The sequence below is a fragment of the Hetaerina americana genome, unplaced genomic scaffold (genome assembly GCF_022747635.1).
Source record: "Hetaerina americana unplaced genomic scaffold, ioHetAmer1.1.p SCAF_39, whole genome shotgun sequence".
In the NCBI taxonomy this organism is placed as follows: Eukaryota; Metazoa; Arthropoda; class Insecta; order Odonata; family Calopterygidae; genus Hetaerina; species Hetaerina americana.
The window spans coordinates 288,456-432,634 of record NW_027286974.1 but is presented as its reverse complement, the minus strand read 5'-3'; the positions used below and the strand labels follow the sequence as shown (position 1 = coordinate 432,634).

Genomic DNA, 144,179 nt, shown 5'->3' with positions numbered 1-144,179 from the left:
AGAATTTGATGAACTGCTCTAATAGTTATAAATGGGCCTAGGAAAATCTGGGAGGCAGAGTATCTTAGGGATTATATCATAGAGCCATAATACTATTATTATCTTGAGCTAATGGAAAAGTCTGATCGTTTGAACTACCATAATAACGAACAACTAGTTTTGATTATACAAATATGGGTGGGAATAGTATCTAAGGGATACATCACAGATAGGAAAGGAAGCTATTCCACATACTGTCCATGTCTGAAACTGCTATCAGGGGCGCATGGGGAAAGAAGAGTCAGTATGAGCAGCTTTAGGAGTATGACAATGGCATGCCGTCTCTTCTATTGTCACCTGTCCTGCTAAATGTATAATAGGCGTTCATTGGAGCCTTATGTATTATGTGTGTGGAGAAAAATGTAGGAGGTTAAGCAGACATGACTGAAAACGGATAAAAATGGGCAAATAAGGGAGGAGTTTGGGGATTGTTTGGGAGAAATCCAAAGGATGGATCATTATTGAATTTTAATGATGCATGAAATCGTTAATTCACTATTCATTCAAAATAAACGGAATTTCATTTTAATATTAACACAGAACTGCCATAAAAACTTTGATTTATAGCAAGTTTTGTCTGGAGTAAACAGGTCAAGAAAAATCTAAATATTAATATTGTAGCTTTTGCTAAAAAGGTATGCCTAGTAATTAACACATGACTTTGGACTTGCCTCTTTATAATAAACGAAAACCCGGATTTAATCATTTCACATTACAAACGTCATTTATTTTGAAAATTACTGAGCAGAAGAATATCAGCAAATACTTAGGAAAATAACTATCAATTTAAATGGTCTAATTAAAAACAAATAACAGAGCAATTCAAACTTTACTTTTATAATTATTTCAAATCATTTGTCTTTTGTCTAACAGTCGTTGTATGTTTAAATTCCATGCCATGGTTTTGTTTCAACTTCCGATGTTAAAATTTATTAACTCCAAAAAAATGACGTATTAAGTAATTTGTGCTTGGTTAATTAACACATTAAAAAGGTAACTTATGCCAGAAATGATTTCATGAAAATTTTTTTCACTCTGAATAGTGACGCTTTCTGAAAAATGTTTTATCCTTAAACTCAGCTTATCACAACATCACTTTAAAAGGATTAAACTTGGGGGTTAACGTATAAATAATAAATAAGGTTAACTCTAATACTACGGAATTGTAATATTATTTTTAAATTGTCCTTTTTAGGTAACCATATACTATTTTAAACTCTTGCTATTTGAAGAGTTTTATTTGTTGATAAGAATGATTACACTCAATTAAGTGAGAGATTAAATAATTATAAGTTGCGGAAATTTATTTGAATTTGGTGATCACTTGGAGCCAAAATATAACCAGATCGACTCTACACCTCGCACTTAGTAATCGATTTAGAACGAACGACCCATCGATATGTAGTCGGCCATCTTGGAATATATTGTTATACGAGTTTTTAATGTTGCCGTTTTTAAGTGCTACGAAGATGTCGCGACAAGAAAGTTTAAAGTGTAGATTATGTCTTGGCCGTGGTGGTCGGTTGACAAATATTTTTAGTGAAAACGACGATGCTGAGCAGTTGGTACGGGAAGCAATAGAAGAGTTATTGGAATTGAAAGTAAGCTATCGATTGCATGTTTACGTTTTCACCATGACGCTTTTATGGTAATTTTACCACAAATTTGTCGGTATTTCCCTGTTTTTGGTCAATAAAAAGCCTTTGCATCACTATGTTAATAATAAGAGTCCTTTTGAGAGAAGATGTGTGGGGTTTATTAGCTTGATAATCTTGTTTTCGTAGGTAGTGGAGGATAGAAGCCACCCGTGGTTTATTTGCTATCAGTGCTTTAAAATACTGACCGATTTCTATATGTTTAAGCAGCAATGCTACGAAAACAATCTTACGTTGGAGAGGCAAACGGAATACAAACAGGAAGAGGGAAATATTTGCCGCGAAAAGGTGAGTTGTCTCCATGTTATGTTTTTATTTTATAATGTCCGTGGTAACAATATCCGTTACGAATTTAGTCATATTGTTTAATAAACGTGTTTATATTAAATAGATTTCATCCCAAGTGTACAAATGCCTAAATGGCTAATAACCAAATGGCAAATACGGGCATTTACTTAAACATTGCGAATATTGTTTGCATTAACGATAGTCGTGAGAAAAAATTGAACACTTGTATGTTTTTTAGAAGAGCATGCATGAGACTACTTAGACTGCCTTCTTTTCAAAAATTAATTCATAAAAAGGTAATTAGGCTTCATAAATTGTAAAAAAAGCGGGAAAGATTATGAATTTACGTATGGACCTGTGTGAAATATAATCCCGTGTGTAAATAGTATATTGTAGTAATGACTTCTTGTTCAAAAGCCAGTAGAACTGTATTTTTTTGAAGAAATTTCCTCCTCATGAAGAAACTCCGAGAATTATTAAGTAAAATGTGCAATTGTGTAATTTTTAATCAGTGCTATCAACATAATTTGTAATTTGAATTTGAGTTACATCTACAATTACCTTTTAGCAATTCTGCAGCTTAATTGTAACGAGGCGTCATAGATGCGCAATGATTAAAAATTAATGCAGGTGCCAAATAGGTGTATAGTGGACGTTGGAAAATTGATAAATCCTTTTTTCATGTTTTATTTATTCATATTGATTAGTATTTTCCCATTGAGATCTTCTCTAATAATTAATGACATAGTCGGAAAGCACTTTTTTTTAATTTTTTAAACGGTTTTTAATATTTTTGTCTACACAATTCAAGCTTCTTACATTTTATAATAATTTTTTAAAGATATGAATGTTATCTACCCATGCAAATATATAGGCTAGACATTTTATAGAACAAAACAGGCAATTTATGAGGATTCTGCTAATAATTTATTCATCATATTGTTCATCATAGTGGCATTGGTGCATCAAAGAGAGCTTATGTCTTACCAATCCATCTTGTTTTATTATCAAATTGAATAATTGAGTTTGCAATTCCACATGCTTCTGTCGACCTTTGACTTGGAAGAGTGGTAGGCCTAGGAGTGGGGAGTTGGAGGGATACAAAATTTCATTGGCAATTGCATCTTTGCAACAGATGCATTTCAAAATCTCCAACTTCTCAAATCATCAAGCCTTTGACATTTACAGTCAAAATAAATAATTTAAGTCAAAGTAATTTCAGTGGGCACTTTTGATGAGTTTCTTTGCAAAGAGAAATGTTAAGCTTTTATTTTTTACACATGTTTGGTGTTCTTTAATTCTTTCCTTAAATTTTCCATCCTTTAGTTTTTCAGTTCATTTTGGAAACAAATTTATCTAGAGAATGACTAGCATATTTTCTTATTTATATAAATTATTGGTTTCAATTGTTTAACACTTATAGTTTTGAATGATTCCACAATTTAGTATAATTCTCATTCAGTCATTGGAGAATGTCTGAGATTTATATCTTTACTTTATATATATCAAATGATAACCCAATACAATTCATTTTTTAAGATAGTATCTGTTCAAAATTTCTAATCCTTAAATGTTGTAATTAGCAAACGTAATGTCTTTCTGTAGTTTAGATTTTTAAGATTATTAATTGGTTTTGCTGTGATACCTAGCCCCACTATACGTAAATACAAATGATCTTCTCTTGGATTAAAATGAAAATATTTTATGCCATAAGCATAAGATATTAGGACAAAAGCCCTGCTGTTTAATTTCAAATTGCAATTTTCACAATCATTTTCATTCAATAAAAATTGTTGATTTTGCACTCTACTTTAATTTATATGTTGCTAGTCATATTTTTTTATTATTTTCAACATTTTTAACAATTATGTACAGATCACAATGAAAAGAGAGATGATGGATGTTGTAAAGCCGGAGGATATTGAAATTCCAGCAAGCCAGGATGAAGTGAACCATTATATTCAAATTCAGGAAGACTCTTCTGTTGAGGTAAGGGAAAATAAGAGTAATTAAGAGTATTTCATCCCTAATGTAAATAAGCCTAAAGGTCTAAGGACCAAATGGCAAATATGGGAAATGACTTAAAAATTGTGAATATTGTATACATAAGATGTGTACATAGGAAAAAATTGAATAATGATTTGTTTATTAAAGAGCATGCGTAAGAGTACTTAGCCTGGCTTTCTTTGACGTGTTTTATTCTGATTACAATTATGGTGTTTTTCATCATTATATCTTAGCATTCATTTTTTATGCTTTGTATACATAAATAGTTATGGAAACAATTATTTCCATAGCATTGCCAGAGTAATTCCTCTGTATTTTGGTATGTTTACTACTCTGTTAGATTCATTAATGTATTCATTTTTATTAGATGTACTTTTATGTGGAAATATTTCGTTCATGTAAACATTGGACCAAAGGTAGTTTTTCATTTAATCTTGGGTAAACATACAAATTGCCAAGAAAATGACTAGCATCTAATCCTTATATAGTTAAAGTTATAGGGTCATATGTTCAAAACATACAATTTTGAATGATTCCTGATAAAAGAAGTATTCTCAATTTGTCATTGTGTAATGTCTGAGATTTACATTTCACTTCATATATGAGCAATGATAACCTAACATAAATCATTTTTGTTACACAATATCTTTCCAAAATTCTCGTACTTAAATGGTAAAACTGGCAAAGCTAGTCATATTTTGTTATTATTGTTCATCATTTTTAACAAATATATGCAGATCACTGTGAAAAGGGAGAAGGTGGATATTGAAGAGTCGGAGGTTATTGAAATTCCAGCTAGGAAGGAGGAAGTGGACCACAATATTCAAATTCAGGAAAGGACTTCTCTTGAGGTAAGGGAAAAATAAGAGCGTTTGTGTCATAATGACAAATGCTTAATTTTTCAAATCATGATAAGCATGAGAGGAACAGTTGTTTACTTTTTATGCTGTAAATGTTATGCTATTTATTTAATTTAACAATATTAGTCTTTCTGACTTATGTTTTTGGCCATACATTTTTATTTTAATTCCTCTCCAATGAAAAAGGCAAAATCATGGAATTACTGCTCATGATATAGGTGGTGCATTCAAACAGGTGAATGTAGTGATTTGTCAGTGTTTTAAGAGGAGATAAGGTATGCCCAGGATTCCATAGCAAATTAAAGTGTTAAGATAGATAATGGCTATTATGTAGCATGACATGTATTAGATTTGTGTGAAAATTGTGGCAGGATTTAATTTTAAGAAAAGGAAATAGACACCTTGTGCCAAGTAAGGAGATATATCAGAATTGTAAAGATGCTGTTTTTAATAAGGTGTTCTGTTACTCTTCAGCTGATACGGCTGGATAAAATGTTCTGATACAACTTCAAATTCCTGTTTTTTACTGGGATAACTTAGTTTATCCTTTATTTATTCTTTTTAATACCTCTACGTACAAATCATATTATTTGTTCTTTCACTGACATATGAATTTATTATTTGTAGCCAGGTATTTGATGCATTCAGTGGGCTTGGTTAGGCTGGAATGCCTTTAATGACAGGAGCACTCAGATATGCGCCATCTCTCATTTCTTACCTATCTGCTACTTGCAGGTTTTGAAAGGTTTTCAATCAGCCTAACAGAGAAGTGGTCATCAAAAGATTGGCATTGGGAGGCATGGTGATTAAGGATGGGATAGTTAAAGATCATGATGGTTTTGGTAGAATAGTATTGGTTATGATGAAGAGGGAAATGGTGGTGTTTCATTGACTGATGTACTAGGCAGGGCAGAAGTTACAGTAAAGGCTTAGTTCACAGATTGTTTAATTTTATGGCATTTGGATAGAGAAGTGATGATAAGGTAACAGCTTTTCAGGCAGTTTGGTTTGTGACGCGGTATTTAATTCATAGATAAATTTTCCCCGATACCGCGAGACAAGGGAGGCCGCGACTCTACTTGTTTTGAGGGCGCCAGGCTAGCCGCATGGCTAGCCGCAGAGTCACGCCGCTGGCTGTCACCTGGCCCATCACACTCCTCGTCCCAGGGGAGGGCTCGCTCACCTTTTATGTGCCCCGGGGTGGGCAGCGGCTCTTCAGCTGAAATCACGAGGGACGCAAGGAGGCGCATAAAAATGGACTACGACGAGTAAACTTCACAAGAACTATTTATTATCACAAGAAAAGGTGTGGGTGCTCCCAAGCAAACATGACGCGCGGTGCCGACGCCTGCTGGCCCACGATGTTGGGTGGCCGCTCGGCTGCCACCGAAGATGGCCGCCTCGCTGTCGACTGCTGGCTCCCGATGTTCCGGTCGGGGCCTGCGGGGGGCCCACACGGCGAGGTCGGTTGCTGGCACGCGCACATCCGGTGTTCGCAGGCTGTCGGTGACTCGACGATGATAGCACACGACCTTCTCTCTCGGACATCTCACAACGAACTCTCCTTACCACGTGTTGGCCGGCACTCTCCGTGCGCGGCGCGCTCCGCTCTTCTTTTTTCTTACATACATTGTCGGCGCCCACAGATAGCGCCCCGCCGTTCTACGGCTCGCGAGAGAGGCGCGCGTATTCGAACTGGGCAAGTGACGCTGCGCCAAGCGCAACGTCACATACCCCCTCCGTAAGCCGGACACTCGTCCGAGTGGACCGCTTACAGACGAGCCTGCAACTGAAACCTATGAACACAATATAATAACAATTTCACATATTTCTACCAGTAGTTCACTCAGTTTTGAGATTCTGTCCTCAGCTATTGGATAGAAAATGGATAGCACAACTTTTTCTAATTTTAACCATATTCTCTATGAACATCAAGTAATACATTTGGTATGAACAAACTTGGCATGAATCTTTCATACATTCCTAGGGAATTTCTCACCAAAATTTCAACAAAAGCATCACTCGCTCAGATACTTCACTCTATAAAAGGCAGTACGTCCTCAGCTCAAACACATCACACCTCGTTTGCAAACTTTCATTCACCACAATTCAAGGGCTATGTGCCATAACAACAATAATGTCCGACAGAGATTTTCACATTATTGAAAAATACATCGCTCACTTTGACACACCTACAAGTTAAAATGAGGCAAACACACAATGCTGACCTATTACATAATACCAAAATTCATAAGGAATTTTTTTGAGAGTGTGCTCCGTGGGCTTGGCGCTCGGAGGACTCGCCACTTTGACGAGTGGATCCTGGTGCTATATATCTTTTCAAGTCGCCAATATCTACTTTCGCGTTTTGCTTATTGGAACGCGTTTCTACGATATAAACTGTTGGAGACAGTTTTTTTAGTATCTCGATCGGTCCTTCAAATTTAGGGGCTAGCTTGGCTGAAAACCTATCAATCCCACTGGACAGATGGTGGGTCCTACGCATTACTAGGTCTCCTACATTAAATTCGATGTTTCTTCTAGCCTTATTATACGCTTGCGCCTGTTTTTTCTGAGCTTTCTCTATATTCTCGGTTACTAGATCTCGTAATAAGCCTAACCTATCGGCCCTCTTTTTCCACGCTTGTGGATCCAATCTGCTCTCTATGCCTTCCCCCTTCTCAAGCTCGCGCCGCAAACTCTTCACTGGCAGTGGATGCCTTCCGAAGTTCAAATAGGCTGGCGAGATCTTAGTCGAGGCCTGCTTCGCGGTGTTGACTGCATGCCTTAGTTCGTGTAAATGCTGATCCCAGTCTCTATGGTCTTTTTCTACAAACATCGCGATGGCCGTCTTCAGCGTTCGATTGGATCTTTCCACTGGGTTTGCCTGAGCATGGTATGGAGGCGTTGTTGTATGCGTTATTCCATACTCTGCCAATGCTTCTCTTACGCATTTGTTATCAAACTCTTTTCCATTATCTGTCAAGAGATACTCCGGCGTTCCCCAGCGAAATAGGACAAGCTCCTCAAATGCTTTAACCACGTTGGCCCCTGTAGCAGCTCTGACCGCCTTTAGCTCCACCCATCTTGAAAATAAGTCCTGAAAGATTATTAAGTACTTGTTCTTGGCTTTGCTAAGCGGAAACTCCATGAGATCTGCTGCTACGACGCTCCATGGTCTCTCTACCGTTCTTTTACCCAATAGTCCCTGAGGCGCTTGCTGCGACGTTTTGAACTGTTGACAGTCCTGACATTGCCTCACAAAGTTGTGAATGTCGTGATAGGCCCCTCTCCAATAGTAATCTCGTACGACTCGATCGAATGTCTTTTCCACTCCGAGGTGGCCCGATGAAGGTTCACAATGGGCATCCCTTATGACCCGCTCTCGACATTCTTTTGGAAGCACGAGTTTCCAGCCCTCCTCACAATCAGCGATTGGATCGAGCAGCTCATCGTACTTGTAACGATACAAGTGGCCCGCTTCGACCTTCCAATTTTTATACCTCTCCGGATATTTGCTGACTTCCTCGACTCTGCGTTGGTAGTCCTCATCCTTTACTTCCGTAATTTCAGCGATCTTCTCTTCGCCAGAAAGTTGCTCGTACATACGAGATAGTGCATCAGGCAAATCATGGATTTTACCTCGACGATGCACCACCTCGAAGTCCCACTGCTGCAACTCCAGCGCCCATCTCGCGAGCCTACCCGTAGGTTCCTTGAGATTTCGCAGGTATTGGAGTGCGGAGTGGTCTGTGATCACGAGGAACTTGTAGCCCTCTAAATAAGGCCTTAGTTTTTTTATGGCCCATAGAATAGCTAATAACTCTCTCTCTGTCGTCGTATAGTTTTTCTCAGCTGATGTGAGAACTCGGCTGACATAAACGATTGGATGTTCTCCGTCCTCATTCACTTGAGAAAGAACACCTCCAATTGCTTCACTACTCGCATCAGTTTGTACGATGAAGGGTTTAGAGAAGTCCGGCCTTGCCAAGACCGGGGCTTCTGTAATGGCCCTTTTGTATGTCTCAAACGCTTTCTGCTGTTCCTCTGTCCATTCCCATTCTTGACCTTTGTGCAATAACTTGACCAATGGAAGCTTGATTTCCGAATCGTCCTTTATGAACCGAGCGTACCATCCAATCATACCAAGAAATCGTCTTAGTTGTTTGAGGTTAGATGGTGCTGGATAATTCACGACTGGAGCTATCTTTTCCAGATCTGGTCTAAGTCCCTCTGCGTCTAACAGATATCCAAGATATGCAGCCCTGGTACAACAAAACTCGCTCTTCTCCTTATTGATTACTAGCCCTGCCGTCACACTCGCTAAACTCACTCTAGGCGTGGACTCCACGCCGACTCCCCCTCCCTGAACCGGACACAGCCTATCAGGTTTGTCCTCAATGGTCACAGGGTATGTCACACTCTCACTCAACTCATTCCTGCCCGTCCCTTTGTTGGAACACAACCGATCCAGAGTGAACAGTACTTGAGGCAATTTCTCATAATCGCTCTCCTGTTCTGATTTCCGGCCCGCGTGAAGCGACTGGGCAGAATCTACATTCCACGCATGTCTCGGCGGGCTTTGTGGCACCGACGAGATGCTCTGAGGCCTCTCACTCATTCTCTCACTATCTGCTTGCTTTGGTGGCTGGAGACAGGCTGGCCTGTTCGATCCTACCAAAGACTTGACCCTTTCGCTTTCTTCCGACCTAACGGATTGGCAGAGCGGAGCTGACTCCGTCGACCAATGCGCCTTCTGCCCCATATGCGGTTGATTTGATGGGCGGAGACGGGCTGACCCGCTCGGCTCGGCGAAATCAACGGCTGGACAGCAAATATCAGCTTTGCGGTAGAGGTCGGCCGTCCGTCTCGACTGCTCAGCTGGAGAGCTTTTCCTGATAGCTCCATTGCATTGGCCAGATCGATAGAGGTTGGCTGTCCACCTCGATCTGTAGATTTCTTCATCCTTGATCTTTGCCAACGCCTCAGATGGGTGGTGGATGTTGGCTGTCCAACTCGACCCAGGAGCAGATGTTTCATCTGGCCCATCTGAGTTTATCTCCCTTCCTTTCCCTATACAATCCTTTATTCCACTATTTACATCTTCCTTGATCGAATTTGGTTCGCAGAATTTGGCTGTCCAACTCGGCTTTTCCAAAATCGAATCACCATTTCCTAAGCTAATCGACTTATTCCTATGATTATCTAGATCTAATTCAGCCGTTTCGTGTTCGACGGATTGGTTTGCGGGGAAGCCGCTTGGGCTAGGCGACTCCCCGCTTGTCCGTTTTCCTGCCGAGTAAACAGGTGTTTGCAATTAGGGCAATTAATTGCCAATAAGCCGACCTTGCCGCAAAGTTGGCACTTTTCTTGTGTCCTTCCAGGTCGACTGGGGCAATTGACACTGATATGCCCTCTTGCGCCACAGCTGAAACACTGGACTCTCGGGCACGCATTTGCCCTATGTCCCGACTCTCCGCAGGAATAACAAGCTCCGTCAAAGTCCGGTCCCTGGTCTCTCGCCTGTGAAGGCCTAGACCACGTAGGTCTCGTCATGGCCCGGTTGTCCCATCGGCCATTGTAACCTGCCCCAGAGGAGCTGGGCGTGACCACTCTCGGAGAGGACAGCTCGCCATTTTTCCCCATGGTGGGCGGTATTCTCCCTCCTCCGTCCGTAATGGACTTTTTCTTGACCTCATTGGGTTGAAGTTCGCTGGTCTTCTTATTCATTTCCTCCACATTGCTCCCCAGGGCCCCTACTTTCGCTAGTTTTCTTGATTCTTGCTCTTCTCCTTTCCTCACATAAGCGCCAGTCGTGATTAGCGACTCGCTAGCTGGCATAGGATCATGATAACGAGCATTGATTGCCATTCTTCTTTCATACTTCTGACCACAATCCATCAGCTCATCCAACGTCTTAAGGCGTCGATCCTTTATCTCATTTCGATATTCTGGAAGTAGATTGCTCAATATGACCTTGAGCAGTTTCCTCTCTGACAACGGTTTCTTCAAATATTTAGAAAGATGTTGTAAATTTCCTATAAATTCTGCTAACTTCTCCTTCCTCCCTTGGGTTCTATTGGTAATTTCCCTCATCACTTGCTCTTCGTCCCACTCTTCGACGAATCTCTGTTTAAATCGTCGTTGAAAGTCATTCCAGTCTTTGATGTACTCCTCCGTGGCCGCATACCAGTGGTAAGCGGTATCTCGAAGAGTAAACGGCAAAACCTTCAAGATATCGCTATCCGAGGCATTAGTGCTGGCTCTGATGTTTCCCAACTTCTGGAGGTACTCTCTTGCCTTTGAATTGCCGTCTCCTCGAAATTCAAGCTTCCAACTCTGGAACGCCTTTATGCATCTTTGCGAGATCTCAGCTGAGCGTGACGAGCTCGTACGATGTCTCTTGGATTTAGATGCCAATTTTCTCGGAGCACTGGCCCTTCCTAACTCAGAGCTGATGCTCTGTCTATGTCCATCGTTCCCTGATGTATCGTCCGAGTCATCACTGCTGTCAGTAGATAACGACCCGCTCGTTACCTCCGACTCTGAAGAAGATGACAAAGTGGATGTTATTTCCCTCCGATACTTTTTCTTGGAACCCTTTCTCAAGTTCACTTCCTTATCGTTCTTCTCACTGCCCAATTTTTGTAAAATTCGGCTAATTTCATCCGTCAGGTTGTTGATCATCTCGTTCTGCTGTTGCAATTGACTCCGCAACTCCTTTATTTCCTCAGAGTTGCGGTCGCTCTGTACTGGTATCTCTTTCTGATTTGATTTCGCTTCCGAAGGCAGAATGCGCAGTTTTTCCTTTTCTCTGGTCAAATCTGACGCTTCTCTCCTTTCCCCCAACGGCGGAAAATCATATGAGTCCATCAGCGGCAGTTTGGGCTGAGGGCCTCCCGCTGCGTTTGCTGTAATGGTCTGAATGGGGTTCAGTTCCTCATTAATTTCTCCGTCGCTTGCGGCAACTTTCTCCGTCTCGATGTGCTTCTTTTTATGCCCCTTACTGCATGCTCCTTTCATTTTCCATCCTGCCTCTAGGTCTTCGTCCCAGTTTAAGGCGTGTAGAGCTCCTGAGAGGGTTACATCGTCAGGCTGCACATCCTCGTCTAATTCTTTGGACCATGGTGTTCCTAATCGTGGTTGTGCCAAAAGAAGCTTAGCCCGCAATAATCGCTCTTTGCGCACTAAGAGTGGCCCTACCAAGGAGTGTCCTTTACTTGACAACTCATTTTCCACCTCTTCTTCACTCATTTGCTTAATTATTTCAAATTCTGCCTTTACCGCTGAATGCCGTAGCAGTGCCCTCATATCTCTCTGATATCTCGCCAAAAATCCAGTGTCACCCTCCATTGTAAATTAGGAAGAAGAAAATTCTTAACCTATTGAATAATTAAAGGATTTGCCCCACTTAACCTTAAAATTCAAAAATTACAAACTCCACTTCCTCTTTTCAAAGGATCCTCTGCCACTCTGGGGATACGTGGCCATGCACGGAGCTCCCCTCACGCCAATAATAGTAGTTAATCTTCGAAACCAATCGTCCCTCCGCAACTTAACTGGAAACAAGTCGCCTCGGGAATGTTCACAGCTTTCATCCCACCCTCAACGCCAAGCAACCACTCAAAGCAACCGCACAAACCACATTCAAGGACAAAAGATTGAGTAGAAATTATAATCTCTTATTTACTGCTTCCCTCACAAAGAATTTTAAATTTTTTTAATTTCATGAAAATGTATACCGAAAAAAAAGGACTAATTTATAAATCAAATAGAAAAATTGTATACCGCTCGCGAAAGAGCTGTACGTAATAACTGGCGCTCACGCGATGTTAATCACGCATTGTTCCCACTCACACACACGCTATGCACACCATGCCGGTATCACTCCGCTTGCTCTCCTTCACACCATTGTTGCCTCGTCAAGGCCGACGCGACGCCATTTTGCACTCGCGCCTCATGCGCACTCTCGAAATATAATTGTCACTTTTCTCGCACAACAATAGAAAGGCTGCCCCACGTTGGGCGCCATTTGTGACGCGGTATTTAATTCATAGATAAATTTTCCCCGATACCGCGAGACAAGGGAGGCCGCGACTCTACTTGTTTTGAGGGCGCCAGGCTAGCCGCATGGCTAGCCGCAGAGTCACGCCGCTGGCTGTCACCTGGCCCATCACACTCCTCGTGCCAGGGGAGGGCTCGCTCACCTTTGATGTGCCCCGGGGTGGGCAGCGGCTCTTCAGCTGAAATCACGAGGGACGCAAGGAGGCGCATAAAAATGGACTACGACGAGTAAACTTCACAAGAACTATTTATTATCACAAGAAAAGGTGTGGGTGCTCCCAAGCAAACATGACGCGCGGTGCCGACGCCTGCTGGCCCATGATGTTGGGTGGCCGCTCGGCTGCCGCCGAAGATGGCCGCCTCGCTGTCGACTGCTGGCTCCCGATGTTCCGGTCAGGGCCTGCGGGGGGCCCACACGGCGAGGTCGGTTGCTGGCACGCGCACCCCCGGTGTTCGCAGGCTGTCGGTGACTCGACGATGATAGCACACGACCTTCTCTCTCGGACATCTCACAACGAACTCTCCTTACCACGTGTTGGCCGGCACTCTCCGTGCGCGGCGCGCTCCGCTCTTCTTTTTTCTTACATACATTGTCGGCGCCCACAGATAGCGCCCCGCCGTTCTACGGCTCGCGAGAGAGGCGCGCGTATTCGAACTGGGCAAGTGACGCTGCGCCAAGCGCAACGTCACAGGTTCAAAAAGAGGAGTGTATTGGGATGAAGGTTTGAGAATGTTACTATTCAGCAGTTTTTCAGGTTTCCCACTTTTTCTGACACGGTGAAGTAGCTGGTCGGTGTATTTTTATTTGGTGGGGGTGTTCTTGTAGAAACAAAAGCCACTGACAAAGTGAGAAGGGGATGAAGGATTTTGTATGTCATGGTTGGCGACAGTTTAAATAAATTTATTGTTGATAGTTGGTAAGTTTCGTTCAGATTGTTAAAATTATTTTTCTAGGTGTGAATGTTGATAGCTTGGAAAGTTATATTCCAGTCACAGGTAGATTAATTGAAAGATAATGTGAAAAAGAAGAAGAAAAAGACATGACAGTATGGTTTGAGTATTACTTTGATGAGAGAACTTATGTTCAAGTTAATCCATTATTAGATTGTCATATGCATGAGCTATAGTCATGCATATTAACTGCATTTTTCAAAGACCCTTCAAAAAGTAAGGTCTTGCATTGCTTATTATGGAAAAAGAAATGTATTCTCAACTTTGTTTAAACCTTAAGAAAGCCTGAAGATTGAAAGTTGCCTTGACAATCAATCATGTTTTTTATCCTTGTAAGCAGCTTCATAATACTTGAGTCATACCTTTCTCATGCCGCATCATAAAGCCAACTGACTACTGTTTTTGCACTTCCTCTCATCTGACTTGAATATGTCCTCCGAGGTGTTACTATGCAAGAGCCTCGGGGCACTCCCCTTACCTTTTCACAAAGTACCAGTCAGTATAAATGTCAGGTGAGATTCCACCGTTGACCTGTGAGTCATTTTTGGAAGGATTAAGGCATCTTTGCTTATCCAAGCAAGTGGGTGATTGGCAGGCCTCTGGTGCAGAGAGAAACCTCTCGTAAGCCCTGATAGTATGAGTGCATGCGACAAGCAGGGATCAATGCTGCTTAGTATATCCAAGCTGTAGAGTGTGTGATTATTTTGCTTTTATTATTATTATACTATGTGTGACTGATAGGCCAGTGGTGCAGAGGGAACCTCTTATAAGACCTGATTGAATGCTATATAGTACATCAAAGCTAGAGGGTAGGTGATTATTTTTCATTTGTTACAATTTTTAATTTTAATCCATTAGGTGTGATTATTGAACCCCTGACGGAGAGAGAAACCTCTTGTTAGCCCTGCTATAGTGTAAGTGCAAGCAACAAGTAAGGATGAATGCTGCTTAGTACATCCAAGCTAGATAGTTTGTAATCATTTTTGTTTTATTTTTATATTATGTGTGACTGATGGGCCACTGTTTCAGGGAAAATCTCTTGTAAGCCCTGATAGAATGTGATTCTTGAGACTATCAAGGATTTAGGCTATATAGCACATCCAAGCTAGAGGGTTGGTGATTACTTTTTATTTATTTTAATTTTAAATTTTATTTCACTAATAATAGTGTAATTAGTGGGCCCTCTATGGAGAGGGAAACCTCTTGTAAACCCTGTTAGATTGTGAGTTCATGCTACAAGCAAGGATCAATGCTATATGGTACATCAAATCCATAAAGTTTATAATTTTTTTTAATAATTACATTCCTTATGACTTACGGGCCAGTGGTGCAGAGGGAATTTCTCCTAAGCCCTGATTGAATGTAAGTGCTTGATACTAGCAGGGATATATGCTATATAATACATCCAAACATGAGAGTATGTAATTATTTTCCATTTGTAATAATTTTTCATTTTATTTCCCTTTGTGTGATTAGTGTGCCCCTGATGCAGAGAGAAATGTCTCATAACACCTTATAGAGTGTGAGTGCATCTGACTAGCAAGTATCAATTATATATAGCCCAAGCTAGATAGTGCGTGATTTATTTAGTCTTCCATTTCATCATTCTAACTGTTTACTGTTTCCAATAATTTCAATTATTTTTAGTTTATTTATTGTATTTCTTATTGTTTTATATTCAGTTATTTATTTTTATATTATTTATTGATTTACTTCTAATTTCCTCCACCCATCCTTTGCTCATTCATTAGAGTACGGCTGGGGTTGACTCTACTCGTTATATTTGGAGGTAATTGGTACTCTGAATTATTGGTAGCATATGAAATGAGGGTTCTCAGGATTATGCAAGAATATGATAAGTCCGCTGAGTACTATTTAAGAAGGTAAAATCATTATCAGAAAGTAAGAGGGAAAGATCTATGGTAGCAATTAAAGATAAGTTGTGTAAGATTATAGCTGACATAGAAAAGATCCAAGAGAATTGAAAGGAATAATGGGAAAACCTGTCTGTTAAAGAACTTCGGCCAACATGGTAACATACAGTTAGAACTTGACTCAGATAAAAAAAGCTAAGACAAAGAAAATATCCAAGAAACTTGGAAAGAATATACAAAGAACTGAATGGTTAAGAACTATGGTCACCAAGCTTAAGCATAGAAAAGTAAGATGACAGTGAAGAAGATGGCTTAGGTCCAGGCATATCCAATGATGACATAAAAAGGGCTTAATAGCAGATTAAGTTAAATAAGGTATTAAGGGTAGACAATATGTTTGCAGAATTACCAAAATTTTTTGGTAGATATGAGAATAATGGACTGATTTATATTGGCTGAGAGACTTTGTGATAAGTTTTAATTCCTTTCCAAACAAATTAAAGGTCACATCATATGAAGATTACAGAACAATAAGTTTGAAATACTTCCTATCTAAAGTGGTTCTTTGTATTGTCGATAAAAAGATAGATTCGGGCAAATAATTACTCAGGGGATTTTTAGTGTGGGTTCAGGAAAGGGAGAGGCATGCTGAATGCTTTTGAAGGAATGAGAACACTAATCAAGAAAAATTTAGATTACAATCAGTGTGTACCTATCTTTTTTGATTTCAAAAGCTCATTTGATAGAGTGAATTAAGATGAACTAATGAGTAAATGTAGAAAATAAGAAAAGATAGAATAAGCAGGAGGCTAATCATTAACCTGCATATATCTCAGACTTGGAAGGTGTAAGTGAAGAACAGAGGGTCATGTTGGGCAGTGCTAGGAAGAGATGTAAGGCAGGGTTGTGAATTATATCATAGCTATGGAATAAGAATCAAAATTAATCAAAAAAATTGTAGAATTTTGAAGAAAAGAAAAAAAAGGAGGGCAAAAACTAGTGTTTACTGATCTAGATTGTGTTCAGTACCAATACTGTCAATGCAGCAGTGAGGTAAGGAGAAAACCTGCACTAGGAAATGAGGCAATAACAAGGAAGGAGTTAATGTCAGGGATGTGGAGTAAAGATGTAAAGAAAAGACTGGTTCAAATTTGGTATAGGACATTTAGAGAAGTAGATTGAAGGCTTTTGAAATGAGGGTATATAAAAGGATAGAGAAAATGTAATTGACCAAATAGAAAACAAATCAGGAAGTGCTAGAGATTGTGGGCAAAGGTATAGGTTTGTCCAAAAATCCTATAAAGGCAGCAAAAATTGGAGGAAAGCCATATTGACTGGCAATAGGAGCCTAAAAACTGTAATAAAAGGGAGAATGCTAGTCAAGTGAGGAAAGGGCAGGAACAAGATAAGAATTTTGGATGGGGTAAAGGGAAAAAGTACTCAGAGATGAAGACTGAGATAATGTAAAGTTTGTCACTTGATTTTGTTTTGTTAGCAGTTGCAAAAATACCTATTTGGTAGTTATGTCCATCCATAATCTAACTTAACTGCTGACTACCTAAACAAAATAATAATGCATATGAAGTTAGCACTAGTTGGCAAAGTGCACAGCCTCAGTTGATGGGTTCTTAATATCTGTTCAATAAGGCTGAAGCCAAGTCTCAAGAGGCATTTCTGTTTCTCACATTTTATTTTTTTAAAGAAAAAGGTTTGAAGTTTTTTACTGTGTAGAGTTGTAAGCGGTTACTTCTTTTGTATTTCTTAACAGAACAGGCTGACACAACTTCCCAGCAAGTCTTTCATAATCTCTGCATATATCAATCATATCAGCCTAACCAATGCAAGTCAATTGTTTGAAGAAAAAAATTTTTTTTGAAGAGGTATCAGCTAAAATACTATTTTTATATATTAATATAATGTGTACAAGTTAACAATTCTTTAATCTTAATTTTTAAAATAATATGTTTTTAAAACATTTTTCATGCATATCCTGAAAATCTGTAATATTTTTTCTTTGATCTTGCAGGATCATTTGGCAAATGCAGAAGTAAATATGCCCTCTGAGGAGGAAGTGGAGATAAACGATGATTGTGATGCCGATATACCTCAGATGAAAGTAAGACTGGGAGAGAAGGTATTGCAGGAAGAAGGTAAGGAAAGCTGAAGGACTGTGCTATCCCTTCATCTTAGCTTATTTCTGGTGTAAAGAACTATTGGTGATTAACCCCTGCAGTACTTCTAATGTATTGTGAAAAACTGCATTAACTTTTGAAAATTGTATTAAATATAACTGAAAGGCCATTTAAAATATTATAATAAACTGCAAAAAAGATGATAATGTTATCATCAATTTGCAATTATTTATTAATGTATTTAGTATTATTTATATAGCTACTCAGACTAGATCTTTAATTAATTTTGCTGTGTTTTCAAGCCATGCCTTAATTTTGCTTGGTTATTCTGATTTTAGATGTTATCAGTTTAGAATTATAATGATTTAACCAAAATCAACCATTTTCCATTTCAATATCTTATGTTTTATCCTAAGTAAGATCTAAATATCATGTGAAAGATGTCAATGCCATTCATTTGTTGTTTTTACATGTCCATTATTTACAGTTAAACTATTTTCTTTGGTTTTTGATGTCTATTATTTCTTAGTAAAGTATTTCTTGCTTTTGTTTGAAACAACAGCAACTTTGACTCTGATGAAGGTAAAAGACAAAGTGCTAAAAGGCCTAATTCAGATCAGCAATAAGTGAAGACAGATGCTTTGTTCCTGGGATTTTATTGCAACTGACATTGCTAACATACATATTTAGACTGATGAGTATGTACAGGCAAGAGTAGATGTATGATTGTATAAATGTATGCACCTTTTTAATGAATATCTACTTATACTTCAAATCTTTCAGATAAACACCAAAAACAGGATGATGCAGGAGAAGATGCTTCATCCACTCAACTGAATGTGTGTAAAATTTGCAACAAGGTATTTGAACAAAGGGACCTTCTCAAAGATCATGTAATGCATGTGCACCTTAACAAGGTGATGCAATTCAAGTGTGATGTTTGTTTGGAGGTATTTAAGAGAAAACATGACCTTGCAAGTCATGTCAAATTAGTGCATGCTCTTAAGAAGATGCACCAATGTGATTTCTGCTCCAAAAACTTTCTAAATTTCAGTAAACTGAAAATTCACATGTCAACGCACACTGGGCAAAGGCCATTCAAATGTGCATTGTGTTCAAAAGTTTTAGCTGGAAAGATACTTTTACAGAGGCACATTCGGACACATACTGTAGAAAGGCCACACAGATGTGAGATCTGTTCCAAAACATTTATTACCAAGAGTCACTTAAAAAGGCACATGCTAACACACACTGGTGAAAAACAACACAAGTGTAATATTTGTTCCAAACCATTTGCTACAAGAAGTTGTCTAAAGGGTCATATGTTGACACATGCTGGCGAAAAGCCATACAAATGCAACATCTGTTCAAAGGCATTCTTTCAGAAAAGTCATCTAAAGTCACACATGATGATACATACTGGTGAAAAACCACACAAGTGTAAAGTCTGTTCAAAAGGATTCACTTCCAGAGGTAACCTAAATTTACACATGATTACACACACTGGTGAAAAGCCATACAAGTGTGACTTTTGTTCAAAAGCCTTTGCTTTTAGCGGTAATCAAAAGAAGCACATACTGACACACACTGGTGTAAGGCCTCACAAGTGCAAAATCTGTTCAAAAGCATTCACCCAGAGTGGTGGACTTAAGTCACACATAAAGACACACACCGGTGAAAGGCCACACCCGTGCAGCCTGTGTTCAAAAGCATTCATTATAAGTACTCAACTAAAGAGGCACATGTTGAAACACACGGGGGAAAAGCCATACAAGTGCAACATCTGTTCAAAAGCTTTCATCCAAAGTGTTGAACTAAAGTCACACATAAAGACACACACTGGTGAAAACCTGCACTCGTGCAGCCTGTGCTCAAAAGCATTTATTCTAAGTAGTCATCTAAAGAGGCACATGTTGACACACACTGGGGAGAAACCACACAAATGCAACATCTGCCCAAAAGCATTCACCCAGAATGGCGAACTGAAGGCACACATAATGACACACACTGGAGAAAAGCCTATCAAGTGCACAATGTGTTTGAAAGCATTCATTCAGAGTAGTCAACTAAAGAGGCACATGCTGACACACACTGGAGAAAAGCCACACAAGTGCCATATGTTTTCAAAGGCATTCATTCAGCGTAGTCGTCTAATATCGCACATGATGACACACTCTGCAAAATGATCATAAAAATGTAAGATATGTTAATACCTGGAGCATTGTGAATAGAAGAGTGCTTAGGCTACATAAAATTGTGTATTAAGTGCATTAAACTGCTGAGAATTATTTGTTATTCTTTAACTCTTCCCAAATATTCACTTGCACTCTGGAAAAACCAATTGTAAAACAAATTATAACTCTTTAACAGTGACATTGTCCTGTTTTATATAATTTTTTAAATAAAAAATAATTGATAAAGTTGAAAATCTCTGCATGATTATGGACATCATGATAACATTAATCTAAGAAGAAACCATATCAACCAGAATTATAATTTCATAATTGTTTACATGTTAATCTTCTAATTCATCATTAACTCAAACATACCTATATTTTTTTCAATTTTGGATCTTCTAAACGTTAAATCAATTTTAAGGCTTATATATATATATATATATATATATATATATTTCATCTATTTGTACATCAATCATGCTAGGATAGTTATTAATAAGTTCATTTCAGTACTATCTACTAAGTTCAGTTTGTACAAGCCAAAACACTTGCCTCATGCCTTTTTGCTTAGAAATATACCTGCTTTTTATTTCCTTGAGGAATACGATGATGAGATAAAGATATTGCAAAGTTGGTTGTCCAAGAGAAAAAAGAAATTTTATTGTCAACGAGACATTGGAATGTATGTTTTCTCTTCGGCCCTTTAGTAAGTGTGGAAAGCCTAAGGTGGGCTGGTTTCGATGTTTAGAATGTTGCTGAAGAAAAAATATGCAAAGTTGGGCATGGTTTGTTGACGAATGTTTATTGGTGCAGAATGAATTGTTGCATGATACCTATGAAAGTAAGATGAAACAAGGCATCTGTCTTTATCAAACAGTATTTGGTTAGGAGGAAGTAAAGGTATATTTACATAGATGCCCCTATGTTAATACTGGAATGCATTGAAGGTATTCCCTGGTTCTTGGTGGATGATCTTGGAGAATGCATTGCAGATGTCATCCTTAGGATTTTAAGAGTTTGGAGTACCTGGTTGTGCACAAAAATAGTGATTAGGACCCAGTTACATTCTGCTGAAGTTTTATTCACAGTAATGAGAAATTGAGGTATTTCAGTCCGGAACACCCTGTATTTATGGAAGAGCTGAAAAAAGGGGGGTCGATGAGAAATTTTACCTATCTAAACATTTTGAGCTAGATTACCTCATTTCTCCTATATAAATTATTCATTATAAGGGTTTGAATAACTGGGTTTGGAGATAAATTCCCTTTGCCAAACTGGAAGCATTTGATTTTGGTTTTCTTACTGCCAAAATACAGGCTTTAAAAACTTTGTTTATCTGCTGTTTTGATGCATTTTGTGCTGGACCAAAAGTTATTAATTTTATTAAATTGTAGCACAAAATAGATTTGCTTCCTCTTGAATCAGTTGAAATTTTGCAACAAAAATGTTTTGCACTTAGCTAATATCCATCTTTAATCACACTGCATTTAGTTTGGAGGAAATTAAGGTGTATCTATGTAAGTTCTAATGTATGTCAAGAATAGAACGCTGCAATTGCAATCCCCAGTTTTCTGTACAACTCTGGCGATTGTATTGCGGACTTCATTATAAAGAAAGTGGGTTGGGATGTTAGGACTTTAAAGGTTCTGTCTCTGCACCAAAATAGGCATTGGAACGATGTTACCTGTGGAATTTGCCTTTAGGATAAAGTGACATTGTAGTATTTCTGTCATGAGAACCATCTCTTGATGGAAGAAGGGGAAATAGAAGGACTACCTAGAAGGTTCACATATCTAGAAATTCAAAATTTTGGGTTCCGAATGGGATTGGATATAAAGGTGCTTTGCCAAACCAGATTTTACTATTTGGGTATCTTTGGCACTAAAACTGGTTTTCATTCAATGCTTTGATGAATGTTTTGTTTCTTGCTAGTGGTAGACTTGGGAGCCATATCCCATATTTTGTGAAAATTCATAGCAAAAAATGGATCAATTTCCTCTTGAATTGTTGAAACATTGCTGCTAAATTTGTTTGGACATTTTCTTGTAAATGGCTTTCGGCAAATGCAGCACTCTCCTTGCCCAGAGATTACCCATCCCTAATTCCTTGTAAAAGTCATTTTGCACCTTTTCTTATAATAAAAACATGGCCATTTGATGTTTTATGTATTGCTTCACCTTATGGCCATCCTTCGAGTGGATTATTTCCAAGGGGTATAAGATCATGTTTGAATTATGCTTCTTACTTTTGAATGGTTCATATTGAAGGAGTTGAGCCCTTTACATTCTGTTAACTTTGGATTAATTTCCTCAGGGAGCAATGCATCCATATTAAAGAATTCTAGGGCTGTAAGAAATTTAAGTTTATTCATTTCAACAGGAAATATATTATCCATGTACTGCAACAATATGTGTAAACAAACTACTTGTGAGATTTAGTTGAAACCGGTCTAAGGACATATGTATCCAGACAGAAACCCTAAATTTTTCTTGGTTTGGAATACCAACTATGGGCCAGGTACAGAATATTTCACCTTACCCAATTGTATCATTCCATTTTATATTCTTAGGAAATTCTTTATCTAAATGAGGTTTTTCCTCATTAAAGCAGCTGTATTCCTGCAATTCCATGGAAATAACAGATCATCCCTAATGAAGAAATTATATACATCACTTAAATTCCATAACAGCGCCTTGTTGAACTTGTGTTTCTAATGCATTAGAACTGGTCCAAATACTTCCATTTCTGAAAATATGCCAAGTGAATGAATTTTCCTTTTACCTGCAAATGGGTGATGAGGAGATATATCACCAGAAATGTTTCGGAAGATTAATATTATTTGTGTTCTACTAGCAAATCTGCATTAGCTATCAGCCTACTCTTTTTTATTGAATTACACATACATCTCAATAGATTCAAACAGTTTCCTAGAGAAAACTGAGGAGCAAAAAAACTTTTAAAAATGTGACCAATGAAATAATTTTAAAGTTCGCAAACTTATGATAGAATAACTCTTTACAGGAGTAGTGGGTACTGCAAATATATCATAAATATTTTCGGAATGTTCACATTATACACTTAAAGGCCATCTAATTGAAAATGCATCGCTGCCTTCATAGGTTAATAAAATTAATTTGAGTTGACAGGTGTAACCAGCTTTAAACAAATATCTTTTGAAAATAATACAACTGGGAAAAATCATATGATAGGGGTCTTCAATTACCATTTTAATTCTTATTTAGAAAGAAGTGTTGATCAAACAAGGTAACTGTGATTTAAGAGCCTTACTGATAGTATACATAGAATTTTGATGTAATATAAATAGCAATTAAAGTTTTGTGTACAATTTCTCCCTCAAAAAATGGCAATAGTGATTTTATATCCTCATTTTACATGAATTGTGTTACCTTTTATGTTATGTCAACACCACCAGTCATTCAAATATGGACTTAAGTTGGTTTCGGCAAGCAATTGTTTCAGATCAGTGGTAATGCCAGCCTGGACAGCATTTAATATAATCATTCTCATCAACAGTGAAGTCTTGACTAAATGAAGTACGTGTAAAAGAGAATCCTTAGAGATATTGTACATATTATTTTAAAATTGAATAAATAGAAATTGAAAAGTTTTGTGCAAAATTGCCATCTCCAAAAATCGCAGGTGAAATTTTATATTCTGATATTACCTGAATTGTATTACTTATTATAATGTTTCAACATAACCAGGCATTAAATTATGGACTAAGGTTTATTTCAGTAATTCATCGTTACAATATAGCTGTAATATAAGCCAATTTTTCCAATGAAAATCAGCATTTTCTCTCAAATCTCTTAACTATCAAAGAGTTAACAACATTTCAAACAGAATGATATGCTTAAAAATTTCAGGGTAGATGGGAAATACTAACACATATAATTATTATCGAAAATACAGTAACAAATGCGATTATATACATATATATGCACAACAAAACCCTATCAAAAACATTCACCTATGCGGAGAAAAACACACTAACCGTAATACTAGCACAAACATACAATAATGTACACTCATGTAGACATACTAACACATGCCAAAACCTACAAGCATGAGATGCCACACATCTGGGTGCTCCAGTCATTTAAACCTCCAAGATTGTATCATGTCCATTTTCAGTCATCACTTAAATATCCTCCTACCACCTTGTCAATTTCCTATTCCACCCATAGATCTTCTCCCCTCACAACTCCCCTAACCAAACTCTTCATTCTTTCCCCAATAACTACTTTCTTATAAATATATATATGAAAATACACATAAATATATATATATATACATATATATATATATATTTGTATGTATGTAGGTGTGGGTTGCTGTAGTCCAGTTGGTAGAGCATTGAACTGCTGCCAGAGGGTCCCAGGTTCGAGTCCCGGGTACCTGCAGTGCAGTTTTTGGTACCAGGTCTTCATGGGAAACCATAACCAGAGCAGAGAAAGGAACTGGCCCCCAATAGCCTCTTAAAACCCAGATAAGCCCTGAAATTGTATCTGCAGGGCTAGAGCCCATGTGGGTAGCTTCTGCTCCCTAATGCCCAGTGATTATTATGGGGTCTTGTGAATCCAGTCTGCTCAGCCTCAGATTTGGGGACCAAGTGGATATATAGGTGGCATAAGGATTTAGTTGGTCAGTTGGTCAAAAAGGTTCAGAGAGGAAGAGTGCCTCCAGTTCTCTTCATTGTTACTGGTGGTTACCCCATCACGCACATGTTAAACCAATTGACCTCACCAGTCTTCAGTCCGAGACATCTGGCGACAATCAAAGCATCCAGAAGTTAGACTTATATCTCATCCATAGCCAAGCATGTCTCCATCATCTCTTGAACCAAGGAATGTTACCAATACTGAGCATGGCGGAGCAGGATCACCTGCTTAAGCTCTAGCCCTGCAGACAGTATTTCAGTCCTTATCCCAAGAGATGCAGACCATTAGGCAATCAAAATCTATCCTGGTCAGTCAGCAAGACCAGTAACACTGCTACCACCAGCACCAAGGATGGCACTGGAGAAGATGTTCGTGGCACTACGCTCTGAAGGCCCGGACCCATTGATCACCCTACCAGAGGACAATGATGAGGTCCTCACCCTGTGCCATGAAGTTAAGAATGGCAGGAGTTCATATAAGCTGACCTGGCATGACCTGCACGAGTTTGATTTACTGGTAGCCATTGAGGCTGATTGAATGATGCTCCCGGGGACTGTAAAACATGTAGTATACAATTGAATCTGGGTACTTTCTATGGTCCAGGCACATGTCTGGGAAACAGCCATGTGATTGCAAGACATGTTGGGTAACACCCTGCTGCAGCTGCCTTCGAATACTATCCAGCGGCAGCCCACCATTGTAGTACAAGTACTATCACAACAACTATACCAGCTGGCAGGACAGCCCAGCAGACAAGCAAGAGCCAAGAATGTCTATATTCAGATATCAAGGCAGCCCTTTCAGGACAGAGGATAGTGCAGGAGCATACATTCCTCCTCTGCCAGGTTTGACAACTGAGCAAATGCCAGTGACCATGCTGTCATTCCCTGTGGTGCCAAGCCATCTGAACAAGATGGCTAATGAACCTGGGGTCCTTGTTGATTTCCTCAAAGGTTCCAGAGACCCCAAGGAGTAGGAGACAGACTCCTCATCTTCAGGTGACTCAATGGTAAATGAAACTGACCAACAGGAAATAGTGACAGGTACATAAAACACAGTGGGAGATAGTACCCTTGATATGGACCCATACCAAGTGACAAGCGTGTAGCAATTGCCACTGCAACTCTCCATGCATGAAATGCATGAAAATAACAAAGGCCAGAATTATAACTCAGAGCCAGACGAGGAACGGGAGCCAACAGAGCAGCTACTGTAACCAGGACCAGAAGTAGAAGGAAGCCCTTCCTTGTTATCATGGGCATATACCCATATAGATTTGCATCCCCCAGTTCGACCATTGGTTGGGGTGCCAACGTACTAACACCAGAAAGGAGAACCCTTTATCTTCCTGCCCACCCAGTCAACACTGGTGATCAATGCATATGTGACAATGCTGGTAAACAGGGCAATCCTGACATAGGAAAAGACAATGTGCACCTGAAAAAAAAAAAATTGAAAATTTGACTCTCTTCCATTTTTCATACCTTGCTAATAGGTGAATTTCACATAATTCAGGGTATGGCTTAATATTTGGTAAACTCTCGTTGACTACAAAATCAACCTTTCCTGTTGGTGGTTTATGAGGAGAAGAGTTATATCCTCAGCTAATGCAATAAGGGTTAGGAAGGGCCAGGAGGGGACATGGTTTATTTTGCTTCATGCAAAATATGTATGTTGAGTAGTGACATGGCATTTGTTAGTCATATGCATCAAATAACAGCATTTAAGATAAAAGAGTTATACAGAGTTAAAAGAGTTTTACATTAGCCACATGAAAAAAATGTATGGTCACTATTAATGACAAAAAAGTGAAGATTTAGTTGAAATAATTCAACAACAATGAATTGCAGTCTTAACAAATATTATTTCCCAAAGTTAATTATTTAAGTCTCTGATATTAATTAGGTTTTCTACTGCTGCTCAGTTTTCCATTAGCTCAAAAGGTTTGTCGGTGTCATACTATTTTTTCAAAATTTTTATCATCTGCCTTTTTTAAATTACCATTGCTGTCCGCCATTTTTATATTGACTTAGTTTTCTGGTGAGATTGAAAAAAGATTGCTGATGATACAACTGCCAGTGATGCTGAAGAAAGTAAGACTGTGAATGTCCGGAATGATGTGATCCTTGTGAATGAGGAGGTTGACACTTGTATCAGTTGCTCTGCTGCTCCAGAAATGGATGTAGAATTGCAAATCAAATCAATGCAAGGTGACAGGCCCAGCAATGATAAAGCAGAGAATTTGGTGAGTGTTTATATTGATGTTGCTTGCATAGTTAGCAATCTGTGCTTTGAAATCAGTATTGTTCACAGTTGAACCACTATTTGAATTTTAATTATTTTCCCTCTTAATATGTATTTTCACTTTCTATTTTTTTATCCTATCACCTCACTTGAGTTATTGTGACCATTGATGACTAAAGTTTATATACCTCTGTTTGCAGTAGTGGTTAGGAGAATGTAAACTATTCTATGAGTCATTATAACTATGGAAGTATGAAAACATCTTTGCAGCTGTAATGCTTTTCTGTGATCTTGCAGAACCCTTTAAATAATGGAGAACTCTGCTGGTCTTTAAATTAAGAATTGAAAATTATGGATGAGTGTGTAATTAAGATTCCTTGGGATGAAGGATGCCTGGGAAAGGATCAGTTGCTGGAACTAGTTAAGATGGTCTCACCACTGTTGTAGGTACACTTTTTCAGCATGAAAAGCGTTTTCACTGACCTCAGTGTTTCCTTTTTAGTTATTATGAACCATCAGTTGAGATGTACCAAGTATATGTAAAATCAAAATGCAAATAACTTTTTTCAGTTGGAAATTTATAAATGCCATTTCATTATCTTTGGCTATCATTTTATTCACTTTTTTGAGAGTTAATTTTGGTATAAAGGCAGTTTCCTTCTTAGAGTTTAGTCTGCAAACCATGCCATTTTGTTGGTGCTTTGGGCTGAAACCATCGGATTGACCTGAAATCGGACTTTATCATTTCTACCTCCCTAAAATGTTTTGCAGCGTTTCCTTCTCCATCTACCAATTGCAATTACTCATTTGTATTCCTTTCTGTCCGCTTTACCTTCTAAAAACCCACACTTCAAAAGTATTTCAATGATTATATTTCTGAGCGACATGAAATCAAAGTTGAATTATCCAGTAACTAAAATTATTAAAGGCCTGTTATGTCATGAGGTTCACTGCCTGAAGTGCCAGCAATGCCCTGCCTTCTATATTGTACAATATACCACAACCCTTAATATTAGAATCAATAATTACATCTTGACTCAGTCTAGAATTTTTCTCATTGGGATACTTTCAATCACAAAAAAAGATCCAGAACACTCTAATTCCTTTGATAAATGGTATAAAAAACCATAAACACAGTAATCAACCCTAAGGTCGGTTTAGTAGGTGACGGGGTTTAGAGATCACACAGTACTAAGCCCTATACAGCATGTGAAGATTCACACCTCAGGGTAGGGAGGCCAGTGGCTTCCCCTTTGCAAGTTATGGTTTCCAAGGGAGACCTGGTACCCAAACAATCATTTTAGCTTGAGTGGAGCTGCGGGTGCCCAGAGTGCCTTGCCTGGAAATCAAACCTGGGACCCTCTGGTCAGCAGTCCAATGCTCTAACCATTGGACTTTCACGATCCACAATAAATACTATAATATCTCCATTTTAATATCCCTCTCATCCTTAGACCCTAAATTTAAACTTAAAATAACAGAGGTGACTCCTTGATTCTTCAAATACCCAGGTGTTAATGTTAGTTATAAATTATCTCAATCATAACTGCTGTTCAACTTCTATCTGCAGAAGGAATTAATGCAACTTTGGAAGGCACATGTCATTGTAAATAGATATTAAGTAAATACCTATTCATGAGCATATGGCCACCATTGAACATTCAATTCTTTCAGGGACATATAGTGCCTTGGGAGAAGACTTATGGAATACATTAGAATGCAGATAATTGACTGATACCTGGGCTCATGTCTGTTTGAATAACTTTGCCTTATCTACTCTTGAAATCATTAAATTGATATTAAAAATGTATTCATTTATTGTAATTTACCTGTCAATTTTAATGAAAAGTTCTCTTTGATTTTGTGAAATATTGTCTTTACTGTGTAATTATTTTACACAACAGCAAACTAATATATGGTTATTCATTGAATAAATATTTGATGGATAATAAGTCTATTATTATTAATATATTCTAGGAGAAGTCATGTTAAATTGATTTGTGAGGATAATTTTGTTAAACTGTACTGTTTCCTTCCATTGCAAGTGTTTTCAACTTGCTTCCAAAGTTGTAGTTGATGGGTCACTTAGCTTGTTTATAGAGAGGAACTGTTGGAACCTAAATGATCAGTAAGAAAATTGTGTCATTTGAGTTTGATTTCATTATGGATTATTTTAAATATTCTTATCTCAGTACCTTTTTTTTCTTCGATAAATTTATTTCTTTGAAAGTGGGAAATGTCCTTCCATTTCCTTTTTCCTGTTTTTAGATGGCATCATGACTTATTTATTTGAAATGGAGGGTGAAATTGCATAACCACTGGAAGAAAACTGTAGAATATAAACAGAAATTGGAGGTTTTAAACAGTGCCTTTGCACACAATGCAGGTTTGCAAGCCTGAGTGAAGGACCTGGAGGCTCAACTCCAGTAGAAGGTGACCACAAAAAGGAAACTACAAGTGGGAGTGAAGTATTTGTCTGAGAATTTAGAATGGGAATGCCATCAGAATAAGTAGCTTGCCCTGGAGAACTAAGTGTTGAAGTTGAAAATTAATGAGAACAGTAAGCTAATGGCATCCTACTCTGGGCAATTGGACATGTCATCACCTATGACTTGCTCTATGATGGCATCCTCTAGTCCTAGCAGCGATCCTCGTGGTATTTCCCCAATGGCAATTGGGCTTGGAAGCCCTGATTGACCACCCAACTTCATGTTTCTAAGGTTTTCAACTCGACTATCACCAAAATCCTCATTTTCTGATATAAGCAGGACAATTAAGCTAGAGGAGGAAGGGGAAGATATGGAGGACGATGAAGAGGAAGAGGAGACAAAGGTGGGAAGAGGTGAGGCCATCTGCCATCTCCAGCACCATACCTCCCCCCTCAACCTCCTGGGAGCTGACTTACCTGGCCAACTCTCCCTCTCTTACCTTGCCCACATCCACTAATCCCAGCAGCAGGGTGTTCCACAAAGGGATCCTGCCTTTATCCCCATCAGAAGCCACCCCCAGATGGGCCTCTACTTCGGTCCTCCTTGCCAAGTAGACTCGTCCCAAGAGGGGTAAGCTGGCCGGGATGGTCTAAACCTCGTCCCTTTTCACCGGACACTGCCCCGTGGTGACCTCGTCAGGGGGGTGACATCACTACTGTTATAATTACCAGCTGAGGTCCGTGAATTGCCCATCCAACTTACTTATCTCCTTCACCAGGTACACTGTGTCCACAGACTCAGTTTCTTGATGCAGAAGAGGCATCTGCTGCAGCTGGTGCCTGTCTGGCAAGCTTAAGGTCTGGAGGGGTACCAGGGTGCCTGTTCCCCCCAAGGTGCCTTCCCAGGAGGAAGTGCCCCAGCCAGGAAGGTGGCTGATGGGGGTCAAAAGGGAGAGGGTGGAGGACGGTCAGGATAGGGACATGGGCTGCTCTCACCTCTCTGAGGAGGATCTACCGGCACTGCTGTCCAAGCCACCCATGCCCTAAAAAAGAACAGGAGCCATTTACCTTTCTGTGAGTTCAGTGACCACTTTTCTGACCAATTGCCTTCCAAGTTCCAGATGTACAGAATGAGCCTCAACTGCTCTAGCATGGAGATCTTGCTGGGGATACTGAAAAAGACCCCTGGCGCAACCACTCCCGAATAGCCAGGGCCCTTCCAAGGGTGGGCCAGGGGATGGAATGGCCCACAATGTTAAGATTCACCACTACCACCTGAGGCACGTGCTGTCCTTCCTGTGTACCCACCCGCACCTCTGCATCAAGGAGTCAGCCAGAGAGATGATGATCTCTGACGAGACACAGGGCAAGTTGGAGGAGAGGAGGAGGAAAAGAGGGGAAATGGGAAGTTGCTAGAGGACTGTGTGAAAGTGATGAGAATCTTCTCATCAACTCCATACCAGTAGTACCAGCAGGATCCCCAGCAGTGCCAGGTCATCATCTGCTGAGGCGGCAGTCAGGTCAGAGGTCATTCATGTTGAGGAGCAAAGGTATAAAGGGAATAATGAGATATAGAGGTACACCAGGATGAACCCACCCCTGGCACCAACTTGCTCAAGTTGGGTAAGGAGCAGCTCCTGCCTTCTTCTACACTGGACTCTAGCCACTTGGCCCATATGAACTCCTCCAAACTTCAAGCTCCTCAGCTGTTCTGAGGAGCTTGAACTAATGCCTTCATAATCATAGGTGTGAAAGAGACGGGCAGAAGTATGTCCTACCGTTTCCAGGTAAATTGGTTTCTTAAAACAATAGGGCTTATATCAAAGAGAAGAAAAAATGACATACCATCCATTCAAAGAAGATTCAAAATTGTGTTTAGAGGACAAGAGGGAGAGAGAGATGGAGGGGGTGAATTTCCTTCCCAAGGTTTATCCCAGCATCTTCTCAAACCCCTTCCTCTGCCTTCCTCAAACCAAGGCTTCCCAGTAAATAATCTTTTTTTCTAGGTCAATATATGCTACTTTTTTTCCTTTGAATCACATGCATAAGGTGAATAAATATTCCATCTAAATAACATGTCATTAAAGTAGTAATCATTTATTTAAAAACCTGTGTGGCTATGTCTTAGATGGACTCTGGCATTACAAAATAATGAGCCCTGAAACCTTGATATTCTTGATATTATATTTAAGGATGGACAAAATGGTGAATGAAAATGTTTATAAAAGCATAGTTTTCATAGACCTATGAACTGATAAATTATTATCGGTATAAGTGCACATATGAACGACACCCTTGACCATCATTCTGGTCTACATGCCAAGAATCATTACCAGAAATTAATTGATAGGATTTACTACCTTTGCAGGACATAATAAATAATGAGTTCATGCAGGAAAATAGGAGAGTAACATTTGTAACATATGATAGTGATATAAGATTGGAATAAGATATAAGGCAGAGTAGACATGGTGATTAGGTCCAAGACCACAGCTTGTGGAATCACCACATGAAGAAAGGCATTGAGTTCTGCAGGTTAAAGATGAGGATTGGCTATTACTTATTCCTTATTATGACACTAAAAACATAGGTATGCACGAAAATTGCCAGGTGACTCAGATAGGACTTAGTTAGATAATTAATACTGAGATTGAAGTAGAATCAAGCATTAAAAATTAGATAATAAATTAACACGAATGAAAATAGAGTAAAAAGAATTGTAAAAATGCTGTCTGAGGCTGTGGAAAGTCTAAATGTAAGGGAGGAATCGGTGCACTATATAGTAATGCAGACTGATTGTCATTTGTCCAATGTCTTTGGCTTCCTGCTCCTATTATACTTTCAGGGAGAGATTACTAGGAAGGAAGAGGGGGTGAAGAATTGAATCAATTTGTACAAGTGCGTTAAATAATAAATTTATTTTCCACGTGAATGTGCATTATTTTATGCTGGAGTATGGATGATCAGTTACCATATTACCTGCCTCTTCATTGACTGACCAATGACTGTTACCTTTCAGTATTGATGCAACAATGGATGAATGAATATCCCCTACTGGAGAAGTAGATTATCTAATGGCAATGTCAACCTCCCCTTTAAAAATGATCATGTCATCTGGGATGCCACAGCCCTCTTGTCAATAGAATCACTGTCAATCAAGTCGTCAGAATACTCTTTCTCAGTTTCACCAGGAATGTATTACAAAGCATTAAAATGCCATAATTCATTAACATCCTAACTTCACAATTTCAAAATAAGAGTATCAAGGAAACAAATCCCTGTCAAAACTCGTTCATATATTTTTAATGAGAATCAAGAAGGACTCACTCATTTTGCAAAAAGAGTAACAATTTTACCGAAAGGCAATTAAATTGCTTACATCAACTATTCATAAAAGAGATTACATATTATTTCATTGTAGTATAAAATTTAAATGTAAGTTTTGGCAGGGACACCAAAATAGAAATCTATTGTATTTTATTAATCTTGCCAAAGAATGACATCAGCCAAATATGTAATTAGTTAAATAATAAACAGAGGTAAATCATTTTTAGAAAAAAGGGAACCACTGCCAAGATGCAGTGCGAGGATATGGAATGTATAAAGAGTTAGGGTGACATTGTTGCAGTATACAGGAAGGCAGATTAATTTTTATTTGTCCAAAGTCATCGGCTTGATACTATTTTTGGACTAAATAAATATATGATGAAAACTTCTTAAAAGATTAAGAAGGGCTGACAACATTATTCACCAAAAAAGTCAATTTTTAGCTCACTGTGCAAGTGTTTATTTGTCATTCGCCTTGGAAAGTCAATGAAACATTGAATTTTCTTCTTGACTTTTGAAAAAATCAAAACCATCTATCTTGATTAATTGTCCATAAAATTAAACTCTAATTTCAATGTTAAAATTATTCCATCCTGAAAAAGTGGTATTTTCGATAACATTCAAATGACTGCGCTTCTTCGCAGAGACGATAAAATGCTTTTCCCACATATTAATCAAGGAACATGTCAGGAAATATTAATTTTTAGCCAAATTTGTCTTCGTTATTAATATCTATCATATTATTAGATACAACTGACCTCTTCTCGATTGGTTATTAGGTATTTCCTTGAAGGATAGCTTCCCCTCTTGGATGCGATTATACAAAACAAACACATCACTCGGCACATTGACGTTAAAGCAGCCGGAATTCCGTAACCTTCTCCATGCAGGGAGAACACACCAACCAGGGATAATATGCATCATCCACAACCTAATAGACTATGCTTTAACCATGTATTAACACCAGACTGCACGTAACTCCTCTCGCCTAAACTTCAATTTACATTTAGACAACAGTGTTCGGAGTATATAAACCTAATACCAATTCATTTAAGATATCTCACAAACAACATTTTTGAAACACAAAAAGCAGACAACTGAACTTACTTTGGCATGTATTAAATCCTCTATCGCAAGTTCCAACATTTTTTGGAATTTACTATTGTCGCCGAAAATATTGATCAACAGACTGCGACTGTTTAAGCACAATCTGCAGACTTCAAATTCGTGTTTATCGCATATTATGAAGGTTTCAGAGTGCACCGAATGATTTACTGGACAATCTTACGCTAGAAAAATAATGCAATATGTCAACATTTATTGAACTAGCATTACAATTTATTAAAACAGCCGATGAAAAGAAGTAAACAAGGTTATAGCAGGAAATTCGCATATCGTCCGTCAACTGTTACACTAATTTTAAAAGTGAGGTTATGCATTGATATGGAAATAAATTGTCTAATTCCGATCCCAAATATTTTGGGCTATTTCAATGTAATCTAGTAATTGGGTAAACGAAAAAAATCAAACCTTTTATACATGTTTATTAGGCGATGAAGCATGACAGGCATTCTTTGATATAAAGTTGAAAACAAAAAAAATAATTACGTCGTAAATGTTCCGTTCATTTATTCGACAGATCTGGGAAATTTCTTAAACCCATAATTTAAAGAGCTAGCGAAATAGACTTATGAACTTACTTTAACATCTATTAAATCCTCTATTTTCTTTTCCAGCATGAATTGTAAATTAGCCTTCTCGCCGAAACATTAATGAACACTTCACGACTGTTCAAACACTCTCTGCATAGTTAAAATTCGGCTTTATCGGAAATGCTGATCGTGTTCATGTCTGCAGAAAAATTGACCTAAAAACAAAATATAGAAGTACAAAGCCGTTTTTCAAACATGACTTCACACAGCATTTCAAGTCTTCAACATAGCAATAACACACAAAATACGTAATTCGTCTGCTGGCCACTTGCATTTCGTACTTCATTTGTTACGAAGTTGTTTTGAATGGAAAGGGAATGGGTTTGTTGTTAGAAGAGAGGATCTTATTCCAGATCACACATATGAAAACCTTTCTCGCGAATTCTCAGCTTTAATTCAAGATTGAGTCATAGAAAATCGGGATCCGCCTTTCTTAAGATATTTATGAGCTTTTGTAGTATCCATGAAATATCCATTTGAATAGACATAGAGATAAATGAAGGAAAACATTTCTGTTCCGTTCTTTTAATTTCAAAGATCCGTGTCAAATGATTTACAATAAGCATTGTTTACGATGCAAACATTCAAGATTAACCAATAATACAGGCATCTAACAGCCGTCGTAAGCCTAGAGTAAATAAATTATATTATAAGTTCTACTGTCCCGTATTTTTCATTCGCTTTCTTTAAGAATACTCAACAAAATATATTATTCGATAGTTGGCGTCCCCGTTTCTGATATTCGAAAAATGTTATGACCTATATTCCAATATAGACGAATGACTTCATGCTAATATTATTTATGGATTCATTAACCTGAGGTAAATTTATTTAAATTCATTCGGATATGATCATACATACTTATCTAAAATATATACGTTTTTAGGTGAATATTACATTGTCATACTCATGAAATCAGTCTCACTTGATGAATTGCTGTACTAGTTATAAACTAGTAATGGGCATAGGAAAATCTGGGAGGTAGAGTATCTTAATATTATATGATAGAGCTATTATACTATTATCCTGAACTTATGGAAAAATCTGATCGTATGAAATGTATGATAACGAGCACCTACCTTTGATTATAGGGAAGTGGTTGGGAATAGTACCTAAGCATTACTACCTTGATCAAAAAGTTCCCGGAATAACCACCGTGTGGTGCTCCCATCGTTCCAATTTGAGTTCTGTTTTTTTGTTAAATTGGTGCGTCTGTTGTTGATATTCCCTTTAAATCGTAGTGTCATAACTTGACATTTGCAAAAGTTACGTAGCCAAGAGTACATCTATCTCTGTGTGTGTTGGCGATTTTTTACAATTGCAGAAATGGATTTAAATTTGCAACAACGAACTTGTATTAAATTTTGCGTAAAAAACGGATTTAGTGGCGCACGGACGTTGGAAATGTTGGAAAAGTGTTTCGGCAACGATTCTCTAAAAAAACGGTCGTTTACCAGTGGCACGAGCGGTTCAGAAGTGGTCGTGAGGCAATCGAAGATGATGAACGCAGTGGCAGACCATCGACATCGAAAGTCGGTGAAAAAATTGATAAAGTAAAAGAAATGTTGGTCAATAACAGCAAATTAACCATCAGAGAAATAGCGGAGGACTTGAACATTGCCTATGGATCCGCCCAAGACATTGTGGTTAATGATTTGGGTTTCCGTCGTGTAGCAAAAGCAAAGTTGGTGCCAAAAGACCTCAATTTCATGCAAAAAAGAGACCGTGTTGACGTCGCAAAAGACATGATTTGCGAGGCTGAATCCGATCCCACATTCATCAAAAGGATCATTACTGGAGACGAGACGTGGGTTTATGAGTACGACACGCAATCCAGACATCAGGCAAGTGAATGGCGTTCACCAAATGAGCCGAGACCAAAAAAACCACGTCGTTTTCAGTCAAAAAAGAAGGCAATGCTGACGGTTTTCATGGATTACAACGGTGTAGTGCATCATGAATTTTTGCCAGAAGGCCAGACAGTAAACATAGAGTATTATTTGGGCGTTATGAGACGTTTGCGTGAAGCAATTCGCCGAAAGAGACCAGAAATGTGGGCAGAAAACTCGTGGGTTTTGCACCATGATAATGCACCGTCGCACAGTGCTATCATTATTCGTAATTTTTGACGAAAAATGCAACAAATACCATCCAACAGCCACCGAATTCACCTGATTTGGCTCCCTGTGACTTCTTTCTGTTCAATCGAGTTAAAAAACCATTACGGGGAACGCGTTTTAGCAGCCGAGAGGAAGTAATGAAAAATCGCAGGAAGCACTGATGGACATACCGAAAACCGAATATAAAAAATGTTTCTAGGATTGGTTCAAGCGCTGGCATAAGTGTGTTGCAGTCGATGGGGATTACTTTGAAGGGGACAATATAGATTTAGACGAATAAACTTGTATTTTTAATTTTCTGAATAAATTCCGGGAACTTTTTGATCAAGGTAGTATATCACAGATGAGAAAGAAAGCTATTTCACATACTGCCCATGTCTGAGACTGCTATCAGGTGCGAATGGGGAAAGAGGAGTCAATATGGGCAGTTTCTGGAGTATGAATATGGCATGCCGTCTGTTATATGACTCCCTGTCCTGCGAAACGTATGATGGGTATTCAATGGAGCCTTTTGTAATATTACTGTGGAGAAAAATGCAGTAGAATAAGAACACATGGATTAAAACGGACAGATATGGGCGAATTAAGGAGGAGTTTAAGGACTGTTTGGGAGAAATCTAAGGGATTCATCATTTATGCAGTTCTATGATGCATGAAATCGTTAATTCACTCTTTATTTCATGAAAATTCATATATATGAATTTATTATTCATTATCATATTAATACAGAGCTGCCATAAAAACATGGATTTATAGCAAATTTTTACTGAAGTTAACAGGTTAAGAAAAATCTAAATATTTATTTTTTAGCTTTTACCAAAAAGGTATGACTAGTAATTCACAGTAACTTTGGATTTGCCTCTATAAGTTAACGAATATCCGGATTTAATTAATTCATATTACAAACTTCATATATTTTGCATATTACTGGGCACAAGGATAACAGAAAATACTTTGTTTTGACGATAAGAACCATCAATTTAAATGGTCAAAATAAAAACAAATAACAGTGCATTTCAATCTTCGCTTTTTATAATTATTTGAAATCCTTTGACGATTGTTGTATTTTTAACATTCCATGCCCATGTATTTGTTTCAAATTTTTTTGTTAAAATATAATCCAAAAAAATATGCCGTATTTGCGCTTAATTCTTTTACTCAGTAAAAGGTAATATTTGCCATAAATGATTTCATTAATCATTTTTTTACTCTGAATAATGACGCTTTTACGAAATTTTTTATCCGAAAACTCAGCAGTGTTATTAAAGCATCACTTTAATAGGATTAAACTTGTTGGTAAACGTATAAATAATAAATAAAGTACTTCAGACAATAAAATATTGTTTGTATTGGGTCATTTTTAGAGAACGAAATACTATTTTAACTCTTGCTATTTAGGGAGTTTAAGTATTCAAAAAAATTTTTACACTCAACTAAGTAAGAGTTTGAATAATTTTCAGAAGTAGAAATTTATTTGAATTTGGTGATCACTTAGGGCAAAACAAAATCTGATCGAATTTCAAACTCCCACTTCGGAATCGATTCAGAACGAACGACTCATCGATACGTAGTCGGCCATTTTGGAATCAATTGCTTACGACTTTATAATGTTGACAATTCTAATAAGGTGATACGAAGATGTCTCGACAAGAAAGTTTAAAGTGTAGATTATGTCTTGGCAGTGGTGGTCGGTTGACAAATATTTTTAGTGAAAATGATGATGCTGAGCAGTTGGTGCGGGAAGCAATAGAAGAGTTATTGGAATTGAAAGTAGGCCAATCAATTACATGTTTACGTTTTCACCATGACGATTTTATCGTAATTTTGCCACAAAGATTTCGGTTTTTCCCTGTTTTGGGTCAATAAAAAAGCTTTGCATTACTATGTCAATAAATAGAGTTCCGTTGAGAGATGATATGTGTGGTATAACACCGTAATAATCATGTTTTCATAGGTAGTGATGGATAGAATCAACCCGTGGTTTATTTGCTATCAGTGCTTTAAAATTCTGACCGATTTCTATATGTTTAAGCAGCAATGCTACGAAAACAATCTTATGTTGGAGAGGCAAACGGAATACAAACTGGAAGAGGGAAATATTAACCCCGAAAAGGTGAGTCGTCTTCAAGTTGTGTTTTCATTTTATAATGTCCGTGGTAACAATATCCGTTACGAATTTAGTCATATTTTTCAATAAACGTTTTCATATTAAATAAATTTCATCCCAAGTGTACAAATGCCTAAGTGGCTAATAACCAAATGGCAAATACGGGCATTTACTTAAACATTGCGAGTATTGTTTGCATTAACGTTGTTCGTGAGAAAAAATTGAATACTTGTATGTTTTTTAGAAGAGCATGCAAGAGAGTACTTAGACGGCCTTCTTTTCAAAAATTAGTTCATTAAAAGGTAATTAGGCTTCATAAATTGTAAAAAAGCGGGACAGATTATGAATTTACGTATGGACCTATGTGAAATATAATGCCGTGTGAAAATAGTATATTGTAGTAATGACTTCTTGTTCAAAAGTCAGTAGAACTGTATTTTTTTGAAGAAATTTCCTCCTTGTGAAGAAACTCCAAGAATTATTAAGTAAAATGTGCAAATGTGTACTTTTTAATCAGTGCTTTCAACATAATTTGTAATTTGAATCGGAGTTACATCTGTAATTACTTTTTAGCAATTCTGCAGCTTAATTGTATATAGGCATCATAGTTGCGCAAGGATTAAAAATTAATGCAGGTGCCAAAAAGGTGTAAAGTGGACGTTGGAAAATTGATAAATCCTTTATTTATGTTTTATTTATTCATATTGATTAGTATTTACACAATGAGATCTTCTCTAATAATTAATGACATAGTCGGAAAGCAGTTGTTTTTAATTTTTTAAACGGTTTTTAATATTTTTGTCTACACAATTTAAGCTTCTTACATTTTATAATAATTTTCCAAAGATATAATTGTTATCTACCGATGCTAATATATAGGCTAGACATTTTATATTACAAAACAGGCAATTTATGAGTATTATGCTAATAATTTATTCATCATATTGTTCATCATAGTGGCATTGGTGCATCAAAGAGAGCTTATATCTTACCAATCCATCTTGTTTTATTATCAAATTAAATAATTGAGTTTGCAATTCCACATGCTTCTGTCGACCGTTGACTTGCAAGAGTGGTAGGCCTAGGAGTGGGGAGTTGGAGGGATACAAAAGTTCATTGGCAATTACATCTTTGCAACAGATGAATTTCAAAATCTCCAACTCATCAAGCCTTTGACATTTATATTCAACATAAATAATTTAAGTCAAAGGAATTTCAGTGGGCACTTTTTATGAGTTTCTTTGCAAAGAGAAATGTTAAGCTTTTATTTTTTACACATGTTTGGTTTATTTCTTTCCTTAAATTTTCCATCCTGTAGTTTTTCAGTTCATTTTGGAAACAAATTTATGCAGAGAATGACTAGCATCTTTTCTTATTTATATAAATTATTGGTTTCAATTGTTCAACACTTATAATTTTGTATGATTCCACAATTTAGAATAATTCCCATTCAGTCATTGGAGATCGTCTGAGATTTAAACTTTCACTTCATATATATCAAATGATAACCTAATACAATTCATTTTTTAAGGTAGTATCTGTTCAACACTTCTTATCCTTAAATGTTGAAATTAGCAAACGTAATGTCTTTCTGTATTTTAGATTTTTAATATTACTAATTGGTTTTGCTGTGATGCCTATTCCCACTGTAGGTAAATACAAATGATCTTCTCTCGGATTAAAATGAAAATATGTTATGCCATAAGCATAAGATATTAGGACAAAAGCCCTGCTGTTTAATTTCAAATTGCAATTTTCACAATCATTTTCATTCAATAAAAATTGTTGATTTTGCACTCTACTTTAATTTATAGGTTGCTAGTCCTTTTTTTATTATTTTCAACATTTTTAACAATTATGTACAGATCACAATGAAAAGAGAGATGATGGATGTTGGAAAGCCGGAGGGTATTGAAATTCCAGCAAGCCAGGATGAAGTGAAGCATTATATTCAAATTCAGGAAGAGACTTCTGTTGAGGTAAGGGAAAATTAAGAATAATTAAGAGTATTTCATCCCTAATGTAGAAACGCCTAAAGGTCTAATGACCAAATGGCAAATACGGGAAATGACTTAAAAATTGTGAATATTTTATACATAAGATGTGTACGTAGGAAAAAATTGAATAATGATTTGTTTATTAAAGAGCATGTTTAAGAGTACTTAGCCTGGCTTTCTTTGACGTGTTTTATTCTGATGACAATAATGGTGTTTTTCATCATTATATCTTAGCATTCATTTTTTATGCTTTGTATACATAAATAGTTATGGAAAAAATTATTTCCATAGCATTGCCAAAGTAATTCCTCTGTATTTTGGTATGTTTACTACTCTGTTAGATTCATTAATGTATTCATTTTTATTAGATGTACTTTTATGTGGAAATATTTCGTTCATGTAAACATTGGACCAATGGTAGTTTTTCATTTTATCTTGGGTAAACATACAAATTGCCAAGAAAATGACTAGCATCTAATCCTTATATAGTTAAAGTTATAGGGTCATATGTTCAAAACATACAATTTTGAATGATTCCTGATAAAAGAAGAATTCTCAATTTGTCATTGTGTAATGTCTGAGATTTACATGTCAGTTCTTTTCTGACCAATGATAACCTAACATAAATCATTTTTGTTACACAATATCTTTCCAAAATTCTCGTACCTAAATGGTGAAACTGGCATGGCTAGTCATATTTTTTTATTATTGTTCATCTTTTTTAACAAATATATTTGCAGATCACTGTCAAAAGGGAGAAGGTGGATATTGAAGAGTCGGAGGTTATTGAAATTCCAGCTAGCAAGGAGGAAGTGGACTACAATATTCAAATTCAGGAAAGGACTTCTCTTGAGGTAAGGGAAAAATAAGAGCGTTTGTGTCATAATGACAAATGCTTAATTTTTCAAGTCATGATAACCATGAGAGGAACAGATGTTTACTTTTTATGCTGTAAATGTTATGCTATTTATTTAATTATACTATATTAGTCTTTCTGACTTATGTTTTTGGCCATATAGTTTTATTGTAGTTCCTCTCCAATGAAAAAGGCAAAAGCATTGAATTACCGCTCATGATATGGGTGGTGTATTCAAATAGGTGGATATAGTGATTTGTCAGTGTTTTAAGAGGAGATAAGCTATGCCCAGGAATTCATAGCAAATTAAAGTGTTAAGATAGATAATGGCTATTATGTAGCTTGACATGTATTAGATTTGTGTGAAAATTGAGGCAGGATTTAATTTTAAGAACAGGAACTAGACAGCTTGTGCCAAGTAAGGAGAAATGTCAGAATTGTAAAGATGCTGTTTTTAATAAGGTGTTCTGTTACTCTTCAGCTGATAGGGCTGGATAAAATGTTCTGATACAACTTCAAATTCCTGTTTTTTACTGGGATAACTTAGTTTATCCTTATCTTTATTCTTTTTAATACCTCTACATACAAATCATATTATTTGTTATTTCCCTGACACATGAATTTATTATTCATAGCCAGGTATTTGATGCATTCGGTGGGCTTGGTTAGGGTGGAATGCCTTTAATGACAGGAGCACTCAGATATGCACCATCTCTCATTTCTTAACTATCTGCTACTTGCAGGTTTTGAAAGGTTTTCAATCACCTAAACAGAGAAGTGGTCATCAAAGATTGGTATTGGGAGGCAGGGTGATTAAGGATGGGATAGTTAAAGATCATGATGGTTTTGGTAGAATAGTATTGGTTATGATGAAGAGGGAAATGGTGGTGTTTCATTGACTGATGTACTAGGCAGGGCAGAAGTTACAGTAAAGGCTAAGTTCACAGATTGTTTAATTTTATGGTATTTGGATAAAGAAGTGATGATAAGGTAACGGCTTTTCAGGCATTTTGGTTTAAAGAGAGGAGTGTATTTGGTTGAAGGTTTGAGAATGTTACTCTTCAGCAGTTTTTCAGGTTTCCCACTTTTTCTGACACAGTGAAGTAGCTGGTCGATGTATTTTTATTGGGGAGGAGTGTTCTTGTAGAAACAAAAGCCACTGACAAAGTGAGAAGGGGATGAAGGATTTTGTATGTCATGGTTGGCCACAGTTGAAATAAATTTATTGTTGATATTTGGTAAGTTTCGTTCAGACTGTTAAAATTATTTTTCTAGGTGTGAATGTTGATAGCTAGGAAATTTATATTCGAGTCAGATGTAGATTAATTGAAAGATACTGTGAAAAAGAAGAAGAAAAAGACATGACAGTATGGTTTGAGTATTACTTTGATGAGAGAACTTATGTTCAAGTTTATCCATTATTAGATTGTCATATGCATGAGCTATAGTCATTCACATTCACTGCATATTTCAAAGACCCTTCAAAAAGTAAGGTCTTGCATTGCTTTTTATGGAAAAAGAAATGTATTCTCAACTTTGTTTAAACCTTAAGAAAACCTGAAGATTTAAAGTTGCCTTGACAATCAATCATGTTTTTTATCCTTGTAAACAGCTTCATGATACTTGAGTCATACCTTTCTCATGCCACATCATAAAGCCAACTGACTACTGCTTTTTGCACTTGTCTGACTTGAATATGTCCTCCAAGGTGTTATTATGCAAGAGCCTCTGGGCACTCCCCTTACCTTTTCACTATGTACCAGTCACAGTATAAATGTCACAAGAGATTCCATGGTCGACCTGTGAGTGAGTTTTGGAAGGATTAAGGCATCTTCACATATCCAAGCAAGTGAGTGATTGGCAGGCCTCTGGTGCAGAGAGAAACCTCTCGTAAGCCCTGATAGTAGGAGTGCATGCGATAAGCAGGGATCAATGCTGCTTAGTATATCCAAGCTAGAGAGTGTGTGATTATTTTGCTTTTATTATTATTATACTATGTGTGACTGATAGGCCAGTGGTGCAGAGGGAACCTCTTATAAGCCCTGATTGAATGCTTTATATTACATCAAAGCTAGAGGGTAGGTGATTATATTTTATTTGTTATAATTTTTGATTTTATTCCACTACGTGTGATTGGTGAGCCCCTGACGCAGAGGGAAACCTATTGTAAGCCATGCTATAGTGTAAGTGCAAGAACAAGTAAGGATGAATGCTGCTTAGTACATCCAAGCTAGATAGTTTGTAATCATTTTGGTGGGTGATGGGCAACTGTTTCAGGGAAAACCTCTTGTAAGCCCTGATAGATTGTGAGTTCATGCTACTATCAAGGATCAATGCTGTATAGTACATCAAATCTTACAGTTTGTAATTTTTTTAAATAATTATATTCCTTATGACTAACGGGCCAGTGGTGCAGAGGGAATTTCTCCTAAGCCCTGATTGAATGTAAGTGCTTGATACTAGCAGGGATCAATTCTATATAATACATCCAAGCAAGAGAATATGTAATTATTTTCCAATTGTAATAATTTTTAATTGTATTTCCCTTGGTGTGATTAGTGAGCCCCTGATGCAGAGAGAAAAGTCTCATAACACCTTATAGAGCGTGAGTGCATGTGACCAGCAAGTATCAATGCTATATAGTCCAAGATAGATAGTGCGTGATTTATTTACAGTCTTCCATTTCATCATTCTAACTGTTTACTGTTTCTAATAATTTCAATTATTTTTAGTTTTTTTATTGTATTTCTTATTGGTTTATAATCAGTTATTTATTTTTATAATATTTATTGATTTAATACTACTTTTAATTTCCCTCACCTATCCTTTGCCCATTCATAAGCTGGGATTGACTCTACTCATTATATTTGGAGGTAATTGGTGCTCTGAATTATTGGTAGCATATGAAATGAGGGTTCTCAGGATTATGCAAGAATATGATAAGTCCGCAGAAAGAAGAATAAATTAAAGTACTGTTTAAGAAGGTTAAATTATTATCAGAAAGTAAGAAGGAAAGATCTATTCTAGCAAATAAAGATAAGTTGAGTGAGATTATAGCCGACATAGAAAAGATCCAAGAGAATTGAAAGGAATAATGTGAAAAACTGTCTGTTAAAGAACTTAGGCCAACATGGTAACACAGTGTTAGAACTTGACTCAGATAAAAAAAGCTAAGACAAAGAAAATATCCAAGAAACTTGGAAAGAATATACAAAGAACTGAATGGTTAAGAACTAAGGTCACCAAGCTTAAGCATAGAAAAGTAAGATGACAGTGAAGATGGCTTAGGTCCAGGCATATCCAATGATGACATAAAAAGGGCTTAATAGCAGATTAAGTTAAATAAGGCGTTATGGGTAGACAATGTTTGCAGAATTACCAAAATGTTTTGGTAAATATGAGAGGAAGAGTATATGGACTGATTCATAGTAGCTCTGAGGAAGGAATGTGTCAGGAAAACGTTATGTGATAAGTTTTAGTTCTTTTCCAAGTAAGGTAAAGGTCACATCATGTGAAAACCACAGAAGAATAAGTTTGAAATACGGCACATCCAAAGTGGCACTTTGTATTGTCGATAAAAAGATAGATTCGGGCAAATAATTACTAAGGGGATTTTTAGTCTAGGTTCAAGGATAGGAGAGGCATGCTGAATGCTTTTGAAGCAATGAGAACACTAATCAGGAAAAATTTAGATTACAATCAGTGTGTACCGGTCAGTGTGTAGAGTAAATTGGTAAGATTTTTTTGGTAGTTATGTCCATCCATAACCTACCTTAACTGGTAATTACCTAAACATAATTATAATGCATATGAAGTTAGCACTAGTTCGCAAAGTGTATAGCCTTAGTTGATGGGTTCTTAATATCTCTTCAATATGGCTGAGGCCAAGTCTCAAGAGACATTTCTGTTCATCACATATTATTTTTTTAAAGCTAGAGGTTTGTAGTGTTTTTCACTGTGTAGAGTCATTTGCAGTGTGTTTCTCAACTGAACAGGCTGACAACTTCACAACAAGTATTTCATACTCTCTGCATACATCAATCCTTTTATCCTAACCAATGCAAATAAATTGTTTGAAGAAAAAAGCTTATTTTTTTCAAGAGCTATCAGCTAAAATATTATTTATTATATTGACATAATGCGTACACGTTAACAATTTTTTTATCTTAATTTAAAAATAACATGTTTTAAAAACATTTTTCATGGGTATCCTAAAAATCTATTGTTTTTTTTTTTGATCTTGCAGGATAATTTGGAAGATGCAGCAATAAATATGCCCTGTCAGGCAGAAGTTGACATTAAGGAAGAGTGTGATGCTGATATTCCTCAGATGCAAGTAAGACTGGAAGGGGAGGTGTTGCAGGAACAAGGTAAGGAAAGCTAAGGACTGTGCTATCACTTCATCTTTGCTACTTTCTGGTATAATACAACTATTGGTTATTAACCCTTGCAGTACTTCTGTTTTGTTGAAAAACTAAGTTAACTTTATAAAATTGTTTTAAAAACAACTGAATGGCCATTTAAAATAGTAAGATTTATTGCAAAAAAATATGATATTATTATCATCCTTTTTTGCAATTATTTATTAATACTAATAACTCTAATGGTATGGCAAAATAGCCAATTGGCTTGGTTAACTTGATTAAATTTTGCCAAAATTTGATATTTTTTATTTGCATGTTTTAAAGTGTAAAAAAGTCATTTGATGTAAACAAATCAAAAGTAAAGAAAATGGATTTTTTTGGAATAATTGAATTTAACAAGGTCATTTCACAGCACTGCCTCACAATTGATCTTGTCAATAAGTTATCAAGATAAGCTAAGTCATATTCAGCACACCTTTTTATGCTGCAAAAATTTGGTGTTAAAATTTGATTATTTTCTTCAATGAAACTAAAAAGAATTTTCATTCGTAAAATTCTTAAAAAAATCCATAAAGAGTAAATTATAATACATTAAAATGAGCTGCAAAAATAATTTGCTACAAAATAATTCATTTATTCATATAATTTAGCCAAGAAAAATGTACAATTTGTTATCAACACAATTATTGAATTAATAAAATCATCTGGAAACCCAAAAAAATGTCTAAAAATTATAACAAATTAATTGCACAACTTAATGTTTACTGCTGTATACTCTCACTTTCCTAGCCCCAATCCTACGCATTATGTTAAAAGCAGCAGTATAAAATTTCCCTGATGATTAACAATCTTTTCATGGAAAAAAATATATCATTCCTTAAATGATATATATCCCTCCCTGTATGCTAATTTTATTTTAAATGCTTAAGAAATGTTCTTGTTCCTTCTTGAAGTCATTATTTAAAAATACTTGTATTGCTAGGGTAACACTAAGTAAACCCACGTGGAACAGTCATGGAAGACAATTATAAACCCTTTTTTTAGATAATTTCCTTTTATCGTTTGTTTATTTGCAATAAAAAACTGAGTTCATTTTACTGCAAGTCTATGTTATATTCCTTGTTTGCATAACAAAAGCAGTTTTAATCCAAACAATAGAATATAACCTAGCAAAATAAAATACTTTGTATCCCTCGTTTATTGGGCATATATTGAAGATGCTGTGAGTGAATTTTGGTACATACTTAATGTACTTACAAAAGATAAGGTGCTCATTGATTAAGCATACTGGTGAAATAAGCAATTGACATAATAACAAAAAGGGTAAAATTTTGCAGATACACAAAGGAGGACACGAAAGTAACAGAAATTAGGCTGCAGTAGTCAATTAAAGCTGTTTCAATGGATCATTTTTTTCATATTGGCAACAAAACATGATGGTGGATTATCCAGAGAAAAACACTGCAGTATAATTTTATTTCCTGTTGGATGAATTTGCAGCGGAAACATTTGTAATGCTCAAGACCTGTTATGCTAAAGCTGTTTTAACGAAAACCAGAGTCTATGAGTGGTTTATACTTTTGAATACCAATTCAATTAAAGACCAACCCCATTCAGGCCACCCTTCAACATCAACAGCTTTTGACAAAATTTATGCACTCATTGTTGAAGATCATCACAGAACCATTGATCAACTCTGTGAGATGTCAGGAGTGTTCTTGAGTTTCTTTTCAGAGGATTTTTTCTGAAGATTTGCATTTGAAAAGAAAGATTAGCATACCTTATTGCTGCAAAATTAGGCTCATACCTGTCTCCTTGTGATGCAGTTTTTTGAAAAATAACAGCATGAAATCAATTGTCCACCCCCCTGCTCTCAGTGGATTTAGCCCCCTGTAATTTCTTTAGGTTTCTAAGACTCAAAAAAGACTTGACAGAAAAGCACTTGCACATTGATAAAGGTAAAACAAAAACTGCTAGAAGGCCGAATTCTGGTCAGCATTAGGTGATGACAGATACTTTGTTCCTTGTGATTGTATACATTCATGCACACACATAATTGAATGTGAACATGCAAACATATAATTATTTATTTACATCAATGAGTTAATCCAAACTGGTGAAAATAATTCTTTCATCAGAGGTATTAACTTTTTAATAAATATCTACTTTACCTTATTCTTCAAATTTTTCAGATAATCACCAAACACAAGATGATGTTAGGGAAGATGCTTCAGCCTCTCAACAGTATGTGTGTGAAATTTGCTACAAGGTATTTGAACAAAGGGACCTTCTCAAGGATCATGTAATGCATGTCCACCTTAACAAGGTGATGCTATTCAGATGTGATGTTTGTTTGGAGGTATTTAAGAGAAAAAATGATGTTGCAAGCCATATCAAATTCATGCATGCTCTTAAAATGAAGCACCAATGTGAATTTTGCTCCAAAAACTTTCTACATTTAAGTAAACTCAAAATTCATATGTCAACACATACTGCGGAAAGGCCATTTCAATGCGCATTATGTTTGAAAGCATTTGCTTATAAAAATGTTCTAAAAGATCATTTGTTGACACACACTAGTGAAAGGTTGCACAAGTGTGACATCTGTTCAAAAGCATTCACTCTTAGTTGTAATCTGAAGGCACATTTGATGACGCACTCTGGTGAAAAGCCCCACAAGTGCAACATCTGTTCAAAGGCATTCACTCTTAGTTGTAATCTAAAGTCACATTTGAGGACACACACTGGTGAAAAGCCATACAAGTGCAACATCTGTTCAAAATCATTTACTCAAAGTAGTAATCTTAAGTCACACATGATTGCCCACACTGATGAAATACCACACAAGTGCTGGGTATGTTCAAAAGCATTCAAACGGCATAGTCATCTAATGTCACACATGGTGACACACACTGATGAAAGGCCTCACAAGTGCACCATCTGTTCAAAAGCATTCAGTCTGAGTTGTTATCTGAAGTCACATTTAATGACACACACTGGTGAAAAGCCGCACAAGTGCAACATCTGTTCAAAATCATTCTAGCTCTTGCTACGAGAGGTCAATTAAAGAAGCACATAAAGACACTCTGCAACATGATGATAAAAATGTAAGATATATCATTTATTACCTGGAGCATTATGAACCAAAGAGTGCTAAGGCAATAAAAAGTGCATTGAATTGCATCAGAATGCTGAAGATTATTTGTAACTCATTAACTCTTCCCAAATATTCCCTTACACTCTTAAGAAACCATTGTAAAACATTAATTACAACTTTGTAACAATGTGACATTATTTTCCTGTTTTATTTATTTTCTTTAAATAAAAGTAATTGATAGTGTAAAATCTCTGCATCATTATGTATATCATGATAACATTAATCTAAACAGAAACAATTTCATCCTGTAAGAATTAAAATTTAATAATTTGTTACATAATAATCTTCTATTTCAGCATTAACTTAAACAAAGATACCTTTTTTTAAGATTATTATTTATATATAATAATTATATATATTATTATTAAATATTGTAATATATTATTATATATTTTGTTATTATTATAATTTTAGAAATTTTGCTTATCCTAGAAATTAATCAATTATCAGGCTTCCATGGCCATGAGTAAACAATATGACCCATGTCCATCAATCATGCTAGGATTGTTATTAATAAGTTCATCTCTGTACTATCTACTAAGTTCAGTTCGTACAAGGCAAAACATTCATGCCTTTTGCCTGGAAATTTACCTGCTTTCAATTTCCTTTAGGAATAAGATGATGTGATGAATATATAATGCAACGTTGGTGATGCAAGACAAAGATATACACTCTTTTGTTCACAGGACATTTGGAGTGTACAGGGTTGCACCCAAAAGTGGTACAACTGATTTTCTCCGGCGCAAACAGAGTGCTAGAGGGGGGTCTGCCTGGCAGGGTAAGGCGGAGGGGGGTTTTAGCAACAGACTGACACCAACATCAGTTGCATGTGGGCTGTTGTTGAGTGAGGACACCATTTTTAGTGAAGCAAGTTTTTTGTCCACGTCGAATAACAAAATGAATCTGAATTTAGAGCAACGTAATTCTGTGAAGTTTTGTGCAAAACTCAGTAGGACGGCAACTGAGGCCCTCGATATGATCAAGAATGTGGACAGAGTGAGGACATTGCTGAACACAGACCAATGCTTAACCAGTGAAGAAATTGCAGACCAGTTGGGTCTGTCTGCATCCAACATCCAATGCATTATTTCACTGGATTTGGCCATGTGCAAGGTGTGCGCCAAGATGGTGCCAAATATTCTGAGCACGCCATACCATGGCGTGCTTCAAGAATTCAAATGCCATAGTCATCTAAGGTCACACCTGAGGACACATACTGGTGAAAGGCCACATAAGTGCAACATCTGTTCCAAAGCATTTGCTCTTAGGTGTAATCTAAAGGCACATCTGATGACACACACTGATCAAAGGCCGCATAAGTGCAACATCTGTTCTAAAGCATTCACTCTTAGTTGTAATCTAAAGGCACATTTGATGACACACTCTGGTGAAAAGCCATACAAGTGCAAAATCTGTTCAAAAGCATTTTCTCAAAGTAGTAATCTAAAGTCTCACATGATTGCCCACACTGATGAAACACCACGCAAGTGCCAGGTTTGTTCAAAAGCATTCAAACGGCACAGTCATCTAATGTCACACTTGGTGACACACACTGATGAAAGGCCTCACAAGTGCAACATCTGTTCAAAAGCATTCAGCCTGAGTTGTTATCTGAAGGCACACTCTGGTGAAAAGTGGCACAAGTGCAACATCTGTTCAAAAGCATTCTATCAAAGTAGTAATCTAAAGTCACACATAATGACACACACTGGTGAAAAGCCACACAAGTGTGATCTTTGTTTGAAAGCATTTGCTACGAGAGGTCAATTAAAGAAGCACATAACAAGACACTCTGCAACATGAAGATAAAAATGTAAGATATATCATTTATTGCCTGGAGCATTATTAACAGAAGATTGCAAAGGCAACAAAAATTGCATTGAAGTGCATTAGAATAATGAAGATTATTTGTTATTCCTAAACTCTTCCCAAATATTCCCTTACACTCTTAAGAAACCATTGTAAAACATTAATTACAATTTTGTAACAAAGTGACATTATTTTCCTGTTTTATTTATTTTCTTTAAATAAAAAATCATTCATAGTGTACAATCTCTACATAATTATGTATATAATGATAACATTAATCAAAATAAAATATTTCATCCTGTTAGAATTAATATTACAGCATTAACTCAAACAATGATAACTTTTTTTTATTATTATTTAAATATAATAATTATATTTATTATTATATAATATTATTATATATTATTATATATTTTTTAATTATTATAATTTTTGAAATTTTGCTTATCCTAGAAATTAATCAATTATCAGGCTTCCATGGCCATGAGTAAGCTATTTCACCCATTTGTCCATTATTCATGCTAGGATTGTTATTAATAAGTTCATTTCTGTACTATCTACTAAGTTCAGTTTGTACCAGGCAAAACATTCATGTCTTGTGCCTTTTGCCTGGAAATTTGCCTGCTTTCAAATTCCTTGAGGATTAAGATGATGTGATACGAAGTTGGTTATGCAAGACAAAGATATAAACTGTTTTGTTCACAGGATATTTGGAGTGTACAGGGTCGTACCTAAATGTGGTAGGACTGATTTTCTCTGGTGCAAACAGAGTGCTGGAGGGGGGTCTGTCTGGCAGGGTGAAGTGGAGGGAGTTTTTAGCAACAGACTGACATCAACCTCAGTCGCATGTGGGCTGTCATTGAGTGAGGACACCGTTTTTAGTGAAGCAAGTTTTTGTCCACGTCACGTGATAACAAAATGAATCTGAATTTAGAGCAACATTATTCTGTGAAGTTGGGTAAGGAAAAACATTGAAAGGCTTTGACGAGGGTCATCAATGGCATCCCTAAAGAAAATTTCCAGCAAATGTACGGGAAATGGGAGCAACATTATACTAAGTGTGTAGCAGCTCAAGGAGCATACTTTGAAGATTATTAAGTCAATGTAAGTATATCATCAATAAAATTCTTGCAAAAAAATCAGCCCTACCACTTTTGGGTGTGATCCTGTATATGTTTTCTCTTTGTCTTGTCAGTAAGTTTAGAAAGCCTAAGGTGGGCAGGGTTTTGATGCCAAGGATGTTACTGAAGAAAAAATATGGTTTGTAGAAAAAAATGGTTTGGCAGTTTGTTGACAAATGTTAATTGATGAAGAAAGAATTGTTGCATGATGCCTATGAAAGTAAGACAAAACAAGGCATCTGTCTTTAATCACAAAGCATTTGGTTTTGAAGAAGTAAAGGTATATTTACATAGGTGCCCCTATGTTAATACTGGAATGCTGAGTAGGTATTCCATGGTTCTTGATGGATAATCCTGGGGATTGCATTGCAGACGTCATCTTTGGGAAAGTGGACTGGAATGTTAAGAGTTTGGAGCATGTCGTTATGCACAAAAATAGTGATTAGAACTCTGTAACATTCTGCTGAAGTTTCATTCAGGATAATGAGGCATTGAGCTATTTCAGTTTGCAACACCCTGTTTATGGAAGACCTGGAAAAAGGGAGGGCTATGGTAAAATTTTACCTATGTAGACATTTTGAGCTAGTGTAACTTTTCTACTGAAACTTTTATTGCTTAGTGGAGAATATTATGGAAGTTGTTCATTATAAGGGTTTGAATGAGTGGGTTGGGATATAAAGTCCCTTTGAAAAGCTAGAAGCATTTGACTTTGATATCTTGGATGCTGAACCACAGGCTCCTAAAACCTGCTTTATCTGCTGTTTCGATGCATTTTGTGGTTGACCAATACCTCATTCATGATGTTAAATTATTGCGCACAAAAATAATAGATTGGATAAAAATAAATAATAAGCACAAAATAGATTGGATTCCTCTTGAATCAGTTGAAATATTCCTCCAAAAATGTTTTTGCTTAGCTAGAATCCATTTTTAATCATACTGCATTTAGTTTGGAAGAACTTCTATAGGGTAAATCCACATAAGTTATTTTGTATGTCAAGAATACAGGGATTTTCCAGAAAGTAAGTGTAAGTGGCAAGCGCCATAGAGCGCTCTGAGCTATGGTGTAGTAAGGAGCTCTGTTAGCGCGAACCTCCACGCTCAACTCACGTCACGGAACACGATGCTGAAGTTTTTGGAGCAGCATTATTCCATCAAATTTGCGGTAAAGCTTGGGAAATCGTCTACCAAAACTTTCGGTATGATTAAACAGGCTTACCGGGAGTCAGCCAATTCCAGAAACATGATCTTTTGGTGGCACAAGATGTTCATGGAGGGCAGAGAAGAGGTCGACGACGAACCACGGCCTGGATGCCCATCAACGACACTCACCGATGAAAATATCCAAAAAGTTCGCAATGTACTGAACTTTGATCGTCGTCTTAGCGTTCGGATGATAGCAGAGTGGTGCAATGTGCCAAAAACAATACTGCACAAGATTATTAGGGAGCAATTACAGATGCAAAAAATTTGTGCAAAGTTCATGCCAAAAGTGCTCACTGATGATCTAAGACTTAATCGTTTGAAAATTGTGACACAACTTGGGGATCACTGCAAAATTGATCTACATTTTTTAGAGAATGTTGTTTCGGGTGACGAGATGTGGATCCTTGAGAGAAGTTTGAAAGGAATGCGATATGGGACTTCGTCGACGATCAAAGTTCTCAATGATGACATCAAAGAGGCCGTGACGACTTGTCTCAGAGGTTCCTAATGATGCCTTCACGGGAACGTTCCAGGAATATGAACGCCGCTGGAACAAGTGTATTGACTCACATGGGTCCTATTTGAGGAAAATTATCTTAAGATATGTAAAAGTGTAATATATTTTTTTCCTGAGCTCAGTATACTTATTTTCTGGACAAACCCTTAAGAATACTGCAATTGCATTCCTTGGTTCTCTGTACAACTCTGGGGATTGTATTGATGCGTTCATCTTAAAGAAATTGGGTTTGGGATGTTAAGAGTTAAAAGGATCGGGCTCTGCACAAAAAAAGGTATTGGCACAATGTTATCCCTGGTGGAAGCTGCCTTCAGGATCAGTCAGTCAGGAGTACCATCTCCTAATGGAAGAAGTGGAAATATGGGGGACTACCTAGAAGGTTCACTTTTCTAGACATTTAGTACTTTGGGTTCTGGATGGGTTCGAATATAAAGACATTCTGCCAAACCAGATGTTTCTACTTGGTATCTTCGGCACTATAACTGGCTTCCATGTAATGCTAGTAGAATATATATATATATATATATATATATATATATATATATATATATATATATATATATATATATATATATATATATATATATATATATATATATATATATATAATTTTAATACAATATAGATAGAAAATAAAAAGTTTTGTGCAAAATTTCTCTCTTTCAAGAATTGGCAATTGAGATTTCTTATTGCCGATTTTACTTAATAGTATTACCTATTATGTTATGTCAATGTGAAAAGTCATTAAAATATGGATTTAAGTGTGTTTCAGCAAGGAAAGCCTGCCAAAACAACTGTATCAAAAGAATACAACCCGCAACACCTTTCATGCATCATTGCAACGATTGCTAAATGTAAGAATAACCGAGTTTTTATACAAGCAATAGTTATTGTGCGTTGTAGACATATAGTATATTAAAAAAATTACAAGTTCCACGGAGTCATTTTTCATTCAGTTCCTTCCTGAATAAACATCAAAATAATTCTTCCACCCGTAGGAACGGGACTTTGACGAACTGAATCTTTTTCTGACTATGTGAATCGATGGCAAGTTAAAAGTAAACGTTCTTTGATAAATGTATTCCTTTAAAATGTATAATTTCCCTACTTTTCCATTCTTAAAAGCAGATTTAATAAGTTTATTATTGTAAGACTCCCTTAAGTTGATGTGGAAGTTGTATTTCCGCCCTATGGTACATTTAATATACTTCATTTTAGAATTGGTTAATAAAATTTTATCCCCATTAGAAAAGGTAATTTAACCACAGGATTTGGTAAGTAAAATGTGATAATGTGCTTATTAACTTTATGAAATGGATAAGTAATGGGACAATTTCTAAGACTGAACCAAGTTATCTCTTTCAAGCCCTCAAGTTGACCTGTACTCTTAAAATATGAATTTCACTTCAGAACAAACCTAAGCTGTTTTAAGTTTTCATGTTTTTTTTATTTTCACCAATATATGTATATTTTGTTGTAGAAATTTATTACTACCACATATTAATTCATGCTGTACATTCATTCATTGATGGAATAACTTCCAAAAACATAAAAATGAAATAGGTAACTGGAATTAAAATTTTTCCAACTCATTTTTTTAATCATAATGCTTTCTGAAATTATTCTATTTTTCATTGATTTTCTACCTCATTACCATCCTTAAATTTTTTTTTAAACAATTATTTTATTGATTAAAAGTGACAATGGTTTATATAAGAAAACTGGAGATAAAACCTAGTGATGCCTTGGGAATCCTGATTTTGATATAAAAACTGTTCTCATAATCCATTTTCATCCTAAATACTTTTGTCAAGTAATCCCTCGACCTGTTCAATATATTTAAAGTCATAAGAATCCTCATTATTTTGCCTGCTTTATTGGACAAAGCAAAATACAAATTTAGAGGGTGTTTTTAATAGAGCCAATCTGTGATACAAAATCACTCATTATTTCAAGGGATCTCACACTATCACAGGAGCATGTAGTTTCAATGTTCCAATATCTTAATTTGCCTAATGGTCATTAAAGTAACTCAAAGCGCATTGTTGGAAAAAAAACAAATTTGAACCTTGACTCTCAAGTCAAATCAACGTGAGTTGAACTACATTTTTGCCTTTTAATTTTATCAGAATTAAGTTATGCCAAAGTAATGCAATAAATTATGGGTTTGAATCTTTTTGAAATTGATTTTTGGGCCTAGTGAGCTGGATATTAACTTTCAAGCAATTCTTTAGTAGTATTTAATTTATTTAAGAATTTTCAACACTAAAATCAGGCAATTGTTCTGGTGTCAATGGTCAAATGTGGTCAAAGGCTTCTCTTGCAATACACATACATACAAATACAAGAAAACAGATATGAGATAAAATGCTCTTGACACTGATGGATTACCTATAGTAACTTTACCATCACAACACAGTAAGCTTTACATCATTCCTACAACACTCCGTTGATCATCACAGTTTGCCCATAATCATGGACGTTCATACACTGTACAGAATCACACACCCTTAAAATATCATTCATTTTTGCAATACAACTTCTTACACCATGCACATCACATAAAAACAATATTTTAATTTGTATAATAGTATAACAATCACTGATAAAGATGTCTATCACCCAGTGACTGCTTTTTGCTTAATCTTAAAATCCTAAAATATGCTGGAAAGGGGTCAAACAAACCTCCTGGCAGCTAGTTAAAATAAAAAATAGTTCTCTTCAGAGAGGTGCTTTTTCTTATTTTCTTAATTATTTTTCCGTGCCAACCTGGTGCTCATATATGTCCTCACAATGAGCATGGTATTCATATATAATTAAAAACATTTTTAGGGTTTGGGATCTATGTTAGATTCCCCAGCATGCCACTCTGGGCATGCTCTGTTTTTCATATTATCTTTATGATGTTCTGGGATACCGCATTTCCTCCACAGAAACCATTTCTGATACATCAATTTGTGAACAGTGTGATAAATGCACATAGCTTCAAGGGAGCTGATGGGACTCGGACTACAATTTAGTTTGAAATGTGGCATCCATTTCAAAAAGAGAAGGAAGGGAAGGTAGGTTAGAAAATGGATTGTAAAAGAATTAAATGGATTTACAAGCAGAGGAGCTGGCATGATGTAGAGAAAAATCATGGAAGACAATAATGACGTAATTACTATCAAAGAAAATTGGCAATGTAAATAGAAAGGGATATCGAAAGGTGCAAAAGATACTATAGGAACCATTAGTGGGAAAAGTACAAGGGAACAATGGACCAGGGATGAGATCATTACAAAGATGAAAAATAAAATAGAAGAATGTAAATACAGAGTTAAGCAAAATGAAGAACAAAGAGTTAAATAATCAATTGAGAAGGGAATTAAATAAAGCAAAAGTAGCATTATAGAACATACAGTGATAGGATATGGAAAGTTTACAGAGGAAGGGTGAAATAGGTACACTGTACAGTAAGGTAAAAGGCCTATAAGGAAGTGAAAAGGGATGATCTGCATAAATGGTAAGATATAAGTTAGGAAAGGCAACATAACAGTTACAACAGAAAAAATCAAAGGGAGATGGAAGTAATGTATAGAGGCACTGTTTGGTGAAGGACTAATGCCAAACATGGTTAGGTCCAAGTATAAGTACAATGGCATAGAAATGTAATTAAGGAAGAAGAAATATGAACATTAGGAGTAGACTATATTCCCTTGACAGAACTATTCACAAAATCAATATCTATTTTTTCTTTTATTAGTGAGGGTGAAATTGCATGACCACTGGAAGAAAATGGAGGCACATTGACAGAAATTGGAGGCTTTCAACAGTGCCTTTGCATGCAATGCAGCTTTGCATGCCCAAGTGGAGGACCTAGAGGCTCAACTCCAGAGGAAGGTGGCCACAGAAAGGAAACTACAAGATATAGTGAAGTATTTGTCTGAGAATTAGGAAAGGGAATGCCATCAGAAAGAGCAGCTTGTCCTGAAGAATGAAGTGCTGAAGTGGAAGATTAATCAGAGCAGTAAGTTAATTGCATCCTTCTCTGGGCAGTTGGACATGTCTTCACCTATGATTGGCTCTATGATGGCATTCTCCGGTCCCAGCAGTGATTGTCATAGTATTTCCACCATGGCAATTTTGCTAGGAAGCCCTGTTTCACCACCCAACATTGTGTTTCCCAAGTTTTTACCTCAACTATCACCAAAATCTCCATTTCTGATGTGAGCGGGACAATTGAGCTCGAGGAAGAGGAGGAGGAAGAGGAATATATGAATGATGATGAAGACAAGGAGGAGATAAAGATGAGGAGAGGTGAGGAAGAACAAATATGATGAAGACAACAGCAAACCGAGCATCGAAACGATACCCATTACTCTGAAGGTCCATACCCTGGTGGAGAAGAATGAGTGTATTTCGTGGCTTGTGGAGATGGAGGAGGTTATCCCTGCCTCCAGCCTCTTGTCACAAATGTAGGCTGGAGCTTTTTCTTTCCCCCGAACTCTGCCTCCCCACTCAACCTCCTCCTGGAGCTGACCTCGCTGGCCAACTGTCTCTCCTCTACCTCCCTCGAATCCTGCCTTCGCCCTCATTGGGAGCTACACCCTCCTTGCCAAGAAGACGCACCCTTAGAGGGGTAAGCTGGCTGGTCACGGAATGGTCTATACCTCAACCCCTTTCACTGGACACCATCACCTGGTGAACTTGTTGGGGGGGTCGCATCTCCACCACCGTTACCACCAGGCAAGGTCTGTGACTCGCCCATTTGACTCATCCATCTGCTCTACTAGGAACACGCTCTGTGTCCACAGACTCTGAGTCGCTTGATGCGGAAGAGGCATCTGCTGCAGCTGGTGCCTATCTGGCCAAGCTGAAGGCCTGGAGGGGTACCAGGGTGACAGTTCCCCCAAGGTGCCTGCCCAGGAGGGAGTGCCCCAGCCAAGGAAGGTGGCTGACAGGGGTCAAGTGAGAGAGGAGGAGGAAGGTCAGGATAGGGACACAGGCTGCTCTTGCTACTTTAGGAATGATCCACTGTCCCCGTGGTCCAAGCCTTCGAAGAACAGGAGCCATTCACCCTTCTGCGAGTTTTGTGACGACTTTTTCAACCAATCGCCCTTCTATAGCCAGTTCGAGGTGAATGGAATGAAGCTCAACCTGATGGAGGACAGCAGCTCTAGCATGGAGATCTTGCTGGATATACTGAAGAAGACCCCAGGGTCACCATCCCTGACCAGCCAGGGCCCGTCCATGGGTGAGCCCAGGGGATGGAATGGCCAGCACCGCTGAGAACCAGTACCAGCCGAGGCACATACCATCCTTGCTGTCTGCCCACCCATATCTCTCCATCAAGGAGTCAGCCACAGAGGCGATGATCTCCAAGGAGATCTCTAATGACACTCAGGGCAAGTCAGAGGAGGAGAGGGGAACCAGGAAGTTGCTGGAGAACAGCAAGGAAAGTATGGAGGTGTTGGGAATCATCTTTGTGACTCCATACCAAATCGATTCCGGCAAAATTCCCAGCAGTGCCACCGCATCATCTGCCAAGGTGGCAGTTGGGTCGGAGGTCATTCGTGTTGAGGAGCCGAGATGCAATGGGAATAATGAGATGGCACCCTGGGAGGAACTGACCCCCGGTACCAAATCGCTCAAGTTAGGTCAGCAGGAGCTTCTGTCTTCATCCACGATGGACTCCGGCCACTTGGCCCATATGGATTCCTCCGTGATGCAACTCAGCTGGTCCAAGGAGCTTGAACACATGCCGCCAGAGTCAGAGGTATGACGGAGACAGGTGGAAGTGTGCCATGCCCTTTGCGGGTGTAGTGGATTCTTTAAAACAATAGGGCTGAAATCAAAGAGAATAAGAGAAAATACCATCCATTCCAAGAAGTTGTATTTCAAAAGTGTGTGTGGGAGAGAAGGGGGTGATATTCCTCCCTAAAGTATATCATATCATCTTCCCATCCCCCTGCCTCTACCTATCTCCAACCCAGGCTTTCCAGTAAAAGTTCTTATTTTTTAGGTCAATATTTGCTACATTTTCTTCCTTTGAATCACATGCATAAGGTGAATAAATATTCCATACAAATAACATGTCATTAAACTTCTAATCATTTATTTCAAAACCTGTGAGGCTATGTCTTAGATGGACCCTGGCATTACGAAAGAATGAGGCCTGAAACCCTGATATTCATGATATTATGTTTAAGGATGGACAAATTAGTGAATGAAAATGTTGATAAAAGCGTAGTTATTATAGACCAATCAACTGATAATATAATTGGCAGAAGTGCACCTGGAATCTACACCCTTGATCATCATTCTGGTCTACACACCAAGGAATCATAAGCAGAAAGAAATTCATTGGATTTACCACCTTTACAGGACATAATAAATAATGAGTTCATGCAGGAAAGTAGGGCAGCATTTGTAACATACGATAGAGATTTAAGATTAGAATAAGATAAAAGGTGAAGAATAGATGGTGATTACATCAGAGACTACAGTTTATGCACAAGGAATCACCGCATGGAGAAAAGAAATGAATTCTGCAGGTTAAAAATGGAGGGTAACCATTACTTTTTCCTTTTTTGACACTAAAGGAAATAGGTATGCATGCAAAATGCCAGGTGACCCAGAGGGGCATTAGTTAGATAATAAATTCTGAGATTAAGTAGAATTAAGCATTAAGAATTGAATAATAGTTTAACACAAATTAAACTAGCATAAAAAGAAATGTATAAATGCTGTCTGAGGCTATGGAAAGTCCACAGGGTAAGGGTGGAGTTGGTATACCATACAGTAATGCAGACTGATTGTCATTTATCTGCCATTGGTTTGTTACTCATATTATACTTTCAGGGAGAGAGTACTAGGAAGGGAGAGGGGTTGAAGAATTGAATGAATTTGGACAAGCGCATTAGATTATAAATTTATTTTCCACAAGAATGCTCATTATTTTATGCTGGAATATGTATGATCAGTTACCATATTACCTGCCTCTTCATTGTCTAAGCAATGACTGCTACCCTCCTGTATTGATGCAACAATTGATGAATGAATATCCCCTATTGGAGAAGTAGATCAACTAATGGCAATGGCAATCAAGTCATCAGAATACTCTTTCTTGGTTTCAACAGGAATGTATTGCAAAGCATTAAAATGCCATAATTCATTAACATCCTATGGTCAACATTTGAAAATTAGACTATCAGTGCAATTAATCCTTATGTCAAAATTCTTTCATTTTGCAAAAAAGTAACAATTTTACCAAAAGCCAATTAAATTGCTGACATCAACTATTCATAATAGAGATTACATATTATAGCATGGTGGTCTAAATTTTAAATGTAAGTTTTGGTAAGGATACCAAAATGAAATCTGTTGCATTTTATTAATCTTGCCAAAGAATTACCACAGCAGCCTATGTAATTAGTTAAATAAAAAAGACGTAAATCATTTTTAGAAAAAAAGAACCACTGAGAAGATATGGTGTGAGGTTATGGAAAGTGTGATGAGTACGGGTGACATTGGTGCACTAAACAGGAAGGCAGATAATTTTTATTTGTCCAAAATCATCGGCTTGATAGTATTATTGGACCTAATAAATATATGATGAAAACTCCTTAAAAGAGTAAGAAGGGGTGACTATATTATTCACCCAAAAAGCCAATTTTCTGCAAAATGTGCAAATACTTTTTGTCATTGCAGTTGCAAAGTCAATGAAACTGCATTTTCAACACTTTTGAAAAAAACCAAACCATCTATATTGATTAATTGTCCATAAAATTAAACTCGAATTCCTCTAATTTTAACATTATTTCATCCTGAAAAAGTGGTATTTTCGATGACATTTCAAATGACTGCCTTCGATCGGAGAGACAATAAAATGTTTTTTCTACATTTAATCAAGGAACATGTAAGGAAATATTAATTTTTAGCCAAATTTGTCTTCGTTATTGATATCGTTCATATTTTTAGATACAACTGACCTCTTCTCAATTTGTTATTACGTATTTCCTTGAAGGATAGCTTCCCCTCTTGGATGCGATTATAAAAAGCAAACAAATCACTCGGCACATCGACCCTTAGGCTGCCGGAGTCCCGTAAGCTTCTCCATGCTGGCAGAGCACACCAACCAGGGATAATATGCATCCTCCACAACCTAATAGACTATGCCATTAACATGTATTAACACCAGATTGCACGTAACTCCTAAACTAATACCAATTCATTTAAGATATCTAACAAACAAAATTTTTAAACCACTTAGCAAGACAACCTACTTTGGCATCTATTAAATCCTCTATCGTATTTTCTAAATTTATTTGGAATTTACAATTCTAGCCGAAAACATTGATCAACTGTTGCTTTACTGGACAATCCAATGTCAGAGAAAAAATGCAATTTGCCAAAATGTATTGAACTAGTATTAAAAGTTATTAACACAGCCTAAGAAAACCTAGTAAACAACGTTATAGTAGGACATTTGCATTTCGTTTTTCATTTGTTATACTCATTTGAAAAGTTATATTATGGATTAAAATAAATGATCTTAGTCCGATCCCAAATATTTGGGGCTATTTCAATTTAATCTAGTAATTATGTAAATGAAAAAAATCAACCCTTTTATACATGTTTATTAGGCGATGAAGTATGACAGGCATTCTTTGATATAAAGTGTAAAACAAAAAAAATAATTACTTCGTAAATGTTCCGTTCATTCATTCGAAAGATCTGGGAAATTTCTCAAACTCACAATTAAAAGAGCTAGCGAAATAGACTACTGAACCTACTTTATAATCTGCTAAATCCTCTTTTTTTGTTTTCAAGCATGAATTGTAAATTAGTCTTCTCGCCAAAACATCGATGAACACGTCACGACAAATACAACACAGTCTGCAAACTTTAAGTACCGCTATATCGGAGAGTCTGATCGTTTTCAAGTCTACAGAAGAGTTGAACTAAAAACCAACTATAGAAGTACGCGGCCATTTTTCACACATTACTTCACAGAGCATTTAAAGTTTTAAATATAGCAATAACACACAAAATACGTAACTCGTCTGCTTGTTACTTGCATTTAATTCTTCATTTGTTTCGAATGGAAATGGAATGGGTTGGTGTAAAAGAGAGGATCTTATTCCAGATCTCACATATGAAAACCTTCCTCTCGATTACTCAGATTTAATTCAAGGCTGAGTCATGGATAATCGGAATCCGCCTTTCTTAAGATATTTATGGCCTTTTGTAGTATCAATGAAATCATTTGAATAGGCATTGAAATAAATGAATGAAAACATTGCTGTTCCGTTGTTTCATTTCAAAGATCCGTGTCAACAGAGTTACAATAAGCATTGTTTACGAAGAAAACATTCATGGATTAACCAATAATACAGCCATCTATTAGCCGTCTTATTCCTAGGGTAATGCAAATATATTATAAATTCTACTGTGCCGTTTTTTCATTCGGTTTCTTTCTGAGTGCACGTCAAATTAATTATTCGATAGTTGACGTCCCCGTTTCTGAACTTCGATAAATGTTGACCTATATTCCAACATAGATTAATGACTTCATGCTAATATTATTCATTTCATTAACCTGAGGTAAATTTATTTAAATATATTCGGTTATGATCATACATATTTATGTAATATACGTGCGTTCGTAGGGGAATATCATTTTGTCATATTCATGAAATCAGTCTCACTTGATGAACTGCTGTAATAGTTATCAACTAGTAAGGGGCATAGGAAAATCTGGGAGGTAGAATATCTTAAGATTATTACGTAGAGCCATTATACTATTATTATCTTGATCTTATGGAAAAATCTAATCGAACTGCCATAATAACGAACACCTACCTTTGTTTATACGAAGGTGGGTGGAAATAGTATCTAGGGAATATATCACAGATTGGAAATCAATAAAATTTCATAAACAGATATTCACCAAAGAACGCACTAAATCCTCTGGCCTTAATATCACCTTCTTTCTTTTACACAACAGTGTACGGGACATACAAACGACATTCTATCTCATATAAGATTTTTTGCACACATAATAATCTAAGCACTAAACACAGACAACTTAACTTACTTTGAAATCTATAAATATTCTATAGTCTTTTCCAGCATTATTTGTAATTCACTATTCTCGCCGAAAATTTTGATTTACAGTCCACGACTGTTTAAACACAATCTGCACACTTCAAATTCGCCTTTATCGCACATTATGAAAGTTTTAGACTACTCTGAATGATATACTGAACAATCTCACTTACATCAATAATGCAATATGGCACAGGTACCTTGTAAAAGACTTAAAATTTAATAAAACTGCCGAAACATCAAGGTAAACAACTCGACAGCTGGACCCTTGCATTCCGTTCCTCATCTGTCATTCTCATTTGAGAGGTTCACTTGAATTACAATGGTATTAATTTTTATGGAAATAAAGGATCTTAATCCGATCGCAAACATGTCGGTGTATTTCAATGTAATCTAGTATTTACGGGGAGGAAAAAAAATTCCGTTTTATAAAATTTTATTAGTTGATGAGGGATGACGGGCATTCTTTGATATCATATACAATTCGAAAAAACCAAAGAGTTTAATAATAAGTTCCGATCATTCATTTTGAAGATCCGGATCAATAGATTCATATAGGTTTTGCATGCGATTACCAAATGTAAGAATAACCATCCATACAAGCGAAAGTTATTGGGCGCAATAGACATAGAGTGTATTCAAAATATTACAAGTTCCATGTACCCGATTTCTCATTCAGTTGCTTCGTGAATAAACATCCAAATAATTCATCGACCCGTGGGAACGGGACTTTGACCAACTGAATCTTTTTCTCATGATGTGAATTGTTGTCAAGTTAATAGTAAACGTTGTTTGTTATGGTTAGTCGGATAATTAAGATCTCAAAATAAGCTTATGCAATTTTCACTACACAACGTAAATAAAATGAACAGATTGAGAACGAAACGCAAGTTCCATGTTGGGAAGTTATGTTGTTAAATAGAGTTGTTTTAGTAATTTTTTAGGCTAATTCAAGTAAATTGTGAGCGTTGTTGTCATATAATTAGCTTTAGGTTCTTCCGTAATTAATTGGTAGAACTTGAAAATGATAAATATGGGCGATAAAGCCGAAATGAAACTCTGCAGATTATCATTAAAAACTCGTGGTCGGTTGATGAATGTAAGAAAGTAAAGTACTCAATTAACTAAGAGTTTAAAAAATTTTATAATGCGGAAATTAATTTGAATTTTGTCATTCCTTGGAGCCAAAATATAACCAGATCGACTCTACACCTCGCGCTTAGTTATCGATTCAGAACGAACGACCCATCGATATATTGTCGGCCATTTTGGAATTTATTGCTTATGAGTTTTTAATGTTGACAGTTTTAAGTGCTACGAAGATGGCTCGACAAGAAAGTTTAAGGTGTAGATTATGGCTTGGCCGTGGTGGTCGGTTGACAAATATTTTTAGTGAAAACGACGATGCTGAGCAGTTGGTGCGGGAAGCAATAGAAGAGTTATTGGAATTGAAAGTAGGCCAATCAATTACATGTTTACGTTTTCACCATGACGCAATTTTACCGCAAAGTTTTTGGTTGTTCCCGGTTTTATGTCAAAAAATGCCTTTGCATTACTATGTTAATAATTAGAGTCCTTTGGAGAGAAGATGTGTGGTGTTTATAAGCTTGATAATCGTGTTTTCATAGGTATTGAGGGATGGAAGCCACCCGTGGTTTATTTGCTATCAGTGCTTTAAAATACTGACCGATTTCTATATGTTTAAGCAGCAATGCTATGAAAACAGTCTTATGTTGGAGAGGCAAGCGGAAAACAAACACGAAGAGAGAAATATTGGTTCTTCCAAGGTGAGTTTTGTTCAACGTATGTTTTTATTGTATAATAATCTGAGCAATGTTCGTTATAACAATATGCATTAGGGAAAGTAAGGTATATTCATTAATAAACGTGTTTCTATTAAATGAATTTCCGCTCTAAAGTACAAATTCCTAAATGTCTAATGACAAAATGACAAATACGGGCATTGACTTAAAAATTGCGTATATTGTATGCATTAGATATGCAGAAAGGTAAAAAATTGTATACTTACACTTATACTTTATTATAAGAGCATGGGTAAGATTACTTTGTCTGACTTTCCATTACGCGCTTTATTCTGATTACAATTTTCGTGGTTTTCATCATCATATTTTAACATTAATTTTTTATACATTTTAAAAATAATTAATTTTCGATACATTTTTTTACAATTCATTGCCAAAGTTATTCCTATGTTTTTGGTGTGTTTACCACTCTGTCAGATTCATTAATGTATTAGTTTTTAACAGATGTACTTATATGCAGAAATATTTCATTTATGTAAACATATACTCAATGTTAGTTTTTTATTTAACCTTGGAAACAATTTGCCAAGAAAATGACTAGCATTTAATTTTTAAAACGTATAAGTTATAGGGTCATATGGTCAAAACATACAATTTTGAATATTCCTGATTAAAGAAGAATTTGCATTTAGTCATTGTGGAATGTCTTAGATTTTAAGTTTCTCTTCAAGGAATGTCCAATTATAACATTATATAATTCATTTTTATTCCTCCATATCTTAAAATAATTCTACTCCCTATATATTAAAATTGGCAAACAGGTCATCTGTTTTTGGATTTTACAATTATTTATCTTATTAATTTGTTTTTGCTGTGATATCTAGCTCTTCTAGCTATGTGTATGTATGTGTCTGCCCACATGTTTAAATGGAAATCTGCTATGCCATAAGCATAATGTTTTAGCATGAAAGCCTTGCTGTTTAATTTAAAATTGCAATCATCGCAATCATTTTCATTTAATACAAATTGATGATCATGCACTCAATTTCAATTTTGATATTGCTAGTCTAATTTTTTTGATAAATTTCAACCTTTTTAACAATTATGTACAGATCACAGTGAAAAGGGACAAGATGGATGTTGAAGAACCAGAGATTATTGTAATTCCAGCTAGCAAGGAGGAAGTGGACCACATTATTCAAATTCAGGAAGGGACTTTACTTGAGGTGAGGGTAAATTGAAGTGTTTGTGCCATATTGACTAAAGCTTAATTTTTCAAATCATGATTACCTTGAGAAGAACAGATGTTTATTGATCATGCCATAAATGTAACGGTATTTATCCAAGTTAATGGTATAGGTCTTTATGAGCAAGACATTTTTAGCCTTATAGCATTTTTGCGATGGTCCATATATGTAACTCCTTTAAAATAAAATGGCAAAAGCATGAAAATGCCACTTATGATATGAATCATGTATTCAATTAGCTGAATGTAGAGATTTATTTCTTAGGATGAGATGAGGTGTGCCCAGGATTATGAAGCAAAGTAAACTGTTAGGATAGGTAATGGCTATTGTGTAGCATGGCAGGTAAAAGGTTTGTGAAAAAATTCTTGGTATTAATTTTAAAAATTAAATTTTTGTAATGCATGATAAAATGCCTTGAAATAGATTTAATTATATTTGGGGTGAAAAAAACTTCTAAGCAGATGTTCTACTATTCGAAGGTGGCCTGGTAGGTGGATTTGGGGAGGTCATTAGGAATTTGAATGAACAATTCTTTGATAAAACTTAAAGATCCCTCTAATAGTGTCCTTTTAAGCATGATTTTAATTTCAACAACAGGAAATACATAGCTTTTGCAAAGTAAGGACTTTAATGAGATGTCAGGATCATGGAGGTGATTCAAATAAGGTGGGGTGTATTCAAAAAGGTTAATGTGGTGATTTGTCAGTTTTAAAGTAGGAAATACAGTTTGTGCCATGTAAAGACTATAAGGGTGAATCAGATTTGTAGAGATGCTGTTTAGGTGTTCTGTTATTCTGCAGCTAATAGGGCTGGATGCAATGTTCTAATACAATTAATATGGGATGGAAAAAACATCTAAGTAGATGTTCTACTATTCGAAGGTGCCCTGGTTGGTGGATTTGGGAAGGTCATTGTAACCAATCATAACCAATAGTATTGGATATGATGAAAAGGGAAAGGGTTATGTTTCATTGACTGATGTAATAGGCTAGACAGAAGTTACTGTAGATTCAAATATAATGTTTTTTGTGCTGCAGGTGGCGTTGGGTTGAAATTTGATAGGATGAAAGTTAAAGGGTCTGAAAAAATGCAGTACGTGCAGTTGCATTTGCTGACTGTGCTTAGAAGTGACGGGGCTACTTGCAGGTGGACTTGAAGATGCAAATGTCCCACCAGTTTTATGGGCATTTAAAATAGAAGGACAATGTAGCAATAAAACTTTAGTGCACTGAATCTTATGAGTAATTGAGAAAAGTTCATAGGTTAATTAATTTTATGGTTTTTGGATAAAGAACTGTTTATCAGGTTGGGACTTTTCAGGCAGTTTGGATGAAGGAGAGGAGTTTATTAGGTTAAGGTTTGAGAATTTTATTATTCATCAGCTTTTCAGGGTACCCACTTTTTCTGAGACAATCAAGTAGCTGGTCCCATTATTTTTATTGGAGGGTAGTGTTCTTGTAGGAACAGAGGCCACAGACTGAATGAGAAAGGGATGTAGGAGTTTGTTTGTGATAGATGGCCCCAGTTGAAATAAATTTACTGGTGATTGTTTCATTCAGACTGAAGGGTTAAAATTCTATTGTAAGGGTCTATTGTACCACATTTTACAAGGGAAATTTTGAAGGTAAGATATTATATTTTTTTTATAATGAATATCATATTTATTCTCAAATTTCTGTATGTCACAGGAAAGCCTAAGCATTTCGAGTTACCTTGACAATCACTCATATTTTTCATCCATGTAAGCCACTTTTAAATACTTGAGTCATACCTTTCTCATTCCGCAACATTCAGTTAACTGACATCTGCTTCTTGCACTTCCTCGTCTACCTTGAACTTCTGTCCTCAAAGGCATGTTTGGAAAACAGAAAACAAGTGGTAGTCACTGGGGGCAATGTCCAGGCTTTAAAGAGGTTTTTTGATGATATTCCTGCCAAATTCATTCATCAAACCTTTATTCATCAATCTTCACATCAAATGACCAGCTGAAGTAGGCTGATCATTTGATGTGAAGCCATGTTCACATGTATTGTCATGATGTAAACACTCTCCTTTGATGAGACAAGTTGATGCAACCAAGAACCTTTGACATAATATTCTGCACAGAAAAGTTTTCATTAAGTATTCATTAAGGCCTTTTCTATCGCATAAAGAATAATTTCCTGGCTATTGTTGGCAAACTTGTCAGTTAAGGCCACCGTTGATTCTGGCAAATTCAGCCACCCTGATGGCTTCTAATCTAGGAAATTTTCCTAGCATCAAACAACAACCTGCACTTTTTAGCATGTTTTTGATGTCTTTACAACTCTCAACATACTCTTTCACTATATGGCAATGAATTTATATTGGGGAAGCGGTCATCAGTTGGCTTCCTGATGCAGCAGGAGAAAGGTATGATTCTGGTATTAAGAGCTGCCCAAAAGGATGCAAAAAGTGATTGATTATCAAGACGACAATGTAGAAAAATAGCTAAATGCTCAACCTTTCCAAAGATGTTTGCAACATTGAGAATAAATTTCATTTTTCATGAAAAAAAATAAGGGACCCTACTTTTCAAATCTCCCTTGTTTTGCAGACATAATTTGTCCTTAAATTTGAAAGAATTTTGGATGAAGACTGGTTGGGTCAGTTGGAAGAGGAAATAAATGGATGAGGTTTGTTGTGGTTTGTAGGCTTAAAGTTCCTGGCTTCTAAGCTTTCATTCTTTAGGGAATGCAATGTATACTGTGGCTTTGAGAATTGTCATGCTCTAAGGAATTCGGATTGAGTGTCGATGTTCCAGAAAGTTGTACAAATTTTGCCTCCAAGAAGGGTTTGAATTGGCTATGGGTTAAATGTGGTGGCCTATTAATTCCTGGTAATTTTTGGTAGCATATAGAATGAGGGTTCTCAGGATTATACAAGGATATGATATATATAATTCTGGACAAAATTAGGGTATTATTCAGCAAGGTTTAAATCGCTACCAGATAGTAAGAAGGAAAGATGTATGCTAGCAATTAGAGATGAGTTGACTAAGATTATAGCTGACATAGAAAATATCTAAGAAAATTGAAAGGACTATTGTGTAAAACTGTTTTAAAAAAGTTTATACATAGAAAGGTAAGATGACTGTGAAGAAGATAGCCTAGGTCTAGCCATACTCAATGAGGACATAGAAGGGTTATAAAGCAGATTAAGTTAAATAAGGCAGTAGGGGTAGACAATATGTTTGCAGAATTACTAAAAGGTTTTGGGAAATTTTGGAGGAAGAGTATATGGACTGATTTGTAATAGTGTAGAGGAAGGAATCTGGCCAGAAAAGTTTGTATGATAAGTTTTAATTCCTTTCCAAACAAGGTAAAGGTCATATCAGGACTACGGAACAATAAATTTGAAATACTGCACATCTTAAGTGGTTCTTTGGATTTGTCGATAAAAGGATAGTCAAGGAAAAAATATATAGAGGATTTTTAGTCTAGTTTAGTAACAACTAATGCGAACATTAATTGAGAAGAATTTATATTAAAATCAGTATGTACTTATCTGTTTTGTTGATTTCAAAAGAGGATCGAGATGGTTTGGGGACTAATGTACTGGCTTCCCACCCAGAGGGCCTGGGTTCAAATCCTGGCAGTGTAGAATATTTTTCAGAGGTATCTCAATCCCAGCTTGAGGTGCTTTGTAGAGGGCAATTGAGTGATTATGCATCCGTCAGATGGGACGTTAAGCTGCATACCTCTTGGCACCTTTCATAATGAGTTGGCTAATGCCAATGCCGGGTTTCTCTCCACCCTTCAACCTTTCCTATCCATCCCCTATGGTGCAAATGACCTTGGCTGTTGGTTGCCGTCCCTGAATAATAGTACTTGATTTCAAAAGCTCATTTGTTAGGTTGAATTGGGATGAACTAGAGTAAAATGCAGAAAATAGGAATGAATAGGATAAACAGAAGGCTAATCATTTACCAAGTAGAGATAAAAGTACTCAGAGATGAAGGGGGGCTTAATGTAAAGTATGTCACTGGATTTTGTTTTGTTAGCAGTCCCAAAATATTTATTTGGTATTTATGTCCATCCATAATCCATCTTAACTGGTAATTACCTAAACAATATTACAATGCATATGAAGTTATTGCATGTTTACAAAGTGTACAGCCTTGTTTGATGGATTCTTATTATCTGTTCCATTAAACAGAGGCCTTAGAATAATTAAGTCTCAAGGGGCATTTCTGTTTATCAATTTTTTTAAAACAAGGGGTTTTAAGAGTTTTTCTACCTGTACAGTCATATGTAGTTATTTGTCTTGTGTTTCTCAACAGAACTGGGTGACAACTTTACAGCAAGTCTCTGATTATCTCTGCATACATTAATCCTATCATCCAAACCAATGCAAGTAAATTATTTGAAGAAAAAAATTTTTCAAGAGGTATCAGCTAAAACATTATTTGTTATAACAATTTAATGTATGCGAGTTAACATTTTTTTCATCTTAATTTTAGAAAAAACATGTTTTTCAAACATTTTTCATGGATATCCTGAAAATCTGTAATTTTTTTTCTTTGATCTTGCAGGATAATTTGGAAGATGCAGAAATAAGTATGCTCTCTGAGGAGGAAGTAAACATTAAAGAAGATTGTGATACTGAAATTCCTCAGATGGAAGTAAGACTGGAATGGGAGGTGTTGCAGGAACAAGGTAAGGAAAGCTAAGGACTCTGCTGTCACTTCACTTTTGCTACTTTCTGGTGTAATACAACTATTGTTGATTAACCCTTGCAGTACCATTAATGCATTTTGGAAAGACTGAGTTAACTTTATAGAATTTTATTTAAAATAACTTAAAGGCCATTTAAAACAGTATGATAAATTGCAAAAAGATGATAATATTGTCATCCCTTATTTGCAATTATTTACGAACATATTTAATATTAATTATTAAGCTACTCAGACTAGATCTTTTAATAATCTTGCTGTGTTTTCAAGCCATTTCTTTGTTTGCTTGATTATTCTGATTTTAAATATAATCAGTTAGGAATTATAAATGAAATAACCCAAAACAACCATTTTCACTTTCAATATGTTATGTTTTTCCCCAAGTAAGATCTAAACATAGCGTGAAAGGCTGAGTTTAGCTCCCTGTAACTTCTTTGGGTTTCTCTGGCTCAAAAGAGCCTTGAAAAGAAAGCACTTGACAATGAGGAAGGTAAAACCAAAATTGCTAGAAAGCCCAATTCAGGTCAGCATTATTTGATTACATGCTTTGTTCCTGGGATTTAAGCACAGCTGATGTTGCTAAAATGCATACATAGAGTGATGAATTTCTACAGGAAAAGACTAGACATTCGATTGTATGCAAATTCATATACACATATATGATTGAATGTGAACATGCATATCTATAATTATAATTTTGCATTAATTAGTGTATTCAAACTGGTGAAAACAATTTTTTCATCAGAAGTATTTATTTTTTAATGAGTATATACTTTACCTTATCCTTCAAATCTTTCAGATGAACACCGAAAACAAGTTAATGTAGGGGAAGATGCTTCAGCCTCTCAAAGATATATTTGTGAAATTTGCTACAAGGTATTTGAACAAAAGGACCTTCTCAAAAATCATGTAATGCAAGTGCACCTAAAGAAAATGATGCAATTCAGATGTGATATTTGTTTGGAGGTATTTAAGAGAAAAATTGACCTTGCAAGTCATATCAAATTGGTGCATGCTCTTAAGAAGAAGCACCAATGTGAATTCTGCTCCAAAAACTTTCTATATTTAAGTAAACTCAAAATTCACATGTTGACACATACTCGGAAAAAACATTTCCAATGTGCATTGTGTTTTAAAGGTTTTGCTGGAAAGATACATTTACAAATGCACGTGTTGACACATACTGAAGGAAGGGCACACATATGTGAGATCTGTTCTAAAGTATTTACTTGTATTGGTACTTTAAAGAGGCACATGTTGACACACACTAGTGATAGGCCATACAAGTGTAGGATATGTCAGAAAACATTTACCATAAATTCTAGTTTAAGGACTCACATGTTGACACACACTGGTGACAAGCCTTTTAAGTGCAGGATATGTCACAATTCCTTTACCAAGAGTTCTACTCTAAAGACTCACATGTTGACACACACTGGTGACAAGCCACACAAGTGTCAGTTGTGTCTAAAAGCATTCGCTGTCAAGAGCAATCTAAAGTCACACATCTTGACACACACTGGCGAAAAGCCTTACAAGTGCAGGATATGTCAAAAAACTTTTACCCAGAGTAGTAGTCTAAAGACTCACATGTTAATACACACTGGTGAAAGGCCACACAAGTGCAGGATATGTCAAAAAACATTTACCCAGAAGTGTAATTTGAAGACTCACATGTTGACACATACTGGTGAGAAGCCACATATGCGTCACATATGTGATACAGAATTCACTTTCAACAGTCAGATTAAGTCTCACAAGTTGATACACCAGTGAAAAGCCATTCATTTGCAATATATGTTCCAAAAGGTTTATTAAGAGTAGTTATTTAAGGTCACACATGAAGACACTTCAAAATAATAACATACATATAACATATAATAATGTAATATGTATACAAAATCATTCCTCTATGCATACTGATGACAGACAATATATATATGTGAAATATATTTTTAAGAATGATAATGTTAAAGCTTCATAATCAACAATTGTTATTTTATATAAATTTCTTTTAAAAAAGAGATAATTATTCAATCTACACTTAATTAGTTCCTTCTTTACCAACATTAATATTCACATAAATGAGATGCTTACATTATATATATATATATATATATTTATATATATATACATACACACATACACATATATACACACATACACATATACATATATACACACGTATATGTTATTTAAGGTCTAACTATGTTAAAAAACACACACTTCAAAATGATAACATATAATAATGTAACATGTATTCAAAATCATTCCATATGGGAAGGCACTTGGCCCATATGAACTTCTCCATAATGGAGCTTAGCTGATCTGAGGAGCTTGAACTAATGCCTTCAGAGTCAGAGGTGTGAAAGAGACAGGCAGAAGTATGTCCTACCCTTTGCAGGTAAGTTGGATTCTTAAAACAATAGGGCTGATATCAAAGAGAAGAAAAAATGACATACCATCCATTCAAAGAAGTTTCAAAATTGTGTTTAGAGGACAAGGGGGAGAGAGATATGGAGGGGGTGATTTTCCTCCCCAAGGTATATCCCATCATCTTCGCACACCCCTTCCTCTACCTTCCTCAAACCAAGGCTTCCCAGTAAATAATCCTATTTTCTAGGTGAATTTTTGCTACTTTTTCTTCCTTTGAATCACATGCATAAGGTGAATAAATATTCCATCTAAATAACATGTCATTAAACTTCTAATCATTTATTTCAAAACCTGTGTGGCTTTGTCTTGGATGGACCCTGGCATTACAAATTAACGCGCCCTGTAACTCTGATATTCATGATATTATATTGAGGATGGACAAAATAATAAATGAAAATGTTGATAAAAGTAAAGTTATCATAGACCTATCAACTGATAAATTATTATTGGTATAAGTGCATATGGAATCGACACCCTTGATCATCATTCTGGTCTACTTACCATGCAATTATAAAGAGAAAAAAATTGATTGATTGGATTTTCCACCTTTATAGGACAATAAATCATGAGTACATTCGGGAAAATAGGGCAGCATTTCTAACATATGATAGTGATTTAAAATTGTAATAAGATAAATGGCAAAGAAGAGATGGTGTTTAGTTCGGAGACGAGAGTTTATGCACAAGAAATCATCACATGGAGAAAGGAATTGAGTTCTGCAGTTTAAAGATGGAGATTAGCCATTACCTACTCCTTGTTTTGACACTAAGAGACATAGGTATGCATGAAAATTGTCAGGTCACTCAGATACGTATAAGTTAGATAATAAATACTGAGATTTAAGTAGAATTAAGCATTAAATAATAAGTTTACACAACTAGTGTAAAAAGAATTGTAAAAATGCCGTCTGAGGCTATGGAAAGTCTAAAAAGTAAGGGAGGAATTGGTGCACTATACACTAATGCAGACTAATTGTCATATGTCCAATGTCATTGGCTTGCTGCACCTATCATACTTTCAGGGGAAGAGAACTCAGAAGGGAGAGGAGGTGAAGAATTAAATGAATTTGTACAAGTGATTTAAATTATAAATTTATTTTCCCCAAGAATGCACATTATTTTAATGCTGGAATATGTATGATCAGTTACAATGTTACCATGTCTGACCCATGACTTCTATCTTGCTTCATTGATGCAACAGTTGATGAATGAATATCCCCTACTGGAGAAGTGGATCATGTTATGGCAATTTCAACCTCCTCTTTGACAATGATCATGTCATCTGGGATGCCACAGCCCTCTTGGCAATAGAATCACTGCCAATCAAGCTGTCAGAATACTATTTCTCAGGTTCACCAGGAATGAATTACAAACCATTAAAATGCCATAATTCATTTATTCAAATATCCATTTTATTAATCTTGCCAAAGAAATACAACAGCCGAATATGTAATTAGTTAAATAATAAACAGAGGCAATTCACTTTTAGAAAAGGGAACCTTTGACAAGATAGGGTGTGAGGATATGGAAAATCTAAAGGGTTGGGGTGACATTGGTGCACTATACAGGAAGGAACAATGTTTTTTATTTTTCCAAAGTCATCGGCTTGATACTATTATGGAACTAAATAAATAAATGATGCAAACTGCTTTAAAGACTAAGAAGGGCTGACTATTTTTCACCCAAAAAGCCAATTTTTTGCAATGATGTGCAAGTGTTTTTTTGTCATTCAAGTTCCAAAGTCAATGAAACTGAATTTTCAACACTTTTGAAAAAATCAACACCACCTTTTTAGATAAATTGTACATAAAATCAAATTCGAATTTCAATATTTACATTACTCTATCCTGAAAAAGTGGTTTTTTCGATAAAATTCAAATGACTGCCATAAATCGCAGAGACCGTAAAATGATATATTTACATTTTAATCGAGGAACATGACAGCAAATATTAATTTTTAGCCAAATTTGTCCTCCTTATTAATATTGTTCATATTATTAGATACAACTGACCTCTTCTCGATTGGTTATTACATAACTCCTAGAAAGATAGCTTCCCCTCTTGGATGTGATTATAGAATTCGGTTAGCTTCTCCATGAAGGCAGAACATACCAACCAGGGATAATTTTCATCCTCCACAACCTCAATGAATATGCCATAACCATGTATTAACAATAGAATGCACGTAAGTCCTCTCGCCTAAACTTCAACATACATTTAGACAACAATGTACAGAATATATTAACCAAATACCAATTCATTTAAGATATCTCACAAACACAATTTTTGAAACACCTAAAGCAGACAACTGAGCTTACTTAGGCATCTATTATATCCTCTATAGTGTTTTCCAGCATGATTTGTAATTTACTATTCTCGCCGAAAACATTGATCAACAGACCGCGAGTGTTAAAACATAATCTGCAGACTTCAAATGCGTGTTTATCGCACATTATGAAGGTTTTAGAGTACGCAGAATGCTTTACTGGACAATCTAACGTTAGAAAAATAATGCAATATGTCAACATTTATTGAACTTGATTTAAAATTTATTAAAACCGCTGAAAAAACTAAGTATACAACTTTATAGCAGGGCATTTGCATTTCGTATGTTAAGTTATGTTAAGTTAAGGATTGAAATAAATAATCTTAATCCGTTCCCAAAAATTTGGGGCTATTTAATTGTAATCTATTAATTAGGTAAATTAGGTAAACCCTTTTATACATGTTTATTAGGCGATGAAGAATGACAGGCATTCTTTGATTTAAAGTGGGAAACAAAAAAATTAATTACTTCGTAAATGTTAGGATCAATCAATCGACAGATTACATTCAATCGACAGATCTGGGAAATTTCTTAAACATATAATTAAAATAGTGAGCAAAGTACACTTCTGAACTCACTGTAAAATTTATTAAATCCTTTATTTTTTTCCAGTATGAATTGTACATTGTTTAAACAATTGTTGTTTAAACAATTAAATTAAAATTAAGTTAAAATTCAGCTTAATAGGAAATTCTGATCGTTTTCAAGTATACAGAAAAATTGAACTAAAAACTAACTATAGAAATACAAAGCCGTTTTTCACACATTACTTCACGAAGAATTTAAAGTTTTCAGTGTAGGAATAACACACAAAATACGTGACTCTTAAGCTGGCCACTTGCATTTTGTTCTTCAGTTGTTACGAAGTTGTTTTGAATGGAAAAGGAATGGATTGGTTTGGAAGGAGAGGATCTTATTCCACATCACACATGAAAACCTTTCTCGCGATTACTCAGATTTAATTCAAGGCTGAGTCATGGAAAATCGGAATTCGCCTTTCTTAAGATATTAATGAGCTTTTGTAGTATAAATGAAATCATTTGAATAGACATAAAAATAATTGAATGAAAACAATGATGTTCCGTTCTTTCATTTCAAAGATTTTTACGATGCAAACATTCAAGATTAACCAATAATACAGGCATCTATCAGCCGACGTAATCCTAGAGTAATGAAAGTATATTATAAGTCCTACTTTGCCGTTTTTCCATTCGGTTTCTTTAAGAATACACGCCAAAATAATTATTCGATAGTTGACGTCCCCTCTTCTGAAATACGAAAAATGTTATGAACTATATTCCAAAATAGATGAAAGACTTCATGCTAATATTATTTATTTCATTATCCCTTGGTAAATTTATTTAAATTCATTCCGATATGACCATACTTACTTACGTAAAGTATGTATGTTCTTAGGTGAATATTACACTGTCATATTCATGAAATCAGCCTCACTTGAAGAACTGCTGTCATAGTTATAAACTAGTAATGGGTATAGGAGTATCTGGGCGGTAGAGTATCTTAAGATTATATCATAGAGCCATTATACCATTATTATCTTGGGATTATGAAAAAACCTGATCGTTTGAGCTGCCATAATAACGAACACCTAACTTTAATTATACGAATGTGAGTGAGAATATTATCTAAGGATTATATCACAGATGGGAAAGGAAGCTTTTCAACATACAGTCCATGTCTGAGACTGCTATCAAGTGCGAGTAGGGAGAGAAGAGTCAATATTTTGTAGTTTGAGAAGTATGACTATGGCATGCTGTCTATTCTATTGTCACCTGTCCTTCTAATTGGAGCCTTCTCTAATATGAGTATGGAGAAAAATTCAGGTTAAGCAGACTGGATTGAAAACGGACAGAAAATCGCAAATAAGGGAGGGATTTAAGAATTGTTTGGGAGAAATCCACAGTATGCATCATTAATGCGTTTTTATGATGCATGAAATCGTTAATTCAATGAAAATACATGCATAAAAACTTAGTATTCATTATTATACTAACACAGAACTGCCATTAAAACTTGGATTTATAGCAAGTTTTTACTGGAGTAAACAGGGTAAGAAAAATCTAAATATTAATTATTAGCTTTTACTAATAAGGAATTACAATTAATTCACACATGACTTTGGATTTGCCTCTTTATAGTAAAAGAAAACCCGGATTTAATTAATTCACATTACAAACGTCATATATTTTGCATAATACTGGGCACCAGGATAATACCAAATACTTTGTTTTAAGGAATAGAAGTATCAATTTAAATGGTCTGATTAAAATCATAAAAAACAGAGCAATTCAAACTTCGCTTTTTGTAATTATTTCAAATCATTTGACCTTTGGCTAACAGTCGTTGTATTTTTTAGAATCCATGCCATGGTTTTGTTTCAACTTTATTTATTAAAATTCTTTGACTGCAACTAAATATGCCGTATTAAGTAATTTGTGTAATTTGTATTAAGTTATTTGAATTTGTTATTCACCTCGGTCAAAAACAAAAGAAGAACGATTAGCAAACTCCCACTTTGGGATCCATTCAGATCGAACGACTCAAAGATACATAGTCGGCCATTTTGGAATCCATTGCTTACGTGTTTTTAATGTTGACAGTTTTAAGTGCTACGAAGATGTCTCGGCAAGAAAGTTTAAAGTGTAGATTATGTCTTGGCCGTGGTGGTCGGTTGACAAATATTTTTAGTGAAAACGACGATGCCGAGCAGTTGGTCCGGGAAGCAATAGAAGAGTTATTGGAATTGAAAGTAAGCTATCATTTACGTGTTTACTTATCCATCAAGACGCTGTTATCGTAATTTTGCCACAAAGTTTTTGTTTGTTCCCTGTTTTATGTCAAAACAAAGCTCTTGCATTACTATGTCAATAATTAGAGTCCTACTGAGAGAAGATGTGTGGGATTTAATACCTTGATAATCTTGTTTTCGTAGGTAGTGATGGATAGAATCAACCCGTGGTTTATATGTTATCAGTGCTTTAAAATACTGACCGATTTCTATATGTTTAAGCAGCAATGCTACGAAAACAATCTTATGTTGGAGAGACAAACGGAATACAAACAGGACGAGGGAAATATTAGCCCCGAAAAGGTGAGTTGTCTTCAAGTTATGTTTTTATGTCATAATGTCCGTGGTTACAATATTCGTTACGAATTTAGGCATATTGTTTAATTAACGTGTTTATATGAAATAGATTTCCTCCCAAGGGTAGAAATGCCTAAATGGGTAATAACCAAATGGCAAATACGGGTATTTACTTAAACATTGCGAATATTGTTTGCATTAACAATGTTCGTGAGAAAAAAATTGAATACTTGTATGCTTATGAAAAGAGCATGCATGAGAGTACTTAGACTACCTTCTTTTAAAAAATTAGTGAAATTAGTTCATAAAAAAAGGTAATTACGCTTCATAAATTGTAAAAAAGCGGGAAAGGTTATGAATTTACGTATGTACCTATGTGAAATATAATCTCGTGTGAAAATACTATATTGTAGTAATGACTTCTTGTTCAAAGCCATTTTCTTGAAGAAATTTCCATCTCATGAAGAAACTCCAAGAAGTATTAAGTAAAATTTGCAAATGTGTAGTTTGTAATCGGTGCTATTAACAGAATTTGTAATTTGAATTTGAGTTACATCTATAATTATTTTAACCAATTGTGCAGCCTAATAGTACCTAGTCATAGTTACGCAAGGATTAAAAATTAATGAAGGTGCCAAATAGGTGTAAAGTGGACGCTGGAAAAATGATAAATCCTTTTTTTGTTTTATTTATTCATATTGATTAGTAATTTTCCATCTTCTCTAATAATTAATGGCATAGTCGGAAAGCAGTTGTTTTTAATTTTTTAAACGGTTTTTGTTACAACAAAATATAAGCTTCTAATTACATTGGATAATAATTTTCCAAAGATATGAATGTTATCTACCCCTGCTAATTTATAGGCTAGACATTTTATATTACATAACAGGCAATATATGACGATTCTGCTCATAATTTATTCATCAAATGTGGTCTTCGTGCATTAAGGAGAGCTTATATTTTCCCAAATTATCTTGTTTTATGATGAAAAAAACACTTCAGTGGGCACTTTTGATGAGTTTCTTTGCAAAGAGGAATGTTAAGCTCTTATTTTTAACACATGTTTCATGTTCTTTAATTCTTTCCTTAAATTTTCCATCCTGTTCACGCAATACACTTTGTTGATCACTTTAACTCTCATATTTCTCTCCTCTCATTTTTGGGGACTTTGTCTTTAGTATAAGTGATCAGGTTCTTAAGGCCACTTGACCGCTGTAAAATGACATTTCATTTTTCCTTTTTGGTTCTATTTTAATTACATTTTGAGGCACGGTCCCTAGATATAGTCCTGGTCCCATTTGGCAATGAGATATTTTAAATTATTAGGGCTTAATGTAATGGGACTTGATGGTATTTCTGTAAGTTTCTTCTGTGATAGTTTAGTAATTAAATCTTCTGAATAGCCTTTGTTTACTGCTAACATTTAATTACATTAAGTTCCTTTAAGTTCCTACATTAAGCTATTAAATAATGGACCAATGCATGAAATCTTCAAACCATTTCATCCCACCACCATCCATCTCTGACCAAACCCCTGCCGTTGATCAGAATGTATAAATACCAAGTTTGATTCTATTAGGACCATCTGATGATGACATTCACTTTGGAAATCTGGATTGTGTCTTTAAATAAAGTGTTAAATAATAAAGTGAATAATTACTTTTAATTTCATTATATAATGCAAATTCCATAAAGTTACTCCAAAGAAAACAAATTTTAGTTATATTTTATTATTGTAATTCCAGTCCTTTGCTCATATTTGGTATAGAAAGTTAAATATAGGGAGGGAGTCAAATCATGCCTTCAGTAACGATGATGACTTGGCGCGGTCAATGCTAGAGTTTCAAGCAAATTGCATAAAAGAAGCATTCCCGGTTGAAACAATGTTAGCACTCATTCATTGCCAGAAGTGATGCATTTATCTTTGGGAAGCATTATGATGAATTCAGGTTATATCTTTTGTTTTCGATAGAATGGGGACTGAGGTAATTGATGTATGGTAATTGAATCATGATCCCATTCAGCTTATGGAAAAACCTCCATAAGCTGAATGGGATCATGATTCAATGATCATGTTTTCACGTAGCCTCAGCAATCACATGGCATTGTTATCCATACAGGTGTTCTTAAATGACTAGAGGCCAGAATCAAAATTATAATTATGGTGTTTTCCACCATTATCTCTTAGCATTCAATTTTTTGCCTTGTAAACAAATAGGACACAAATATTTCCAATGCCTTGCCAAAGTAATTCCGCTGTTTTTTGGTATATTTTCCACTCTGTCAGATTTTCTAATGTATTAGTTTTTTAAGATGTACTTGTATGCTGACCTTCATGTAAACATTGAATTTATGTTATTTTTTCCATTCATTTTGGAAACAAATTTATGCATAGAATGACGTGAATCTTTTCTTATTTATTTAAATTATTGGTTTTAATTGTTCAACACCTACAATTGTGAATGATTTCATATTAAAGAAGAATTCCCATTCTGTCATTGTGGAATGTCTGAGATTTAAATTTTCACTTCATATATATATATTAAATGGTAAACTAATACAATTCATTTTTTAAGATATTATCTGTTAAAAATTTCTTATCCCTAAATGTTGAAATTAGCAAACGTAATGTATTTTTGAATTTTAGAATTTTTTAGCTTGGTAATATGTTTTTCTGTGATATCTAGCTCAAGTATATGTAAATATAAATGATCTTCCCACAGGTTAAAATGGAATCATGTTATTCCATAATCATAAGATATTAGGACAAAATCCTTGCTGTTTAATTTCGAATTGCAATTATCACAACCATTTTCATTCAATAGAAATTGTTGATTTAGCACTCAACTTTTATTTTGATGTTGATTGATGTTGGTTGATTTTGATGTTTTATTTATTATTATTGTTCAACATTTTTAACAAACATATGCAGGTCAGAGTGAAAAGAGAGAAGATGGATGTTGGAGAACCGGAAGATATTGAAATTCCAGTAAGCCAGGATGAAGTGAACCATAATATTCAAATTCAGGAAGAGGTAAGGGAAAAATAAGAGCAATTGTTGCATAATGAATAATGCTTAATTTTTCAAATCATGACTACCATGAGAAGAAAAGATTTTTATGTTTCATGCCTTAAATGTAATGCTATTTACTGAATTTAATGGTACGAGTTCTTATGTAAAAGACATATTTTTGGCCACATAGCATGATAGCAATGGTCCTCATATGTAATTCCTTGGCAATGGAAAAGACAAGAGCATTGAATTACTACACTAAATATAGGTGGTGTATTGAAATAGATGTATGCAGCGATTTCCTCCCTAGTGTACAAATGCCTAATGACCAAACGACAAGTACTGGCATTGACTTAAAAATTGCGTTTATATTATATGCATTAGACATGTACAAAGGAAAAAATTACAATTATTTCCAAAGCATTGCCAAAGTAATTCCTCTGTATTTTGACATATTTATCCCTCTGTCAGATCCATTGATGTATTAGTTTTTAAAAGATATACTTTTATATGGAAATATTTCATTCATGTAAACATTGATTCAATGGTAGTTTTTCATTTGATCTTTGAAACATACAATGTGCCAAGAAAATGACTAGCATCTATTCTAATAAGGTTAAAGTTATAGGGTCATATGTTCAAAACATTCAATGTTGAATAAATCCTGATTAAAGAAGTATTTGCAATTAGTCATTTTGGAATGTCTAAGATTTGCATTTTCACTTCAAATATGTCCAATAATAACCTATTATAAATCATTTTTACTACCCAATATTTTTCTAAAATTCTCATACATAAATGTTGAAACTGGCAACAGTCTAGTCATATTTTTTACTATTGTTCAACATTTTTAACAAACATATGCAGGTCATAGTGAAAAGAGAGAAGATGGATGTTGGAGAACTGGTGGATATTGAAATTCCAGCAAGCCAGGATGAAGTGAACCATAATATTCAAATTCAGGAAGAGAGTTCTCTTGAGGTAAGGGAAAAATAAGAGCAATTGTTGCATAATGACTAATTTTTCAAATAATGACTACCATGACAAGAACAGATTTTTATGTTTCATGCCTTAAATGTAATGCTATTTACTCAAGTTAACAGCATAGGTCTTTATGAGCAAGACTTATATTTTTGGCTATATAGTTTTTTTGCGATGATCCATATATGTAGTACCTTTCCAATGAAAAAGGCAAAAGCTTTGCATTCTTGCTTATGATATGAGTCTTGTATTGAAATAGGTGAATGTAGTGCTATGTTTTTCTTTTCTAGTCATATTTTTTATTATTGTTGAACATTTTTAACAAACATATGCAGGTCATAGTGAAAAGAGAGATGATGGATGTTGGAGAGGTTAAGAATAGCAAGAATCAATGCAATATAGTACATCCGATCTAGAGGATGGGTGATTTTTTTTCATTTGTTACAATTTTCAAATTTATTTCACTATGTGTGAATAGTGAGCCCCTGACCCAGAGGGAAACCTCTTGTAGGCCCTGCTATAGTGTGAGTGCATGTTACAGGCAAGGATCAATGCTGCTTAAGAAATATAGGCTGGAGATTTTATAATTATTTTGTTTTTATTATTATATTACGTGTGCCTCACGGGCCACTGGTGCAGAAGGAATCTCTTGTAAGCCCTGATTGAATGTGGTTGCTTAAGAAGAGCAAGGATCCTTGCTATATAGTACATCTGAGCTAGAGTGTGCATGATTATTTTTCATTTGTTATAATTTTTAATTTTATTTTCATATGTGTAGTTAGTAAGCCCCTGATGCGATAGGAAACCTCTCATAAGCCCTGGGATAGTGGAAGAGCAAGGGATTAGCATGGATTAATTCTGCATAGTATATCTAAGTTAAAGAGTGCATGAACAATTTTCATTTATTATTATACTAATTTTTATTTTATTACTTGTGTTTGAGTGCTTGAGACTAGCAAGGATCAATGCTATATTGTCGAAGCTAGTTAGTAAATGATTTATTTGCAGTCTTCCATTTCATTGTTCTAACCATTTATGGTATTTAATTATTTCAATTATTTTTAGTTTTTTATTATCTTTATTAATTGTTTTATTTTAAGGTATTTATTTTTTAAATAATTTTTATTGATATATTTGCTTATATCTTCCCTAATTTCCCTTACCCATCCTTTGCCCATTAATAAGAGTATGGCTGGGGTTGACTCTTTCCATTATATTTGGATGTTATTGGTTCTCTAAATTTTTGTTAGCACATAAAATGATGGTTCTCAGGATTAAGGATATGGTAAGTCTGTTGAAGAAGGGCAAAATTAGAGTATGATTTAGCAAGGTTAAATCATTATCAGAAAGTAAGTAGAAAAGATCTATTATAACAATTATAAATATGTTGAGTAAGTTTATAGCTGACATAGGACAGATCCAAGAGAATTGAAAGAAATAATGTGAAAAACTGTCTGTTAAAGCAGTTAGGCCAACATGGTAACACAGTGTTAGAACTTGACTCAGATAAAGAAAGCTAGGACAAAGAAAATATCCAAGAAACATGGATAGAATATCAAAAAACTGAACAGTTAAGAACTTAGGTAAACAAGTTTATACATTAAAAAGTAAGACTAGAGTGAGGAATATAGATTAGGTCCAGGTATATCCGATGATGACATATAAAGGGCTTTAAAGCAGATTAAGTTATATAAGGCAGTAGGGGTAAAGAATATGTTCGCAGAATTACCAAAAGGTTTGGAAAATATGGGAGGAAAAGTATATGGACTAATTCATAGAAGCTTTGCGGAAGGAATCTGGCAGGAAAACGTTATGTGATAAGTTTTATTTCCTTTCCAAATAAGGTAAAGGTCACATTATGTGAAAACTACAGAACAATAAGTTTGAAATAATGCACATCTGAAGTGGTTTTTTGTATTTTCGATAAAAAGATAGTGTCGAGCAAATAATTACTTAGGGTATTTTTAGTCTGGGTTCAGGAATGGGAGAGACATGCATAATGCTTCTGAAGTAATCGGAACATTAATCGAGAGGAATTTAAATTACAATCACTATGTACCTATCAGTGTTGATGATTTCAAAAGCTCATTTGATATAGTGAATTGGGTTGAACTAGTGAGTTAAATGTGGAATATAAGAATAGATAGGATGGACAGGAGGCTAATCATTAACCTGTACATATCTCAGACTGGGAAGGTGTAAGTTAAGGACAGATGGTCTGGTGGGCGGTGCTCAGAAGAGATGTAAGGCTGGGTTGTCCATTATGTGATAGATATGGAATAAGAATCAATATAAATGAAATATATTGTGCAATTTTCAAGAAAGGTAAATGCAAGACATTGGAAAAGGAGGGCAAAAACTAAAGCAATTTCACATCGAGGTGTTCAGCAACAATACTTTCAATGCAGCAGTGAGGTAAGAAGAAAACCTGCACTAAGAAATGAGGCATTAAAAAGGTAGGATTTGATGACAGGGACATGGAGTAAAGATATAAAGAAAAGACTCGTTCAAATTTGATATGGGACATTAACAGAAAAGTATTGGTGGCTTTTGAAATGAGGGTATGTAAAAGAATAGAGAAAAGGCAGTTGACCAGAAAGAAAACAAATCAGGAAGTGCTAGGCATTTTGGGCAAGGGTATGGGTTTGTGCGAAAAATCCTATGAAGGCAGGAAAAATTGGAGGAAAGCCATATTGTCTGGCAGTGGGAGGCTAAAAACGAATAGAGGAGAGAATGTTAGTTAAATTAGGATAGGGCATGAACAAGAAAAGAATTTTGGATTGGGTAAATGAGAAGAAGTACTCAGAGATGAACGGGGCTTAATGTGAAGTATGCCAGTGGACTTTTTTTTCTTAGCAGTCACAAAAGATTTATTTGGTAGTTATGTCCATCCATAACCTACCTTAACTGGTAATTACCTAAACATAATTATAATGCATATGAAGTTAGCACTAGTTCGCAAAGTGTACGACCTTAGTTGATGGGTTCTCAATATCTCTTCAATATGGCTGAGGCCAAGTCTCAAGAGGCATTTCTGTGTAGAGTCATATGCAGTGTGTTTCTCAACTGAACAGGCTGACAACTTCACAACAAGTATTTCATACTCTCTGCATACATCAATCCTTTTATCCTAACCAATGCAAGTAAATTGTTTGAAGAAAGAAAATTATTTTTTTCAAGAGCTATCAGCTAAAATATTATTTAATATATTAATAGAATGCGTACACGTTAACAATTTTTTTATCTTAATTTAAAAATAACATGTTTTAAAAACATTTTTCATGGGTATCCTAAAAATCTGTTGTTTTTTTTTGATCTTGCAGGATAATTTGGAAGATTCAGAAATAAATATGCCCTGTCAGGAAGAAGTTGACATTAAGGAAGAGTGTGATGCTGATATTCCTCAGATGCAAGTAAGACTGGAAGAGGAGGTGTTGCAGGAACAAGGTAAGGACAGCTAATGGCTGTGCTGACACTTCACTTTTGCTACTTTCTGGTGTAATAGAATTATTGGTGATAAATCCTTTGCAGTGCTTCTAATGTATTGTGGAAAGACTGGGTTAACTTTTTAAAATTGTTTTAAAAATAACTGAACGGCCATTTAAAATAGTATGATTTATTGCAAAAAAAGATGATAATATTATCATCCTTTTTTGCAATTATTTATTAATATATTTAATATTATTTATTTAGCTACTCAGACTAGATCTTATATTAATCATGCTGTGTTTTCAAGTCTCTTCTTTTGTTTTACTCTATTATGCTGATTTTTTATGCTGATTTTGGGCTATATCAGTGAAGAACTATAAATGAAATAAATAAAAACAACCATGTTCCCTTTCTATATCTTGTTTTACCCTAAGTAGGATCTAAACATCATGTGAAAGGTATCAATGCCATTCATTTATTTTTTACATGTCCATTATTTACAGTTAGACTATTTTCTTTCATTTTCCATGTCTATTATTCTTTATTTATGTATATACTGCTTTTGTTTGAAGCAACAGGATAGGATTTATTTGTTTTTTTTCTAATTGCCCCATACTTTTGTTCCTAATATTAGTTTCCTGCTGTACTAATTCATTCAGTTTCCATGGGAATAAACCTCGAATTGCTTATCAAAGCACTTGTTAGATGTATGTACTTTTTGAAAAATTAACAGGCCAATATTATGTTCTAATTTTGATATCTACACAATGGATTTAATGAAAGATTAAGATGAGAGTTACACTCTTCATTCAGGGGATGTCACATGTAGGTGGTTTTTCTGAGAACTGTTTTGCTTGTGTTTCAACAAGCATCTTCAGGTTGAAGTACCCTGACCTGGTTCACTTCAACCTGAAGACCCTTGTTGACACGGATTAAACTGTTGTCTGAAAAATAACATACATGATGACATCCTGAGAATGAAAGTCTTCCATCTGAATGCCACAAAAACCTAGTCCCAAGATGAGAGTTAGTTCAGTGCCTTCTAATTTTACATTTATCCCTAAGGTCCTCCTGGGATATGTTGGTAAGGCAAAATAGCCAATTGGCTTGGTCAACTTGATAAAATTTTGCCGAAATTTGATATTTTTATTTTCAGTCGTTAAAAGTATAAAAAAGTCATTTAATGTAACCCAATCAAAAGTAAGAAAAATGGATTTTTTGGAATAATTGAATTTAAGTAGGTCATTACACAGCACTGCCTCACAATTGATCTTGTCAATAAGTTATCAAGGTAAGCTAAGTCATATTCAGCACACCTTTTTATGCTGGAAACATTTGGTGTTAAAATTTGATTGATTACTTTTTTCAGTGAAGCTAAAAAGAATTTTCATTAAATATCTTCTGCAAAATGCATAAAGAGTAAATTATGATACATTACAATTAGATGCAAAAATAATTTACTACAAAATAATTCAGTTATTCATATAATTTAGCCAGGAAAAATGTACAATTTATGTTACCAACACAATTATTAAATTAATAAAATCATATGGAAATTTAAAAAAATGTCTAAAAATTATAACAAATAAATTGCACAACTTAATGTTACTGCTGTATACTCTCACTTTCCTAGTCCCAATCCTAGGTTTTCCTAGTTATGTCATATCCATTGCTATTGATTTATTTTCTGCATTATGTTAAAAGCAGCAGTATAAAATTTCCCTAATGATTTACAATTTTTTTGTGGAAAAAATATATCATTCCTTAAATGATATATTTCTTTCCCTGTATGCTAATTTTATTTTAAATGCTTAGGAAATGTTCTTGTTCCTTCTTTAAGTCATTGTATAAAAAATACTTGTTTTGCTAAGGTAACACTATATAAACCCATGTGGAACAGTTATGTAAGATCATGATAAACCCTTCTATTAGATAATTTTCTTTATTGGTTGTTTATTTGCAATAAAAAAACAGTTCATTTTACTTCAAGTCTATGCTATATTCCTTTTTCTTTGGTCCACAAGAGCAGTTTCAATCTACTACCAAGCAAAATAACAATTGGTATTCCATATTTATTAGTCAGATATTGAAGATGCTGTGAATTTTAGTACTTACTTTATGTGCTTACAAACATTAAGGTGCTCATTGGTTAAGCATGCTTGGTGAAATAAGCAATTGGTAGAACAAAAAAGGTAAAATTTTGCAGATAAAAAGGGGACACAAAAGTAACAGAAATTGGGCTGCAGTAGTCAGTTAAAGCTTTTTCAATGGCAATATTTTTTTCATTTTGGCAATAAACAATGATGGAAGATTATCCAGAGAAAAACACTGCAGTAAAATTTTATTTCCTGTTGGGTGAATTTGCAGCGGAAACATTTATAATGCTCAAGACCTGTTATGCTAAAGCTGTTTTAAGGAAAACCAGAGTCTATGAGTGGTTTATACTTTTGAAAACCAATTTAATTAAAGACCAACCCCTTTCAGGCCACCCTTCAACATCAACAGCTGTTGACAAAATCAATGCACTAATTGTTGAAGATCATCACAGAACCATTGATCAACTCTGTGAGATGTCTTGAGTGTCCTCGCATTTCTTTTCAGAGGATTTTTTCTGAAGATTTGCATCTGAAAAGAAAGATTTGCATACCTTATTGTTGCCAAATTGGGCTCATACCCTTCTCTTTGTGATGCAGTTTTTGAAAAAATAACAGCATGACATCATTTCACCACTCCCCCTACCCTGAGAAAAGCATATTGACACTGATGAAGGTAAAACAAAATGTGCTAGAAGGCATAATTCAGAATGATCTGAGGCTTTCCTGGCAAATACTGTGGATGAAGGCTTCTCCGGTTTTGCACCAGGTCAGGTTGGGTAGCACCAACGTTTCGACAGCTAACTTTGCCATTGTCTTCAGGGTGAATTGACATTGCCAGGAATGTGCCCAGTATTTATGTTTTCTGTTGAGTCTGCCGACTTGTGATTGCTTATGATGCTTGTTCTCTCGATTCCGTGATCTTTTTGAGTACAGGTTTCCATGCATTGCTAATCTGGAATCTGTTGTCTCAATTCACCAGGTTCTTGTTCAATCTTATGTGGACTCCTTCATTGACAATCCGGTCCCAGTATCTATTGGCTGGACAAAGGACCTTTGTCTTTGAGAATTCTATTCTATGTTCTTTTTCGATGCAATGTTCTGCCACCGCCAATTTCTTGGTGTAGCAGAGTTGGATACATCTCTTGTGTTCAATGAGTTGCTTTTCCACTGTTCTCCCGGTTTCCCCAATGTATGATTTCCCACACTCTCAGGGGATTTTGTAAACTCCAGCTCTTTTTAGATTCCGGTCATCCTTCACGGTGGATAAGAAGGATTTCAACTTGCTCTGAGGATTATGTATTGTCTTCACCTTATGTTTATAAGTATCCTGTCAATATTTTTCAATATGGATGACAAAAATGAGATGTAGGCTCTGGCATTCACAAGACAGCAGACTGCACGCCAAACATATAAATACTAGGCACAATCCCGGCAATGTCACTTCACCCTGAAGACGATGGCAGAATTAGCTGTCGAAACATTGGTGCTACCAAAACTTGACCTGGTGCAAAACCAGAGAAGCCCTTATCCACAGGCATAATTCAGGTCAGCTTTAGTTAATGACAGATGTTTTGTTCCTGGGATTTCAGCACAGCTGGAGTTGCTACATTACTTACATAGACAAATGACTTTTTACAGGAAAAGATGTGAACATGCATACCTATAATAATTTATTTACAATAATATGTTTATCGAAACTGGTTTAAACAATTTTTTCATTGCAGGAATATATTATTAAATGAATATCAACCTTACCTTATCCTTCAAATGTTTCAGATGATTACCAAAAACAAGATAATGCTGGAGAAAATGCTTCAGCCACTCAACTGAATGTGTATAAAATTTGCAACGATGTATTTGAACAAAGGGACCTTCTAAAAGATCATGAAATGCATGTGCACCTTAACAAGGTGATGCAATTCAAATGTGATGTTTGTTTGGAGGTATTTATGAGAAAAGAACACCTTGCAAGTCATATAAAATGGGTGCATGCTCTTAAGAAGAAGCACCAATGTGAATTCTGCTCCAAAAACTTTCTAAATTTAAGTAAACTCAAAAGGCACATGTCAATACATACTTGGGAAAGGCCATTTCAATGTGCATTATGTTTAAAAGGTTTTGCTAAAAATATAAATTTACAGACGCACATGTTAACACACACTGGAGAAAGGCCACACAGGTGTGAAATGTGTAGCAAAGGATTTGCTCTTAATAGTAGCTTAAAGAGGCACATGTTGACACATACTGATGGAAAGAGGTACAAATGTGATGTGTGTTTAAAAGCATTTGCTTATAAATGTTTTCTAAAGGATCACATATTGAAACATACTGATCAAAGGCCACACAAGTGCAACATCTGTTCAAAAGGATTCACTCAGAGAAGTCATCTGAAGGCACACATGGTTACACACACTGGTGAAACACCTCACAAGTGTCATATTTGTTCTAAACCATTTGCAGCAAAAGGTTCTCTAAGGGGCCACATGCTGACATACACTGGTGAAAAGTCACACAAGTGTAACATCTGTTCAAAAGCTTTTACCCGGAGCCGTGAACTAAATTCACACATGCTGACACACTCTGGCGAAAAGCCACACAAGTGTGTCGTTTGTTTGAAAGCTTTTGCTTTGGGCAATCAACTAAAAAGACACATAAAGACACACACTGGTGAAAGGCCTCACAAGTGTGGCATTTGTTCAAAAGCATTTCCTATGAAAAGTCATCTAAAGACACACATAATGACACACACTGGTGAAAGGCCACACAAGTGCTACATCTGTCCAAAAGCTTTTATACAGAGAAGTGAACTAAAGTCACACCTGCTGACACACACTTGTGTCATTTGTTTGAAAACTTTTGCTATGACTCATCATCTGAAGAGTCACATAATGACACACACTGGTGAACGGCCTCACAAGTGCAATGTCTGTTCAAAAGCATTCATTCAGCATACTCACCTTATCACACACATGAAGACACACTCTGCAAAATGATCATGAAAATGTAAGATCCTGGAGTTATTTCACTCTAAAGAAACGATTGTAAAACAAAAAATTACAACATTGTAACAAAGTGACATTATTATCCTGGTTTATGTAATTTCTTAAAATAAAAAATAATTGATAAAGTGAAAAATCTCAGCATTATTATGTATATCATGATAACAATATTTAACCCTCTTAGTGCAGTGGGGATCTCAGGGGTACTAGTGAGAAGTGCAAAAGGTAATTTAAGAAAATATATCACCTTAGAAAAAAAATATTATGAAGTTATTTGTTTGGATATCCATATGCAGTTTTTTTATTTTAAAATATAATATTGTAGTTAATAATGATGTAATATATTTACATCATCTGAAAAATTAATGTAATTACTACAGTATCATAAATTTGAAGAATATTTTTTAGCAATTATATTTCGATTTTAAAACACAAAACTAATATTTTTTTAAAAACATTTTTCAATTAAACTACAATATTTAAACGTAATAAAAAATGAAAAAGACATGTAGAAAATATTATAAATAATGAAATAAAAACCAGTGAATTGCAAATTTTTTTGTCAGATCTGCATAGTTCGATTTTGTTGAATAGACTGATCTCACTAAGTCAAATTGGGATTTTCCCCTTTCCTTGAGACTGTGGCAATGTGCTTACAATCAAAAGGCAGAAAAAAACCGATTTCTAACTCACAGAGAACTGCTGACAATGTAATCCATTACACAGGGTGCAATTGATTAGATAGGATGGACAGCAAGAGAAACAAAAATGATTACAAAGCAGTGTTCTCATTTTCATCGTCTCAACAAAGTCTGTACAACTCTGGGGATTGTAATGCTGACTTCATGTTAAAGAATGTGGGTTGGGGTGTTTGGAGTTTGAAGTATTAGGCTCTGCACAAAAATAGGTTTGGATTGCTGTTACCTCTTGTGGAAGCAGCCTTCAGGATAAATTAGCATTGAAGTAATTCATTCATGAGGACCATCTCTTGATGGAAGAAAGGGAAATAGGGGAGACTACCTAGAAGGTTCACTTATCTAGAAAAATAGAACTTCGGGTTCCGGATGGGTTTGCATATCAAGGCACTTTGCCTAATTAGATGAGGTTCTACTTGGGTATCTTTGGCACTAAGATTCTGGCTTTTAAGGAAGGATGGATATTTTGTTTCTTGCTGGTAGTGTTAGGAGCCATGTCTCATTAATTCTGATAATTCATAGGAAAAAATGGATCAGTTTCCTCTTGAATTGTTTGAAACATCGCTAAAAATTTGTTTGGACATTTGTTGGTAAATGGCTTTCAGCAAATGCGGGATTCATCTTTCCCAGATATTTCCTATCCCTAATTCCTTGTAAAAGTAATTTTTCTCCTTATTCGTATAATAAACGTGTGGCCATTCGATGTTTAACGTGTTGCTTCAAATTATGGCCATATTCAGGTGGATCATTTCCAAGGGATATAAGATCATGTTTTAATTAAGCTTCCTAGTTTTAAATGGTTGATATTGAAGAACTAGAGTCCCTGTACATTTAGTTAACTTTGGATTAATTTGCAGATATAATCAACATAGATCTTGGTTCAATATTTTATTTAATTTTAGCATTTAAGGATATTCATTGCAATGTTGGTTTAAATACAAGTGTTGTTTTTAATCCTCTGTCATTAAGAAATTCCTGAATTTGCTACATAAAAATCTATCACGCATAACTCTTTGAATTTTCAATGGTTGATGCTCACAAAAAATACTTTTAAATGCTTCAGTTACCTTCTCTGGCCACTTTTGTATTGTGAAGTTCTGGCTAAAGCCAACCTCCAAAATAAATTAATAGCCATTTATATGCAAGCATTACTATGATTATACTCCTTCCAATGCCACATATCGTTCCCAGCCTTCATCAATGGTACACTTTTCTCAGCTATTTCTCTGAAATTTTCTTCTCAAAGTTTTGTGAGGTATATATGCCTCTAGACCTTCCAACCACCCCTACATATTTGAAATTTCCATTCCCAAAGCTTCCCAAAACTTAACTTAAGGGTTACAGAGTTTAAACAAGGCCATGGAAGCCTCATGGTTGATTCATTTTTAAGTACACCAAAAACATTAAAATTTACTTCTCAGAGACAATGATATGAAATTGAAAGAATGCTAAATTGATGATCATGAAATTTAAATTTAAATGCATGAAACAGTTCTGCAATTAATTGATGTAATCATAAAGGAAAAATATAAAGTGATATATTTTATCATATTTTATTGAGAAAATCACAACACAACAGGATAGTATGTACACAATAACATTTTTATTGTGATATTAGTGATTATAATGGTATCTGGTTAATGTGAGGGAAATAATGCAAGCACCTTCTTAAATTTTCTACAGTACTCAGTGTGAGTATTGTACATTTCCATGAATGAATTCTTTCAAATGCGAAATTCTTTCGTTGCCAGCCTTCATCAATGGTACACTTTTCTCAGCTATTTCTCTGAAATTCTCTTCTCAAAGTTTTGTGAGGTATATATATACCTCTTGACCTCCTTATTGACAAGTGTCAACCTCCTTATTGACTTGTCAATAAGGAGGTTGACACTGGTAGCAGTTGCTCTGCTGCTCCAGAAAAGGATGTAGAATTGCCAATGTGCAAATCAATTCAAGGTGACAGGTCCAGCAATGCTAAAACAGAGAATTAGGTGAGTTTTTATATTCATGTTGCTTGCATAATTAGCAATCTGTGCTTTGAAATAAGAATTGTTCACAGTTGAACTTTTCTTTTTGAATTTTTATTATGTTCCCTCTTCGCATGAATTTGCACTTTCTATTTTGTTATTGAATCATCTCACTTGAGTTATTGTTACCATTAAGGACGGCAGTTTATAAACTTCTGTTTGCAGTAGTGGTTGGAAGAATGTAAACAATTCTGTCAGTCAATATAATTATGGAATTAAAAGCCATCTATGCAGCTGTAATGCTTTTCTTTGATCTTGCAAGATCATTTAAATAATGGATAATTCTGTTTGTCTTTAAATTAAGAATTGGAAATTAGGATGAACGTGTAATTAAGATTCCTTGGAAGGAAGGATGCCTGGGAAAGGATCAGTTGCTGGAACAAGATAAGATGGTCTCACCACTGTTATGGGTATACTTTTTCATCAGGAAAAGCCTTTTGACTGCCCTCAGTGTTTCCTTTTTAATTATTATGAACCATTATTTGGGGAGCATAAAGTATAAGTAAAATCAAAATGCAAATAAATTGTTTCAGTAAGGAATTTATAAATGCCATTTCAATATCTTTGGCTAACATTTTATTCACTTTTTTGAGGGTTCATTTTGGCATAAAGGCTTTCTTAGGGTTTATTCTGCAAACCATGCCATTTTACAGGTGCTTTGGGCTGAAACCATCAGATTGACCTGCCTACCAGTACGAATTAGTCATTTGTTTCCCTTTCTGTCCACTTTACCTTCTCAAAACCCACATTTCAAAAGTATTTCAATGATTTTGTTTCTGAGCGAAATGAAATCAATGCTGAATGACCCAGTCACTGAAATTAATAATGGCTTTTTACACTATATGATGGGGTTCTTTGTCTGAAGTGCCAACAATGCCCTGCCTTCTATATTGTACAACTTACCACAACCCTTCATATTATATGCAATAACGACCTCAAGACTCATTCTGGAATTCTTCCATTTCGATACTTCCAATTCTAAAAAAAGCCCCAGTTCCTTTGATAAATACTATAACATCTCCATTTTAGTATTTCTCTCATCCTTAGACCCTCAATTTAAACAAATAATGACTTATTGATTCTTCAAATACCCAGGTGTTAATGTTAGGTATTAATTATCTCAATCTTAACTCATGTCCATCTTTTATCTGCAGAATAGATTAATGCGACTTCAGAAGGCAATATATAATTGTAAATACATATTAAGTGAGTACCAATTCATGAGTGTATGGCAACCATTGAACATTCACTTCCTTCTGGGACATACAGTACCTTGGCAGAATACTTATGGAAGACATTGGAATGCAGATAATTTACTGATACCTGGGCTCATGTCTGTTTGAATAACTTTGGCTTATCCACTGTTGAAATCATTAAATTGATGTTAAAAATGTATTCATTTATTTTTATTGTCATTACCTGTCATTTTCAATGAAAAGTTCTCTTTAAATTCGGGTAATAATGTCTCTACCGTGTTTTTCTTTTACATAATAGAAAACTCTGATGTATGGATATCTATTGAATAAATATTTGAAAGAGAATAAGTCTATTTTTTGTAATATATTCTAAGAGAAGTCCTGTTACATTGATTTGTGAGGATAAGTATATTAAACTGTACTTTTTGCTTCCATAGCAAGTGTTTTCAACTTGCTTCCAAAGTTTTAGTTGATGGCTCATTTGCTTGTTTTTAGAGATGAACTGTTCGAACCTAAATGATCAGTAAGAAAAATGTGTCATTTGAGTTTGATTTCATTACGGATTATTTTAAATATTCTTATTTCAATTTCTTTTTTTTTCTTCGATAAATGTATTTCTTTGAAAAAGGGAAATGTCCTTCCTTTTCCTTTTTCCTGTTTTTAGATGGCATCCTCCATCATTTATTAAAAATGGAGGGTGAAATTGCATGACCACTGGAGGAAAACACAAGAATATTGATAGAAATCGGAGGCTTTGAACAATGCCCTAGCACACAACGCAGCTTTGCCAGCCTGAATAGAGGACCTGGAGGCTCAACTCCAGAGGAAGGTTACCACAAAAAGAAAACTACAAGAGAGAGTGAAGTATTCGTCTGAGAATTTGGAAAGGGAATGCCATCAGAATGAGTAGCTTGTTCTGGAGAACAAAGTGTTGAAGTGAAAAATTAATGAGAATAGTAAGCTAATGGCATCCTACTCTGGGCAGTTGGACAAGTCGTCATCTATGATTTGCTCTATGATGGCATCCTCTAGTCCTAGCAGCAATCCTCGTGGTATTCCCACCATGGCAATTGTGCTTGGAAGCCCTGATTGACCACACAACTTCATGTTTCTAAGGTTTTCAACTCGACTATCACCAAAATCCTCATTTTCTGACATAAGCTGGACAATTGAAATAGAGAAAAAAGAGAAAGATAAGGAGGACGATGAAGAGGAGGAGGAAGAGACAAAGGTGAGGAGAGGTAGGGAAGACAAAGATGATGAAGATGACAGCAAACTGAGCATCAAACTGACACCCATCACTCCAAAGGTCCGTAACCTGGTGGAGAACAATGTGTCTATTTCATGGCTAGTGGAGGTGGATGAGGTCATCCCCACCTCTTATCGCAAATGCAGGCTGGGGCCATCTGCCGTCTCCCGCACTCCACCTCCCTCAATCTCCTCCCGGAGCTGACTTCCCTAGCCAACTCTCCCTCTCCTACCTTGCCCACATCCTCCAACCCCAGCATCAGCATGTTCCACAAAAGGGATCCTGCCTTTATCCCTGTCAGAAGCCACCACCCGATGGGCCTCCAGCCAGAAGACTTGACCCAAGAGGGGTAAGCTGGCTGGTCATGGGATAGTCTACACCTTCACCCCTTTCACCGGACGCTGCCACCTGGTGGCCTCCTCAGGGGGGTTGCATCACCACTTCCATAAGCACCAGCTGAGGTCCATGACTTGCCCATCCAACTCACCCATATTCTCTGCCAGGTATAATGCTCCATGTCCACAGACTGAGTCACTTGATGCAGAAGAGACAGCTGGTGCCTGTCTGGCCAAGCTGAAGGCCTGTAGGGGTACCAGGGTGCTGGTTCCCCCCAAGGTGCATGCCCAGGAGGGAGTGCCCCAGCCAAGGAAGGTGGCCGACAGGGGTCAAGTGGGAGAGATGGAGGAAGGTCAGGATAGGGACACAGGCTGCTCTCACCTCTCTGAGGAGGATCCACCGGCCCTGCTGTCCATGCCACCCATGCCCTTGAAGAACAGGAGCGGTTTGCCCTTCTGTGAGTTCAGTGATGACTTTTCCGACTATTGCCTTCTACGGCCAGTTCCAGATGAACAGCATGAGTCTTAACTGCTATAGCATGGAGATCTTGCTGGAGGTACTGAAAAAGACCCCACGGTCCCCGCCCTCAATCAGCCAGGGCTCATCCAAGGGTGGGCCAGGGGATGGAATGGACAGCACCGCTGAGATGCATCACTACAAGCGGAGGCATGTGCTGTCCTCCCTGTATACCCACCTGCACCTCTCCATCAAGGAGTCAGCCAAAAAGGCAATTACCTCCGAGGAGATCTCTGATGACACACAGGGCAAGTCAGAGGAAGAGGAGGAGGAAAAGAGGGGAAATGGGAAATTGCTAGAGGTCACTGAGGATTGTTTGGAGATGATGGGAATTGTTTCATCAACTCCATACCAGTAGTGCCGGCATGATCCCCAGCAGTGAAACAGCATCATCTGCTGAGGCAGCAGTCAGGTAGGAGGTTATTCATGTTGAGGAGCCAAGGTGCAATGGGAATAATGAGATGGCACCCCAGGATGAACTGATCCCTGGCACCAACTCTCTCAAGTTGGGTCAGGAGCAGCTCCTGTCTTCTTCTATACTGGACTCTAGCCACTTGGTCCACAAGGACTCCTCCGTAATGGAACTCAGCTGGTCTGAGGAGCATGAACTCATGCCTTTAGAGTCAGAGGTGTGAAAGAGACAGGCAGAAGTATGCCCTAGCCTTTGCAGGTGGAGTGGATTCTTAAAACAATAGGGTTGAAATCAAAGAAAAGAACAAATGAAATATGATCCATTCGAAGAAGTTGTATTTCAAAATTTTGTTTGGGGGTGAAGGTGGGGAGGTAGGTTGAGGGGATGATTTTCCTCCCTAAAGTAAATCCCAGCATCTTCCCACATCCCTGCCTCTACCTTCCTCAAACTGAGGCTTTCCATTAATTAATCTTATTTTCTAGGTCAATATTTGTTACATTTTCTTCCTTTGAATCACATGCATAAGGTCAATAAATATTCCATATAAATAACATGTCATCAAACTTGTAATCATTTATTTCAAAACCTGTGTTATCATAGACCTATCAACTGATAAATTATTATTGGTAGAAGTGCACATATGATTGACACCCTTGACCATCATTCTGTTCTACATACAAAGCAATCATACAGGATTTTTTTAAAAATTGTTGTTATGTTTGCCTTTTTCCAGTCATTAGGCAAGGCATTATTTTTTAAAGTTACATTGAATAGATGACTCTGGTATAGAGTAATTACGGTATTTCCTAGTTTAGGAATTTCAATTAATATACCTGTAAGCTGAAAGTAATTAATATGATTTACGACCTTTACAGGACAAAATAAATAATGAATTCATGCCGGAAAATAGGGCAGCATTTGTAACATATGATAGTGATTTAAGATTGGAATAAGATGTAAGGAAAAGAATAGATGGTGATTAGTTCGGAGAATCCCTGCATGAAGAAAGGAATTGAGTTCTGCAGGTTAAAGATGAGGATTAGCCATTACTTTCTCCATGTTTTGACACTAAAAGAAATAGGTTTGCATGAAAAATACCAGGTGAATCAGATAGGCATTAGTTTTATAATTAATACTGAGATTTAAGTAGAGCTAAGCATTAAGAATTAAATAATAAATTAACACAAATGAAAATAGTGTAAAAAGAATTGTAAAAAGGCTGTCAGAGGCTATTAAAAGTCTAAAAAGTAAGTGAGAAATTGGTACACTGTACAGTAATGCAGACTGATAGTCATTTGCCTAATGTCAATGGCGTGCTGCTCCAATTATATTTCAGGGAAAGAGTACTTGGAAGGGAGAGGGGGTGAATAACTGAATCAATTTGTGCAAGTGCATTTGATAAAAAATTTATTTTCCACAAGAGTGTGCATTTTTTTATGCTGGAATATGTATGATCAGTTACCATATTATCTGCCACTTCATTGTCTGACAAATGACTGCTACCTTCCTCTATTGATGAATGAATATCCACTACTGGAGAAGTAGGTCATCCAATGTCAATGTCAACCTCCTCTTTGACAATGATCATGTCATCTGGGATGCCACAGCCCTCTTGTCAATAGCATCACTGTCAATCAAGTCGTCAGAATAATCTTTCTCGAATTCACCAGGAATGTATTGCAAAGCATTAAAATGCCATAATTCATTAACATCCTACAGTCAAAATTTATAAATTAGACTATCAGTTCAATAAATCCGTATGGCAAAACTCTTTCATATATTTCTAATGAGAATCATGTGGGACTCACTCATTTAGGAAAAAACTAACAATTTTACCCAAAGGCAATTAAATTGCTGACATCAACTATTCATAAAAGAGATTACATATAACTGCATGGTGGACTACAATTTAAATGTAAGTTTTGGCAAGGACACCAAAATAGAAATCTGATGCATTTTATTAATCTTGCCAAAGAAATACAACAGCAGACTATGTAATTGGTTAAATAATAAACAGAGGTTAATCATTTTTAGAAAAAAAGGAACCATTGTGGAGATATGTTCTGAGGATATGGACACAAACTAATAGACTATGCCTTAACATGTATTAACACCAGAATTCACGTAACTCCTCTCGCCTAAGAATTGAAAGTTATTAACACAGCCGAAAGAATTAAGTAAACAACGTTATAACCGGGCATTTGCATTTCGTTTTTCTTTTGTTTCACTCAATTGAGTTGTGATACTATGGATTGAAATGGAAATAAATGATCTTAATCCGATCCTAATATTTGGGGCTATTTCAATGTAATCTACTAATTAGGTAAATTAAAAAATCTACCCTTTAATACATGTTTATTATGCGATGAAGTATGATAGGCATTCTTTAATATAAAGTGGAAAACGAAAAAACTAATTACTTGGTGAATGTTCTCTTCATTCTTTCGACAGATCTGGGAAATATCTTAAACGCATAATTTAAAGAGCTAGGAAAATATTCTTTTGAACTTTCTTTAACATCTATTAAATCCTCTATTTTCTTTTCCAGCATGAAGTGTAAATTAGTCTTCTCGCCGAAACATCGATAAAAACTTCACGACTGTTTAAACACCATCTGCAGAGTTAAAATACGGCTTTAGCGGATATTCTGATCGTTTTCAAGTCTACAGAAGAATTGAACTAAAAACCAACTATAGAAGTACACGGCCGTTTTTCAGACATTACTTCACGCAGCATTTAAAGTTTTAAATATTGCAATAACATATAAAATACGTAGCTCGTCTGCTGGCCACTTGCATTTCGTTCTTCATTTGTTAGGAAGTTGTTTAAATGCAAAAGGAATGGGCTGGTGTAAAAAGAGAGGATGTTATTCCAGATCACACATATGAAAACCTTTCTCGGGATTACTCAGATTTCATTCAATGCGGAGTCTTGGAAAACCGGAATCCGCCTTTCCTAAGATATTTGTCATCTTTTGTAGTATCAATGAAATCATAGAATTGGCGAATAAATAAATGAAGGAAAACATTTCTGTTCCGTTCTTTCATTTCAAAGATCCGTGTCAAAAGGTTTACAATAACCATTGTTTACGAGGCAAACATTCAAGATTAACCAAAAATAAAGGCATCTATCAGCCGTCGTAATTCTAGAGTAAAGAAATTAAATTATAAGTTCTACTGTATCATTTTTTCACTAGGCTTCTTTAAGAATACTCCTCAAAATAATTATTCGATAGAATTTGATGAACTGCTCTAATAGTTATAAATGGGCCTAGGAAAATCTGGGAGGCAGAGTATCTTAGGGATTATATCATAGAGCCATAATACTATTATTATCTTGAGCTAATGGAAAAGTCTGATCGTTTGAACTACCATAATAACGAACAACTAGCTTTGATTATACAAATATGGGTGGGAATAGTATCTAAGGGATATACCACAGATAGGAAAGGAAGCTATTCCACATACTGTCCATGTCTGAAACTGCTATCAGTGGCGCATGGGGAAAGAAGAGTCAGTATGAGCAGCTTAAGGAGAATGACTATGGCATGCCGTCTCTTCTATTGTCACCTGTCCTGCTAAATGTATGATAGGCGTTCATTGGAGCCTTATGTATTATGAGTGTGGAGAAAAATGCAGGAGGTTAAGCAGACAGAACTGAAAACTGATCAAAATGTGCATATAAGGGAGGAGTGTAAGAATTGTTAGGGAGAAATCCAAAGGATGCATCATAAATGAATTTTTATGATGCACGAAATCGTTAATTCCCCATTTATTCAAAATAAACGTATTATTCGTTATAATATTAACACAGAACTGCCTTTAAAACTTTGATTTACAGCAAGTTTTGGCTGGAGTAAACAGGTCAACAAAAATCTAAATATTAATATTTTAGCTTATGCTATAAAGGTATGACTAGTAATAGACACATGACTTTGGACTTGCCTCTTTATAATAACCGAAAACCCGGATTTAATAATTCACATTACAAACGTCATATATTTTGCATATTACTGAGTACAAGCATATTAGTAAATACTTAGGAAAATAACTATCAATTTAAATGGTCTAATTAAAAACAAATAACAGAGCACTTCAAACTTTGCTTTTTATAATTATTTCAAATCATTTGTCTTTTGTCTAACAGTCATTGTAATTTAAATAATCTATGCCATGGTTTTATTTCAACTTCATATGTTAAAATTTATTAACTCCAAAAAAATGACGTATTAAGTAATTTGTGCTTGGTTCATTAACACATTAAAAAGGTAACTTATGCCATAAATGATTTCATGAATATTTTTTTCACTCTGAATAGTGACGCATTCTGAAAAATGTTTTATCCGAATACTCAGCTTATCACAACATCACTTTAAAAGGATTAAACTTGGGGGTTAACGTATAAATAATAAATAAGGTTAACTCTAATACTACGGAATTGTAATATTATTTTTATATTGTCCTTTTTAGGTAACCATATACTATTTTCAACTCTTGCTATTTGAAGAGTTTTATTTGTTGATAAGAATGATTACACTCAATTAAGTGAGAGATTAAATAATTATAAGATGCGGAAATTTATTTGAATTTGGTGATCACTTGGAGCCAAAATATAACCAGATCGACTGTACACCTCGCACTTAGCAATCGATTCAGAACGAACGACCCATCGATATGTAGTCGGCCATCTTGGAATCTATTGCTTACGAGTTTTTAATGTTGCCGTTTTTAAGTGCTACGAAGATGTCTCGACAAGAAAGTTTAAAGTGTAGATTATGTCTTGGCCGTGGTGGTCGGTTGACAAATATTTTTAGTGAAAACGACGATGCTGAGCAGTTGGTACGGGAAGCAATAGAAGAGTTATTGGAATTGAAAGTAAGCTATCGATTGCATGTTTACGTTTTCACCATGACGCTTTTATGGTAATTTTACCACAAATTTGTCGGTATTTCCCTGTTTTGGGTCGATAAAAAGCCTTTGCATCACTATGTTAATAATAAGAGTCCTTTTGAGAGAAGATGGTTGCGGTTTATTAGCTTGATAATCTTGTTTTCGTAGGTAGTGGAGGATAGAAGCCACCCGTGGTTTATTTGCTATCAGTGCTTTAAAATACTGACCGATTTCTATATGTTTAAGCAGCAATGCTACGAAAACAATCTTACGTTGGAGAGGCAAACGAAATACAAACAGGAAGAGGGAAATATTTGCCGCGAAAAGGTGAGTTGTCTCCAAGTTATGTTTTTATTTTATAATGTCCGTGGTAACAATATGCGTTACGAATTTAGTCATATTGTTTAATAAACGTGTTTATATTAAATAGATTTCATCCCAAGTGTACAAATGCCTAAATGGCTAATAACCAAATGGCAAATACGGGCATCGACTTAAAAGTTGTGAATATTGTTCGCATTAACGATGTTCGTGAGAAAAAATTGAATACTTGTATGTTTATTAGAAGAGCATGTGTGAGAGTACTTAGACTGCCTTTTTTTCAAAAATTCGTGAAAATAGTTCATAAAAAAAAGGCAATTACGTTTCATAAATTGTAAAAAAAATCAAAAAAGATTATGAATTTATGGATGTACCAATGTGAAATATAATCTCGTGTGAAAATAATATATTGTAGTAATGACTTCTTGTTCAAAAGCCAGTAGAACCCAATTTTCTTGAAGAAATTTCCTCCTCATGAAGAAACTCCAAGAATTATTAAGTAAAATGTGCAATTGTGTAATTTTTAATCAGCGCTATCAACATAATTTGTAATTTGAATCGGAGTTACATCTATAATTACTTTTTAGCAATTCTGCAGCTTAATTGTATATAGGCATCATAGTTGCGCAAGGATTAAAAATTAATGCAGGTGCCAAAAAGGTGTAAAGTGGACGTTGGAAAATTGATAAATCCTTTTTTTATGTTTTATTTATTCATATTGAATAAAGTATTTTTCCATTGAGATCTTCTCTAATAACTAATGGCATAGTCGGAAACACTTGTTTTTAATTTTTTTAAACGATATTAATATTTTTGTTACAACGTAATTTAAGCTTCTTATTACATTTTATAATAATTTTCCAAAGATAAGAACGTTATCCACCCATGCTAATATATAAGCTGGACATTTTATATTACAAAACAGGCAATTTATGAGGTATATGCTCATAATTTATTCATCAAATGTGGCATTGGTGCATCAAGGAGAGCTTATATTTTCCCAATTTATCTTGTTTTATAATGAAATTAAATAATTGACTTTCCAATTCGACATACTTTTGTCGACCTTTGACTTGGAAGTGTTAGGCCTAGGAGTGGGGAGTGAGAGGGATACAAAATTTCATTGCCAAAGATATCTTTGCAACAGACATCTGCAACTGCTCAAAGCATCAAGCCTTTGACATTTATATGCAAAATAAATAATTTAAGTCGAAGTAATATCAGTGGACACTTTTGATGAGTTTCTTTGCAAAGAGGAATGGTAAGCTCTTATTTTTTACACATTTGGTTTTCTTTAATTCTTTCCTTAAATTTTCCATCCTGTAGTTTTTCTGTTCATTTTGGAAACAAATTTATCTAGAGAATGACTAGCATACTACCTTGATCAAAAAGTTCCCGGAATAACCACCGTGTGGCGCTCCCATCGTTCCGATTTGAGTTCTGTTTTTTTTGTAAAATTGGTACATCTGTTGTTGATATTCCCTTTAAATCTTAGTGTCATAACTTGACATTTGCAAAAGTTACGGTCGGTTTTCGGTATGTCCATCAGTGCTTCCTGCGATTTTTCCATTACTTCCTCTCGGCTGCTAAAACGCATTCCCCGTAATGGTTTTTTAACTCGATTGAACAGAAAGAAGTCACAGGGAGCCAAATCAGGTGAATTCGGTGGCTGTGGGATGGTATTTGTTGCATTTTTCGTCAAAAAATTACGAATAATGATAGCACTGTGCGACGGTGGTGCAAAATCCACGAGTTTTCTGCCCACATTTCTGGTCTCTTTCGGCGAATTGCTTCACGCAAACGTCTCATAAAGCCCAAATAATACTCTTTGTTTACTGTCTGGCCTTCTGGCAAAAATTCATGATGCACTACACCGTTGTAATCCATGAAAACCGTCAGCATTGCCTTCTTTTTTGACTGAAATCGACGTGGTTTTTTTGGTCTCGGCTCATTTGGTGAACGCCATTCACTTGCCTGATGTCTGGATTGCGTGTCGTACTCATAAACCCACGTCTCGTCTCCAGTAATGATCCTTTTGATGAATGTGGGATCGGATTCAGCCTCGCAAATCATGTCTTTTGCGACGTCAACACGGTCTCTTTTTTGCATGAAATTGAGGTATTTTGGCACCAACTTTGCTGCTACACGACGGAAACCCAAATCATTAACCACAATGTCTTGGGCGGATCCATAGGCAATGTTCAAGTCCTCCGCTATTTCTCTGATGGTTAATTTGCGGTTATTGACCAACATTTCTTTTACTTTATCAATTTTTCACCGACTTTCGATGTCGATGGTCTGCCACTGCGTTCATCATCTTCGATTGACTCACGACCACTTCTGAACCGCTCGTGCCACTGGTAAACGACCGTTTTTTTAGAGAATCGTTGCCGAAACACTTTTCCAACATTTCCAACGTCCGTGCGCCACTAAATCCGTTTTTTACGCAAAATTTAATACAAGTTCGTTGTTGCAAATTTAAATCCATTTCTGCAATTGTAAATATCGCCAACACACACAGAGATAGATGTACTCTTGGCTACGTAACTTTTGCAAATGTCAAGTTATGACACTAAGATTTAAAGGGAATATCAACAACAGATGTACCAATGTAACAAAAAAAAACAGAAATCAAATCAGAACGATGGGAGCGCCACACGGTGGTTATTCCTGGAACTTTTTGTTCAAGGTAGTATTTTCTTATTTATATAAATTATTGGTTTCAATTGTTTAACACTTATAGTTTTGAATGATTCCACAATTTAGAATAATTCTCATTCAGTCATTGGAGAATGTCTGAGATTTATATTTTTACTTTATATATATCAAATGATAACCTAATACAATTCATTTTTTAAGATAGTATCTGTTCAAAATTTCTAATCCTTAAATGTTGAAATTAGCAAACATAATGTCTTTATGTATTTTAGAATTTTTTAGATTATTAATTGGTTTTGCTGTGATACCTAGCCCCACAATACATATATACAAATGATCTTCTCTTGGATGAAAATTAAAATATGTTATGCCATAAGCACAAGATATCAGGACAAAAGCCCTGCTGTTTAATTTCAAATTGCAATAATGTTAATCATTTTTATTCAATTAAAATTTTTGATTTTGCACTCTACTTTAATTTTGATGTTGCTTGTCATATTTTTTTATTATTTTCAACATTTTTAACAATTATTTACAGATCACAATGAAAAGAGAGATGATGGATGTAAGAAAGCCGGAGGATATTGAAATTCCAGCAAGCCAGGATGAAGTGAACCATTATATTCAAATTCATGAAGAGACTTCTGTTGAGGTAAGGGAAAATTAAGAGTAATTAAGAGTATTTCATCCCTAATGTACAAATGCCTGAAGGTCTAATGACCAAATGGCAAATACGGGAAATGACTTAAAAATTGTGAATATTGTATATATAAGATGTGTACGTAAGAAAAAATTGAATAATGATTTGTTTATTAAAGAGCATGCGTAAGAGTACTTAGCCTGGCTTTCTTTGACGTGTTTTATTCTAATTACAATTATGGTGTTTTTCATCATTATATCATAGCATTCTTTTTTATATGCTTTGTATGCATAAATAGTTATGGATACAATTATTTCGAAAGCATTGCCAATGTAATTTCGCTGTATTTAGGTATGTTTACTTTTCTGTTAGATTCATTAATGTATTCGTTTTTAATAGATGTACTCTTATGTGGAAATATTTCATTTATGTAAACATTGGGCCAATGGTAGTTTTTCATTTAATCTTGGGTAAACATACAAATTGCCAAGTAAATGACTTGCATTTAATCCTTATATAGTTAAAGTTATAGGGTCATATGTTCAAAACATACAATTTTGAATGATTCCTGATAAAAGAAGAATTCCTATTTAGTCATTGTGGAACGTCTGAGATTTACATTTCACTTCATATATGACCAATGATAACCTAACATAAATCATTTTTGTTACACAATATCTTTCCAAAATTCTCGTACCTAAATGGTGAAACTGGCAAAGCTAGTCATATTTTTTTATTATTGTTCATCATTTTTAACAAATATATGCAGATCACTGTGAAAAAGGAGAAGGTGGATATTGAAGAGTCGGAGGTTATTGAAATTCCAGCTAGCAAGGAGGAAGTGGACTACAATATTCAAATTCAGGAAAGGACTTCTCTTGAGGTAAGGGAAAAATAAGAGAGTTTGAATGCTTAATTTTTCAAATCATGATAACCATGAGAGGAAAAGATGTTTACTTTTTATGCTGTAAATGTTATGCTATTTATTTAATTTAACTATATTAGTCTTTCTGACTTATGTTTTTGCCCATACAGTTTTATTGTAATTCCTCTCCAATGAAAAAGGCAAAAGCATTGAATTACTGCTCATGATATAGACGATGTATTCAAATAGGTGAATGCAGTGATTTGTCAGCGTTTTAGGAGAAGATAAGGTATGCTGAGGATTCTATAGGAAATTAAAGTGTTAGGATAGATAATGGCTATTATGTAGCATCGCATGTATTAGATTTGTGTGAAAATTGTGGCAGGATTTAATTTTAAGAACATGAAATAGACAGCTTGTGCCAAGTAAGGAGATGCGTCAGAATTGTAAAGATGCTGTATTAAATAAGGTGTTCTGTTACTCTGCAGCTGAGAGGGCTTGGTAAAATGTTCTGATACAACTTCAAATTCCTGTTTTTTACTGGGATAACTTAGTTTATCCTTCTCTTTATTCTTTTTAGTATCTCTATGTACAAATCATATTATTTGTTCTTTCCCTGACAAGAATTTATTATTTGTAGCCAGGTTGCATTCAGTGGGCTTCGTTAGGCTGGAATGCCTTTAATGACAGGAGCACTCAGATATGCACCATCTCTCATTTCTTACCTATCTGCTACTTGCAGGTTTTGAAAGGTTTTCAATCACCTAAACAGAGAAGTGGTCATCAAAGATTGGTATTGGGAGGCAGGATGATTAAGGATGGGATAGTTAAAGATCATGATGGTTTTGGTAGAATAGTATTGGTTATGATGAAGAGGGAAATGGTGGTGTTTCATTGACTGATGTACTAGGCAGGGCAGAAGTTACAGTAAAGGCTAAGTTCACAGATTGTTTAATTTTATGGTATTTGGATAAAGAAATGATGATAAGGTAATGGCTTTTCAGGCAGTTTGGTTCAAAAAGAGGAGTTTATTGGGATGAAGGTTTGAGAATGTTACTCTTCAGCAGTTTTTCAGGTTTCCCACTTTTTCTGAGACAGTGAAGTAGCTGGTCGATGTATTTTTATTGGGGAGGAGTGTTCTTGTAGAAACAAAAGCCACTGACAAAGTGAGAAGGGGATGAAGGATTTTGTATGTCATGGTTGGTGACAGTTGAAATAAATTTATTGTTGATAGTTGGTAAGTTTCGTTCAGACTGTTAAAATTATTTTTCTAGGTGTGAATGTTGATAGCTAGGAAATTTATATTTGAGTCAGATGTAGATTAATTGAAAGATACTGTGAAAAAGAAGAAGAAAAAGACATGACAGTACGGTTTGAGTATTACTTTAATGAGAGAACTTATGTTCAAGTTTATCCATTATTAGATTGTCATATGCATGAGCTATAGTCATTTACATTCACTGCATTTTTCAAAGACCCTTCAAAAAGTAAGGTCTTGCATTGCTTTTTATGGAAAAAGAAATGTATTCTCAAATTTGTTTAAACCTTAAGAATACCTGAAGATTTAAGCCTCTTGTAAGCCCTGCTATAGTGTACGTGCAAGCAACAAGTAAGGATGAATGCTGCTTAGTACATCCAAGCTAGATAGTTTGTAATCATTTTGGTGGGTGATGGGCAACTGTTTCAGGGAAAATCTCTTGTAAGCTCTGATTGAATGTGATTCTTGAGACTATCGGACATTAAGGCTATATAGCACATCCAAGCTAGAGGGTGGGTGATTACTTTTTATTTATTTTAATTTTAAATTTTATTTCACTAATAATAGTGTAATTAGTGGGCCCTCTTTTGAGAGGGAAACCTGTTGTAAGCCCTGATAGATTGTGAGTTCATGCTACTATCAAGGATCAATGCTGTTTAGTACATCAAATCCATACAGTTTGTAATTTTTTAAATAATTATATTCCTTATGACTAACGGGCCAGTGATGCAGAGGGAATTTCTCCTAAGCCCTGATTGAATATAAGTGCTTGATACTAGCCAGGGATCAATTCTATATAATACATCCAAGCAAGAGAGTATGTAATTATTTTCCATTTGTAATAATTTTTAATTGTATTTCCCTTTGTGTGATTAATGAGCCCCTGATGCAGAGAGAAAAGTCTCATAACACCTTTATAGAGCGTGAGTGCATGTGACCAGCAAGTATCAATGCTATATACTCCAAGATAGATAATGCGTGATTTATTTACAGTCTTCCATTTCATCATTCTAACTGTTTACTGTTTCTAATAATTTCAATTATTTTTAGTTTTTTTATTGTATTTCTTATTGGTTTATATTCAGTTATTTATTTTTATAATATTTATTGATTTACTGCTACTTCTAATTTCCCTCACCTATCCTTTGCCCATTCATAAGCTGGGATTGACTCTACTCATTATATTTGGAGGTAATTGGTGCTCTGAATTATTGGTAGCATATGACATGAGGGTTCTCAGGATTATACAAGAAGATGATAAGTCCGCAGAAGGAAGAATAAATTAAAGTACTGTTTAAGAAAGTTAAATCATTATCAGAAAGTAAGAAGGAAAGATCTATTCTAGCAGTTAAAGATAAGTTGAGTGAGATTATAGCCGACATAGAAAAGATCCAAGAGAATTGAAAGGAATAATGTGAAAAACTGTCTGTTAAAGAACTTAGGCCAACATGGTAACACAGTGTTAGAACTTGACTCAGATAAAAAAAGCTAAGACAAAGAAAATATCCAAGAAACTTGGAAAGAATATACAAAGAACTGAATGGTTAAGAACTAAGGTCACCAAGCTTAAGCATAGAGAAGTAAGATGACAGTGAAGAAGATGCCTTAGGTCCAGTAATATCCAATGATGACATAAAAAGGGCTTAATAGCAGATTAAGTTAAATAGACAATAAGGGTAGACGTTAAGGGTAGACAATGTTTGCAGAATTACAAAAATGTTTTGGTAAATATGAGAGGAAGAGTATATGGACTGATTCATAGTAGCTCTGAGGAAGGAATGTGTCAGGAAAACGTTATGTGATAAGTTTTAGTTCTTTTCCAAGTAAGGTAAAGGTCACATCATGTGAAAACCACAGAATAATAAGTTTGAAGTACGGCACATCTAAAGTGGCACTTTGTATTGTCGATAAAAAGATAGATTCGGGCAAATAATTACTAAGGGGATTTTTAGTCTAGGTTCAAGAATAGGAGAGGCATGCTGAATGCTTTTGAAGCAATGAGAACACTAATCAAGAAAAATTTAGATTACAATCAGTGTGTACCGGTCAGTGTGTAGAGTGAATTGGGATGAACTAATGAGTAAATTTGGAAAATAAGAAAAGATAGAATGAACAGGAGGCTAATCATTAACCTGCATATATCTCAGACTTGGAAGATGTAAGTGAAGAACAGATGGTCATGTTGGCCAGTGCTAGGAAGAGATGTAATGCAGGGTTGTCAATTATATGATAGCTATTGAATAACAATCAACATTAATGAAAAAAGATTTTAGAATTTTTAAGAAAAGAAAAAAAGGAGGGCAAAAACTAGATTTTACAGATCTAGATTGTGTTCAGTACCAATACTGTCAATGCAGCAGTGAGGTAAGGAGAAAACCTGCACTAGGAAATGAGGCAATAACAAGGAAGGAGTTAATGACAGGGATGTGGAGTAAGGATGTAAAGTAAAGACTTGTTCAAATTTGGTATGGGACATTTAGAGAAGTAGATTGAACGCTTTTGAAATGAGGGTATGTAAATGGATAGAGAAAATGTAATTGACCAAAAAGAAAACAAATCAGGAAGTGCTAGACATTGTGTACAAGGGTATAAGTTTGTCCAAAAAATCATATGAAAGCAGGAGAAATTGAGGAAAGCCATATTGACTGGCAATAGGAGGCTAAAAACTGTAATAGAAGGGAGAATGCTAGTCAAATGAGGAAAGGACAGGAACAATATAAGAATATTGGATTGGGTGAAGGGAAGAAGTACTCACAGATGAAGACTGAGATAATGTAGTTTGTCACTGGATTTTATTTTGTTAGCAGTTGAAAAAATATCTATATGGTAGCTATGTCGATCCATAAGCTAACTGAACCGCTGATTACCTAAACAAAATTATTATGCATATGAAGTTAGCACTAGTTGGCAAACTGCACAGCCTCAGTTGATGGGTTCTTCATATCTGTTCAATAAGGCTGAGGCCAAGTCTCAAGAGGCATTTCTGTTCCTCCCATTTTATTTTTTTAAAGGAAGAGGTTTGAAGTTTTTTACTGTGTAGAGTTGTAAGCAGTTACTTATTTTGTATTTCTTAACAAAACAGGCTGACACAACTTCCCAGCAAGTCTTTCATAATCTCTGCATATATCAATCGTCTCATCCTAACCAATGCAATTCAATTGTTTGAAGAAAAAAAATTTTTTTGAAGAGGTTTCAGCTAAAATACTATTTTATTATACTAATATAATGTATACAAGTTAACAATTTTTTAATTTTTAAAAAAACATGTTTTTAAAACATATTGTTCATGCATATCCTGAAAATCTGTAATATTTTTTCCTTGATCTTGCAGGATCATTTGGCAGATGCAGAAGTAAATATGCCCTCTGAGGAGGAAGTGGAGATTAAGGTTGATTGTGATGCTGATATACCTCAGATGAAAGTAAGACTGGGAGGGGAGGTGTTGCAGGAACAAGGTAAGGAAAGCTAAGGACTGTGCTATCAATTCATCTTAGCTTATTTCTGGTGTATTACAACCATTGGTGATAAACCGTTGCAGTACTTCTAATGTAATGTGTAAAAACTGTTTTAACTTTTAAAAATTGTTTCAAAAATAACTTAAGGGCCATTTTAAAAATATTATAATAAACTGCAAAAAAGATGATAATGTTTTCATCATTTTTGCAATTATTTATTAATTATTTAATATTATTTATAAAGCTACTCAGACTAGATGTTTAATTAATCTTTCTATGTTTTCAAGCCATTTCTCAATTTTGCTTGATTTCTCTGATTTTAGATTTTATCAGTTAAGAATTATAAATGATATAACCAAACACAACCGTTTTCCCTTTCAATATCTTATGTTTTATCCTAAGTAAGATTCAAATATCATGTGAAAGGTGTCAATGCCATTCATTTGTTGTTTTCTTTTGTCCATTAATTGTTTAATTATGTCCAACATAATTAGGCAAATTTTTATCTCTCATTTATTGGTCAGAATTTGAAGATGCTGTGAGTGACTTTTAATACATACTTTATATACTTATCAAGGATTAAATGCTTATTGTTTAAGCATACTTGGTGAAATAAGCAATTGACATATTAGCAAAAAAGGTAAAATTTTGCAGATACCCAAAGGAGGACAAAAGTAAAAAAAAAAAATGGCTGCAGTAGTCAAAACCAGCCGTTTCAATGAAACATGTTTTCTTATTTTGGCAATGAAACATGATGGTAAAATTTCCAGAGCAAAACATTACAATAAATTTTTATTTCCTGTTGGGTAAATTGCAACCAAAACATTTGTATTTCTCAAGACATGATATGCAAAGTTATGGATTTCTTCAGAAGATTTGCGTACCTGATCACTGCCAAATTGTCATACTGCCCTCTTTGTGATGCAGTTCTTGAAAAATAAGAGCATGACATCATATGTTCACTCCATCTTCACTCACAGGATTTAGCTTCCTGTAACTTCTTTACGTTTCCCAGGCTCAAAAGAGACTTAAAAGAGAAGCACTTTGACACTGTCGAAGGTAAAACAAAAAGTGCTAAAAGGCCTAATTCAGGTCAGCAGTAAGTGATGACAGATGCTTTGTTCCTGAGATTTTATTGCAACTGACATTGCTAACATACATATTTAGACCGATGAGTATGTACAGGCAAGAGTAGATGTATGATTGTATAAATGTATGCACCTTTTTAATTAATATCTACTTATACCTACTTCAAATCTTACAGATAAACACCAAAAACAAGATGATTCAGGAGAAGATGCTTCATCCACTCAACTCCATGTGTGTGAAATTTGCTCCAAGGTATTTGAACAAAGGGACCTTCTCAAAGATCATGTAATGCATGTGCACCTTAGGAAAGTGATGCTATTCAGATGTGATGTTTGTGTGGAAGTATTTAAGAGAAAAGATGACCTTGCAAGTCATATCCAATTAGTGCATGCTCTTAAGAAGAAGCACCAATGTGATTTCTGCTCTAAAAACTTTCTGAATTTCAGTAAACTCAAAATTCACATGTCAACCCACACTGGGGAAAAACCATTCCAATGTGCATTGTGTTTAAAAGGTTTTGCTAAAAATATACTTTTACAGAGGCACATGTTGACACACACTGCTGGAAAACAACACAAGTGTAATATTTGTTCTAAACCATTTGCTACGAGTAGTTGTCTAAAGCATCATATGTTGACACACACTGGTGAAAAGCCACACCCATGCAACATCTGTTCAAAATCATTCACTCAGAAATGTCATCTAAAGTCACACATGATGATACATACTGGCGAAGAGCCACACAAGTGCCGGGTGTGTTCAAAATCATTCAAAAGGCATAGTCATCTAAAGTCACACATGATGACACACACTGGCGAAAAACCACACAAGTGCAAAGTCTGTTCAAAAGCATTCACTTACAGAGGTAATCTAAAGTTACACATGACTACACACACTGGTGAAAAGCCATACAATTGTGACTTTTGTTCAAATGCTTTTGCATGTAGAAGTAATCTAAAGAAGCACATACTGACACACACTGGTGAAAGGCCACACAAGTGCAACATCTGTTCAAAAGCATTCATCCAGAGTGGCGAACTGAAGGCACACATGATGACACACACTGGAGAAAAGCCTCACACGTGCAGCCTGTGTTCAAAGGCATTCATTCTGAGTAGTCACCTAAAGAGGCACATGTTGACACATACTGGTGAAAAGCCATACAAGTGCTGCATGTGTTCAAAGGCATTCGTTCAGCGTAGTCATCTAATATCGCACATGATGACACACTCTGCAAAATGATCATAAAAATGTAAGATATGTCAATAATCATTCATTGCCTGGAGCATTGTGAACAGAAGAGTGCTTAGGCTACATAAAATTGAAGTGCATTAGACTGCTGAGGATTATTTGTTATTCCTTAACTCTTCCCAAATATTCCCATACACTCTGAAAAAATCAATTGTAAAACATAAATTATAACTCTTTAACAGTGACATTGTCCTGTTTTATATAATTTTTTAAATAAAAAATAATTGATAAAGCTGAAAATCTCTGGATGATTATGTACATCTTGATAACATTAATCTAAGAAGAAACGATTTCAACCTGTACGAATAACAATTTCATAATTTTTTACATGTTAATCTTCTAATTCATCATTAACTCAAACATACCTATCATTTTTTCAATTTTTGGATCTTCTAAACGTTAAATCAACTTTAAGGCTTATATTATATATAACTATATATATATATATATATATATATATATATATATATATATATATATATATATATATATATATTATAACTATTTCACCCTTTTGTTCATCAATCATGCTAGGATTGTTATTAATAAGTTCATTTCTCTAAAACACTTGCCTCATGCCTTTTTGCCTGGAAATATACCTGCTTTTAATTTCCTTGAGGAATAAAATGATGAGATAAAGATAATGCAATTTGGTTCTGCAAGAGAAAAAAGAAATTGTATTGTTCACAGGACATTGGAGTGTATATGTTCTCTCTTTGGCTAGTCAGTAAGTGTGGAAAGTCTAAGATGGACAGGGTTTAGATGTTAAGACTGTTGCTGAAGAAAAAATATGCAAAGTTGGGCATGGTTTGTTGACAAATGTTTATTGGTGAAGAATGAATTGTTCCATGATGCCTATGAAAGTAAGATTAAACAAGGCATCTGTCTATATCACACAGCATTTGGTTAGGAAGAAGTAAAGGTATATTTACATAAATGCCCCTATGTTAATGCTGGAATGCTGTGAAGGTATTCCCTGGTTCTTGGTGTATAATCTTGGGGATTGCTTTGCAGACGTCATCTTTGGGATTTTAAGAGTTTGGAGTACCTGGTTATGCACAAAAATAGTGATTAGAACCCAGTTACATTCTGCTGAAGTTTCATTCAGAGTAATGTGAAGTTGAGGTATTTCAGTCTGGAACACCCTGTATTTATGGAAGAGCTGGAAATAGGGGGGTCTATGGGAAATTTCACCTATCCAGAAATTTTGAGCTAGATTACCCTATATTTCTCCTGAAACTTCTGCTGCTTAGTGAAGAAAAGTGGCCTGTGGAGAATATTATAGAAGTTATTCATAATATGGGTTTGAATAACTGGGTTTTGATATAAATTCCTTTTGCCAAACTAGGAGCATTTGACTTTGGTTTCTTTACTGCTAAACCACAGGCTTCCAAAACATGCTTTATCTGCTGTTTTGATGCATTTTGTGCTGGACCAATGCCTCATTAATTTCATTAAATTGCAGCACAAAATAGATTTGCTTCCTCTTGATTCAGTTGAAATATTGCAACAAAAATGTTTTGCACTTAGCTGATCCATCTTTAATCACACAGCATTTAGTTTGGAAGAAATTAAGGTGTATTAATGCTACGTAAGTTCTATTGTATGTCAAGTAACAAGCACTGCAATTGCATTCCCCAGTTTTCTGTGCAACTCTGGGGATTGTATAACTGACTTCATCATAATGAAAGTAGGTTAGGATGTTAGGACTTTGAAGGATCTGGCTCTGCACCAAAATAGGCATTGGAACACTGTTACCTTCTGTGGAAGTTGCCTTCAGGATAAAGTGACATTGTAGTATTTCTGTCATGAGTACCATCTCTTGATGGAAGAAGGGGAAATAGGGGGACTACCTAGAAGGTTCACTTATCAAGACATTCAAAATTTTGGGTTCCGAATGGGATTGGATATAAAGGTGCTTTGCCAAACCAGATTTTACTACTTGGGTATCTTTGGCACTAAAATTGGTTTTCATTCAATGCTATGATGAATGTTTTGTTTCTTGCTAGTGGTAGACTAGGGAGCCATATCTCTTATTTTGTGAAAATTCATAGCAAAAAATGGGTCAATTTCCTCCTGAATTGTTGAAACATTGCTTCTAAATTTGTTTGCACATTTTCTTGTAAATGCCTTTCGGCAAATGCAGCACTCTCCTTGCCCAGAGATTACCCATCCCTAATTCCTTGTAAGAGTCATTTTGCCCCTTTTCTTATAATGAAAACATGGCCATTTGATGTTTTATGTATTGCTTCACCTTATGGCCATCCTTCGAGTGGATTATTTCCAAGGGGTATAAGATCATGTTTTAATTATGCTTCTTACTTTTTAATGGTTCATATTGAAGGAGTAGAGCCTTTTACATTCAGTTAACTTTAAATTAATTTCCTCAGGGAGTAATGCATCCATATTAAAGAATTCTAGGGCTGCAAGAAATTTAAGTTTATTCATTTCAACAGGAAATATATTATCCATGTACTGCAACAATATGTGTAAACAAACTACTTGTGAGATTTAGTTGAAACTGGTCTAAAGACATATGTATCCAGACAGAAACCCTAAATTTTTCTTGGTTTGGAATACCAACTATGGGCCAGGTACAGAATATTTCACCTTACCCAATTATATCATTCCATTTTATATTCTTAGGAAATTCTTTATCCAAATGAGGTTTTTCCTCATTAAAGCAGCTGTATTCCTGCAATTCCATTGAAATAACAGATCATCCCTAATGAAGAAATTAGATATATAACTTAAATTCCATAACAGCGCCTTGTTGAACTTGTGTTTCTAATGCATTAGAACTGGTCCAAATACTTCCATTTCTTAAAATATGCCGAATGAAGGAATTGTCCTTTTACCTGCAAATGGGTGATGAGGATATATATCACCAGAAATGTTTCGGAAGATTAATATTTTTTGTGTTCTACTAGCATATCTGCATTGGTTATCAGCCTACTCTTTTTTATTGAATTAAACATACATCTCAACAGATTCAAATAGCTTCCTAGAGAAAACTGAGGAGCAAAATAACTTTTAAAAATGTGACCAATGAAATAATTTTTAAGTTCGCAAACTTATGATAGAATAAATCTTTACAGGGGTAGTGGGTACTGCAAATATATCATAAATATTTTCGGAATGTTCAAATTATACACTTGGGGGCCATCTCATTGAAAATGAATTGCTGCCTTCATAGATTAATAAAATTAATTTGAGTTGACAGGTGTAACCAGCTTTAAACAAATATCTTTTGAAAATAATACAACTGGGAAAAATCATATGATAGGGGTCTTCAATTACCATTTTAATTCTTATTTAGAAAGAAGTTTTGATCAAACAAGGTAACTGTGATTTAAGAGCCTTACTGACAGTATACATAGAATTTTGATGTAATATAAATAGCAATTAGAGTTTTGTGTACAATTTCTCCCTTAAAAAATGGCAATAGTGATTTTATATCCTCATTTTACATGTATTGTGTTACCTTTAATGTTATGTCAACGCCACCAGTCATTCAAATATGGACTTGAGTTGGTTTCAGCAAGCAATTGTTTCAGATCTGTTGTATTGCCAGCCTGGACAGCATTTGATATAATCATTCTCATCAAGAGTGAAGTCTTGACTAAATGAAGTACGTGTAAAAGAGAATCCTTAGAGATATCGTACATACTATTTTAAAATTGAATAAATAGCAATTGAAAATTTTTGTGCAAAATTGCCATCTCCAAAAATCGCAGGTGAAATTTTATATTCTGATATTACTTGAATTGTATTACTTATTATAATGTTTCAACATAAACAGGCATTAAATTATGGACTACAGTTTATTTCAGTAATTCATCGTTATAACATAGCTGTAATATAAGCCAATGTTTCCAATGAAAATCAGCATTTTCTCTCAAATCTCTTAACTATCAAAGAGTTAACAATATTTCAAACAGAATGATATACTTAAAAATTTCAGGGTAGATGGGAAATACTAACACATATAATTATTATCAAAAATACAGTTACCAATGCGATTATACACATATATATTCACAACAAAACCTTATGGAAAAAATTCACCTCTGCGGAGAAAAACACTCTAACTGTAATACTAGCACACATATACAATAATGTACACTCATGCAGGCATACCAACACGTGCATAAACTTAGAAGCATGAGATGGCACATAATTGGATGCTCCAGTCATTTAAACCTCCAAGATTGTATCATGTCCATTTTTAGTCATCACTTAAATATCCTCCTACCACCTTGTCAATTTCCTATTCCACACATAGATCTTCTCCCCTCACAACTCCCCTAACCAAACTCTTCATTCTTTCCCCAATAACTACTTTCTTATAAATATATATATGAAAATACACATATAAATATGTAGTCCAGTTGGTAGAGCATTGAACTGCTGACCAGAGGGTCCCGGGTACCTGCAGTGCAGTTTTGTGTACGAGGTCTTCATGGGAAACCATAACCAGAGCAGAGAGAGGAACTGGCCCCCAATAGCCTCTTAAAACCCAGATAAGCCCTGAAATTGTATCTGCAGGGCTAGGCCCATGTGGGTAGCTTCTGCTCCCTAATGCTCAGTGGTTATTATGGGGTCTTGTGAATCCAGTCTGCTTAGCCTCAGATTTGGGGACCAAGTGGATATATAGGTGGCATAAGGCCTTAGTTGGTCAGTTGGTCAAAAAGGTTCAGAGAGGAAGAGTGCCTCCAGTTCTCTTCATTGTTACTGGTGGTTACCCCATCACGCACATGTTAAACCAATTGACCTCACCAGTCTTCAGTCCGAGACATCTGGCGACAATCAAAGCATCCAGAAGTTAGACTTATGTCTCATCCATAGCCAAGCATGTCTCCATCATCTCTTGAACCAAGGAATGTCACCAATACTGAGCATGGGGGAGCAAGATCACCTGCTTAAGCTCTAGCCCTGCAGACAATATTTAAGTCCTTATTCCAAGAGATGCAGACCATTAGGCAATCAAAATCTATCCTGGTCAGTCAGCAAAACCAGTAACACTGCTACCACCAGCACCAAGGATGGCACTGGAGAAGATGTTCGTGGCACTACGCTCCGAAGGCCCGGACCCATTGATCACCCTACCAGAGGACAATGATGAGGTCCTCACCCTGTGCCATCAAGTTAAGGATGGTAGGAATTCATATAAGCTGACCCGGCATGACCTGCACGAGTTTGATTTAATAGTAGCCATTGAGGCTGATTGAATGATGCTCCCGGGGACTGTAAAACATGTAGTATACAATTGAATCTGGGTACTTTCTATGGTCCAGGCACATGTCTGGGAAACAGCCATGTGATTGCAAGACATGTTGGGTAACACCCTTCTGCAGCTGCGTTCGAATACTATCCAGCGGCAGCCCACCATTGTAGTACAAGTACTATCACAACAACTATACCAGCTGGCAGGACAGCCCAGCAGACAAGCAGGAGCCAAGAATGTCTATATTCAGATATCAAGGCAGCCCTTTCAGGACATAGGATAGTGCAGGAGCATACATTCCTCCTCTGCCAGGTTTGACAACTGAGCAAATGCCAGTGACCATGCTGTCATTCCCTGTGGTGCCAAGCCATCTGAACAAGATGGCTAATGAACCTGGGGTCCTTGTTGATTTCCTCAAAGGTTCCAGAGACCCCAGACCCCAAGGAGTAGGAGACAGACTCCTCATCTTCAGGTGACTCAATGGTAAATGAAACTGACAAACAGGAAATAGTGACAAGTACATAAAACACAGCGGGAGATAGTACCCTTGATATGGACCCATACCAAGTGACAAGCGTGTAGCAATTGCCACTGCAACTCTCCATGCATGAAATGCATGACAATAACAATTATAACTCAGAGCCAGACGAGGAACGGGAGCCAACAGAGCAGCTACTGTAACCAGGACCAGAAGTAGAAGGAAGCCCTTCCTTGTTACCATGGGCAGATAGCCATATAGATTTGCATCCCCCAGTTCGACCATTGGTTGGGGCGCCAACGTACTAACACCAGAAAGGAGAACCCTTTATCTTCCTGCCCACCCAGTCAACACTGGTGATCAATGCATATGTGACAATGCTGGTAAACAGGGCAATCCTGACATAGGAAAAGACAATGTGCACCTTTCCCTTTGTAGGAATCTTGAAAGCGGGAGGTGGCAAGAGGATCATTTAAGACCTGTCGCCATCCATCAAGTATATCCAAATGCAAAGTTCACCCTCCACTAGGCCGCAAAGAACCTAGAGGCAATTTTCATCAATAACCAATTGACTAAATTGGATATAAAAGATGCCTTTTGGCAGATACCAAGCAGCACCGCCATTTTTATGGGGTTTATCACCAGGGAACACATTATATTTGGATGAGAATCCCAATAGGTCTTACATTTGCACCCACCATTAAGCAACGAAAGGTGCAGGCAATTAGAAGTTAACTGTAAGAGAAACTCCAGGTAGTCAGGATAGCGTATCTGGCTAATCGTGTTGAGTAGTGACCAAACTACACTGGTGAAACAAATATTTCAGTTAATACAAGATGATCTAGGAATAACACTCAATCTTGAAAAGAGCTCGTTAATTCCATCAGTGAGAATAAAATATCTGGGGATACATGTAGACACTGCTTTAATGTAGCTTGGCTTGACAAAGTACACATTAAAGTGGATCAGATACATCATTGATGTGGTCCAGAGAATCTAACAAAAGGATATACCCAAGGTGGCGGGATATATTGCCTGGATAACCTACAATTTCAAACTCCACCCTATTCTTAGTCCAGGACACGGCAAGGGGCGACATCACGTGGCTGGAGTGCCTATGGGATGACAATTAATGGCTGAGATCCAGAGTGTATTCTAATTATAAGTACATTTTAGATGTGTTCAGTGACGCCACCCCATCGAGGTGGCATGGATGATCCCGATGTTTTAAACTACCGAAATATGGGCCATAGAGCATTAGAGACTGACTAGGAGAAAAGGTTGTTATATTTATGTGTCATGATATCTTGTATCTATTTATGAGCTTAATAAGAGAATGGTCACAAAATATGACCTTGAGGTATATTCCCTTGGTATATAATCCAGGCGATCATCCTCCTTGGACTATCCTGCCTCCCTATGCTCACTTTGCCTCAGATTAGGGAGTCAGGTGAATATATAGGTAGGACAAGGCCTGAGTTGGTCAGTCGGTCAATAAGGGTCAAAGAGGAAGAGTGCCTTAAGATTACATTCAGCCATGTATACCTCTGGTCATCCTCTGCCATTCACCTGCCCTGTCTTATCCTTAAAAGGTACCAGATGTCCCCCTTAAACTATTTGGGAATGAGAAGAAAATTAGACTCTCTTCCCTTTTTAATACCTTGCTAATAGGTGAATTTCACATAATTCAGGGTGTGGCTTAATATTTGGTTAACTCTCATTGACTACAGAATCAACCTTTCCTGTTGGTGGTTTATAAAGAGCAGAGTTATACCCTCAGCCAATGCAACAAAGGTTTGGAAGGGCCAGGAGGGGACATGGTTTATTTTGCTTTATGCAAAGCATGGATGTTGAGTTGTGCCATGGCATCTGTTAATCATATGCTTCAAATAACAGCATTTGAGATAAATGACAGTTATACAGTAGCCACATGAAGAAATTGCATGGTCACTAATAATGACAACAAAGTGAAGATTTAGTTGAAAGAATTCAACAACAATGCATTGCAGTCTTCAAAAATATTATTTCTCAAAGTTAATTATTTAAGTCTCTGATATTAATTAGGTTTTCTACTGCTGCTCATTTTTCAATTATCTCAAAAGGTTTGTCCGTGTGAAATTTTTATCATCTGCCATTTTTAATTACCATTGTTGTCTGCCAATTTTATATTAACTTAGTTTACTGGTTAGATTAAAAAAACATGCTGATGATAAAACTGCCAGTGATGCTGAAGAAAGTAAGGCTGTGAATGTCCGGAATGATGTGATCCTTGTCAATGAGGAGGTTGACACTTGTTGCAGTTGCTCTGCTGCTCCAGAAAAGGATAAAAAACTGCAAATCATATCAATGCAAGGTGACAGGTCCAGCGATGATAAAGCAGAGAATTTGGTGAGTGTTTATATTCATGTTGCTTGCATAATTAGCAATCTGTGCTTTGAAATCAGAATTGTTCACAGTTGAACTTTGCCATTTGAATTTTTATTATCTTCCCCTTAACATGAATTTGCACTTTCAGCAGCAGTAATGCTTTTCTTTGATGTTGCAGAACTCTTCAAATAATGGAGAATTCTGCTTGTCTTTAAATTAAGAACTAGAAATTAAGGATGAGTGTGTAATTAAGATTCCGTGGGATGAAGAATGCCTGGGAAAGGATCAGCGGCTGGAAATAGATAAAATGGTCTTGCCATTGTTGTAGATATACTTTTAAATCAGGAACAGCCTTTTGACTGCCCTCAGTATCTCCTTTTTAGTTCATTTGAACCATCAGTTGAGATGTATCAAGCATATGTAAAATCAAATTGCAAATAACTATTTCCAGTTGGAAATTTATAAATGCCATTTCAATATCTTTGGCTAACATTTTATTCACTTTTTTGAGTGTTAATTTTGGTAAAAAGGCAGTTTCTTTGTTAGAGTTTAGTCTGCAAACCATAACATTTTGTTGGTGCTTTGGGCTGAAACCATCGGATTGACAAGAACTCTGACGTCATCATTTTTTCCTTCTTAAGATGTTTTGCTGCGTTTTCTTCTTCATCTACCAACAGCAATTACTCATTTGTTTTCTTTCTGTCCACTTTACCTTCTAAAAACCAATATTTCAAAAGTATTTCAATGATCATGTTTCTGAGTGACATGAAATCAAAGCTAAATGATCCAGTCACTAAAATTATTAAATGCTTGTTATTGCAAAAGGTTCACTGCCTGAAGTGCCAGCAATGCCCTGCTATCTATATTGTACAATATACCACAATCCTAAATTTTAGAATCAATAATTACATCTTGACTCACTCTAGGATTCTTCTCATTGGGATACTTTCAATCGCAAAAAAAGCTCCAGAACACTTATTCCTTTGATGAATGCTATAAAAAACCATAAACATGGTAATCAACCCTAAGGTCGGTTTATTAGGTGGGGAGGTTTAGAGATCACACAGTACTAAGCCCTATACAGCATGTGAAGATTCACACATCAGGGTAGGGAGGCCAGTTGCTTCTCCTTTGCAAGTTATGGTTTCCCAGGAAGACCTGGTACACAAACAATCATTTTAGCTTGGGTGAAGCTGCAGGTGCCCAGACTGCCTTGCCCGGAAATCGAACCCGGGACCCTCCAATCAGCAGTCCAATGCCCTAACCACTGGACTACCGCAACCCACAATAAGTATTATATTATCTTCATTTAAATATCCTTCTCATCCTTTGACCCTAAATTTAAACTTAAAATAACACAGCTGACTCCTCGATTCTTCAAATACCCAGGTGTAAATGTTAGTAATTAATATTTCCCAATCTCAACTTCTGTTCAACTTCTCTCTGCAGAATGAATTAATGCAACTTTGGAAGGCACATGTAATTGTAAAAAGATATTAAGTGAATACCTATTCATGAGCATATGGCCACCCTTAAACATTCAATTCCTTCTGAGACACAGTGCCTTGGGAGAAGACTTACGGAAGACATTAGAATGCAGATAATTGACTGATACCTGGGCTCATGTCTGTTTGAATTACTTTGCCTTATCTACTCTTGAAATCATTAAATTGATATTAAAAATGTATTCATTTATTTTTATTTACCTGTCATTTTTATTGAAAAGCTCTCTTTGATTTTGGGAAATAATTTCTTTACTGTGTAATTATTTTACACAACAGCAAACTAATATATGGTTATTCATTGAATAAATATTTGAAAAAGAATAAGTTTTTTTTTTTGTAATATATTCTAAGAGAAGTCATGTTACATTGATTTGTGAGGATATGTGTATTAAACTACTGTTTGCTTCCATAGCAAGTGTTTCCAATTTGCTTCCAAAGTCATAGTTGATGGGTCATTAAGCTTGTTTTTAGAGAGAAACTCTGACAACCTAAATGATCAGTAAGAGAAATGTGTCATTTGAGTTTGATTTCATTATGGATTATTTTAAATATTCTTATCTCACTATCTTTTTTTTCTTCAATAAATGATTTTTGTTTGGAAATAAGAATCGTCCTCCCTTTTCCTTTTTCCTGTTTTTAGATGGCATCCTCCATCATTTATTAAAAATGGAGGATGCAATTGTATGACACACTGGAAGAAAATGTAAGAACATTGACAGAAATTGGAGGCTTTGAACACTTTGCCCTTGCACACATTGCAGATTTTCAAGCCGGAGTGGAGGACCTGGAGGCTCAACTTCAGAGGACGCAGGCCACAAAAAGGAAACTACCAGAGAGAGTTAAGTTTTTGTATGAGAATTAGGAAAGGGAATGCCCTCAGAATGAGCAGCTTGTCCTGGAGAATGAAGTATTAAAGTAGAAGGTTAATGAGAACAGTAAGCTAATGGCATCAACCTCTGGGCAGTTGGACATGTCATCCCCTATGACTGACTCTATGTTGCCATCCTCCAGTCCCAGCAGTATTTCCATCATGGCTATTTTGCATGAAAGCCCTGATTAACCACCCAAGTTCACGTTTTCAAGATTTCCCTTCAACTATCACCAAAATCCTCATTTTCTAATGTAAGCGGGACAATTCAGCTCGAGGAAGAAGAGAAATATATGGATGATGGTGAAGAGGAGGAGGAAGAGACAGAGGTGAGGGGAGGTGAGGAAGAAAAAGATGATGAAGACGACAGCAAACTGAGCATCAAACTGACACCCATCACTCCAAAGGTCCGTACCCTGGTGGAGAAGAATGAGTCTATTTCCTGGCTCATGGAGATGGAAGAGGCCATCCCTGCCTCCAGCCTCTCATTGCAAATGCGGGCTGGGGCCAACTGCCATCCCCTACACTCCACCTCCTCCCTCAATCTCCTCCCGTATCCGACTTCCCTAGCCAAATCTTATTACTCTACCTTGTCTACATCCTCTGACCCCAGTAGTGGCATGTTCTACAAAGGGATCTTACCTTTATCCCCGACAGAAGCCATTTTAAAATGGGCCTCCAGTGTGGTCCTCCTTGCCAAGAAGACTTGCCCTGAGAGGGATAAGCTGGCCAGTCATGGGATAGTCTACACCTTGACCCCTTTCACCGGACACTGCCACCTGGTTAACTTGTCAGGGAGGTTGCATCACCACTTCCATAATCACCAGCTGAGGTCCATGACTTACCCATCCGACTTACCCATCTGCTCTATCAGGTATATGCTCCATTTCCACAGACTGAGTTCCATGATGTGGAAGAGGTGTCTGCTGCAGCTGGTGCCTGTCTGGACTAGCTAAAGGCCTGGACAGGTACCAGGGTGCTGGTTCTCCTAAGGTGCATCCCCAGGAGGGAGGGCCCCAGCCAAGGAAGGTGGCTGATAGGGGTCAAGTGGGAGAGGTGAAGGACAGTCGGGATGGGGACGCAGGCTGCTCTTGCCTTTCCAGGGAGGATCCACCATCCCTGTGGTCCCAGCCACCCACACCCTCAAAGAATGGGAGCAATTTGCCCTTCTGCAAATTAGTGACAACTTATTCGACCAATTGCCCTTCCACAGCCAGTTCGAGGTGAATGGAATGGACCTCAACCTGATGGAGGACTGCAGCTCCAGTATTGAGATCTTGCTGAAGATACTTAAGAAGACCCCAGGGTCACTACCCCCGACCAGCCAGGGCTTGTGCACTGGTGAGCCAGGGGATGGAATGGCCGGCACCACTAAGATGCACCACTACCAGCCAAGGCACATGCATTCCTTGCTGTGTGCCAAGCAACACCTCTTAATCAAAGGAGTCAGCTTGAGAGGCAATTATCTCCAAAGAGATCTCTGACGACATGCACGGCAAGTCGGAGAAGGAGTAGGAAATGAGAAGTTGCTAGAGGACAGCATGGAGGTGGTAAGAATCATCTCAAAAACTCCATTCTGGATTGATGCCGGCAGGATCCCAAGCAGTGCCATGGCATCATTGGCTGAGGCGGCAGTCGGGTTGTAGGTCATTCGTGTTGAGGAGCCGAGGTACAAGGGAATAATGAGATGGCACCCCAGGATGAACCGACCACCAGCACTAACTCGCTCAAGTTGGTTCAGCAGCAGCTCCTGTCTTTGTCTACATGAGACTCCAGCCACACCGACTCCTCCATGAGGGAACTCAGCTGGTCCAAGGAGCTTGAACTCATGCCGTCAGAGGTGTGATGGAGACAGGCTAAAGTGTTCCCTTCCCCTGGCTGGTGGAATGGATTCTTAAAATGATAAGGCTGAAATCAAAGAGAGGAAGAAATGAAATACAATCCATTCAAAGAAGTTGTATTTCAAAAGTGTGTGTGGAGGAGAAGGAGGGAAGAGAGATCAAGGGGGTGATTTTCCTCCCCAAAGTATATCCCAGCATCTTCCCATACCTCTGCCCCTACCTTCTTCAAACCCAGGCTTTCCAGTAATTAATCTTATATTCTAGGTCAATATTTGCTACTTTTTCTTCCTTTGAATCAAATTCATAAGGTGAATAAATATTCCATCTAAATAACATGTCATTAAACTTCTAATCATTCATTTCAAAACCTGTGTGGCTGTCTTAGATGAACCCTGGCATTACAAATTAATGTGCCCTGAAACTCTGATATTGATGATATTATATTTAAGGATAAACAAAATAGTGAATGAAATGTCCATTAAAGCATAGTTATCATAGATCTATCAACTGATAAATTAATATTGATAGGAAGCTCATGGGATCAACACCCTTGATCATCATTCTGGTCTACATACCAAGGAAATAGAAGCTGAAAGAAATTGATAGGATTTGCCACCTTTACGGGACATAATATATCATGAGGTCTTGCAGGAAGAAAGGGCAGCAGTTAACGGTAACATACAATAGTGATTTAAGGTAAGAAAAAGATGAAAGGCAAGAAAAGATGGAGATTAGGTAAGAGAGGACAGTTAATGCACAAGAAATCACTGCATGAAGAAAGAAATTGTGTTCTGCAGGTTAAAGATATAGATCAGCCAATACATTCTCCTTCTGTTGACACCAAAAGACATATGTATGCAAGCAAAATGCCAGGTGACTCAGATAGACATTAGTTAGATAATTATTACTGAGATTTAAGTAGAGCTAAGCATTAAGAATTAAATAATAAATTAACAAAAATGAATCTAGTATAAATTGAATTGTAGAAAAGCTGTCAGAGGGTATTGTAAGTCTACAGAGTAAGGGTGAAATTGGTATACCATTGGGTAATGCAGATTAATTGTCATTTTTATATTGTCATTGGCTTGCTGCTCCTATTATATTTCAGGGAGAGAGTACTTGGAAGGAGAGTGGGTGAAGAATTGAATCAATTTGTACAAGTGCATTAAACAAAAAATTTATTTTCCACAAAAATTTGCATTATTTTATGCTGGAATATGTATTATTAGTCATCATATTACCTGCCTCTTTATTGTCTGACCAATGACTGTTACCTTCCTGTGTTGATGCAACAATTGATGAATGAATATCACCAACTGGAGAAATAGATCATCTAACGGCAATGTCAACCTCCTCTTTGAAAATGACCATGTCATCTGGGATGCCACAGCCCTCTTGTCAATAGCATCACGGTCAATTAGATACAACGGACCTCTTCTCGATTGGTTATTACGTATTTCCTTGAAGGATAGCTTCCCCTCTATAATATTATAGAAAATAAACAAATCACTCGTCACATTGACGTTAAAGCAGCCGGAATTCCGTTAGCTTCTCCACCCAAGAAGAACACACCAACCAGGGATAATTGGCATCCTCCAAAACTTAAAAGAATATGCCATAACCATGTATTAACAAAAGAATGCACGTAACTCCTCTCGCCTAGACTTCAATTCACATTTAGACAACATTGTTCGGAGTATATAAACATAATACCAATTAATTTGGATATCTCGCAAAAAAAACTTTGAAACACCTTAAGCAGGCAACTGAACTTACTTTGGCCTCTATTAGATCCTTTATTGTATGTTCTAACATTTTCTGTAATTTAATATTCTCGCCTAAAACATTCATCAAAAGACCGCGACTGTTAAAACATAATCTGCAGACTTCTTATGCATGTTTATCGCACATTAAGAATGTTTTAGAGTAAGCCGAATGATTTACTGGACAATCTAACATTAGAGAAATAATGCAATATGTCAACATTAATTGAACTAGAATAAATAGTTATTAACACAGCTGAAAAAACTAAGTAAACAATGTTATACCAGGCCTTTCGCATCTCATTTGTCATCTGTTTCACTCATTTGGGAAGTAATGCTATGCATGAACGAACAAATGAACGAGTGAACAAATTGCAGAACAGTTGGGTCTGTCTGCATCCAACCTCCAATGCATTATTTCACAGGATTTGGCCATGCGCAAGGTGTGTGCCAAGATGGTGCTGAAATTTTTGCCATGGCACGCTCGTCATCAGAGAGCTCCTGGCCAAATATGGCATTGCGACTTTGCCGTACCCGCCCAATTCTCCCGATCTGGCGGCACCAGACTTCTTCTTCTTCCCCCTGATTAAAAGACAGCTCAAGGGATGACATTAAGAGTCAATAGAGGCCCTTCAAGAGGCTTCTACAAGGGTCATCAATGCCATCCCCAAAGAAAATTTCCAGCGGGCGTAAGGGGAATGGGAGCAATGTTATACTAAGTGTGTAGCAGCTCAAGGAGCATACTTTGAAGATTATTAAGCCGATGTAAGAATAACCTCAATAAAATTCTTGTACAAAGTAAGTCCTTCCACTTTTGGGTGCAACCTTGTCTATGCTATTGAAGATTTTGCCACTCAACATAGATAGAATTAATACTTAAATAAGCCAATAATTTGCAAACCTGAATATTTAATTAGGTTTAAAATATGACCAAAAGAGAGGTAGCCTACCATTTTTATATGAAAAAATATGAATGATAATAGTGTAAAATATCACAATTAAGTTCCTTTTAAGCTTTAATAAATGCCTCAAGAGATTTGAGAGAATTTATCAAGTACCATTTAAAAAACATGCTTGTGTAACAGGCAAATGTCTTAATAACTTGCTGAACTTTAGTTCAAAATTCAGTGACAAAAACATTAAAGGTAATAAAATTCAATAAATGTCATAATTAAAAAAATTCATTTGCCATTTTCACAGTCAGGGTTTTAACACCAAATATTTTAATTTTTATTTAAACTAACTAAAAACTTTTTTCATTGTGTCCCATAGGCTTCTTTTTCAAGGTTACTCTGTTCAAAAACCGATTAAAAAAAAGAATGAGTATACCCATTTCCAACCCCTAGCATTGGAATGTTCTGATTAAGAAGAAAAAGGTTTTATAGATTTTTACACTAGTTAATGTGTAATATTTATTAATTTAAAAAGGTAAGAATGTTGTTATCATAATGAAATGCTGAAAGGTTGTTACAGTTTTAAAAAATTGAGGTTTTTGGAGAAACAACTACTCCTGCAAAAACGTTTTTATATCTCTAAATTGTCTAAAAATTAAAATTTTTCAATTAGTAAAACTTTCTAATAAAGTGTTCTAATTATGAGTTTATTCCTGATGAATTTTTAAATATCTTTAGGTGCATTTAAAATTAGATACATGAGAAGAGGTTATAAATTAATGCATACATGTCTGTAGACCACATTCAAAATGCCCTTTATAACCATTCCTTGTGATATTTAGAGGTCACCTTTTTTCTTAATATGCATGCATAATTTTTAAGTCATTGCATTCATCCAGTATATTTGAGGAGTATCTTTGACAAAAACATATTCTAGGGCTACAGCAAGAAAAGTTAAACCTTATGCTGCTATCAAATTTCAGTGATTTAGAGAGTTGATGAATAGAAGATGAAGTTTTTTCATTGATGGTGAAAGAATCCAGTTCCTTTAATGAGGAAAATCCTCATTAAGCTGAGAATTCTCCTAAAAGAACGAAAAGGCATGATAATAAGGGATAAGTAAAAAAGTTCTAAACTAAACACGAATGGTATTCTAATCAGAGAAATATTTATGACTCCTGGGTGCAAGTGTGTTTAGTTTGTAAGCAGAGTTCCAAATGGTTCTGTCAAATAGAGTCTGTAATCAAATTGTGGCAGAACATGATTGATTTGATGATCAAAGCATTTGATGATCAAAACTCTGACTTTCATCCAATGCTTTGATGGATGTTGTTTCTTGTTTGTAATGTTGCTAGCCATTTCTCATATATTGTGATAATTCATTGGTAGAAATGGGTCAGTTTTCTCTTAAATTGATTGAAGCATTGCTGCTAAATATGTTTGAACATTTTCTTGTTTATGGCTTTCCACAAATGCCGTACTCACCTGGCCCAGAGATTTTCCATTCCTCATTCTTAGCAGAATATATTTTGTACCTTTTCTTACAATACACTCATGGCCATTCAATGTGCAATGAGTTGCTTCACCTTATGGCCATTCTTCAGGTGGATCATTTCCAAGGGATATAAGATCATGTTTTAATTGTGCTTCCTACTTTTTAATGGTTTATATTGAAGGAGTAGAGTCCCTGTATATTTAGTTAACTTTGGATAAATTTCCTCAGTGAAAAATGAATCCATATTGAGGAATTCTGGGGCTGCAAGAAATTTTAGTTTATTTATTTCAACAGGAAACATATAAGTAATCTACTGCAACAATAGGTCTAAACAAACTACTTTTAAAGATTAAGTTGAAACTGGTCTAAGGACTAATCCAGACAAAAATCCTAAATTTTTCTCATTTAGGAATATGAACTATGGGCCTGGTACAGAGCATTTAACCTTACCTACTTGTATCATTCCATTTCATACTGTTAGAAGTTTCTTTATCTTAATGAGGTTTTTCCTCATTAAAGCAGCTGTATTCCTACAACCTCATGTGAAGTAACAGCTCATCCCTAATTAAGAAATAATATGCATAACTTAAATTCCATAGCAGCACCCTGTTTAACTTCTATTTCTAAAGCACTAATACAGGTCCAAATATTTGCATTTCTTAAAATATACTGAACAAATGAAATGACCTCTAACCTACAAATGAGAGATGAGGAGGTATGTCACCAGGAGTGTTTCTGAAGTTTATTCTCTCTGTTCTATAAGGATATATTTGCATTAGTTATCAGCCTACCCTTTTTATATCTAATTACACATACATTTCAACAGATTTAATTAGCTTTCTAGAGACAAGTGATGAGCAAAAAAGCTCTTTTAAAAATGTGACCCATTAAATAGTTTTAAATTTGGCAAACTTAAGATACAATAAATATTTATAGGAATAGTGGGTACTGGAAATCTATCATAAATATTTTTAGAATGATCAAATTATATACTTGAGGGCCATGTCATTGAAAATGCATTGGTATCTTTATAGATTAATGACATTGATTCGAGTTGACAGTTGAAACCAGCTTTAAATGAAATTTCTTTTGAAAACAATACAACTGATAAAATTTATATGATAGGGGTCTCCAATTACCATTATAATGCTTATTAAGAAAGAGGTCTTGATCAAACATGGCAACCGGGATTTAGGAGCTCTATAGAGAGTATGCATACAACTTTGATGTTATATAAATAGGAATTGAAGAGTTTTGTGCAAAATGTCTCCCTCAAAAAATGGCAATTCTAATTTTATATGCTCATTTGACTTGAGTTGTATTACTTTTATGTTATGTCAACACCAACAGTCATTAAAATATGGACTTAAGTTTGTTTCGGCAAGCATTTGTTTCAGAACAGCTGTAATACCAGCCAGGCATGTATTTAGGGTACTTATTCTCATTAAGAGTAAAGCCTTGATTAAATGAGGTAAGTGTAAAAGAGGATCCATAAAAAAAAGTCTACATAGAATTTTAAATTGAATAAATAGCAATTGAAAAGTTCTGTGCAAAATTGCCCTCTTCAAAAATGGCTGGTGGAATTTTATATCCTGATATTTTTTGAATTGTATTACTTATTATAATATTTACACATAACCAGGCATTAAACTATGGACTACAGTTTATTTCAGCAATTTCATGGTTACAATATAGCTGTAATATAAGGCAATGTTTTCACAAGGCAAGGTAATCAGCGTTTTCTCTCAAATCTCTAAACAATCAAAGAGTTAACAACATTGTCAACAGAATAAAATGCTTAAAAATTTTAGGGTAGATGAGAAATACTAAAATATACAAAAATTAGTATCAAAAATACAGTAACAGATGAGATTATATGCATATATATGCACAACAAAACTCTACCGAAAACATACCTCTATGTGGCTAAAAGCACATAGTAACAGTAATACTAGCACACACACTCAATAGATACAATAACGCACACTCATGAAGACATACTATACACATGCATAAACTTACACACATGAGATGGCTCATATCTGGGTGCTCCAGTCATTTAAACCTCCAAGATTGAATCATGTCCAATTTCAGTCACCACTAAACAATCCCCTCTCACCACCTTGTCAATTTCCTATTGGACAAACAGATCTTCTTCCCTCACAATTCCCATACCAAAACTGCCTTCATTTTTCCCCAAATGACTACTTTCTGATGGCTACCATCAAAACTACTCACGTAAGTATCCTTTCTTTGTTCTTGTAATATCTTGTTCCATACTTTTTATACATTTATCCATGGTCATGGAGCATTGTGTTCCAAAGATAATTATATAAGTATGTATATATATATGAAAATACACATAAATATATACATATATATATGCATGAAAATACACTTTAATATATACATATATATAGACACAATTTCAGGCCTTATCTCAAGAGATGCATAGCATTATGCAATTGCTAATCCAGCCCAGTAAGTCAGCAACACTGATAACACTGCTACCGCCAGTGCAAATAATGGCATTGGAGAAGACGTGCCACATGGCTAGAGCCTATGTGGTTGGCTCCTGCTCCCTAATACTCAGTGGTTATGATGGGGCTCCCAAATCCAGTCTGCTTAGCCTCAGATTTGGGGACCAAGTATATATATATAGGTGAGACAATCGCCGTTGCCGGCGTTCCACTGCGCTCCCTTATAAGCCCTTTCTTATTCAATTTAGTCGTCAATGATATACCATCCACGCCCCACACGTCACTCTACATGTACGCAGACGACACGGCTATAGCTGCTTCGTCTCGTTTTCGATCGGCAAACATTCGGTGCATCAACACTCACCTACGGAAACTGCACAAGTGGACGTCCACATGGAAAATTACAATAAACGCCGACAACAGCACACACGTCCACTTCGCCCGACGACGTAAACGCACTCCTCACATTCCTATTACGCTCCAAAAACATGTGATTCCTAGAGCTTCCACGCACCGCTTCCTTGGCGTCGTTCTCGACGAAAAACTGACTTTCCGACCTCATCTGGCCCATTGCCGTACGTCGGCGATTGTCGCAAGGAACAAGCTGTCCTGCCTCACCTTGACGACGTCGTCGCTCAATCACAAGGACCGAATGCGCCTTTACAAGGCGATAATTCGGCCCAAATACCTATACGCAAGCTCCATCTTCGCCAATCGTAAAACAACATGGCGCCACCTGGAAATCATTCAAAATAAATCAATCCGCGGATTATTGCACATTAGCCGCAGGACGCGCATGTCCGATGTCCTTGCCGCCCACGGAATCCCGTCAGTCGCGGATTTCATTCGTACGCAAGCATCCAAATTTCATTCGCGCCTGAAAGCAACAGGCAATCCGCTCCTAACGTCAATTTGGGATTACAATGTCAACCGAAAGCATACATATACACTGCCTAAAGATATTACTCGCCTATGAGTCTTTCCTATGTCTGCTCTTAGAATGTACGGCACTCCCTTCGCCACTTTTTTCTTTTTTTCTATTGTTTTGTTTCCCTTCTGGTTATGTAATGCTTCCCTGTGTTAATTCCATCGATGTTTCCCCGACATGTATTCTCCCCCGCCTAGTTTTTAGTTTAGTCTTATCCACGAGCCGTTTCCTGTCGGCTCGTTCACCTTAGATTGTATTTTGTTAGGGTGTAACAGTCCTGTTACACTTAGTATTAAGTTTCTCGTTTCTCACAAACATACACGCATACTATTGTCAGGTTTTTGCAATGCCAAGGGTTTTATTTATGTAAAATGACCGGTAAAGGTGGGTATCGCCCACCGGTACGGTTTAATGTGCGCCCGCAAGGGCTGACAATGATACGGGTTGCCTGAGTTGGTCATTTGGTCAAAAAGGTTCAGACAGACAGAGTGCCTCCAGATCTCTCCATTGTTAGTGGTGGGTACCCCATGGTGCACATGTCAAACCAATTGACCTCACTGGTCTTCAGTCCGAGACATATCTGGCGACAAGCAAAGCATCCAGAAGTTGGACACACATCTCATCCACAGCCATGCATGTCTCTGCCATCTCCTGAACCAAGGAACATGTCACCAATGCTGATCATGGGGGAGAAGGATCACCCGCATGGGCTCCAGCCCTGCAGACACAATTTCAGGCCTCATCTCAAGAGATGCAGAGCATTAGGCTATTGCAAATCCAGCCCGGTAAGTCATCAAGACTGATAACACTGCTACCGCCAGTACAAATGATAGCACTGGAGAAGATGTTAGTGGCACTACACTCAGCAAGCCTGGCCACTTGGACCACCCTACTGGAGGACAATGATGAGGTCCTCACCTTGTGCCATCCAGTTAAGGATGGCAGGAATTCATCTAAGCTGACCTGGCATTGACCTCCACAAGTTTGATGTAATGGTAGCCACTTTGGCCTATTGAATGATAATCCTGGACCTGGTAAAACATGTAATATACAATAGAATCTGGGTACTTGCTGTCATCCTGGCACATTTCTGGGAAACAGCCACCATTGGAAAATGCCCTGCTGCCGCTGCCCTTGAATACTATCCAGCCACAGCTCACCATTATAGTACAAGCACCACCACGACAACAATACCAGCCAGCAGGACAGCCCAGCAGACAGGCAGGAGCCAAGCATGCCTATACTCAGTAATCCGGGCAGCCCTTTAGGGGCAAAAGACGATGCTGGGACACGTTCTTCCCTTGCAAGGTTTGACAACTGAGCAAATGCCTGTGCCCATGCCATCACTCTCTGTGGTGCCAAGCCATCTTAACAAGATGGCTAATGAACCTGGGGTCCTTGTTGAGTTTCTCAAAGGTTCCAGAGACCCCAGACACCAAGGAGTGGGAGACAGACTCCTCATCTTCAGGAGAATCAATGGTAATTGAAAGTGATAAACAGGAAATGGTGACAAGTGTGTCAAACACAGTGGGAGATAGTGGACTTGATATGGACCATAGGAAGCGACAAGCGTGTAGCAATTTCCACCGCAACTTCTTACATACGAAACGCATGACAATAACAAAGGCCAGAATGATAACTCGGAGCCAGACAAGAAACAAGAGCCAAGGGAGCATCCACTGTAACCAGGACCGCAAGAAGAAGAAGGAAAGAGCGCTCCTTACCTTAGGCAGATACCCATATAGATGCGCATCCTTCAGGCAGACCATCCATTGGGGCGTCAATGTACCAAGACCAGAAGGAATTTGGACGAGACTACCAATGGGTCTTCAATTGGCACCCACCATTATGCAACAGTGGATACAGGCAGTTAGTAGTGAACTGTGCAAGAAATTCCAGGTAGTCATGATAGCATATCTGGACAATTGGTTAAGCCTTTTGAATAATGACCAAACAACGTTGGTGCAACAAATACTTCAGTTCATACAAGTAGAGCTAGGAATAATGGTCAATCTTGAAGAGAGCTTGTTAATTCCATCAGTGAGAATAAAATATCTGGGGATACATGTAGACACTGCTTTAATGTAGCTCAGCTTGACAAAGTACACATTAAAGCCGATCAGATACATGATTGGTGTGGTCCAGAGAATTTAACAAAAGGATATACCCAAAGCTGTGTGATATATCGCCTGGATAACCCACATTTTGACATTCCCCCTATTCTTAGTCCAGGACACGGCAAGGGATAACATCACGTGGCTGGAGTGCCTATGGGATGACAGTTAATGGCAGGATCCCAGAATGTTTTCCAATTAAAGGCATGCTCTGCCTTTCATCTTAGCTTAGAATAAATATCTGAAAAAAAGATATCGAAGGCTGCAAGAGATAAATAATGAATTGCTGATGAGATGACTAGAAAAATAAATCATAGGCAAAAATGGCAGAATGTAAATTTGTACTGAGTTTGCCAGACGGAAGTAAAAAGGGAGTTATATAATAAACTTAGATGAGCTATAAATATAGCAAAATAAGAATGGTGGATGACAGGCTATTATTTAGGTGAAACAAATCACAGTTGGGAGAAAACAATGGAATTTCACAGAAAATGGGAGTTATTGATCACCATTACTTGGTATAGCCTCAGCAAAAGACAAAAGTATGCACGGAATCTGCCAGGTGACTCAGAAATGTATCATTAAAATAATATCCTGGTTAGGTACAACTTTAGGAACAGTGTCATTAATGCACATAGCTTCATCGGAGCTGATGGGACTCAGACTACAATTAAGTTTGAAATGTAGCATCCATTTCAAAAAGATAAGTTAAGGAGGGTAGGTTAGAAAATGGATTGTAAAAGCATTAAATGGATTTCCAAGCAGAAGTGCTGGCAGGCTGTAGAGAAAAATCATGGAATACAGTAATGACCTGAATACTATCAAAGAAAAATGACAATGTATCATGAAAGGGATATCAAAAGGAGCAAAAGATACTATAGGAACCATTAGTGGGAAAAATACAAGAAAACAATGGACCAGAGTTGAGATGATGGCAAAGATGAATAAGAAAATAAAATGCAAGAATGTAAACACAGAGTTAGGCCAAATGAAGAAGAAAGAGTTAAATAATCAATTGAGAAGGGAATTAAATAAATCAAAAGAAGCATTGTGAAACATACAGTGATAAGATATGAAAAGTTTGCAGAGAAAGGGTCAAAAAGGTACACTGTACAGTAAGGTAAAAACCCTATAAAGAAGTGAGAAGGGATGATCTGAATAAATGGTTAGATATAAGTTTGGAGAGGCAACATAACTGTTGCAACAGAAAAATCAAAGGGAAATGGAAGTAATATATAGAGGCACTGTTTGGTGAAGGACTAATGCCAAACATGGTTAGGTCCAAGTATAAGTACAATGGCATAGAAATGTAATTAAGAAAGAAGAAATCTGAACATTAGGTGTAGACTATATTCCCTTGGCAGAACTATTGATGAAATCAATACCTATTATTTCCTTTACTAGAAATGGAGGATGAAATTGCATGACCACTGGAAGAAAACAAAGGAATATCGAAAGAAATGGGAGGCTTTGAACACCGCCCTTGTATGCAACGCAGCTTTGCAAGCCCGAGTGGAGGACCTGGAGGCTCAATTCCAGAGGAAGGTGGCCACGCAAAGGAAACTACAAGAGACAGTGAAATATTCGTCTGAGAATTTAGAAAGTGAATGCTGTCAGAGTAAGCAGCTTGTCCTGGAGAATGAAGCATTGAAGTAGAAGATCAATGAGAGCAGTGCGCTAGCTAACAGCATCCTACTCTGGGCAGTGAGACATGTTGTCACCTATGACTGGGTAGTACTTCCACCATGGCAATTTTGCTTGGAAGCCTTGATTCACCAGCCAACTTTTTGTTTCCAAGATTTTCACCTCGACTATCACCAAAATCCTCATTTTCTGACTTGAGTGAGACAATTGATCTCGAGGAAGATATAGAGGATGATGAAGGGGAGGAGGAGGAGACAAAGGTGAGGAGAGGAAAGGAAGACCAAATTGATGAAGATGACAGCAACTTGAGCATCAAACTAATACCCATCACTCCAAAGGTCCGTACCCTGGTGGAGAATGATGAGTCTATGCAATGGCTCATGGAGATGGAGGAGGTCATCCCCACCTCCAGCATCTCATTGCAAATGTAGGCTGGGGCAATCCAGCATTCCCTGCACTTCACCTCCCCCCTCAACCACCTCCTGGAGCTGACCTTGCTGGCAAAATATCCCTCCTCCACCTCACCTACGTCCTCCAACCCCAGCAGCAGCATGTTCTGCAAAGGGATCCTGCCTTCACCCCCATCAGGAGCCACCCCCAGACAGACCCAGACCATGCCAAGACCCCTTTCACCAGACACGACCATCTGGTAACCTTGTCGGTGGGGGTCACATCACCACAGCCGTTACCACCAGCCAAGGTCCATGAATCACCAATCCGACTCACCCTTCTGCTCCACCAGGCCATGCTGTGTCCACAGACTCTGAGTTACTCAATGCAGAAGAGGCATCTGCTGCAGCTGGCACCCATGTGGCCAAGCCAAAGGCCTGGAGGGGTACCAGGGTGCCGGTTCCCCTTGAGGTGCCTGCCAAGTATGAAGTTCCCCAGCCAAGGAAGGTGGCCTACGGGGGTCAAGCGGGATAGGTGGAGGAAGGTCAGGATGGGGACACAGGCTGCTCTCATCTCTCCAGGGAGGATCCACCATCCCAATAATCCAAGCCACCCACGCCCTCAAAGAATGGGAGCCATTCACCCTTCCGTGAGTTCAGTGATGACTTCTCTGACCAATTGCCCTTCCACGGCTAGTTTGAGATGAATGGAATGACCCTCAACCTGATGGAGGAATGCAGCTCTAGTGTGAAGATCTTGCTGGAGATACTGAAGAAGACTCCAGGGTTACCAACCCCGACCAGCCAGGGCCTGTCCATTGGTAGGCAGGGGATGGAACGGCCAGCACCACTGAGATGCATCTCTACCAGCAGAGGCACATGCTGTCCTCACTATATGCCCACCCACACTTCTCCATCAAGGTGTCTGCTTGAGAGGCAATGATCTCCATGGAAATCTCTGACGACACACAGGACAAATCACAGGAGGAGAAGGAGAGGGAAAATGGGAAGTTGCTGAAGGAGAGCAAGGAAAGCGTGGTGGTGGTAGGAATCGTCTTGGCGACTCCATACCGGATCGATGCCTGCGAGATCCCCAGCAGTGCCGTGGCAGTTGGGTCGGAGGTCATTTAAGCTGAGGAGTCAAGGTGCAACAGGAATAATGAGATTGCAACCTGGGACAAACCAACCTCCTTCACCAACTTGCTCAAGTTGGGTCAGCAGCAGCTCCTGTGTTCATCCACACAAGACTCCAGCAACTTGGCCCACACGGACTCCTCTGTGATGGAACTCAGCTGGTCCAAAGAGCTTGAACTCATGTAGTCAGAGTCAGATGTGTGATGGAGACAGGCAGCAGTCTGCCCTGCCCTTTGCTGGTGGAGTGGATTCTTAAAACCATAGGGCTGAAATCAAAAAGAAGAGGAAATGAAATGTGATCCATTCAAAGAAGTTGTATTTCAAAAGTATGTGTGGAAGAGAAGGGGGAAGAGAGATGGAGGGGGTGATATTCCTCCCCACAGTATATCCAAGCATCTTCCCACACCGCTTCCTCTACCTTCTTCAAACCCAGGCTTTCCAGTAAATAATCCTATTTTCTAGGTCAATATTTGCTACTTTTTCTTCCTTTGAATCAAATGCATAAGGTGAATAAATATTCCATATAAATAACATGTCATTAAAGTTGTAATCATTTATTTAAAAACCTGTGTGGCTATGTCTTAGATGGACCCTGGCATTACAAAATAATGAGTCCTGAAACCTTGATATTCATGAATTATTCATTTAAAGATGGACAACATAGTGAATGAAAATGTTAATAAAAGCATAGTTATCATAGACCTATCAACTGATAATTTATAATTGGTAGAAGTGCACACGAAATTGACACCGTTTGTCATCATTCTGCTCTACATACCAAGCAATCATAAGCAGAAAGATATTGAGAGGATTTACCACATTTACAGAACATAATAAATAATGAGTATTTGCAGGAAAATAGGGCTGCATTTGTAACATAAGATAGTGATTTAGGATTGGAATAAGATAAAAAGTAAAGAATAGATGGTGATTAGGTCGGAGACTGCAGTTTATGCACAAGAAATCACTGCATGAAGAAGGGAATTGAGTTCTGCAGGTTAAAGATGGAAATTAGCCATTACATTCTCCTTTTTTTGACACTAGAGCACATAGGTATGCATGAAAAATGCTAGGTGACTCAGATAGGCATTAGTTAGAAAATTAATACTGAGATTAAAGTAGAATTAAGCATTAAGAACTAAATAATCATTTAACAAAAATGAAAATGGCATGATAATAATTGTATGCATGCTGTCTGAGGCTATGCAAAGTCCACCGAGTAAGAGTGGAATTGGTATACTGTTTGGTAATGCAGATTAATTGTCATTTGTCTAATGTCACTGGCTTGCTGCTCCAATTATACTTTCAGGTGAGTTTTCTTAGAAGGGAGAGGGGGTGAAGAATTGAATGAATTTGTACCAGTGTATTATGTAATAAATTTATTTTCCACAAGAATGTGCATTTTTTATGCTGGAATATGTATGATCAGTCACTATATTACCTGCCTCTTCATTGTCTGACCAATGACTGCTACCTTCCTGTGTTGATGCAACAATTGATGAATGAATATCCACTACTGGAGAAGTAGGTCATCCAATGGCAATGTCAACCTCCTCTTTGACAATGATCATGTCATCTGGGATGCCACAGCCCTCTTGTCAATAGCATCACTGTCAATCAAGTTGCCAGAATACTCTTTCTTGGTTTCAACAGAAGTATATCGCAAAAAATTAAAATACCATAATTCATTAACATCCTATTGTCAAAACTTCAAAATAAGAGTATCAAGGAAACAAATCCTTATGTCAAATGTCTTTCATATATTTCTAATGAGAATCAAGCACTCACTCATTTTGCAAAAAAGTAACAAATGCACTTTAGGCAATTAAATTGCTCACATCATCTATTCATAAAAGAGATTACATATTATTGCATGGCGGTCTAAAATATGTAAGTTTTGGTAGGGACACCAAAATAGAAATCTGTTGTATTTTACTAATCTTGCCAAAGAAATACAGCAGCCAAATATTTAATTAATTAATTAATAAACAGGTAAATCATTTTTATAATTAATCATTTCCTGCCAATCTCTTCATGACAAACCCCCTTTCCCCTGCCTACCATTTTTGTAGCTTGATATATATACATATATATTCATTTCTCTTGTACTTTTCCCCACCTGATGATAGTTTATCAAAACATGGTTGGAAAAAGTTTACACTGCTCCCTACTCATTATGGGGTGTGTGAATTCATGTGTGACTTGAGATTCTTGTTCTGATAGAATGCTTTAGAACAGATGTTGCTTCTGTGTGGTTTTTCTCTAGTGTGTGTCATCATGTGAGTCTTTAGATCACCTTTCCGAGCGAATGCCCTTGAGCATATTTTGCAAATGTGGTTCTTTTCTTCAGTGTGTGTCAACAAGTGCATCTTTAGATTACTACTTTGTGAAAATGCTCTTGCGCATTTCTCGCACTTGTGCCTCTTTTCACCGGTGTGTGTCAACAAGTGAATTTTTAGATTACTATTCCTAGCAAATCCTTTAGAACAGACCCCGCACTGGTATGGCTTCTCACCAGTATGTGTCAACAAGTGCATCTTTAGATTACTCTTCTGAGCAAATTCTCTTGAGCATATCTTGCACTTGTGGCTCCTTTCTCCAGTATGTGTCATCATGTGCCTCCTCAGATGACCTTTCCAAGCAAATGTTCTTGAGCATATTTCACACTTGTGGCTCTTTTCACCCGTGTGTGTCAACAAGTGTCTTCTTAGATCATTATTCTTTGTAAATGCTCTTGAGCATATTTCACTACTATGTGGGTTTCCATCAGTATGTGTCAACATGTGCCTCTTTATCCGCATCTTTTGAACAAAACCTTTCAAACATATTGCACATTTAAATGGTCTTTCTGCAGTAGGTGATGACTTGTGGATTTTGGTGCCAAATTCACATTGGTAATTCTTTTTCATAGCATGCACCAAGTTGATGTGCCTTGCTAGGTCGCTTTTTCTCTCAAATGCCTTTGAGCAAAACTCACAATTGAATTGTGGGTCCTTCCTAACATGCACATGTAAGAAATGATCTTTGAGAAGGTCCCTTTGTGCAAATTCCTTGTAGCAAATTTAACAAGCATGCAATAAAATGCCTCCTGCATCCTTCCCTGCACCATCTTGTTTCTTGCAATTATCTGAAAGATTTGAAGAAAAGCTATCTTATCATTGAAAAATTATATAACTGTAATGAACAAGTTTTTTATCTCCAGACAACATTTAAAACATTTATGTACATAAACCACTCTTACAGTAAAATTATACCCAGACATGTATGCTAACTTGGGATGGTATTCTTTGTGCCATCTTCAGTTAAGCTAAAAGGCCAGGGGCGAAGCATCTGCCATTATCTGATGCTGACCCAAATAATATATTCAGTTTTTTTCTCTGAAAGTCTGCTGAAAATATTTGTCTTCAATACAAAAAGGTAAGCAGAATACCATTTAGCTTCTATAATACCTTTTTCACAAGAATTTGGCCAGGAAATTTTTTCCTTGAGTTTTTATCATCAAATCATTCATTGAAGTTCTATTTGAAGTAAAGAAATCTCAAATACAGATCCTTGTTACTATATTCTCTGATTTTATAAAATCATATTTAAGAATTATTTTTATGTTCCATTAAAATTATTTAATCTAATTGATGATTTAAAACTTTAAACACCAAGCAATTAAATTGTGAACCTTGCACAAGAGTTCACCAATTTACTAAACTGTCAAAAATATTAACAGTAGGAAACATTTGTATGGAATTTTGTCAAATAAAGAGGACTAATAATATACTATGTTACTTTTTAGTTAACTAATATCTGGCTTTTGAGTGTTATTCATGAGCAGAGGTTATGACACAAAGAGAATAAACAAAGATTAAGAGGAGTACAAAGAGAAATGCAGTAAAATGAATATAGTTTTCTGGTGGTAAATTGACTTATATGCATAAAAAATTATCAAGAGAAAGGGTCCAAAGCTGTCATGCATTACATTTCCACGCATGTTTACTTGGCATGTACAAAGTCCTAGAAAATTAAATTTGGAAAAGGATTCTGAGAAGGAATAGGAATATTTTCTGTTTTAAAACAATGGAATCAGAGAAAAGACAAATGTATAAAGAAAGGAAATTCTTTTTTCATGGAATAGATAATTAAATGACATTAACTCTGTGTGGCTGTTTTTTACCAAAAGCACAAAGTCCAACAATAGAAGTTAAAACAACAAAATTTAAGATAGAGACTAAGAGGTCAATTTTTATTGATTAATAAAATCATCAATTTATTCATGGACAAATTCCTAATCAGGTAAAATGGTCATTTTCATGAGTGATAAAGTCATTCAC

At 36.2% G+C, this 144,179-nt stretch overlaps 2 protein-coding genes across 2 annotated transcripts; both read left to right on the top strand.

The window, feature by feature from the left end:
- The first annotated feature begins 17,511 nt into the window (after positions 1–17,511).
- On the top strand, positions 17,512–24,864 carry LOC139691667 (zinc finger protein 664-like). Its single transcript, XM_071589511.1, has 5 exons — positions 17,512–17,618; positions 17,765–17,888; positions 18,654–18,808; positions 19,256–19,712; positions 24,653–24,864. The coding sequence occupies exons 1-5, from the start codon at positions 17,577–17,579 to the stop codon at positions 24,862–24,864; spliced, it is 990 nt and encodes a 329-aa protein (XP_071445612.1). The 5' UTR covers positions 17,512–17,576.
- Positions 24,865–38,298: 13,434 nt separating this feature from the next.
- On the top strand, positions 38,299–94,560 carry LOC139691666 (uncharacterized). Its single transcript, XM_071589510.1, has 11 exons — positions 38,299–38,673; positions 40,533–40,646; positions 41,405–41,518; positions 45,767–45,890; positions 48,077–48,910; positions 50,297–50,535; positions 57,631–57,799; positions 57,865–57,993; positions 58,470–58,626; positions 58,918–59,452; positions 94,450–94,560. Exons 1-11 carry the CDS (start codon positions 38,521–38,523, stop codon positions 94,558–94,560), a joined length of 2,679 nt encoding a protein of 892 aa, XP_071445611.1. The 5' UTR covers positions 38,299–38,520.
- Positions 94,561–144,179: the final 49,619 nt, after the last annotated feature.

Coding starts and splice junctions, on each gene's coding strand:
- LOC139691667 (XM_071589511.1), top strand. CDS start 17,577: ATGCAAGTCAATTGTTTGAAGAAAAAAATTTTTTTTGAAGAG. Junction 17,619..17,764: donor AAAAAATTTTTTTTGAAGAG/GTATCAGCTAAA, acceptor TTGATCTTGCAG/GATCATTTGGCAAATGCAGA. Junction 18,809..19,255: donor TGATGCAATTCAAGTGTGAT/GTTTGTTTGGAG, acceptor GCATTCTTTCAG/AAAAGTCATCTAAAGTCACA.
- LOC139691666 (XM_071589510.1), top strand. CDS start 38,521: ATGGATAGAATCAACCCGTGGTTTATTTGCTATCAGTGCTTTAAAATT. Junction 40,647..41,404: donor AGGAAGAGACTTCTGTTGAG/GTAAGGGAAAAT, acceptor ATATATTTGCAG/ATCACTGTCAAAAGGGAGAA. Junction 58,627..58,917: donor GAGTGCCCCAGCCAAGGAAG/GTGGCTGACAGG, acceptor CTGACCAGCCAG/GGCCCGTCCATGGGTGAGCC.